At 37.8% G+C, this 134407-nt stretch overlaps 1 protein-coding gene and 1 long non-coding RNA gene across 2 annotated transcripts; both read left to right on the top strand.

The window, feature by feature from the left end:
- The first annotated feature begins 15291 nt into the window (after positions 1–15291).
- DTHD1 (death domain containing 1) lies at positions 15292–79144 on the top strand. Its single transcript, XM_045474295.1, is given in 11 exon segments — positions 15292–15663; positions 18383–18998; positions 22764–23091; positions 24950–25129; positions 27520–27764; positions 38450–38614; positions 40577–40866; positions 47641–47885; positions 74853–74910; positions 78292–78564; positions 78567–79144. Coding segments are annotated over 11 exon segments (2712 nt in total). The 5' UTR covers positions 15292–15392; the 3' UTR covers positions 78608–79144.
- Positions 79145–120582: 41438 nt separating this feature from the next.
- On the top strand, positions 120583–127531 carry LOC123583554. Its single transcript, XR_006704942.1, has 2 exons — positions 120583–120632; positions 127339–127531. It is a non-coding gene; the product is annotated as an uncharacterized LOC123583554 (long non-coding RNA).
- Positions 127532–134407: the final 6876 nt, after the last annotated feature.

Here is a 134407-nt window from a genome sequence, read left to right as displayed (position 1 = left end):
TTTGAAGGTGGGTGCTGTTTTCTTGTAAAAAATTGAAAAGGAACTCCCTGTTTGTAGGAAATCCCTTGAATCTGAGCTTACAAAGTGCTATAAGCTCTATTTTATCTTGGTATTGAGGCTCCCCAAAGGATGTATCATTCAAAACCTCAAAGGAAACTATTTTATGCAACAGATGCAATCAGCCACAGCACAAAAACAGCACTTTTTGGAAGGCTTATGAGAGATCCAAATGCTGTGAATCTCAAGATTCAACTCAAAGGGGCTGGAATGAATTACCTTATATTACCTTATACCAGTTTTGTATCCTAGAAAATCATTTGAGAGTAAACATAGGGGGAAAAGTCATATTGGCAATTACCACAGAGGAGTAGTAGAAATCCCAGGATCCTCTGGAGAAGGTGTGAGTAAAATTGTTTCTTCCAGTGCCTTACCTATTGCAGGTCAACAAACAAACAAACAAACAAAACCAAAAAAACCACAAAAAACAAAAACAAACAAACCCAAAACAAAACAACAAAAAACAAAACAAAACTAAACAAAAGCCACATACCAATGCTTTCGTTTTCATTCAAACTCACATCCACAGAGTTTTCTCTGGACCAACCAAATTCATTCATCCAGCAGCCTGAGAGACTCGAGGACTGAGCAGAAGACTGTCATCACTGAAAAACGTTGGTATGTAAGTTAGAAGAAGTTGTTTTCACGTTCAGGATGCTAGCTGTGTCACACTTCTTGTCCCCACGGAAACAGGATGTGCTTGGTCTATCTAGGTGATGAGTGGGGCAACAGCGTGGTTGCTGGGCTGCATCCCTGGGGACGGTTTCACCATGAAGTTCTCCTGATTGCTGCACTCTTGGTTCATCTGTGGGTCCACTGTTCAGTCTAAAGTCATTTGTATGTAGCATCCTCTACTTCACTGGCCTGCCCGTGCTGTTTGTCATTTCTTCCCCTTCCTCTCCTGGGTCTAGTCTATAGCATTCATTCTTCTAAACCCCTGTTTAACACATGGCTTATTTGTTCTTTTGATGTAAATTTTTGGTTTTCTTTGATTCTTGTTAAATGCAATGTTTGGCCATTTTTGCTAGACTTTTAAAAAAAATGTTGATTTATTTTTGAAAGAGACAGAGTGCAAACGGGGGAAGGGCAGGCAGAGAGGGAGACACATAATCTGAAGCAGGCTCCAGGCTCTGAGCTGTCAGCACAGAGCCCAACACAGGGCTCGAACCCATGGACTGCAATATCAGGACTTGAGCTGAAGTCGGACGCTTAACCAACTGAGCCACCCAGGCGCCCCATTTTTGCTAGATTTTTAAGATCCACTAGGACAAGAACTACTTTTTTTAAACCACATACAGGATGAGGAGAATGCTCGGCACACGATATACCCACAATATATTTTGACTGATAGGCAAATATCTCACTGCCAGGCTCCTAGTCTCTGTAATATGTAGATGTACAGGTTATTCGTCCTCATTTTTACCAGCAGAGGTTTGTTGATAAACACCTAGCTTCTCTCAAGTGGATTATTGCTGATTAGCTTGTCTTGCTCTTTGTGCAAGTCATGGCTCGAGGGTGATGATTAAAGTCGTCCCCAAATAGGTTGCAATGTCTATGACTGGCCTGAATCTCACAACTAAGCTGTAAGGAGGAGATCACCATTCTCACATTGAAACAGTCCACACTGTATAGAAGCTGAAGCTGTATGCACACGGTCGACTTGCTCAAGAATTCACTTGCCTTATTATATTCTGCTTCTTTGTTTATTTTGTATCATACAAAAGGGCATTGCCACAGCTGCTGGATTAAGTAATGGCTCAAAATATCAGTCTACAAGGTCACGCAAACACACTGCTATTTCTTCCTTTGAACAAGGATTTCAACTACTGCAAAAATCCTCAAAATACACTTACATACTCACTTGAATAGTCCTCCCATGGATCATCTTTTCCTCTCAAAAGGCATATTGAAAGTATTTCCTTGTTCTTTGTGTTTTTTTTTTTTTTTCTAGTTCCTAACATGTTCCTTGCTATCTTTCCTTGAAGTGCTCTACTTTCTGGGTTCTTAAGAATGTTGGGATTGTTTTTCAGGTATTAAGCTTTGAGCATGTTGCTGAGGTGAGAACAAATAAAGTACAATAAAATATTTGGGAGTCTGGTGCTTTTTAAAAACATAAAATTTCTTAATGAGCATACTTTGAATATATTGAAAATGTATATTTAAAATCTTATAACTTATCCCACAGGGTAAAGCTGAAGGTTCCTTGCATTTCCAGTAATTGAATTAGTAATTGTCAGTTCTTTACAAATTGCTCCTTTTTACTATTCTAAGCTATCGTTAAACTTTTGAAGATTTAATTAATAAAATTGTGGTTTTCAAAAGTACCCAAACAGAGGAGTCTGCTCTTCCCTTGGATGAATACATTATTTCTCTTGTACTTCTGAAATAAGAAACGTCCTCTAGTGTTGAACATACTGATATATTTCTCCTGGTATCATCAGTCCCTCTTAGGACATAAATGAGGCACAGAGGGGTTAACTCTTTCAGAACATAAGGAAGCTTCCCATACAGAGGCATTGACTTACTATGCCCTCCTGTAAAATCAAATGAATTCATATGGCACCTTTACTAAAATGCAGTTAGATAATTAATGCCTAACCACCTAGTTTATTTATTTTTTTTTTCCAGGAATGATCTTAGACTTTAGAAAATTACAAACCAGCTTAAGATTAAAGAGGATGGGGACGCCTGGGTGGCTCAGTCAGTTAAGCGTCTGACTTCGGCTCAGGTCATGATCTCACGGTCAGGGAGTTGGAGCCTCACGTCCAGCTCAGGGCTGACAGCTCAGAACCTGGAGCCTGCTTTGGATTCTGTGTCTCCCTCCCTCTCTCTCTTGGCCCCCTCACCCCGCCCCCCACCAACTCATACTCTGTCTCAAAAATAAAATAAAACATTAAAAAAATTTGTTTTAAGATTAAGGTGGGATTACAACAATGTATTTGCAGCAAAAGGAGTATGAAGACAAATTGAACTGTACTATTTAAACTACAATTTTCTCACTCCCACCCCCACCCGACAAGGATGGCTTATAGCAATCACTATCTATTGCGTTTAAAACAACACTAATATTGCTTAAGCAATAATAGCATATTTTAAAAAGCGTAGGCCTGAATTTCAGACCTGATTTTCAAATAATGCTCTTAGTTTCTTTGTAAGTAGCAGCCAGAGTTAAAAACGCCCCTCATCTTGGTGTTAGATAATACCACAGAGAGTACTTCTAACTTCAGCCTTAGCTTCTGTCTACTGGCTAGACCTATTTAAATTTCCTTAACCTGTTTAATGAGGTCCAAAAATAAATGTATATAATAGAGAAAACTGAAGCACACTCACTATTTACAGAGAAATGACACAGAGAGGGCGTTTATGCAGTATGTGACCTAAATAACCCAAAGCAGATTTAATTCAATATGGGAACCTGGGATTACAGTGGAGCTGTTATCTGGGTCTATCAATAATTGTAAAAGCATCTTTACAAGGTGGCACGATCTTGGATTGCTGGTGTCCTGTCCTAACAAAAAATGTGTCCTCAGGAGAACAGAAATTAATTTACTCCTTTTTAAAAAACGTTTGTTTGTTTGGTTGTTTATTCACTTATTTATTTATTTTGAGAGAGAGCAAGCACATGAGCGGGGGAGGGGCAGAAAGAGATGGAGAGAGAAAATCCCAAGTAGGTTCTGTGCTGACAGCAGAGGCTCAGAGGGGTGCCACAAACCGTGAGACCACGACCTGAGCTAAAATCAAGAGTCAGACATTTAACTGACTGAGCCACCCAGGTATCCCAGAAATTAATTTACTCTGGTTCTTAGCATTAAAAAAATTTTTTTAAGCTTATTTTGAGAGAGACAAAGACAGTGCGAGTGGGGGAGGAAAAGAGAGGGAGAGGGAGAGGGAGAGGGAGAGGGAGAGGGAGAGGGAGACAGAGAATCCCAAGCAGGCTCCACACTGCTAGCACAGGGCCCGGCATGCGTCTTGAACACACAAAACCGCAAGATCATGACCTGAGCCGAAATCCAGTCGGCGCTTAACCTAGTGAGCCACCCAGGCACCCCCTTAGTATTTGACAGTTAAATAAAGTTCCCTTAAAATTGTATAGTTTAATTCTGAATTAAGAAAACAGTAGAAAAATCATGCATTGCTAACAGTGCTCAAAATGACAGAAAAAAAAAAAAAAGTTCTTGATGTGCAGACCTAACGCAGAGGCTGAGAGGTGCTATTGCAGATCCATTAAAAAAAAAAAAAAAATTAGGTAATGCTGGTGAGGAAACTCACAGACCTGCCAAGACTCTAGTGCAAATGCGTTTATCCAAGTGATTTTTGGCAGCTGATTCAAGGCAGCAAGAGAGAAAGAACAGGGAAGATACACTGAAAGGGAGAGGTAGGTGGGACGCCATTCCAGAAAGGAGATGCCCGTGATAATTTCATAATACAAATGTTTGCGGAGGGCCGGTTATGGCTGTCTTCCTCCCACCTATTGCCATTCACTGAGATCTTAGGGTGACCCAGAACCTGGAGATCAGAACAACAAGGAGGAAAGTGACACAAAAGGAAAAGATTGATGACATTTTCTTTTCTGATATTGGACACAGTTAGTATCTGTAGTGGATGGACATAAACTGAAGACAGCAGCTGGATGCATTGATCGGATGCATCAAGATAACAACGATCAAAGAGGGGAGAAAGTTGTGGTGCTGAGGAGCTTAGTACTTTCTATTTATATAGTGGATTTTATTTCTGAGCAGCAAAGATACTTGAGGATTGAACGTGTGTAATATTGTTCTCCTGGCAATGACAATACTGTGGTGTCCTGAGGTGTCTTAGCCCATCCACATCCAACTGGAAGAGTCGTAGTATTTCTGAAAAGCAGCACATCACACATCCCTCAGTATCCTGTCCTCACTTTAAAAATGAGTTTCCATGATACTGAGGGTGTGGCTCATGCTGAAGAATTTGTTTCTTGCAAATTTATTTTTTCAGTGTGAGGAACAAGGTGTCAATTCCACTTTCAAAGACATGAGTCCTTGTATGACATGACTAGGAATAGGTCTCTCAGAGATATCATAGAGTATAGGTGAAAGGTCACTTTGTGGAGCTGAGATCTAGGACACCACAGTCATTTTCCATTGGCACATTATGTTATGATTGTCCACAGGAAAGGAGGGAAACTGGAAGCAAACTTGGAGAAATATGTAGTTTATATCAGACTCTTCCTTTTTCTCCTTTCTAGACTTTTCCTTCGTTATTTCTTCTTTCTCTTTGCCAGAACTACCTTCCAAACTTTAATCACACCCTGGAAGAAGTCAAGTCATGAGGAAGCTATAGAAACACGTTCTAAATACTAGGATACCATGAAGTACACAGTAGCAATGCATCTGGCACACCCTCATTTGAAACTGTCTCCTAAAACTTTGGCAGAGAGGAAACTATCCAGTTTTTATTTCACAAAATTTTGCTTCATTGGTTTCATGTCATAGGCCCATGACTGTATAAAGAGTCATAATCTTGACAAACACATCAGTGACTCAACAGGGAAGTGTTGCAAAGCTGTAGTCCAAACACTGGTATTAATTTCGGAGGCCATTAATGCTATTAAAAAAGGAACTTTTGCTAACCAAATAATGGAATGCCCTTAATTACTTTTCAGTTCGAATACAGTCCCTGACACCCTGAACAGACCATTTCCTTTCTTTATGTAAAGTGACCATAGAACTTGGCAACAAAGACTTTAAGTATTAAACTCCCAGGTATGACAAGACATCTCAAATTCAGTTATTACTGCAATTGAATGGTAAAGATAGAGAATTTACTTATAAAGGAATGTAACTATCTGTTACATGTCTGCTGTAGCTCTGTAGCTTTACAAATCTGGTGACTTAGTTTAAATCAACTCTTTTAGGGCTCCTGGGTGGCTCAGTTGTTTAAGCGTCTGGCTTTGGATCAGGTCATGGCCTCACGGTTAGTGAGTTCAAGCCCCATGTGGGGCTCTGTGCTGACAGCTCAGATCCTGGAGCCTCTTTTGGATTCTGTGTTTCCCTCTCTCTCTTCCCCTCCCCTGCTCATACTTCGTCTGCCCCTCAAAAATAAACATTAAAAAATTAAATCAACTCTTTTACTTCTACTTCTCAACACATAAAAATGGCACAAATGAAAGATAAGTTTCAAATCTATAATTAAATTGCTCTGTCACCATTTTTATTGGCATACTTTTTAATGAGTTTTTCAGTTGTTTAAATTCATATGAAAATCAATAACAAAGAGTTAGTTGTCTATGTGGCCTTTATTTGGAGCCTAATTTTTAAAACTTGTGTGAAAAATAAGGTGTTTGTGATTTTGATAAGTTAATTGGGAAAGTGAACCCTAAGCAAGTATTTGACATTATTATGGAATTTTTAAAGAAGAATAGTATGATTTTTTAAAAAAAGAAGAATGCGTGGACAGTTTATTACATTTCATCATCGTCTTAATCATCGAACATTTGTTTATCTTCTGCTGTATCTAGAGCTCTGTGCTCCAGATAAAGTAGTTGATATTGGGTCATTACCAGGTGGTAATTATTCCACCTCTGTTTGAAGATCATGCCAAGCTCAACTGACTACTTTTAATTTAAGTTCATTCTTGAACACCTGCCACTGTATTCCAAGCATATTTGAATGTCAAAATATACTCTTTATAAAGTCAATTAGAATATGTGTTTGTTGTTTTGCAGTAACTCACTTGATGTGAATATGTTATGCAACTTTAATATCATCACCAAAGGACCTCATAGTGAATGCAACATTTGGCCTTAGTTCTTTTTTAATATATATATTTCATTTATATCAAAGTAATACATGTATATAGTTCTTTATTTTAAGTTTATTTATTTATTTTGGGGGGGAGCAAGAGAGAGCATGTGTGTGTGTCTGCTAGCACGTGAGCAGGGGAGGGGCAGAGAGCGAGGAAGAGAGAGAATCCCAAGCAGACTACCAATGCTGGGCTCAATTTTAGGAACTATGAGATCATGACCTGAACTGAAATGAAGAGTCAGACACTTAACCAATTGAGCCACCCAAGCGCCCTGATATGTATATAGTTCTTAAGAATCGATAACATGACAACTTTAAAGAAAAGCAACAGCCCTTGCTCCTTTCCCACCTCCCACCTGAAATACCCAAGTATCTGTCAATGATCTACAGTCAAAGGCCACCAGAACGCACCTATCATCGAATAGATAGAGCTAATTACTCATTTCAGCAACGGAAAACTCACATCACAGGGAGCCGTGGGGTATCTAAGTTAAAGAGACTTATAGGATTGGGTTTGGGGGGAATTTCTTGCTCTGCATAAGAATTTGTTTAGACATGGGAACAATGCAGGGCACCTGGGTGGCTCAGTCCGTTAAGCATCTGATCTCAGTTCCGGTCATGATCTCACAGTTTATGGGTTTGAGCCCCTCATGAGACTCTGCACTGAAAGCTTAGAGCCTGGAGCCTGCTTCCGAATCTGTGTCTCCCTCTCTCTCTGCCCCACCCCCGCTTGTGCACACTTTCTCTGTTTCAAATATAAATAAATAAATAAACAAACAAACAAACAAATAATGAAAAAAAAAAGAAATGGGAACAATTCTATGATTGGATATTTCACTAAATCTTCTCTATAGGGATGGAAGACCAGAGAAATACTAAAACTTAGTTGGTAAGAAGCAGCCTTAGCCACATGAGCTGAAATAGGGACATGTTGGGTATTTTGTGGCTAGGTCAGTGCTCATATCTTGTCTGTGTTTAGACATGATTATAAAGTGGTCTTCATTGTGTCTTGATTCATTATAGTCACAGAGTGTCCTTGTATGATATTGATGTTCTGTGAAATGTTTTATGTTCAACAGGAGAACACCAGAGCCTAGCAGTGAATGTCAGGTGGGTCCCTAGCAACACTACGGCCCAGCAGATAGCCCTGAACTAGCCCCTGTGGGTCAGGAGTGGCTTTCCTCTCTCCCACATCACATTCAATTTTTTAGCAGTTTCTTCTGGAACTTACCTCCAGATTCTTAAGTACTAGTTTCCTCTTATTCTTAAAGTTTTGATTTATTTTTAAATATTTGACTTCCTGCTATAGAAATAAGCTTTTTTGGGGCACCTGGGTGGCTCAGTCAGTTGGGCCTCTGACTTCTGCTTAGGTCATGATCTCACAGTCCATGAGTTCGAGCCCCGCATCATGCTCTGTGCTGACAGCTCAGAGCCTGGAGCCTGCTTCGGATTCCCTCTCTCCCTGCCCCTCCCCCACTTGTGCTCTGTCTCTCAAAAATAAAATAAACATTAAAAAAATTAAAAAAAAATAAAAGAAAGAAGCCTTTTGGTCTCTTATCTATCCCATTTATACTCATTCTCTACACACATGCCTCCTCTCACCATCCTGGTATGTGCTGATATCACCAGTATTACTTAAAAGTAATTATAGTTATTTTTGTTTTTATGGCTATGAAAATATTATCCAGAGCAGTACTGTACAGAATACTATGATTATATATCCTTTCCTTTAGAATTTAATTTTATTAATTGTCTTATTTGATTTGATTTGCTCAGTTACCAATAATTCTTCCCCTAAATTCTCCAGTAGAATTGCAAAACTTTTCTTTGAATGGTTAAAACATCAGATAGTTCTTTAGTTCCATTTTCCTCTTGTAGACAGCCCTCCTGAACACTCAGATGACTGAGGGCCCTGGAGCTATTTTTTTTTAATTAATCTCTACACTCAACATGGGGCCCGAACTTATAACCCCAAGATTGAGAGTTGTATGCTACACCAACAGAGCCAGCCAGGCGCCCTTTGACTAGGAGCTCTTGAAGCCTATCACATTGCTGTAACATTGCGACTTCCTTTTAAGCATTTAATTTGTTCCTCTCTTTGCTGGCTTTTCTATTTCCCAAGCTGTTTTCTGTCTGTTCACTTTGCTGTTTTTGATGGACACAACCCCTAGTAACTTCCCAAGAAAGTGTACACAGGAAGCAAATTTTTGATATGTGCATACCTGAAAATGCCCACCCTGCCCCCCTGAACACTTTAAAAAATATTTTCTTACTTTTTCCCAGTTTTATTAAAATATAATTGATAGGAGGCTTCATTATGTAGGCATAATTGATGAAACCATTGGCCAGTAGTGATTGATTTAAACTCCAGCCCTTCTAGCCTCTCTGATGGTAGGATTATGAGGGTGGGACTGACACTTGCAACACTCCAGTCTCCTGGTTCAACCCCTGACAACCAGCCCTCTTCCAAAGGGCTATCCTATAGCCACTTCATTAATATAACAATGGCCACCCTATTGCTCTCACCGCTTAGGAAATTCCCAAAGTTTTAGTAGCTCCTGTCAAGAAATGGGGTCTAAATCCTAACATACATTTCTTATTATAAATCGCAATATCACAATATGGCTACATGATTTTCACCATAGCGTTAGCCAATCCTTCCATTCCATCACATTAATTACCATTTCTTTTTCGTGTCACTGCACACTTGCATGATAGTTTGGGGGAAACAGAATTCTAAATTACAAAGAGGTTTTCCTCTGAATATTAAAATCACAAATCTGTTATTTTCTAGGTCTTCATGTTGCTGTTGAGAAATTCAGTGCCTTTTGATTTAAACGTGAGCATTTTTCCTTCTTCGGAGGCTATTAGGATCTTTGTCCTTGGTGTTTTGAATATTCATTATAACATGACTAGCTATGCCTTTTTTTTTTTGCATGTGTTTTGCATGTATTGTTTTTTTTTTTTTTTTTTTTTTTTTTGCATGTATTGTTTGCATGTATTGCCCTTTCAATCCAGAATATGAAGTTCTTCAGTTCTGGGAAACTGTCTTGTATTATTTCTTTGATAATTTATTTCCTTCAGTCTTTTCTCTCCAGGGAAAAGACTTATTATTTGGACCACCTGGATGAATGACCTTAACCTCCTTTTTTCCCTCTTGTCTCTTTGTCTTTTTGTTTGATCTTCTGGGCAATTTCCTCAACTATTTATTTCTACCCGTATACCAGTTTGAAAAATTTCTGTTTGTTATCCTACTTTAATTTCTGTGAGTTCTTTCCCCTTGTCCAAATGTTCCTTTTTTTAGAAAATCTTTTTGTTTTGTTTTGTAGATGTAGTATGTTCTCTAATCCTAGACTCTAGGGATGCTAATTATAGATTTATTTGATATTTTCTCCTCTTCCCTATGTTAGCTCTATTTTCTCAAATTTTTTATTCATGTTTGCTTCAGTGTCTAATGTCATAACAGAGGCTTTTTCAAACGCCTGACTCACTTGTCTATTACTCCATTCTTTTTTTTTTAATTTACATCCAAATTAGCATATAGTGCAATAATGATTTCAGGAGTAGATTCCTTAGTACCCCTTACCCATTTAGCCCATCCCCCTTCCCACAACCCCTCCAGTAACCCTCAATTTGTTTTTCATATTTATGAGTCTCTTCTGTTTTGTCCCTCTCCCTGTTTTTATATTATTTTTGTTTCCCTTCCCTGTGTTCATCTGTTTTGTCTCTTAAAGTCCTCATATGAGTGAAGTCATATGATTTTTGTCTTTCTCTGACTAATTTCACTTAGCATAATACCCTCCAGTTCCATCCACGTAGTTGCAGATGGAAAGATTTCATTGTTTTTGATTGCTGAGTAATACTCCATTGTGTGTGTGTGTGTGTGTGTGTGTGTGTGTGTATACATATATATATATATATATATATATATATATATATACACCACATCTTCTTTATCCATTCATCCATCGATGGACACTTGGGCTCTTTCCACACTTTGGCTATTGTTGATAGTGCTGCTATAAACATTGGGGTGCCTGTGTCCCTTCGAAACAGCACTCTTACTCCATTCTTAAAAGTGAGGCATTAGGAGAAACTTCCAGTAACTTCTTATGCCTTAGATGGGGTTTATAACAGACTGGGTCCTTCACTGTTGATGGGGCATGGGGTCAGGGATGGGGGGTGGGGAGGAGCACCAAAAGTTTCACTATTAATAGATTTTTCCCTTTGGATGTTCAATTACTGTAGAGAGGAAACCTCTAATCTTCTGCCTGAGAGGTTATGCCTGCAGGCCCCTGTTCTTGGAACTGAGCAGAACGGTCACAGTCGCGTGGGACCTCACTATTTAACATTGTCAGATTTCTCTTAACCCATGCCATCATAGCACTTCCTTCCAGTTCTTGGCGAGGTCCAGGCCTCCTACCTTCCTGCTGCAGTTTCTTCATAGAGAAAGTCTCTAGCTTCTGCTGTGTGGGAGAGAGACTTATCTGGCTATTTGGAACAGAGGAAGGGATTTAGGAATCTACCTGCTCCCCAAACTGAGTTCCAGTAAAAACTGGCTTATGCTCCCCCCTTCACTCTCACTGTCAGAGGTACTAGATGTCTCTAATTCCTGGTACCTTCTGAGATTACATGGCATGAACTGGCCTATTTTCGCCCCTATACATGCTCTCTTTGCCTGTTAAGTCCTTTACTTAGTCCAGCTGCTTTTGTTGTTCCCAAAGTTTGTTGACATCTTTTGTCTGTCACAGTATCACCCATTCTCTCTGTCCTTTAGGGATTATACATTCTCTTACCCTCTTCAGTGGCATTTTGGGAGAAGCAGAGATAGAATATATATCTAACCTACATTGTTTAACCAGGAGCCTAAGCTTCGAATTTTACGACTTATTCTCTAAATACTTTTAAAAATTGATAAGCACACTGGGAATTCTGTAACAAAGAATTGGGGGAAACAAAAACAAAACAACTACTTTTCCTTTTTCCTTCCACACATCATTCAGTTGTATGAGCTTGTCCTAATCAGATAAAAGATGAACAGAAATTCAACAAGAGTTTTCAAATGGGGCAAATTTAGTCTGTGCTCACTGTACCCAAATCTCTGATGGAGCCAGCTAGAGGCACTCAAAGAAAATAACAAAATCAGATAACAGGACTTGTAACAGTGACTCATAGTGCCTTATGCCTACGTAACCCCTTTGCTTACATCTGACTTATCAACCCTGGCTCACTCTAATTTCCATGGAAAGTAGCATACTTTATCACACTTCAAACTATGTTGTCCTCACCTCCTGATTAGTATCAACAGGTTGTTCAGTCCATTGCAGAAGTTTCTTTCTCCTGTAGTACACAAGTGACCATCCACTTCACTTGAATTTCATCTCTACTCACCGTGATGCTTTTCATGTTAAGGAGAACTGTTGTTTTTCAACCATACAATGTTGCATAGGAATTGAAGGCTGCCTGCTAGTTGCTTTAATGTCAGTGGAAGCAAAGAGTTCTCAGTAAAGAAAGTAAAAGATAGTCTTAGTAGTGATAAGAGCTAGTAGCCACAGTGAAGATGCCAATCAAATGTTCAACCCACCAAGATAAATGTTAGGAGCTAGTGTCTGTGGATGTCACAAATCTTGATTGCAAATGTCAGTTCTTTCCATGGTTAGTGACTTCAATTAACTGGAAACAAGATGCAGGAACATGCAGATGCTTGTTTTAACAAGTAAATGTAGCAATGGCCAGTGGTAGGTCTGACTTTGCAAATATTACATGTACTTGGGAAGTCAGACAGAGAACAAGTTTGGACTTGAGGATAGCAAATGTCAATGAGGCTGAAGAGAAATGTTTTTGGGTGATTTTTTTTAATCCCCCCTGCCCTGAGAAAGAAATTTACCACATATCTAGAAGGAAAAAAAAAAAGTGTATTGGTGTATTGGTCCAATGTTCAGCATTTCACTATCAGTTTTATTCAACAATTAAAACATGCATAGTATAAATCTCCATTGATCTCTTCTATTTCCAGGGACTCATCCATCACCTATTTGCTGATGACATTCAAATATTCCAATATTATTCTTTGTTTTTAATTTATAGTACATTTCAAAGAACTGTCCTAAGCTATCTCAAACTCAGCAAATCCAAAATTAATCAAATTATCTACTCATCCAGTCTAACGTTCTTCCTAAATTCCTTAGTTCATTGAATTGTTCTCTCATTTATTTGCTCATCTCAACTAAAACGTTTTAGTCTCATGCTCTCTCCAAGCACAGTGATTCCACCAATGGCCAATAAATATTTCTTAAATCAATGAATGGATTTTCAATGCTTTTGATTCCTCTCCCTCTAATGACTTAGTGAGTTCTAGTCACTTGACTTCAACCCCCTTCTCAAGACATCTCCTTCCCTGCCTGTACTGTTGCTGCTCTAATACGGGCCCTCAAGCCTTCTGCCTCCTGGGTCTCTACCATCTAAACTGTCTGCAGCACAACTTTGGTCATATTTTTAACTTAGTTTAAAAATACTTAATTTCTCTCTTTTGCCTGCCAAACAAAATTCCAACTTCTTCTCCCGACTCTCCTCAGTTATTAGATCCTTCTTTCATCACTTCCTCCTACTTGTTTTTGAATCTTCCTGTAAAGCCAGGCTTTCCCATGTTTGATTGCACCGGGTCATTTCGTGCCTCCATGCCTTTGATCATGTGATTATTTCCTACCCTAGAATGTTCCTTTTCTCTATCTTCTAGCCTGCTCAAATCCAGACCATCCTATAGCTCCTAATCCAAAACCTCCCAGGCCTCTAGATGGACTTACTTTTTTACTCCTCAAAGCTTGCATAACCTTTTTATGTATATAACCTTTTTATGTATATGTCTGCTCTATCTCTCACAAAGTCTGAGTTGCATTTTCATAATCTGATAGGTGTCAACCTCCCTCCCAAGTCCAAAAAGGCCCTCTTGCCTAGCCCTTAAGCCCAGCCCACAGAAAATGCTATAGAAAGTTTTCAGAATTGGCATTGACTGAAAGCCATTATATATACTATTACTGAGGATTACATACATATTTCAGGAGTTAAAGGGAAAAAAAGTAAAGAAAAGAAAAGAAAATTGAAGCAGAAAGCGTTTAGTATTGAGAAGATGGTGAAAAATATTAAAACAAAGTGGCCCATGATGTATGAACTAATATCTCAAAAAGAAATCACCTTTTCAGTGAACCAAGGTTCACAGAGGCCCTCCTCTCGCGGCCACCCTGCCATCATGCTTCATGCCGTTCCCTTTCTTTTCCTGAAGACTCTTCAAACCACAGGCAGCATGGACAGTAATGAGGCCTGTGGTTCATTCTTTATTCTTTATTCACTGGGTTTTCTTTCCCTATCTTGTCATCCAGGCATCATGAGTGTGGCTCTAAGAATCGCAGTGTCAAATGAGAAAATGTGATGGCTTGGGGAGAAGCAGTCTGGTCCTCCCTTTGGAAAGCTTTCACTTCATCCCAGTATCTCTGAAAGAATATGAATCTGGAATGCACTGCCCTCTCCAGGTGCTATGTTCTCTCTAATCAGGGGAGGGGGATTGGAGAGGAGGAAGCGGGGGGAGGAGGGATTCCTTGGCACCCCCCCCCCCAGGTTCTCTTATATCAAGTCCTGTATTGCAGTGGCCTCATATATAACGTGCTACCTGAAACATTAGTAGTGGTGAGAAACTGTTGTATGTGAATTTTAATTACACATGGTGAAGAGTCCTTGCTAGATCAGAGAGAGCCACTCTTCACGTTTGCTTTATTTTAGTGAAGGGGCATTTTATGTAATTAGAGAGAAATTATCACAGAGGAAAGTGGCCAGGCACCTGTCTCAATCCCACTGCAGGCTTGCTGTATAAAAAGGTACTAATTTGACTTACCTAACCAATGGTAATAGATGTACTCTAGCAGAGGATTCTGTTTTTAAAGCTCTTTATTATAAAAGAATTATAAATATATGCTAATTAGATAAAATCGTAAAGACCCTCCCTGTAACCACATCCAGCTTCAACAATTAAGTAGCAGCCCATCTTAACTCATCTCAATACCACTCCAACACTTCCTGATTGTTTTGCAACAATTCAAACATCATATTATTTCATTCATAAATATTTTTAATTATCACATAGGAATCTTATTGACAATACTGTTAAACAGTTTACCTTTGATTAATAAAGTTGTCATCCCACCATAGAATCTATATTTTGTTGCCTCAAAACTTGAAAGGCACATAGGGCTTCTCATATATGTACTGAATGTGTAAAACTTCCATGGAGAGTGGGATTGTGTGAGCTAGCTCTATCCCTGTGATTAATCTATTCTGTACACAATGGCAACCAGGGTGTGGGAACGCCCCTCCTTTGGTCACCTAGTAACTTTTCACTGGTCAACAAGAAGCTGAATCAAGTATTATGTTGCGAGAAAGTGCTTGGCTAGCTGACTTGGATCATCTCCTAGATTTTATGAGAAGTTCCATTGCCAAGTTTGAATTCGCTAAACCTTCAAGGCTTTGCGGGCAGAAAAGAAGCATTCCACTCTTGGAGCATAAATGGATTCAGAAGACATGGGCTCAGGTAAACTAGGCCAAATATTGAAGCAGATTTGGAGACAAAATCTGATGCTAAAACAGGCCCTCCTGGGAGATAGCCATTGTGAAGGGGCTGGTGGGGCCACTTGGATAGCCACAGTGGTCTTTCTGGGGCAAGAGCTCAGTGGGGCCCTTCACCAACTCTTGGAGCACACTGCAGGGACTCTGCGCTCTATCTGCCAGCAGCTGTATGTATTGCTTGACAAGGAGAATCAGTGTATCTGGAAACAAGGCAAGTATTCCTTTTTATTCTTTCTCTAAGAAATGTTGATTGAGTAGTCACTTTAAGAGGTACTAAGGAGCATGCAAAGAAGGCTAAGATAGAGTCTTGTCCATAAGGGACTATTCGGGAAAATAAGGTAAGACAAATGCACAATAGTGCAAGAGATATCAAAACTAGTTCCATTCAAGAAATAGAAAGAAAGTACATTAAGAGTTCAGAAGCAAGAATGATTCCATTTTTAGAATGGGAAATTGGGAATTTTGCTAGATCAAATGTTGTATTTTAAACTGAAGCTTAAGGGGTGCCTGGGTGGCTCAGTCGGTTAAGCGGCCAACTTCAGCTCAGGTCATGATCTCGCGGTCCGTGAGTTCGAGCCCCGCGTCGGGCTCTGTGCTGACAGCTCAGAGCCTGGAGCCTGTTTCAGATTCTGTGTCTCCCTCTCTCTGACCCTCCCCCGTTCATGCTCTGTCTCTCTCTGTCTCAAAAATAAATAAATGTTAAAAAAATAAACTGAAGCTTAAGTGGGGTGCCTGGGTGGCTCAGTCGGTTGAGTCACCCACTTCGGCTCAGGTCATGATATCACAGTTTGTGAGTTCGAGCCCCGCGTCGGGCTCTGTGCTGACAGCTCAGAGCCTGAAGCCTGCTTCAGATTCTGTGTCTCCTTCTCTCTCTGTCCCTCCCCCACTCATGCTCTGTCTCTCTCTGTCTCAGAAATAAATAAACATTAAAAAAATCTTTTTTAAAAAATAAGTAAGCTGAATCTTAAGGAATGAATTGGATTCATGCAGCTGGAAATTAGGAATCTTGAAAAAGCATTCCAGGCAAGGAATCCACAATTAAGAGGATCCACAATTAAGAGTAGGAATCCACAATTATTAGCAGGATCCACAATTAAGAGTAGGAAAATTGGGGTACCTGGGTAGCTCAGTTGGTTAAGCAACCAACTTCGGCTCAGGTCATGATCTCATGGTCTGAAGGTTGGGCCCCACCTCGGGCTCTGTGCTGACAGCTCAGAGTGTGGAGCCTGCTTTGGATTCTGTGTCTCCCTCTCTCTCTGTCCCTCCCCCACTCATGCGCTCGCTCTCTCTCTCTCTCTCAAAAATAAACAGTAAGAAAAAAATTTTTAAGCAGAAAAATATTCCTGTTTTGAGACAGAACAAGCAGTTTTTCTATATTGGAATATGATGAAGTTCTATTTGTAGAATTATTTGAGCTTATCCATTAATTATAAAAACAGTAGAAAGACTGGGGTGGGCTGGGCTATAGAATTGGGCACTCCCTTACACACACACTGAGAGGGGAGCAGGTTCTTGGGAATAGTCCCAATTATGGGCGCTGAGAAGTATGACAGGAAGAATATTGTATCTGATGAATATGATCTCAGACAACAGTTACTCTAGATAAGAAGATGGGTGGTATCATGAAATCGAACTCTAAATAATATAGTGTCAAGGTAAGTGGGCAGGTCTCATCAATCAGGCATCCAGGGTAGATAATGTTAAGAAATTATCTAGAAGGCAGATGGTAGGCATTGGGGAAATCTGCCCAGAGGCAGCATGATCCAGACAATGGCAGCTGGAGCTCATACCTAGGACTCTAGTCTCTGGAACGAGTTGAATATGGTCTTAGGCAACATATCAAGACAAATACTTATTCATGGAAAATGATAAGGTCACAGCTACCAGAATAGGAGATCAAAATAAAGGTGGTCTTGGGTACAAGACAAAAACACAAGTTGTGAGAATTGGAGCCCAAAGATAAACCTAGACTTGTAAAAGGATGATTTAATGATGATTCTTAAAATACTGACCTATGTATGGGGCCCTAAATTACACATTCCTTAGTTCAGAATTGAATTCTAAAGATGGGAGAATTGCTAAGCCTGCAAGAAGTGATCAAATGACCTGAGCTATGAGCTATGACCTCAGAGGAGGGATGAACAAAGAAGAGAATGGTAGGACATGGGGATGGAGTAAAATATTATTTCAAATAAGATGATGAAGATCTTCACTAGCATGAAGAGGTTTGACTTGGTTTAGTAGTCCTTGAGTAGCTAATGCAGGTTCTAATCAGAGAATCAGAAGCTGTACAATTAAAGCTATTCTTTGGAAGCCTGATTAGAAAACTGTAAATGATCACAAGCTCAGCAGGAAGAATAGTATAAACTTAATTTAATTCTCATAGCAGCCAGCAAAGTACCTAAAAAAGTATAGTTTCTACACCAGTAAAAATAATGTGGCTATGGTATACCTGCTACTCAAGTCTCCTCTGAAGTGTTTTGCTGAATTTCAGGGAAATACTTTAAGTGGATCACTGATAAACAATATAGTACCTTAAAAGGAGAAGGAACAAGTCTCAAAGTCATACTAAATCATCAAGGAATGATTGAGGGAAATGTTGAGTTCAGTTGAATAGTTTTGTCGCTGTGTAGGGGAAATCATGGTATCCTCCTGCAAATATTCAAAGTATTTTCATGCGCAGAAGGTATTAGACTTACTCTTTGCCACTACAGTAAAAAACAATTTGTCCCCAATTCCTAGACATGTTAAAAGAATGACAGTTGTACAAATGACTTCTCCTTCAGGAGGGAGATCGTCTTAAATGACTGGTAAGGGTCTTGGTAGGCTTGTAAGGTTATCTTGCCATACCTCAGTGGAGAAATATAATTTGTTTCAGCTTTGTATTTTATTCTTTTTATGTATTTGTGCGTGTGTGTGTGTGTGTGTAGAAATGACTACTTTCATCGACTGCCTCATGAAAATAAATGAATATTTGGGGAGCACTGCTACACTTCTAAAGAAAGAAGAAAAGGAGATGTGTAATTTATGCGGCATGCATGATGAATGTACCCCACTGCAGACAATGTCCACCATTCACGATATCAAAGAAGCAGACATTGCTGCAAGAGGGGAACAGAATGTCATAGAAACAGCTACTGTTTCTTCCACAAATGGAGAGCAAAGTCATTATACGAACCAGGTCCAGTTAAAAAAAAATAAAGCACATATGAATTCAGACTTAGTGGAAAAAGAAAACAATACATCATTGAATGAAGATATAACAGAGCAAGAGGAAACAGAGAACAAAATGTTCCCAGATAATGTAGAAAATGAAGATGATAAACAAACAGAACACATGACTGTTGAGAACGTAAATGGCAACAGGGAAGAGACACATGACATAATCCAGGCAACAGAAAGAGAAATACAAGAGACCTCAGAGAACCAAAGAGAAGAGATTACCACATCCTCAATAACATGTGATATCTCCAGCAGATATCTGAATAGTCTCCTTTCCAATGATTCAGAGAATCTAAAGCAAAAGAATAACATAATGGAAAAGGAGTAAGTAAATGTAATTAATGTGAGTGGTGCTTATACAATGCCTACTGATATGTGTGTTTCTATAGTGATTATAATAATATTTATACATGACTAGAATTTTACATTTCCCTTTCAGATCATCCCCCCAAAATATTACAAATCAATAATTCAGCTTAAATTACTCTTAGCAAAATTTATGTGGCAGCTATTACTAATTTTTTTTTTTTATAGTTTTAGGAAACAAACACTCAATGTTTCTCCAGAGGGAGAGGAATTGACTATATATGGAAGCAGTTTAAATGAACAATTGTCCAGAACCTGAATGGTATTCTAAATCACTACTCTTTCAATTATAATAAAAAGAAACTAGGAGATTACAGAGAGTTCATATACCGGAAACGCATTTTCTAGCCTCAGATTTGTTTTAGTTATATCCTCAAATAAATCCTCACATTTATTTATGAATTATCATAAATTCTTAACCTGTATCTGTACTCTCCAGGGGGCATGGGTAAGCTTTAAGCAGTTTTTAAAACTAAGTGTGTATTTTCATACCTGTTTTATCTTTGAAGATGGTTCAAAACTTTTACCAGATTTCCAAAGAGCCCATGACATGTGAAAGAATAAAAGTGGAAATTGACTGATATACTTCAGCAATTATCTCCCCTATACAAGGGAATAATAATCCCTATTTGTCCAAATAAAATAAAATATTCACAAGCCATAGTTTTCTAGCAAATATCACATCCTTGGAAGGCAATGGAGAAGAATGAAAACAATCATTGCTTTGGGAATCAGAAAGACTTAACGTTTTATATCCTGTTTTATTACATAATAGTTCTGTGACCCTGGGCAGCTTGCTTCATCTCTTAGCCCTATTTTCTGCTTTGTAGAAATTGTATATACTTGCTGGGATTATTTGGTAAGGTCAAATGGGAAAATCACGTAAAGGGCCTAGCACCGCATCGCTTTGTAGCTGCTCACGCTGGCCTTCATGTTAGTATATAATTGATTTCACTCTCAACAACCCTCACTTTCTCTACCTCCCGCACACTTCCAAACTCCACACACTTCCAAACTTCATTTAACCCCTCTCTGCCATGACGTGTGGTGTTGTTTTCAGGTGTACGATACCGTTTCCAGGACAGCACCACAACTGCGTCAACGACCTCAAGCAACTCATTTTGCTACTTTGACCTTACCTATCTCATCAGTAAAATGAACAGGTTGAGTTAGGTTAGCAGTGAGGTCCCTACATGGCTGAGAATCTAATGAATTTTGTAGATGTCATAGGAGTGCATTCAATGTATGAAAGACCCCCCATAGTTTCAAAGAACTACTGCCCCTGAAAAACAACTATTAAGTTAGTTAATATGCAGTTACCCACTTTACTGGAGAAAAATATTAACACTTCATATTCTTATATTCAGAAATGACTCAAAGCATCAACTAATGAGTCACTGCTGAACCACTCCCTCTAACACCTCCCTAGGTGTTCCCTGGTTAGTGATTTCCTCTTCATAGCATCCAAACCAATTGTGCTTGGCTTGCATATTTATAAAGATGATGACTCCTTTAAATCCCTCAGGCTAGAATGCCATCAGATCACTTAAAATATGTATGTCATGAACAAAATCTTGCTGGGAATCTGTTGTGATTCCTTGCTGGATATTTTTCTGTAAGAAATCTATCTCTTCTTCTGTTGTCCTAGTATGTATAGACTCAAAGGGAAACAAGACTAAAATAAACCAATCTGATTATTTTAGCTGCTGGACTAGATCTATTTGATTAAGCCTAGAGGAAATGGAAGCGTTTATAGGTCTCTTCACTCATTTCATCTGTCTTTTAGAAGAGTGTATGCAGATCATTTCCAGGGCACAGAAGAGAATCATTTTTGAAGTTATACAAGGCTGAGTCACTGTATTCTCTATTAAACAATTCCAAAATTGTCTCTCATTTTCTGAAGTACCATTATTACTGTCATCAGAGAATATAAAAACAGACCAATGTACTGGGTAATTTTCTTTCTAAATTTACAGGTTCGGAAGTATCAATATAAATGACCCTCCCTACAATTTCAACATGTTTTGTTTTGTTTTTTGATATCTTTGTTAAAGGACACTATTAAATCCAATCTACTAATAATTGAAAAATGGTTAAGACCTTATTATTCTAGAGCTGGGTATGAATGCTGCATTTTATACTGATCGTCTTATATATTTTCACATTGCCAACATTTCAGTCATTTCACTGATGAGAAATGTGAAGTAACCGGAAGAAGAGAAACTACAGCTGGTAATTTTAATGTAGAGATCTAACATTTACCGAGCACATATTTTATGCTAACCCCTTATTATGAGAAGTTTAAATATTTTATCTCATTCCATGTTCACACCATTGTGAATTAGGCATTAGTTTCAGTTTGTAATGGACAAAGAAGCCAGTGCTTTGGAGTGATTTGAGAATATTATGTTAGAACATGTGGGCATTTGTACTAAAGACAGATGGATTCTTGTATGGATTCCTTACCTGTGAAAGGTGATGACAGTAGTACCTGCCTGACACCCTAGTGTAAGGATTAAATGAAACAACGTGGGGACCCCTGGCTGGCTCAGCAGGTAAAACATGCAACTCTTGATCTCAGGGTTGTGAGTTCAAGCCCCATGTTGAGTGTAAATATTATTGAAAAATAATAAAATCTTGAAAAAAAAAAAAAAGAAACAATGTGTAGCCTAAAATCTGGTCCATAGAGAGAGCTGACATATTAGCTATTTTAATAATTATTATTGGTATTTGGGGCACCTGAGTGGCTCAGTTGGTTAAGCATCAGACTCTTGGTTTTGGCTCAGCCCGCATCTCAGTTTCTGGGTTCAAGCACCATAGACATATCTGTGCTGTCAATGCAGAACCCACTTGGGATTCTTTCTCTGTCTCTCCCTCTGGCCCTCAAAATAAATAAACATTTAAAAAAATAATTATTGATATTTAAGGTCAAGCAAATAGTAAGGGACTGACTGATCTCAAATCTGAATTTAAATGTTTAAGACTCTAAAATCTTTGGCAAAAGTGATAGTTATAATAAGCAAGAGTATAACAAGTGGTCAGAATAAGTGTTTGTATTGATTCTTTGAGGATTGTAAATATTCTGCTTCTAATTACCTTGATTAATCATAAATTCACAGTATTTTTGTACCTTTCTCAGTGTTTCGCAAAAACATAATAAACATCATCATTTGATGTAATGTGTTTGGATAATTCCAATACCAGATATATATTACATATATATATATATATATATATATATATATATATATATATTTGTCTCCTTCCCTTAAATTTAGTAAATGATTCAGGTATAAGTTCTTGGTTTATCAAAAAGCATTAGAAGTCTTCAGGTTCATTTTGTAAAGTGAACAAAACTGAGAAATCAACCACCTAAATAATAGTGGTAATGTCAATAGTAACAATAGCTAATATATATAATATACAATACCAACTATGTCAGGCATAGCTTTCTAGTTACTTAACATACGCTAGTTTATTTAATTCTCACAGCCTTCTTATGAGACAGTCTGTGAGAATAAACTGAGTTGAATTGTCTTACAGTTGAATAAACTGAGGCACAGAGAGGTGGAGTATCTTGCCAAAGGTTACAGAGTTACTAAGTGGAAGAATTGGGATCCACACCAAAACAACGTGGCTCTCGAGCTTGTGCTCTTACGCATTTAGCTATACAGTACACAAACTAAATAATTGCAAAAATTATGTCTTTTTTTTTCCCTGCAGGTATTTTGATATACTGAGTGATACCAGCCCCCAAGTGTCTTGTTATATTACAGCACCATCAAATGTTCTCCAGCATCTAGAATGCCGGATTATTAATAGCATGAGTTCTTTAGTAGTGAGTGATAATGAAGAGTTGGTCAGTAATGTCATCACTGTTGAGTGCTCAGATATGGAAAAGGAAATTCCGTTTCCAATATGCATTGCAATTCCATTTACTGCACGTTACAGGGGAAATTACAGAGACATCATGGTGAAAGTGTCTGACGTAAACCTTGGATCAAGTTACCTAACTCCAAATTCACTGGAAGGAATGAGAAGAAGTTACAAGGTTGGTAAACCATTGGCTATATCTACATTTGCTGTTTGACTCCTCTACTAAATATTAGTCAGGCTACCAGATTGTGTATAGATATAGATAGATTGTGTAATAAGTGGAAAGGCTGGCTGATTAGGTTAACACCAGTGAATTCACAATTTTTATTTATTTTTTGCTATCTATAAAGATCAAAGAGCAGAAGTTATTGACCAAACTTAGGAATGAAGAACTTGTGTCTAGGACCCAGCAAATGTATTTTCACCTGGAAAACAATACCAAAATCATGGCTTACTCAGCTTCATGCCCTAGACTAGCATTAGACTAAAATTTCTAATGTGACGGACCTCTGTCTAAATTTAAGAAGATTCGTATCCCCAGATAATACTAGTTTCATTTATATCATTCATGAGTTGGGAAAATATGTCTAAAAAAATGAACAATTGTGTCTGTGTGTGTGCGCACGTGCCTGGTGATAGTTATTAAGTCTATAAATTGTGTTTTGTTTATACACAGAAGACAGTATATGTGGTAGTTAGGATGTGGGTTGTGGAGGAAGACTGGCTGGGTTTGCAGAAGGGGTCCTATACTTTCTTGCTGTGTTAGCGTGGGTAAATTATGTAACCTTGCCAAGACTCTATTTCTTTATCTGAAAATGAACACAATAATAGTGTCTACCTGATAGGGTCATAGGGATCAAATGAGTAAATGCACTTAAGATAAAAGTAGCCTATAAACATGTGTTAGAAGTTAATAAATTAGACTTTATTGTAATAACTCTGAACTTCTCTACTGTCACAAATTCTTGTTTTGAAGACAGAATATAACAATTGTTAAATCAGCGTAAAGTTGACGGGAACTAAGGTTAAAGACCAAATTACCAACAGACCAATAGAGCCTTCCTCCTCATTTTAAGCTTTGGTGGTTACACGAATAGATCATTTTGCTTTCCTTCATGTGTTCAGTTCCCTTTTGTATGATAAAAAAAAGCTTCAATGTGTGACTGCATATATGCATTACAAATGTAAATGTCAGTATATAAAAAATAAACACAAATGTCTCTTTCCAGTTTTTTTTTTTATTCCCACTGCATGAAGGGGAAGAAAAAAAAAATGACTTTGCTAAGAGATTGTGAGCTGTCAGAAGGAAGAATTTGCTGACGGTACAGGTGCTTTAGTGTTTGCATAAACTACCCAAATAATGAAATTTGGAATTTCCTAAAACAGTGTTGACTTTTCTGGATAAAGGCCAATATCTGTTAATTTTTTTAAGTCTATTTCTTTATTTTGAGAGAGAGAGAGAGAGAGAGAGAGAGAAAGAGAGTGCAGGGGAGGGGCAGAGAGAGAGAGAGAGAGAGAGAGAATCCCAAGCAGGCTCTGGGCTGCTAGCACAGAGCCCAGTGGGGGGCTCAAACTCACGAACCATGAAATAACGTGAGCTGAAACCAAGAGTTGGATGCTTAACCAAATGAGCCAACCAGGTGCCCCTAAAGGCCAATATTTAAAGTTTATTCTGGTAAAGGAACATAGGATTCCAAAAATAGTTAATATTTATGAAAACACTAAATGGGACTGTTCATTCACTATACATCTTCGGGGGGGATTTAATTTAAATTTAAAAATACATTTATTTCTCTCTTTTCTATCACGTAGTCCAAATTTGAGAAACTAATATCGACTTCCACCTCATCTCATGAAATGACCAACCCTTTGGTGTTAATGAAATCTTTCTCAATTGTGAGAGATTACAGGGACAGCAGATAGACTTTTTCTTTTTTCTTTCTTTTTTTTTTTTTTTCGCAGCAGAGTATGTACAGCAGATACTCCCTGAACAGTGCCGCATTAATGTCCTTTCATGTCCTCAATCCATACAGGGGACCTGTGCTGAAGTCAAAGTGTACAAGTTGGGTATCTTTTCTGTTGTGTCTTGTTTAAAGAAAGAGTCCTTCACAGTAACAAAGAAAGGCCATACTCTTAAGCCAAGCATGGATTCCCGAGTGTCCTTAAATTACCCTCCAGGAGTTTTTGGCTCATCAGTACTGGTACAATTAAAGGTAAATGCTAAAAACCGGTAAGTTTCTTCTCATAGATTTTGTGGGTCATCAAAGATAGTCCCAAAAGGATAAAGAAGATACCACTATTTAATATAACAGTAAATGAATTCTTCTCTTATACTTTTCTTTTTTATCCTTTTTGTCTTTTATTTAAGTTTTATATATTAATTTATTTCAATAATAGAATTTAGTGATTCATCACTTAAATATAACACCCAGGGCTCGTCCTAACAAATGCCCTCCTTAATGCCCATTACCCATTTATCCCATTGTCCTACTTAATACCCCTCCAGCAACCTCCAATTTGTTCTCTATATTTAAGAGTCTCTTATGGTTTTCCTCCCTCTCTTTTTATCTTATTTTTTCTTCCCTTCCCCTATGCTCATCTGTTTCGTTTATCAAATTCCACATGGTGAAATCATATGATATTTATCTTTCTCTGACTGACTTATGTTGCTTAGCATAATACACTCTAGTTCCATTCATCCTGTTGCAAATGGCAATATTTCATTCTTTTTGTTTGCCAAGTAATATTCACATATATATACATATATACACATATACATATTATATATATATGAATGTGCCCCTTCAAATCAGCATTTTTGTATCCTTTGGATAAATACCTACTAGTTTAAGTGCTGGGTCATAGGGTAGTTCTATTTTTAATTTTTTGAGGAATCTCTATACTATTTTCCAGAGTGGCTGCACCAGTTTGCATTCCCACCATCAGTGCAAAAGTTTTCCCCTTTCTCCACATCCTAGTCAACATCTGTTGTTGCTTGAGTTGTTAATTTTAGCCATTCTGACAGGTGTGAGGTGGCATCACATTGTGGTTTTGGTTTGTATTTCCCTGATACTGAGTGATGTTGAGCATCTTTTCATGTGTTTATTAGTCATCTGGATGTCTTCTTTCAAAAATTGTCTGTTCATGTTTTTGCCCATTTCTTCACTGGATTATTTATTTTTTGGGGTGTTAAGTTTGATAAGTTCTCTATAGATTTTGGATAGTAACCCTTTATCTGATATGTCATTTGCAAATATCTTCTCCCATTCTGTCAGTTGCCTTTTAGTTTTGTAGATAGTTTCCTTTGCTGTACAGAAGCTTTTTATTTTGATGAGGTCCCAATAGTTTATTTTTGCTTCTAGTTTCCCTTGCCTCTGGAGACATGTCTACTAAGAAGTTGCTGTGGCTGAGGTTGTTGCCTGTTTTCTCCTGTAGGATTTTGATGGCTTCCTGTGTTACATTTAGCTCTTTCATCCATTTTGAGTTTATTTTGTGTATGGTGTAAGAAAGTGGTCCAGGTTTTTTTTTCTTTGTTTGTTTGTTTGTTTTTAATGTTTGTTTGTTTATTGAGAGAGAAAGAGCATGAAAGGGATAGGGCAGAGACAGAGGGAAATACGGAATCTCATGAAGGTTTCATGTTCAGCACAGAACCCAATGTAGGGCTTCAACTCACGAACTGTGAGATCATGACCTGAGAGCCTCCAAAGTACATCCCTGCTTTATTTGAAAGCTTTCTTAGCTGTGTGTGTGTGTATGTTTTGTTAATAAACATATGTTTATTAACAAAAACATATGTTGAGTATCTATGATAGAATTGATGCCAGAATTTGGGACATTCATATGATTCAAAATTTGCATTGGAGAGGATGGCAAAAAAAAGAGGCTAACCAATTTAAATATTTATGATTATGAATATTTGGTTATATTTAATTATAAAACATCCCTTTTCGGGAATGAGGATTTAATATATACAAACACCATTTGCACAGTATACACAAGATATGATAGAGCATCAGTGCACATTTTAGAAGATACACTTTCTCAATATTTTCTGTTCTTCCAGTCTAGACTCTCCCCTCATGTTCTCCTGTTTCTCTCAGTTATTGTAAGTGGTTAACGGAGAAGAAAAAATAGGGGAAAAACCCATATGATGAACTATGTATTCATAAGTATTTTCCATAAACTTTGAAATTTTAGAATTATGCTAGCTATTTTTATTAGCCACTCTTGTGTGAGAGGAAACAAATATAGTCTTGTTTTTCTAGTTTCTAGTTTCTTGTTGATCTGACAACAGTTCTAATTAGAAATTACGTAAAATGTCTATTTTGTTTTCTAGGTCATTTTGTTGCCTACAATGAGTGTTTCTCAGTTATTTATAACATTGGACAAGGAATCTAGATTCAGAAAGACTTTGTAAAAGGGGGGCCAAATGCTGTGTTTCTAAATAAATTAATTCAGTGTTGATTCCAGTCAACAACACATAGATAAATATATAAAACTAGATTCTGTCAGATTTTCAGAAAATTGCCTTAGAAATGTGCTGATACTTTGCATCTTTTGCTATCAAATTATAGGAATATATGCATTTTTTTTCCTTATTTAGGTCCAACCAGTTGACCCATCTTTGGTGGCATATTTAAAAACACAGCAAGATACTTCCTACCCGGTGATATCAACAAGCCCGCTGATCCACATGAAGCACCCTTTGGTACATCCTTTCCAGAAGCCAGTCACTGTATTCCTACCTTGTTCTCCACACCCTGATAAAAAAAATCTTGCATCTGAGATAGATCATAAAAGAATGGCTAGTGCCACTACAAAAAGGATCATACCGCTATACCTCAACCGGTGAGCTAAATCCTTGTATCTCTGAGTTGATGATAAACAAAGAAATGTAAATAATTTAAAAATGTAATTTGATGTCATATATTTAAAAATCATTATTGAAATATCATGCAACATTTTACTATAGATATAAAATATTGTAGACCCATGAAAGGTAATGATTTTAGACCCACAAAAGGCCCAAATGTATGCTATGTGGTAGGGTAGACACAGAAGAGGTAAAATTAATCTTTGCTTTCAAAGAAATTATGACATGGTTAATTATAAAGAAGTGGTACAGTGATTTTAACTTCTATATTTAAGAGTGTGCATTTAATGTAGGAAAAAGATTAACCTGAACTTTTCTAAAACAAAATTAAATTTGAGTTTGTATTCGCCATATCGGTGGAATACAGGTGGATAATCCCTTAATTTTTATGATTATGCAAAATCCCCACCAATGAGACAAATATACATATTGAGTTACTTGTCAGAAATGACATTGGAAATGAAATGCTAACCTATTTCAGAAATGACATTGGAGATGAAATGCTAATAACAAATAGGTTACACAGGATAATCCTGATCTTAATTCCTGTTCTTTCATTTAATGCTTATTTTTTCTTTTCTAATGAAAAATGTAGAAGGGAATGTTTCTGTTCTTCACTTCTGAAGGAAATATTTTTTTTTCTTTGAAAAACGAAGAGGGAGAAACAACTTCAGAGACTTAATTGAAATACTATCTACTATTAATTGAGAATCTACTGTGTACCAGGTTTCCTGTGTATATCGTCTTATCCAGTTTCCCCCACCCCACTTTATCTCCATTTTATTAGTGAGAAGACTGAGACTCGGTGATATTAATAACGTGTATAAGTCACTATACCTACCAAGTGACACAATCTTGGACACCCTTGCATATCTCTAGATTTATTTATGACTCTATGTAGCCATCCTTTATTAAGTTTGAAACTGCAAGGCTGGAAATTGAGATGTGGATTATTTGTCTTTTCCTACAATGTTTGCAATTTAGGGCAATAGTAGAATATTAGGTTGAGGCTGGGAGAGGAAATTAAACTTTCCCTTGTGTTAGATTAAGTGAGAGAACATAAAAATACAGACATGATCCAGTTATATATACTTTTGCTACTTGGGATGGAGATCTATTTATCTATCTGTCTGTCTGTCTGTCTATCTATCCAACCATCCATCCATCCATCCATCCATTCATTTATATCTATATAGATATAGATATATAATCTTCCAAATGGCAGTTTAGTTAATCCATGTTCCTGTGTACCAATGTAAAGTAAGATTTAAAACCAGAAATATCCTGAAGCTTCAAATTTAAAATGTACCAGTCTAATAGATTAAAGACATGCTATTTTAAATATCCCCTGAGATACATATATATTTTTTATTTGTTTTTATTAATTTTTTAAACATTTACTCATTTTTGAGAGACAGAGAGAGACAGAGCATGAGTGGGGGAGGGGGCAGAGAGAGAGGGAGACACAGAATCCAAAGCAGGCTCCAGACTCTAAGCTGTTGGCACAGAGTCCAATGTGGGGCTCGAACTCACTTACCATGAGGTTATGAAGTGAGCTGAAGTTGGATGCTTAACCAACTGAGCCACCCAGGTGCCCCCATATATAGTTTTAAAGATAAGAACTTAATCCTAAGAATGGATTCTTACCAGTAACCTGTTGCTGGAACCTAGTATTTCTACTATATATAGAGGGTGGATGGCAAAGGATTAATAAAAATAATTTGTGACTGATATGTATTTTCCATCATAAAACAAAGCAGCTCCATTTGCAATAAATATGATAGAAAAATAATTAGCTTGTCCCTGATGGTCTAATCCCCTAGTCTGAGAAATAGAAATTTATCCCGGTAACACACAGATACCATTTTTGGATCTGATTAGATCAGTGTTCCTTTGCCCCTCTTTTGCTATATTTGCACATGCCTCAGAAATGACAGAGCAGAATGCAAAGAGAAATTGGAAGCAGCATACTGCATTGTCAAAAATGAAATTCCCACAGGTATAGAGATAAGAGCAGAGGCGAGAGGAGCCCCAGTAGAAATCATGCTGAGGGTGGCACATTTTCATACACTTAATTGATTCGAAACATTTGAAAGCCAGTTTTTTTCAGGTAGAGGATTACACAGTGGTACTCCAGATAAATTATACTCAGGAAAAATGATTAGACACTGAAAATTGATTTATAAATTATACACATGGATCTGCTTTCCAGATCTGAGAAAGAGATTCAAGTGGCTACCAAAGCGAGTGGACAAATATTCATTCAAGATTAAGGGAAAAAATACAAAATCCTACATGATTTCCTAAGGAAAAAATTGTAATATTAATCAAAAAGATTTGAAAAGCGGAATAAAAACACCAAAGAACATACTATGGAAATAAAGAAAGAGAGCATCATTCTGACATTTCACAGTAACTTGAATAATGAGAATCACAATTACCTGCAGAGTATTTTAGAAATCTGTTTTGTAAGTGTAGTATGATCCAGTAAGCAAAATTTCTGAGAAACAGAAAGCTATCAGGATAGACTAGAAAAAGACAAGAGGACAACAGGATAAGATACAAAGATAACAAGCAGAGATGAAAAGGGACCAGTGTTTGATAAGGAGTCATTTGAAGTGATGTCACCTAATAATTACAGGTATCATCAAAGGAGCAACCAAAACAACCATAAAAGAAGCAATAATCAAAGGCATAGTTGAATTTGATTTTCTGACGTTGATTAAAGCCTTGACTTAGAAAGTGTTGATTGATTACTAGACACAATTTATGAAAAAAAAAAAAACCATACTTAGGCATAACATGGAAGATTTGAAATGAACATTTAAATAAAACATAATTCTTTAACAATCTGTTTAGCAGAAGCAGATTAAGTAAAAAGGAATAAAATCAGTCTTGCCTCAATCTCATTCATAAAAGTACAAAGCAAAAAGTAAAAAGGAAAAGTTTATATGGCAAAAGGATAACAGAAGGAAAACAAGAAAACAACATGGTGATATTAAAGAGAAAAGATGATATAAATAAAATCATCAGTTATATTAAACAAATATAAATGGAGTAAACATAATTTATACTGTTGTTCATCTTACACAAACCTTTAATATTTTTTAAAAGCTTCTATGCTGTATTTGAGATGATTGCCTCATATATTTTACCTTTTTTATATTTTGCTATTATTTATTTATTAAAGTAAATTAGGTTTTCTTTTTTATTTTTTTCAGAGAGAGAGAGAGCAAGTGGGAGAGAGGAGTAGAGAGAGAAAGGGCGGGAGAGAGGGGCAATGGGAGAGAGAGAGAGAGAGAGAATCTTAAGAGAGAAAGAGAGATCCTGGGATCATGACCTGAGCCAAACTCAAGAGTCAGACACTCAACTGACTGAGCCAACCAGGCACCCTTACATTTTTACTGTTTTTTTTTTTTTTTTTTTTAAATCAGTAGTTTCAACTGTTCATTTCAATCATTGTAACTCTCATTTCTAAAAAAAGAAAAAAAAAGATATCGATATATTTTAAAAATCTTTTGTTCTAAGATGCTCTGTTTTTTCACTATGCTTTCTATTTCTTTCATTACCCCCTTAATCATTGTAAACATACTCATTTTACAGTTTTATTGAGATTATTCTATCACCTACCTATTAGCATGATGTTTAAGATTATCTATTAGCCTGGTATAATCTAGTACCTTGTCTATATGCTAATTCCGTCCTTAGAAATTCATTTCCAAGTATTGATTATGATTTTTAGATCAACTTTTCTTTTCCCCCTCCCTCCTGCCAGAGCAGCTTTGTGTGTTTGTTGCTTTCTTGAGCCAATATTCAAAGAGATTTGGGTTGTTTTTATTGTTTCTCATTTTATGGCCAGTGCTGTCCTTTTGGGATTCCAGTTTTATGACTGAGTTAGTTCCAGCTAATAGCTAGAGGCTGTATCTGATGTACCCGATAATATATTAAGCTCCAGCCCCCACACACCTGGTGTGTATGCACAGTTAGTGGGGCAGGGTGTGCGTGTGGAGGAGACTGATGAGGGTGGGAGCTTCCATAGAACCAGTTGGTCATGTTCTTCGGGGAGAGAAGAGAATTCCAACTTTTTGAAGTGTGTTTGTTTGTTTGTTTCCAGATCTAAGGGATTTTTTTTTTCCAGCTTTTGAGTTCCTCTACTTTCCTGTGTGTGTGTGTGTGTGTGTGAGAGAGAGCGAGACAGAGACAGAGACAGAGACAGAGAGAGAGACAGAGATTTTGTCCAGCATTCCTGTGTAGTGGGAAGTTGGCCATTTGTCATCAATTCAGTTGGCCAAAGTACTAATTTCTTTTTTTCTTCTCCATCTCTTTGCTCTAGTATATGGTCTTTCTGCTAGAAAATTCTTTTTCCGTCATGTTTAGGTGAAGAACTCTGGTTTATTCTGTAAGTAGTAGCTTAACTGTGTCCGTATCTGTCAAGACATTCTAAGATCTCTAGGAGGGATTGATTTTTCCTCTCTTTGCGTCAGCCACATTCTTTGAGCACATCCTATGTCATACTATAGTATCATTCTCCTTTCCATTTATCATCACTCAGCATAAGTATAACATTGTAGGTGTTAAAAAAAAGTTGTGTGAGTTAAATAAATTAATGAATAAATTTATGGAAAGGTAAATAGTATTAGTAATCCTATGCTTTGTAACAACACTGGATTAGTATTTTATACTATGCTGTTGCTATTAGTGCTAGATATGGCAGATGCATTTCTCTATCCAGTGGAGCATTAAACAATAAAATGAGAACCTGTGTCAACTATTTACTTAACATTCTTTCATGTGCTTGCTTTGGCAGCACATATACTAACGTTCTTACATCAAAGGGTGAAAACAGTTGAACAGTTTCTATGGAAATAGGAACACAGTGAAGCACTCCATGCTTCATAAAATAAAAAAAAAATGGTAAAAACTAGGTGAGGCCAAAACATGGTCTAAATATTACATTAGCGGTCTTTATTACATTACATTGCTCTATGTCTGAATGGTTTCTGGGGAAAAGATGAGAGTCATTTAATTATGAACCAGAAAAGATTTCTTAACAGTAGTGAAAGGTGAAATTAATTTGTTAAATAAAAACTTATTCCATATTATATAAGAAATACTTTAGAGAGTCAGATGGGTAAATAGTTTTGCTCATGAAAAATACTCTTTCTACATATTGTCTTTGGTTTTAAGATTATTATGTTCAAATGTAATATGTGAGTCTTATATGAGAATATCTGTAAAATATATGCATCATATGGCATGATAATAAAATGAACACATCGGTAAAACTACCACATAACTTAAGAAATCAAAAAGAAACCATCACAGAAGAACAGAATTGGAAGACTGACACTATGTGACTTCAAGACTTACTACGAAACCACAGTATCAACAGTGTAGTATTGGTGAAAGAATGGGCAAATAGACCAGTGGAACAGAATAGAGAGCCCAGAAATAGATCTACATAAATATAGTCAACTGATTTTTGACAAAGAAGAAAAGGCAATGCAATGCAATAAAGACAGTCTTTTCAACAAATAGTGCTGGAACAGGTAGAGGTCCACATTAAAAAAAAAAAAAATGTAGACAACCCTTATGCCTTTCACAAATTAACCCAAATTGGATTATAGGCATAAATGTAAAATGAAAAGCTATAAAACTCCTAGAAGGTGTTTTCACCTAATTGCACCTAATAGGTGAAAATCTAGATGACCTCGTGTATGGCAATGACTTTTAGATACAACACTAAAGGCACAATCCACGTTAGAAATAATTGATATGCTGGACTTCATAAAATTAAAAGCTTCTGCTCTGGGAAAGAGAATATTAAGAGAATAAGAAGATGAGCCCCAGAGCAGGAGAAAATATTTACAAAAGGTACATCTGATAAAGAAATGTTATCCAAAATACACAAAGAACTCTTAAAACTTAACAATAAGAAACAAAAAACTTGATTAAAAAATGGGCCAAAGACCTTAACAGACACCTTAGCAAAGAAGATGTATGATTGGCAAATAATAATCTGAAAAGATGCTCCACAGCATATGTCATCACTGAGATGCAAATTAAAACAAAAAATCATACAAATACACATCTATTAGGATGGCCAAAATCCAGAACACTTACAACCTTAAATGCTGGTGAGGATGTGAAGAAGCAGGAATTCTTATTCATTGTTTGTGGGAATGCAAAATGGTACAGCTATTTTGGGAAACTTGTGGTTTCTTACAAAACTAAACATACTCTTATCATACTATCCAGCAATAGCACTGCTTGATATTTATTGAAAGGAGTTGAAAACACGTCCACACAAACACCTGCATATGGATGTTATATAAGATTTATTCTCAACTGTCAAAACTTGGAAGCAATCAAGATGTCAAGAATGGATAAATAACATCCGTACAATAGAAAATTACTCAGTGCCAAAAAGAAATGAGCTATCAAACCAGAAATACATGGAGGAATCTTAAATGCATATTGCTAAGTGAAAGAAAACAATCTGAAAAGGCTACCTACCTGTATGATATATACTATATAACATTCTGGAAAAGGCAAAACTATGAAGACAGTAAAAACATCAGTGGTTGCCAGACATTGGAGTGAAGGAGGGACAAATAGGCAGAATATAGAGGGTTTTTATAGTGGTGAAAATACTTTGTATGATACTATTATGATGGCTACATGTCATTCTACATTTGTTCAAACCTACATAATGTACAACACAGAGTTAACTCTAATATAAACTATGGTCTTTGGGTGATCATGATGTATCAATGTAGGTCCACCAGTTGTAACAAAGGTACCACTTTGATGGGGAATATTGATAATGGAGGAGGCTATGCATATGTGGAAACAGGAGGTAAATGGGAAACCTGTGCATCTTCCTCTCAATTTTGCTGTGAACCTAAAACTGCTGTAGAAAGAAAGAAAGAAAGAAAGAGAAAGAAAGAAAGAGAAAGAAAGAGAGAAAGAAAGAAAGAAAGAAAGAAAGAAAAAGAAAGAAAGAGAAAGAAAGAAAGAAACTATCCTTGAAAAGTTTCCAGTAATGCCTATTTCTACTTGTAGAACCTTGGGATATAACTTCTTTTCTTTAAAGTTTATTTATTTATTTTGAAAGAGAGAGAGAGCACAAGCAGGGGAGGGGCAGAGAGAGAGAAGAAAGAGAGAGAATCCTAAGCTGACAGTGCAGAGCCCCACACAGGGCTTAAACTCACGAACCTTGAGATCATGACCTGAGCCGAAATCAAGAGTCCAACGCTTAACTGACTGAGCCACCTGGGTGCCCCTAGACAGATAGATCTTTTTTATCTTGGAAAAAATCTTCTGAGTGTCTTTCAGTGGTGTGGCATTAAGGCATTTATCTCAGAACAACATACCAGGGCACTTTTAGACCTGAGAAAGGCAGCTTGGAGTGGACATCTGTTGCTTTGTCTACCCAGCCACTTTAATTTTTGGAAATTGTACCACAAATTCTGGAAAGTGTTCTTTCCATCCATGTGGATCTAATGGGAATTTCCATGTTTTTTAATGTCCTTGTTAAATATAACTGAGCACTTGACCCAAAATGGGCCAATTATAATTGCCCCAATGCCTGGAATTTTGGGTACGGAAAAAGTTTCACCTCAAGAAAAAAGCAAAATCAGTAATTCTTGAATAAACAAATTTATTTAATGAAGATTGTATTTTATGGAACTCTTAGTCCATCAGAATTTTCTGTGGACTGTGATCAAATGCTAGCCATTGCTAGACAATAGGAGATGTGAAAGTTTGCTAATAGCATATATAAAAGGAAGAGTTTATTTGCAGAGTTGTCAAGAACAGCTGGGTTAGATAAGGATGCTAGCAAATCATTTAATTTCAAGAGGAGGTATAATCTATTATCATATTAAAGTCTAAATGTGAGATTATGGATGTGTTAACTATACGGTAATAATCATTTTGTAACATATCCATGTATTAAACCATTACATTTTACACCTTAAACTTACACAATGTTATATGTCATGAAATCTAAATTTGATCTTTATATCATTGAGGACTCTTTTGATTTTGAGTGTCAGAAAAGCAAGCCCAAAGTTTTAAGGAAAAAGGAATTCTTTGGTTCATGTAAACAAAAAGTCTGGGGATATATTTATCTTTATATTCTTCTTCAACCAGAAAGAACCTAGTCTCTCTCTTCTCTTTCTGCCCTCCTCTGTGCCAATTCCATTCTTTGACATGCTTGTCCCTCATGCTGGCAAGACAGTTCCATCTTGCTATTCCAAGTTCAGTAGAAGGTGAAGCTCCCCATGGATATGCATAAAGGCCCTGAGAGTTATTCTCACCCTAAATCAGTTACAAACCCATCACTGAACAGATCACTAGGACTGGGAGGAAGATGCACTCTACAGGGTAGGCTAGGCTAACAAAAACTTGAATTCACCCAGGGCTGATGACAACAATCCATATCTCACACATGCTGTGTTGTCCTCAAAGGCAGGCTGTCTCTTGGTTATCCTCACTCCAGTACCCAGGCTGAAAGGCAACCACTTTCTGGCTGCTGTCATGGGTAGCAGAAGAAAAAGCTTTGAGTAGATGCACATGAGCAATTAAATGCTTGGTCTCCAAGTGACATTCACTGTTTATTAACTAGAACTAGTCATATGGCCCCCACTCAATCACTGGGGAAAGGAAGTGCAATCTTATCACATGCTCAGAAATCAGAAAAAATGAGATTTTTTTTTAAAGCAAACTTTGTTAATGAATGCCAAATGCACTATATGCCTCAGGTTTTAGACCTGCCTGGACCTGAGAGTAGGGTTCAATTCCGCTACTGCTGAGAACCTGTAGGTCCCCAGAAATGTTTAGACCATTGGGAGAAAAAAGTTAGGAGTTGTCATCAGAAAAAAAAAAATCAATCATGCATTTAATGAAGTAATTTTCTAGTAAATGACCAGAGTTTTGGATTCAGTTTCAGTGTATTTTCCTGTGTTACTAAATTATTAACTTCCGGCGTGCCTGGGTGGCTCAGTTGGTTGGTTAGGCTTCCTATTGCTGATTTCTCATGGTTCCTGAGATCAGCTCTCCCCTCCCCCCATCGGGCTCTGTGCTGATAGAGCAGAGCCTGCTTGGGATTCTGTCTCTCTCCTTCTCTCTGACCCTAACCCACTTGTGCTGTCTCTGTCTCTCTCAAAATAAAATAAATAAATTTTTAAAAACTCCATAAAAAATAATTAACTTCCAAGTGTTACAAAATTTACTCTATTTGTGGTTTTAAACCAAAAGCCAAAAACTAAATGTTATTTCTTCCCCTATTCTCCATATTTTAAACTGGCTGATTCCCTGAAGGAATCAATAGAATCTAAAAATTTCAGAGTAGACATTTTAAATCAAGTTTAGTTCCTAATTTATGGCTTATTGGACAGCTCAACCTGTAAAAACTAAGGTGGTTTTAGACCTTAGTCTAAAACCTTAATTAATCGTATTCACAAATAAGGATGTGGGATTCACACTTGGGTCTTCATTCTTAGTAACTAGCTAACATGGTTTTTACCCCTTGTGACTTGTACTATCATTAGACCTTTCCCACCCCCCACCCCCACTATGTTCAGTATCAAGGACTTTTCTTCCTTTCTGAGGAACAGGTATCCATTTAAATGAATTCAAGAAAAGAGTTTATTGTAAGGCTATTCCATCTCTAGGACTACATGGGTTCTTTCATTTTGATTTCTCTCCTTTTCTCTCTTAGCATCTCCTCTATTTTTTTCCTTTATTAATACTCTCTGTGCTAATTATTTTTATAGCCCAGGGTGCCGTAGCTAAATGACAGCAGTGACAAGTTATAATCTCTGGTCCTCTTAGTCAAGTTCCGAAGGAAAAAGATAAAATTTGCTGAGTGTTGAAACTTGGTCTACTGTGAGTAAATTCAGCTCTGGGTTGGTGGAAGGTATCACATGGTACATTCAAATGCAGGATGAAAAGGAAGGGGGACTGTGCAAGAAAGCTAATTGGCTATGTCTGCTGTAGGAATTAGGATAAAAATATTAATTCAATTGATGTAGATACTATTTAACTCTATGATGTAGATACTATTGTTACTCTCATACTATAAATAAGGAAACTGAAACAGAGAGATCAAATAACTTGCCCATTGGTCATATAGTTAATAAGATTCAGATCCACCCAGGATTTGAAAGTAGAAAGTCTTGCTCCAGAATCTGTGGTCTTACCTGTTAGGTGCCCCACTATTCTTGGCTCCCCTGAAGCATCTGGGTTTTCACCAGTGACTTTATTAATGTTTTTGGGGTGTTCCCTTAACTCTCTTGCCAGTAATAAAATGCTTCTCATTTTCCAAAGTTCACGTCAAATATTAACATTTTCACTTTGCAAGCTTCCCTGAGCAGCTTCCTTCTGTTTTCTAAACCACCTTGTGCATTCCCTTAATTATCACACCGATCACCTTGCCCCATATTTGGGTAATACTATAATACTGTACTCTTCAGTAGAGCAAGGGCTATATGTTTCTTATCTTTGTGTTCCCGGTGCATAGAGGAATTATTGGCACATAGAATACATTTAATGTACTGTTATTGGATTGTTTGCTTACTGAAAGAATTAATGCATTAAATAAGATTCATGCTACACAAATTTTACCAGTTTCTCCTCTCCTACCATTGTACAGGACAAAAAGCACTTCCATAAGGAAACCTGGGAACAATGCCTGTGAATCTTTGAGATTACTGGGATTCAGAAGTGGAGACAGTGGTTGGTTTGGGCTTGATAATGTTGTAGTGAGAACCATGCAGAGTGGCTTGATATCATTTGAATTGCGCGAACATTTAGAGAGGTAATACAATACCTGTAAACAATACAAGTTGACGGTATTATATCCTGATGAATTATAAGTGATGCTTACTGAAATGAAATTATAGGATTAGGTTTTTATGCCTCATATAGGAATATAAATAGTTCTTCAGGGTGTGCTGAAAACACAAACCAGAATTGATATGAATATGCTATCTATAATTTCATTCATGATAGTTTAATAAGTGCTTTTGGAAATCACTCATAACTTAGATTTATTTTTAGAGATTTCCTTTAACTCCAAAATAGTTTGAAAACAGCACATTTATGAAACTCCATGAAGACAGTAATTAACTGTTCATACTATGCTAATCTCATAAGCATGTATATGTAAACTGAATTTGTTATTTCCGTGCCCTTATTTTGCCTTCCTCATTTCCATGTTTTCTAGACAGCTAATTATGAGAAGAGTTTTAGACAGTTTTAAGGCTCATGAGGAGCAGACACTCATAAAGGGAAGGCAATCATATGTCTAAAGATAGCTTTTATTTCAAAATGGAAGATCTTACATCTACAGTTGTCTCGGGTCAGAAGCAGAGTTTAATATGAGAATTTATTGATTTATTGAGGGAGAACTCTTAGGTGAATCCTGTAAGGGAATGAAAGAAATGAGTAAGGCAAGGGAATAAGCTGAGAAAACCTATGGTTTCAGCAGAAGTTTTACCTCAGCCTGGTACCTCCGGGAAGCTCAGGAGTCTGAGTACCAAGGAGGCTGGTATACACCCCTGCATCAGCCAATCCTTGTCTGTGGGTGCAGGGATTCTCTGGCTGAGGGCGATCATGTAAGGCAATTTTGTGGAGAAGAGTTGGGGGATGTGTGTGAGGGGGTAAGGATCCAGCCCAGAGAGGGATGTCTATATTAGTCTGCCAGGCTGCCATAATAAAGTCCCACAAACTAGGTGGCTTCAACAACAGAAATGTATGGTCTCATAGCTCTGGAGGCTAAAAGTCCAAGATCAAGATGTTAGCAAGATTCATTCCTTCTGAGGACTGTGAGGGAAGGATCTGTTCCAGGCTTCTCTTCTTGGCTTGAAAGTGTCCATTTCTATGTTCACGTGACATTCTCCATGTATGCACATTTCTGTATCCAAAGTTCCCCTTTTTATGACACCAGTCATGTTGGATTAGTGTACATCTAATGCCCTCACATTAACTGGATTACACCTGTCAAGACCCCATGTTGAAATAAGGTCACATTCTGAGGTACTGGGGATTAGGCCTCCAACATTTAAATTTGGGTAGAGTGGACAAGACTCATCTCACAACAGGTCTATTCATAACGATTCTGACACCACAGTGACAGAGAAAATATTTTAATCTCTACTTAATTATGATATCTATTCTTTATCCTGTTGGTAGTAAATGAATTATCTTGATTATCTTTCTCTTCTATAGTTGGAAATTATAACCCTTGGTGATGCTAGTTAAAATACAATTTAAAATATGCTGCCATATTTAGAGCTGATCTGACCCTGGGGGATTTCTTTGTGAACATCTGTTTAGAACTTGGTTTGGTTTGAATCGTTTCCTGACTGCCAGGAGGTTCATTAAAGTCATTCAGGAATCTAACTAGTTGGTTATTAGAACGCTTGATTTTATTTTTTTTTAATTTTTAATTCTTCTAATGTTTACTTATTTTTGAGAGAGAGAGAGAGTGAGACAGAGCGCAAGCAGGGGAGGGGCAGAGAGAGATAGAGACAGATTCTGAAGTGGGCTCCAGGCTCTGAGCTGTCAGCACAGAGCCTGATGCAGGACTCGAACCCACAAACTGCGAGATCATGACCTGAGCCGAAGTCAGACACTTAACCGACTGAGTTACCCAGGGGCCCCATGATGTTTTTTGTTTTTTAACGAAAGCTTGGATGATAATGGGTGTTATTTGTTATCAGTGATATTTTTGAGACTGTATGTTTCCCTCACGTCATGCCTCTTTGCTCCCGTGCAGGTTTATTGTGCTACACCTTTCTTCCATTGTGGAAAATAGCCTTTTGGTTTCTTTTGTGAAAGCTCTGGAAGAAGCTATGCTCAGCACCACTGCCTGTGTTGTGCTCTGTCACCAGAAAGACAATCCACATAAAGTAGTCATTCTAGTGGTTCCTTCTAAAGATTTAAACCAGGTGCTTCGGAACTTGCGCTTGGAATCGTTCAGTGGCCCTCCAGAGTCTTCACGCTGCTTCCAAGTCAAAGAAGGAGAACAAATTCTTTTAAGATTTACTGGAAATATATTTGCTTCAAGTAAGTACAAAGACACCTTTTTGTATGCTCTATGGGCTAGCAGCCTCAAGCTTCTGAAGGCCTTCGTTAAACCTGTATCACCAAGGAAAACTTCAGAGAACTGAGGGGAGGCTTATGAAAAGTAGGGAAAGAAAAAGACTTATTTGCTTTTTCTTCAATCTCTTTCTTCCCTTATCAGGGATGCATCTTCCCTTACAGGCTGACTCTAGAAGGTGACACTCTTCTAGAAACAGTCTTCTCCGTGAATACTCTTGAATCCGAGCGAGGATCATCTCTTTCATACACCCTTGCAATTGCCTCCTAAATGCTCCTCTGTCTCCACTAAGAGCCATGTGAAGTCTATTTCTACACAGGAACAATAGTGATCCTTTAAAAATATAAATCATGCCTTATTGCCCTCCCCCCACATTAAGCACTTGACAATTATCTCTTATTCTACTTAACATAATATCCAAACTCTTTCTTATGTCCTACAAAGAATCTAATCTGGGATCAGCGGACTGATCACGACTCCCAAGAGATGTGTATCTAGAACTATATTCCAGTATGATTGTCTTATTTATACTTCCACACATTTTATTTTATGTATTTAAAAGTCCACTCTGAGAAACAATTAATAGATTTCACCACCAAACTCCAAAAGGGTTCATGGCACAACAGTGGCTAAGAACCTCTGAGGTAGATGACGTACCTTGCTTACCTCCCATCCTCATATTTTTCTAGGGCTTTTTTTTTTTTTTTTTTGCTTCCATCATAAATCATACCACAATGTGAAATTATTTTTATTTGTTTACTTACTCTTTGCTCATACACTTATGTTCTTCCTCGGAATGTAAATTCAGGAAGGTACTGGCTATGTCTTTCCTGCTGTGGATCCCTGAGCTTAGAAGAATGCCTGGCCCAGGAAAAGCTTTCAATAGGAATGTAGTGAATGAGTGAACCTATGGAAATACTAAGACCAACAAACAGGGTGAATGAATACGGGAGGTTGCAGGATAAGGTAGGAGAAATGAGGGAAGAGATCAGAAAAGGAGATAAAAGAAAGAGAAGAGGAAGAAAAAAGGAGAACACAGAGAGAAAACAGCTGTGTGAGAGAAGAAAGAAAAAGATTTTTGGAGAAGTTGCCATCCCCCCCCCCCCCCACCGCCATTTTTTTTTTTTTTTTTTTTTTTTTAATTCAACTGCTTCTCTGTAACTTATTTCCTTGGGATGGAATAGAATCTAACAGGTATGTAGGTAAAGGTGAAGTGTAGGGGAGAATTCAGGCTTGGGGTTTATGGGGATTTCTGGCCCAGGAATCTTGCAGTAGAGTTGACTTGAAGTAATATTCTCTGTTCACTTATAAATCGACACAGATCTCATTGATTTTTAATGGTGCCTATTTTCTCTCTGATTCTGGAAATTAATCCAAGCTCTGTTGGCTCTTTGTTGTCACAAAAATGATGCAGCTTGAAGCTGAGGCTGCCCTTTTTCTGTATCTCAGAAACAAGACGCAAAGTGTCCCAACGTGAACTGTCTCTTCCACTTGCGCATGCGGAGTCCCAGCCGTCTGAGTCAGCTGGCAGGACTTAGTGAGTGAGTAACGAGGGTATCAGAAAAAGGGAAAGAGAAGGATGAAGAGATGAAGGAAGGAAAGTACTGGGCTTCTGAAACAGAAACCACAGTGTCCACCCTGGAACAATCTCTCTAGGAGACAGTAAAAAACTGGAAGTGTCCCACCCAAACTAAAGATGCCAATGATTTTCCTGTAATATTTAGGACAGCAGCTGTGTTTACCTAGTGCCATAAACAGGAGTGAGTTGCTATGCATCTCACAGGCAGTGGTACCGAGGGTAAGAGTTCTTGAGGTTAGCCAGCCTGTGTGCAAATTCCTCCATGTAAGGAATGGGGAAGAACTCATCTTCACTCAAGGGAAATGAATCAGGCACGATGCCAGGTTTGTTTCTGCTTTGCCTTTCTTAGAGACCTATGCTCGGATCTGTGGCCTCACTGGATTTTTCTCCATCTAAGGGGAGCAAGATTCTCAGGAAAAAATTGACACCTCATCCTTTCATTAGAGCCTGGTGTGAATCTCAAAAAGGCATACAATCAGATAATGCCTGCCTGGAGGGTTCTCCACCCCACCCATCTACCCCGCCCACCTCCAGTTACCTCCTACTGTAGTTTCATATCTCACCTTGATGATCATGTTTAGAAAAGTGTTCCCCATCTTTTCTGATTATGTCAGTTCTTATCTTACTCTTTTGTGGACATGGCCATAGATACAGTCTTTATTCATTTAATTGTTTGATGGATGTCAGTTTCTCTGAGTACTGTCCCATGAGAATAGGTCTTGTCCTGTTAGTGGGCACCATTCAATTCCCAGCACCTAGTGTGGTACCTGACAGCTGGAAGTATTTGTTGGAAGAATGAAGACAAAACATTGGGAAAGATTAAAATTATTTAAAATTTTAAAAGTATTAAAAATATTTAAAATTTTAATTAATGGATCCAGACATCTGCCCTTTGAGAAATGTTAAAAATTTTATATTTATTTATATAGAATACATATAATTCTTTTGAGTGAGGTCATGCACCATTTACTTTAATTCTACGAAAAACTAAGATAGGTAATCCCCTTGCTTTTTACATCAGCCTTTGGCATTCTTCTGAACATAAGCTAGAGTATGCCTTCATTCTCCAGGTTAGAGCTGTTGATTCAGAATTAAACTTTCCACTACATGTCACCTAAACCCAGAATCCAGAGAATGCTGGGAAATAAACAGAAAATTTTATATAATGACACTCTAGCATGACCTGTAACATCTACTAATGCCTTAAAGAGGTTTGTGTGTGTCAAAGTGGCCCTGAATGCCCTTTAGCCCAGAGAAGTGACTTTCCCAGAAATGTGTAGGATGTTGGGATAACCACCCTTTTATTCATTCAATGAAAATTCCTTACCTTTGTGTGCATTATATTCTACTAGGGAGAGACAGAGAAGCAAATAAGTAAATAAAATGTGCAGTGTGGTGGGAGGAAAAGTGCCTTATAGAAGAATAAGGGAAGGAAAGGATATCAAGAGTCTCACAGAGAGTGGCAGAATTGCAATTTTCAATAGACTCATGAAGGAAGCCATCTTTGAGAAAGTGACATTTGGACAGAGACTTGAAGAAGGTGAGAAAGGAAGCCATAATCCTATAGCAGGGGAGTCTGTCCCAGGCAGAGGGCGTCCAAGTGCTACTTAGCAGCGGCAGACATGTACCTGACATATGTAAGGAACAGCAAGAAGGCTGAAATGGGTGATAGACAGGGTGTAAGAGCACAGTTGTAGGAGAGGAGATGAGTACTGATCGTTCCTTGAAGGCAACGAGTTTGCCTTTCATTCTAAGTGAAATGGGCAGCCATCTTGTTAACAGAAGAGTCACATGATCTGAGTTAGATCATAGAATAGATTTTCAAACAGTTATAATCTCAGAGGCAAAGGAAGGATTGGGGAGACGAGTTAATGAGCCATTAAGCAAGGAATGATGGTGGCTTAGGGGTAGAGGTGGTAGAGAGGTGTTGGAATACAGAAATGCCCTGAACCAATGGTTCTTTTAGATTCATTTGGTTCCCCATTTTGCTACCTTTCACTTATCACTTACTCATCTGATGTTTCTAAGCAAAAGCATATATCTCTACATTTTTACTTTCTATGTCATCTTTGAAAAATATTCCAATTCCCCTCATTGAGAAGAAAAGATATCTCTATGAGGTATGCCTAGTAGCTCATAAAATATAAATAAGTTTTGTATTTCTTCATATGATGAATATTTATTGAACAGCTACTGTTCCAAGTTCTTCTAGGAACTGTATACATAATATGCTGAGGAGAAAGAGGTTCTCAAAAGGTCAGCTAATGGTTGATTTCATAATTTTGGAATGCAGTAAATGGATTTTGTTTTTACTTCTCCTCTAAATATGCCAATGTGGGAGGGAAAAAAAAGTAGAATAGTGCAATTTCGGGGTGCCTGGGTGGCTTAGTTAAGTGTCCAACCCTTGATCTCTGCTCACATCATGATCTCATGTTTTGTGAATTTGAGCCCTGTGTTGGGCTTCTCCACTGACAGCATGGATCCTGCTTGGGTTTCTGTCTATTTCTCTCTGCCCCTCACCTGCTATGCGCTCTCTGTCTCTGTCTCTCTCTCTCTCAAAATAAATAGTTAAAAAAAAAAAGAATAGTGCAATTTCTTTGTGCTGCTTGTCCCCCCCCTGCCCCCCGCCCGCTGTGACAGGGGTATTCAAAATATAGTGCTATTTCTTGGCAACAATGAAATTCCAACTTAAAAAAATGTAAGGTTTCTATTTATAACACTAAAATCATGCTATTTATTACTGTAAATCCTCAACACTTTCATCTTCATTTCATATTATATTACAGATCTTTAGTTTAAAAAATTAACTGGCAGTGAGAGGCAGATAAATTTAAGATCTAAATTGAATCAATGTAGCTCTGCTTCACCTTCAGTCTTTATATCCTGCATATAAATATTCTTCATGAATAATTGTGTACACGGCAGGGAATATCTTTCAAAGGACAGAAGGAGAGATTTATTAAGTTGTATTCTATTGGGACCAAAGTAGCAACTCCAGTAGCACGGAGAAGTTTGCCAGGTGTTACTCTAGTGATCTAAAAATTCTAATTTATCTAATTTACTAGATGACATTTTGGTGACTTCAAAAATTTATCTTTTTTTTTTTTTTTTTTTTTTTTTTTTTACCAGCAGGAAACATTCAAGAAGCCATGGCTTGTCATTCCTTTCCTAGGACGTCCTAGGGATCATTCTGTTCAAGTAGCCACGTTGTCTCTTAAATACAAACTTTTGTAGAGACATACTCTAGCACCTTTCCTAACCTGGAGTTATTCAAATTCTAGATTTAACTGTGTGCTTTAGAGATTCACCAAAATGACCTCTAGCAGTCCGACATGGAAAAAAATATTGGTGTCATGTACATCCCTTATTGAACTCTGATTTCATTGGGAAGGTTTTCTCAAAGTGGGAAGGCTTTCCGCGAGAAAGAGCTCTGAGTCGTCAATGTTCAGGCTTCTAGGTGTAGGAGGAAGCTGCAACTTAGATATAAAAGCTTCACATTGATATATTTGAAAAAAATGTTTTTTGTTTTTTTGTTTTTACCATACAAATTCAAAAACAGTTGAAGGGTCCTGCTTCTTTCTTATCATTTGCTATTATTACTATCATTTGCTGAGCACTTAGTATGTGCTACGTCTTGTGCCAGTCATTTTATCCATGTTATTTCTTTTCGTTCTCAGAACAATCCCAGAAGGTAAGTTTTATTTCTCTTGGTTTAAAGATAAGAAAGTTAAGCCTCCAATAAGTTCAGAGATGGGAAAGAACCAGATAAATATTACAATGTAGATAAGTAGCTGGGGCTGGCCCCAGCTGGATCTGGATCTCAACATTTGAAACACTCTTATCTTGACTGCTACAATGTAGCTTACATTTAAATTTTGCTAAGGGTAATGCTACATGTCTTAGGGAAAATGGCATCGCTATTGGAATGGCAAGGTAAAACTGTCATGGTAAAACCCCATGAGTGAAAGGTTACCTTCACTAGAGTTCTTGTATTTTCAGTGAGCAGTTGAAAAGATATACCCTTATTTTGGGGAATTAATCAGGTTTCAATAAAAATTTCAGTAACATGAATCTAGTAGCTATTTCATTTTGAAGTTTAGCTAGAACACCTCTATTTTTCTTTCCATTTATTTATTTTTAGAGAGAGGGAGTGAGCGCAAGTGGTGGAGGGGCAGAGAGAGAGAGAGAGAGGAAGAGAGAGAACCCCAAGCGGGATCCTCACTGTCAGTGTGGACCCAACGCAGGGCTCGATCTCAGGAACTTAAACCATGAAATCATGACCTGAGCTGAAATCAAGACTTGGACTCTTAAGCCACTGAACCACTCAGGTGCCCCTAGAACATCTCTATTTCTGTGATTCTGGACATGTTTTGTATCTGCACTGTCCATAAGGTGCATATGTTGCTATGAAATAGACATCTGTTGCTATGAAATATTTGAAATGTGGCTAGAGTGACAGAGGAGTAAATTTCCAATTTATTTAATTTTAATTAATTTCACCATTAATTTTAAAAGCCACGTGCTGCTAGTGGCTACTACATATCTAGAATGCCTATTGTGAGGTCATGATAGGGTACAATATGCTATGAATACTTAGAGGAGAGACAAAAGACAATTATTGAAAGATAAATGTAATTTTCTAACCATAGAAAGAATGGAATATTTTCAATACTTTTTTGTTAGAGTAAAATGGAATGGAAAGAGAAAATTAAAGATTATTAGGTCTAGAAGCAGCCAGACAACACCTGGTCCAATTACAGATAAGAAATCTTTGGGGTACCTGGGTGGCTCAGTCAGTTAAACATCCGAATCTTGATTTTGGCTCAGGTCATATCTCATAGGTTCTTGAGTTTCAGCCCTGTGTCGAGCTCTGCTGACAGCACAGAGCCTGCTTGGGATTCTCTGTCTCCCTTTCTCTCTCTGCCCCTTCCGCACTCAGGCTCTCTCTCAAAAATAAATAAACACATAAAAAAAAAAAAAAAGAAGTCTTTTTAGCAATCTACAGTTTCAGTCTGTCGCTGCTAATATTTTGGCAAGAGTCAGTGATACCAAAAAAAGCTTAAATTGTATTAAAAATGGAATAATAGTTAGGATTTTAAAAATTTAAATAAGGCAAAGTGGTATATCTTAGTAGTAACAAATGCATTTCACTCCTTTTTAGGCAATGGAAAGGATTATGGAAAAGATTACAAGCTTATTTTTCATTTACAAAGAAAACCCAGGCTGGAACTCCAAATCAAAGAGGTGGATGAATTTGGAAACTATAGCTGCCCTCATTATAAGGGCACCATTGTAGTTTATAAAGTACCTAAAGAAAAGATAGTCCACAACTTGGATCAATCTCCTATACTGGATGAAAACCTTTGTCAGTTGCCAATTTGCAAATTGCCATTGAAGTTGCCAAAGGTAAGTTATTTTACTTCTCCAATTACCATATTTTGTTAACTCTTCGTGATTCTCCACCACAATCTATACTTCAGGCACATAGATACGCAAGGTGAAAAGGAAAGGCAGGAATAAAGTTGATAAGGAAGGAGTGGGCATATAATTTTAGAGTGGTGGAATACAGATCAGGATTTTCACTTCCTTTCATATCAACTTTCTTTAAAAAAATTTTTTTTAACGTTTATTTATTTTTTGAGAGACAGAGAGAGACAGAGTACCAGCAGGGGAGGGGCAGAGAGAGAGGGAGACCCAGAATTCGAAGCAGGCTCCAGGCTCTGAGCTGTCAGTACAGAGCCTGATGTGGGACTGGACCCATGAACTGTGAGATCATGACCTGAGCCAAAGTCAGATGCTTAACTGACTGAGACACCCAGGCGCTCCAGGATCTATCCGGGTGCACCTCAACTTTCTAATAGCAACAATTCAGGTTGATCCGGTCTTGACAACATGTTCTTAATGATTATAGAAATAATGTCATTCATTTTCTGTAACTGCATAAGAATAACTGGGAAAGAACTTATGAAAACACAGACTACATTGAACAACACAACACTTTTAGGAAATGTCATGTGGGGAATGGGAAAACAACATCAAAATATTTTCATTCAGGCTTATAAAATCCTGTACACTTGTTTTAAGAGTGAATTACTCTTACCTAAAATTCTTATTCTTTTCAGGAAAGTAGGATTGAATTGTTTCTCCTAATAGGTCAAACAAATAATCTTATTGCTGTATATACTATTTTCTTCTATGATCCAGGACTTAGTCCTTCCAAACTGTATTCTTAATAAGAAATATAATTGAAAAATTCATTTTATCACTTCAAAGAGTAAACGTATTCTTTAAAGATGCTAAAATTATGTTTTCGTGTTTTTACTTTTTACATTATGAATAGTAGAAATGTTTGTCATGCCATTAGATATGGTACTGATGTTAAGTTAATCAGTAATTAATGAATTTGACAGATATTAATTGAACTTCTGAAATAGGGAATGTATTATGCTAGGCATTATGAAAAATACAGAGATATAGAGGATAATACATGCCCTAAAACTGTGTTGTTCTAAACGATAGCCACTAACCATATGTGTCATGTGTGGGGCACTTGAAATATGGCTAGTCCAAATTGAGAAGTACTGTAAGTATAAAGTACAGAACAGATTTCAAAGACTCAGTACAAAAAATATAAAATAACTCATTAATCATTTGTTTATGTTGATTTTATAGAAATTATAATATTTGGTTATGGAGTGAAACAAAATATAGAATAATAAAATATAGATATAAATAATATAATAAAACATATTATTACTTACTCCATAAAGTTAATTTCACCCATTTAAGAAACATTTTTTTATGTGGCTAACTAGAATATTTCAAATTACTTGCCTGTGTCAAACCATATTTTTATGGCACAGTATTGCTCTAAATGATTTACAGTCCAGCAAAGTATGTAAAATCTGTACAGTTGACCCTTGAACAACTTCGAGGTTAAGGGCACCAACCCCTGCATAATCAAATATCTGAGTATAACTTTGACTCTCCCAAAACTTAACTATTATTCGCCAATAGTTGATTAAAAGCCTTACTGATGACATAAACAGTTGATTGACCCATATTGTATATTACATGTTTAATATACTGTATTCTTACAATAAATGAGAAAAGAACATTATTAAGAAAATCATAACGGATATATCCAAATACTGTATTTTAGTAGGTGGGAAATCATAGCTCCCTCTTATATATAAATCAGCAGAAGTAGGTGCAGTTTAATATTTTTACCCTATTATCAACTTTTAAAATAAAACTGAGACAGAAGGGAGCCTGTTTAAGATTATCCAGATTGGAATGAATTTTGTAACTTGAATATACTAGAAAACGGGAGTTAGACCCTCTAATGAGAGTTGTAAAGCGTAGTTGTGGGCCATGTCCCAGACTATTCAAATAATTTACTTTTCTGTTTAGAGTCATATCAGTGATTGAGACCAAAGTCTGGGAGGGGGGTGGGGCACGACGTGGGGGCGTGGGATTAAATAGCCAAGGTGCTATTTCAAGCCTGACAACTTCATTCTGTTGTATATTTCCAGTTGTGTTCATCCTAAAGCTGCTGTAAGAATCTGTTTTCCATTTCATAGTAATTTTCACTCTTTCTAGATGTTATTTTCTCAGCATTTTTCAGAAATCTGCTCCTTGATAGAAAATTATCTTTCTGTAGATATAACTCGATTTTAACTTAATTTCGCTAATATTCATGTTTGGAAGAAAAGTAAAATTGCTGTAAAGGACAAGTCAACTAGTATTTGTGGTTTAGACCTTTGTAGCTTTATTTTATTATATCTTATTTTTTTCCCTTTGGCAAAAAAAGAAAATCATAAGGAAAATGCATTTGCAGTAATGTGATGTATTTATAAATAAAAATCAGTGTATAAGTTGACCCAAGCATTTCAAACCTGTGTTCTTCAAGGGTCAGCTGTATACAAAATCACCTTGTAAGATAGTAAATGATTAGACTAATGGGAAAAACGGCGTACTAATAGTTGTTCAGATGAGGAAAATAGCTTTTCCGGAAGCCGGTACCAATAGAAAATTCATGGTGGTTATGGCATGTTATCTGAGCTTTGTAAGTTGGTAGAAATTTAGCCGATGGAAACGAAGAAAAAATACGTTATGATGATGGAATGGGATGAGTTGGACTTTGGGTGGTAGGCGTAGCTTAGCATGAATTCATAATTCATGTAATAACCATTATAATAATTCATAATGTCCCAAAAGTCTTTCAAGTGATTTACATGCCCTATATTACTAAATTCACAAATGAGGCTTTACCACTGTTCTCATTTTATAGGAAACTGAGGCACAGAAATTTTAGTCAACTTGCCCCTGGTCCCGTAGCTAAGGAAGTGTCTGGGCTAGGATTCAAACCCACAACATCTGCTTCCCACATGTGCAACCACTGTCTGCTCTTGTCTCTTGAGCAGATAAAACTAGGATTTAGATAACCTCCAGGATATAAGATGGATTTTAGGACTTCCATGTTCACCCCTGAAGTTGTACAATAATTTTATGTGTATTATGCCTTAGTGTAAAGGTGATATTAAAATTAAAAACTGATATGGCATGAATTCTGGTCAGTCACATTGAAAGTAGCCAGGTCAACAGAGGTGCTGGGTTATAGAGACATTAACTCTTTACTTGCTGGTTTGGGGGAGATTCTGGGGTTCCTGGGAGGCATTTGCAGGGTAGCAGAGTCTACTAAACCATTTATACTTAAAATTATATTTAAGAACAGTGTATCTATATAGGTGTGTACCCACCATCAGTTTTTCCTCTGTGCATTTTCACTTCCATCTTAGGGCCTTTGTACTTGTTCACTATGCTTAGGGCTCTCTTCCCTCAGTCGAGTAGCTGGTTCTTTATCATTCAGGTTCAGCTCATAAATCACCTCCTATAATTATCCCCCCCATCTCCTTATCTAAAGCCACTCTTTAACCCATTAGCCCTTTAAAATTTACTTCATAACACTTACTATTAATTGAAAGTAATGTATTTGTTCGTGAACTTTCCATTTGCATTTGCTCCTTGAGAAAGCAAGCTCTGCGAGTGAAAGACCTTGTCTCCTTGTTCTGGCTATACCATCGGTGACTAGAACAGTGCCTGGCACATCATAGGAACTTTAAATATTTGTGACTGGATCAAAGAGGAAAGGTCTGTACCATTTGTTAGGTTCTAAAAATTAGAATTAAAATGAGATTTTAAGAACTATGGACTTAATACTCCAATACTCTCGTCCAGTGGTTCACAGCCTCATTTATAAACACTTAGCTGGTGGGACCAGGAGTTGATTTGGATCAACACGAAGATTTGGGAGCAGAGGAAGAGAGGAAGGGGACACTGGGGGCCTTCTCCAGGTAGCTCCACTTAACACATTACCTCCTAAGGTCACTATGTTGTTCAGCTGCTATAGGGAGATCGGTGGGAGACAAATAAGGAGGCTTAGAATTTTCTGGCAGGAGGTGGTGAAGGCCTCACTGTGATAGTGGCAAACAATGGAAAGAAAGCCCATTATGTAAGAGAGGACAGACTTGAAGTCCAAAATGTGATACAAATTCAGCTCTCAGTTTTTGGTATTTTCTCTGATTTCATGAATCAACTGGCCAAATTAGCCAAGCCATACAATTTAGGGTTTTATATGGATTTTGCTCAGTAAAAGTCTGTGTGAGTGATTGTCCAGGTCTTTTGCACAAGTTCTTCCTCTGCCTTGATTCTGCTTGCCTGAACAAATCCTAGTGGTCATCCTTTACAGCTCTGTTGAGGTGTGACTTCTCCCAGGAAGCCTTCCTTGATTTCCCCTTTCATATCGACTTTGATGTGCTTGGTTTCCACAACACCTGTACTTCCCCTATTGCTGCAGTTACCGTATTGTATTATCATCACTTGTTTCTCAGTAGATATATATTTCTCTGTCTTTTTGTTTGTTTTTGCCCTCCTAAAGAGTCTCTCTAGACATCTTTTCCTCTAATCAACCCTCCCCACTAAATTTTAATATCACAGATACAGAGTATGCATATTTGTATTTTATAAACTAAAAGTGTAAAACATTTTCATTTTGCCCAAGAGCTAATTTTCTTTCAATTTGCATTGCCAGTGTCAGGCATACAGTACATGCTTGATAAATATTTGTGAATAATTAGAGGGATGAGACGATTTCTTCAAATCTTAAGACTGCCCAGTTTTGACACTGTGGATCTTGAAACTATATGGACATTTAAAAAAGATGTTTATTTATTTATTTTGAGAGAGGGAAAGAGAGCAGGGGAGGGGCAGAGGGAGAGGTAGAGAGAGAGAATCCCAAGTAGGCTCCACGCTCAGTGCGAGCCTGTTGCTGGGCTTGATTGCACAACCTCAAGATCACGACCTGAGTCGAAATCAAGAGTCTGGCCCTCAACAGACTGAGCCACCCAGGCGTCCCTGGCTTGCTTAAACATAGTACATTTTACTCCGCTGATCTTCATATATGAATCTACTGCTCATAGCCTTTGGTCCTTCCTTTTTCTTCCAGATGGGTTTGTATAGGGCTATCCAGATTCACCCTTTTGGTCCTTTTACATGCTTAAATCTTTACTAGAAGTTTCTTGGGTTCAGAAAAAAATCTGTGGCTATACAAGCTTTTCTCTCTTTTCAAAGTAATATACCCAAATGGGAATTGAAACCAGACCTTTAGTCTGTGAGGACAGATTTCTTCCAAAAAGTTCATAATTAAAAAAAAAAATTGACCTCAGCTTCACAGTAGTAGAATACCCTCTTTTTCAGGAAATGAAAATATCCCTATTATATGGAGCTTGGCATTAATGAACACTACATTATGCACACATTTGTACATGTAGCATAAATTACATGAAGGCATTTGTCAAAATTAAAAGTGCTTTTCACACAGAAGATAAGCAGTAACTATTTAGATGTATGTATATAAACATACACATTCCCATACACATAATTATAATCTGTGATCTTAATGTACTGCCTGATTCCCAAAGATGTGAAAACATAGGACCCTTTACTTCATGCTTGTGAAGGACTCTGTCTCATCCTTTAGCCTCCAAATTCCATTCATGCATATATTAATTCATTCAACAAACACTTTTGTATCCCATGGACCAGACATACAACAGTGTTCCTTTAGGTTCGGTCTCTTCCTCTTACCTCTCCACAGATTATTGTCAACCCAGAGGCCAGAATGAGCCTCTAAACCATCAGCCAGATCATTTTCTGACTTTGCTCCAAACCTTGCAAAGGCTCCTGGTTTCACTCAGAGTAAAAGACTGTGTCTGAACTTGACTCCCATTGATGCTAAGACCTTCTCTCCCCCACTCTTCACTTGTTCAACTCTCGCCACAACACCCTCTTGTTCTTGGAACTTGCCACACATGCTTCTGCCTCAGGTCCTTATGTTAGTGGTTCCCTGGCCTGGAATGTCCTTCCATCCATCAGATACCTACGTGGCCAACACCCTCACCTCCTTCAGTTCTTCGATCAAATTTCACCTTCTCTCTGAGGCTTACTCTGATTCTATTTCTTATTGCAATGTACTCCTACCCACACAAACCAACAATCCTGGTCCTCTTTAACTTGCTCTGTAGTTTTGCTTTCCTCTAAAGCATCGATACCTCCTAACATTTATTTCCTTGTTGATTATGTTTATCATAGGAACACTATTACTTCACCACTAGAATGTGAGCTTCTTGAGGGCAAGGACCTTTATCTGTTGTCCATTGCCACACCACAGGGCCCTAGAATAGTGCCTGGCATAGGTTAGGTGCTCAGATACATTGGTTGAATTAACTTTCAAATAGAGCTTGTATTTTCAATACACAAAGTGCGAAGAGCAAAGTGAGAAGTGCTGAGAAGGAAAATGAATTAGCATCAGAGGGTTGGCAGAATTTGTAATGTATGCTTACAGATGTGATAGCCAGCACAGGCTTCACTGTGGAGCCCCTTCTGGGCCGAAGAGTAACAGTGACAGGAAGCTCATCTGCCTGCGTGGCCAAGACAGCACCATGGTGAGGGAAACAACATGTTCCCAGACTACCATGGGCATGAGATTTTAACCAAGGACTCTGTGGCAAATGCTCATGGGAGGAGCAGAGAGAGGTGATTAGGTTTGAGAGATAAAGAGGATCTTCATGATAATTCCATTTCAATCTAATCTTCCGAAAATGGTCACATAATCAATACATGTGAAAATGTATGAAGGAAAAGAGTAAGGATTGGTCTCTACGTCTTTCCTAAGTTGTGCTTTAAACTTTCTTCTTTTACAAAATATTCAAGGAAATTCAGTTCACACCACGTCTATGTGTGCTTTGGCAGAAACAGGGCAATTTCAAAAAACTGTCAAAGATTCTTTTTTAGGTGGAAGGAAGTGGTGTGTGCGTATGTACTTCTGAAATCACATCACAAAGGTAACTGTGCCATTTGGTTATTTGTGCTAGGTTGAGTTGTGACTGCCTTTCATTCGTGTTTGTCTGCTGGGAGGCTTTGCTTTGAAGGAGAGGGGGGCTCTGGGTCTGGTGGTTGTTTTCTGTGGGAGGCTGTCAGGGCTGTAGTTTTCTAGTCATATCTACCCTACATATTTACGTAAGCCATCTGTTGACCCAAGTTTTGCCTAGTCTGAACTTCCTCTTTTAAAAAAAAAAAAAAACTGAACTCATGACATGTGATTTCTAGTAAATAATGATACTGCTTCAACACTTGCTTTCTCACCACATGAAGTAACTTGCGTTGTCAAAGAGAGGAAGCAGGCAGAGGCAGGTGCACCATTTACCTCATTAGAAGTGATATACTTCACCTTCTCACCACTTCGGATTGCCATCTCCCTGTCCTTTCAGGAATGACATGTTTTTCAGTGATTTTTTTCTAGGCATATGAGACACTAAGAGACGATCTCAACTACAAAACTGTGAAGACCCCAAGCTATTGAACATCTTCACACTCACAGTCTCTTCAATTCTACTTAGGCTTTTAGTTGTAATAATTTACAAAGTTGGATTAAGGCTCAAGAATGGAATGGGACTTAATAGTCCATTGCCAGCTATGAATAAAGCAGATTTTTTTTAAAGTTTGTTTATTTTGAGAGAGAGAGAGCAGTATGAGTGGGGAAAAGAAGAGAGAGAGGGAGAGAGAGAATTCCAAGCAGGCTCTGCACTGTCAGCACAGAGCCCGATGTGGGACTCAAATTCATGAACCATGAAATCATAACATGAGCAGAAATCAAGAGTCAGACACTTAACTGACTGAGCCACCCAGGAGCCCTGAAGAAAGCAGATTTTAAAAGGTGTCTGCTTTTAAAATAAAACTGTGCAAGAGGAATCAGTTTGTTGGCTTTTGCATGTGAGTGTTTGGGGGGGGTGTAGTGGAGCGGAGACATTGTAAACCTAATGGTGATTTTGGAATTTTCTGTAACTTAGTTTCATGCTTTCTATATTATAGTTAATTATAATAACATTTATGTTGCTTTATGCACCACCCCTGTCAATTATGGAAAGAAGTCATTAAAATCTTGGTAAGGAGAGTCAATTTTCTTTTTTAACCTGTGAAACATTTACAAAGCCCTGTCTCTCTTTCCAGTGTTGTAATTCTGGCTCTCCTTGGCTCTTTGCTGACATGCCCTCTGTGACTGCAGTCTTACCTTCCTCTGAGCCATCAGAATGGCCTTCAAAGACAGTCTTGACTATGTCACTGAAAAATCTAGTTTATATTGTACATGAGATGTTTGAGGGTGAAAATGATCAAAACTGGTTTAGTTAGAAACAGGATCCTTTTCTGGAAGCAGCTTTGCCCACCAACTTAATCAGAAGAGCACCTTTCCCTTCTCTTGCCCTTCTCCTTCTTATTCATCTACCCCTTCCCTTTTCTTTGTCCTCTTCCCTCTCCTCCTCTTCTCCCTTACTCTTCTCTATCTTCCCCTTTCTTTTTATCTGTCCATCTTGACCCTTCCTCCTCATTCTTCCTCCTTCATGGTCTGTTCATACAAGGGAAGGTTTTCTGTGCTCAGCAGGCAGTATAATTAAACCAGGAATCGTGCCCTACAATTCTTGTGCCCAAGAATTGTTTTATAAAGCAAACTCATATATTCTTGTCTCTCTGGGAAAATTTAACAAAAAAAGTAATTGATGTGTTTGCACTTATTCTCCTAAAATAATGTTTACTAAGTAAAAGATGATGTTCATTAATTCAAACAATTTCTAGCTCATGAACTCCAATCATAATGTTTTTGTGTAGAAATGTCAGTCAACATGTCAAATACTAATTAAATACCAACTATATATGAGATACTATGTAGGGCCTAAAAGATAATAGTAATATTGGTCAAAGTCCTAGCGTTAGGAAATTACAGTCCAGTTCAGGAAATAAAACACAAACACTTTAAACATTATAAAACAATGCAAGAGATAGATAATAATAGAATACAACAATCTAGTAATATCACAGGACAGAAACTGGTGATTAACTGCAAATGAATGGTGGAGATGTTAAGTGCCAGGACATTTCAGAGAAGGGAGTGATCTCTGTGGCCGAGGTAACCTGGGACACTTCACAGAGCAAGACAGATGTAGAGAATGTTTAGGTCCTGGAAAGGACAGAGAAAAAAGCAGCAAGTTCCACACAAGAAGGATAGCTTGAGCTGAACTTTGAAGTGGCAAAGTAGATGATGTGTTTTATGAAAGGACAATGTGTAGATCTGTGTGGTTTGAGTAGAAGATTTGGAAAAATCACATTGGAAATAAATTGGGGAAAGATTATGGAGGGCTTTGAATGCCTTGATAAGTCAATCAAATGTCTCCGTGAAATTTTTACACAATTTGTCAAAATTCGTCGAAAGAATGTGATTGGTTTCATGACACAAAGGACATGTGTGAAGTAGAGATTCAAACCAGAAATCCTTAGCGTATAAGCAAACAAAAATATCCCTTGGCCACTGAGGATGGAGAAGTAGGTATCTTATTAATTGATAACTAAGCTAATCTTTTATCCTATAAATAATTGGAAAATGTTAACCAGGAGGGTGACATGATCAAATTTCATTAGCGTATCATTGTGACAGGGTATAAGAACAACTATGAAAGAGATGAGTTTAGCAACAGTAAAATAAAGGGCTAACGAAATAGTCCATGGGAGAGATGGCCTGATATTAAGACCATGGTGGTAAGGATGGCAGGCAGAGAACAGAGTCAGAGAGCAATTTAGGATTTGGGACCAACTGGACTTGGTGATAGAGTGAATTTGTGTGGGGATTGGGAGGTAGCAGGACATTAGGAGCCAGAGAAAGTTGTGGTGGGGGGGTGCTTCCTAGGGTGCCTCCTAGGACACCAGTTTCAGTGATGGTCCTGTGATACAACATAGAGTTTCACTGACTTTAGTTTGGAATTGCGTTCAAACTTGCATTTCATTTCCGTTCCCCCTAATATTGCCCTAAACAATAGATGGTTGTTACTTCCTTTTTGAAGGCTTACCACCAGCTCCCTTTACTGCCCTACATCACACCCTGGCAGGGTGGTTTTCTCAAAGACAAATGTGGTTTTATCAGTCTTATACATAGCATATAAAGCCCTTCACAAATCACCACAACTTACCCTTCAACCCCTTCATATTACATTTACTCAAGTGACATTTTTTGCTCCAATGCCACTTAAAGTCTCATTTCTTTTACACATTATGGTCTTAACTACCTCAGAGGCTCTTCCCACAGCTGCCCTTGGGACAGCACTGACTCCACACTTAGCTCTATGATCATCTCTTTAGAAGAGCACAGTTAGGTAGTGGGCCTCCTCGGGGCTGGAGGCATAACTCGCTTAATTTTGTAAACCCATCTGGTATGCATTCAATAATGTTTTTGTCGAACTATTTAACGAATAAGTGAACGCATTTATTAAATAAATGAATGCTGGGGAAATTGATAAGACAAATGAAGGAGCCTTAACAGCTGACAAAAGCTTTACCTGTTTCCTTTCCCAGCTAACAGTTAACAGTTAGCAAAAGCCTGTCATGCCCTCAAAGGAATGACTAATATGGGGATTTTACAGCTGTGGTCAGACCTGGAAGATGTTTGTGGCTATCCAGGCCTTTGCCGGTAACATTCGTATCACTCTTTCTGGTAGAAAGTCTACTCCTATCTATAAGCCAAAAAAAAAAAAAAAAAAAGAACAGAAAAGAAAAGAAAAGAAAAGAAAAAGAGAAAAAACAAAACAAAAAATCATCAGGAAGTTAGAAAACAAATTCGAAATTGGATATTAGAATCTAATTCTAGAATCTTGAAATCAGAACACACTAGAGAAAAATAATGCTCAGAGTTGAACAGGCACTTTGACAGGTCTTGAGAATTGACCAAAACTCTCTGGGATTGTAATTTAAAAGTGGAATAATAGAGAGAGGAGGTAGAACTTCATAAAAGTGTTAACAGTGCTATGTATCTTTGACTTGTTCGGCTGCTTTTAAAATGAATAGTGTTTCCCACGTAGCTGCATTTATAGATCAAAGGCATCTGCTTTTGCCAGAATTGCTTGGAATAGTGGGCAAAGTTTTAAGCATATTAAGAGTAGTTACCATTTACCCAGTGTTTGCTATGTTCCAGACATATTTGAAGTGCTCTGTATATTTTGTGTCACTGAAACCTCACTGTAGTTAGGGTACAGGTACCGCTTTGCCTATTGGTAGATAAAAAAAATGAACACGGAAACATTAATTTCTAAATTATATTTATCCATTCCAGACTGATTTTGACAACTTTTCTTTATTGACTTAATGTATATGCTACATATATCTTCTGAATTATCCAGAACCTTTCTCAGCCTATCTGTAGCCATCTCTGAAAGCCTCTTCCTTCTATCTGTCCAAGCTCCTTAAATCAGTTGGGGTTTCCTGAATTGGTCTTTCTGGTGATCAGGGTCCTGAAGCTGTCTCCTTTTGTGAATGACTCCTTCAAAGGCTGAGAGATATTTAATCTCTTCCTCTTGACAAAGCCACAATCAAATTAAAACCTTAAAAAGAGCCATTTTCCAAGGAGCAATTGAAAAAAAAAATAATGAAAATAAAACATAAGCTTGGCTGCAAGCAAAATATGCACAGTTTTAAGACTAAGAAAGACCTGAGCTTAAACAAAGGTATGGATTCGGGTTTCTTCTGGGTTTGGTAGTGGTCTGATTTCATTTTGAAGAAACTTAATTTCTAGATTTATCTCTAAGTTAGACCACTCTTGGTCAGCTCTTCTTGTCCTGATCTCGGTTCTTTCTCTCTCTTTCTCTCTTTCACTTTAATCTTACTTCTCTGTGGGTTTATGCTGGTCTTCAGATTTCTCTACATAAAGGCATTTCCTTTTATTGTGTGGGCCAAGCACTCTGCCTAAGCTTTCAGGAAGTTCTACACTTGACTGTGCTGTTACAACAATATCAAGATGAAAACAGCAAGAGGATATGTATTGGCTGATATTGGTGTCTTTTAATTTATTTATTTTAAAAGCCTGTGTAGAGAATATTTTGAGGGTATCTGAGTTATAAGTCATCATCAAAAAGCAAGGGGCGGGGATTTTCAAAAGCACACAAAAATAGAGAAAATAATGAATTTACATCGACCCATCATCTTCTGCCATTCTTGTTTCCTCTAACATCCCTGGGTTTTTTTGTTTTTTGTTTTTTTGTGGTTTTTTTTTTTTTTTTTTTTTGGATATTTTAAAGCAAATCACAGATACTATGTCACTTTACTTGTAAATAACTCTCTCTGTTTCCTAAGAGGTAAGGACTTAAAAAAAGACCACAATACCATTGCTACCCCCAACAATATTAGCAATTCTTACTTGATTTTCTCTTTTTATAATTTTCTCTTTTTATAGTTAATTTGTTCAAAAACAAGGTTCAAGAAATGTCCACACATTGCATTTGTCTGTGTCTCTGCCACAATTGGTTGAATTTTCAGCGTAGCTCGTGTGCTTGATTTCAAGCTACCCTCCCAGCATACTTTGCGGGTAGGAACCATCGTCTCTGTCTCAGAGAGTGTAGTAAGCGAATCTCAATGACTTGCCTCAACTTGCACGACCTCACAGGGCCAGAGGCTGTGTCAGGACCCACTTCAAAGTCATTCCTGTTTCATGTAGTCCCATGTCCCTTTTTCCCTGAGCAAGCCAGATCCTTGCTTACATTACATCTGCCACTTTTATTACGATGTCATGCTGCCTCTCATACCCTCTGCCCCTTCAGGGTGTTTGGCAATTCTAGACTTTTCAAAGAGCCAGACTGGCCGTACCTTTTGCTGAAACTAAGTTTTGGAATAGAGCAGCCATAGACTACGATGGTGGTTTCCTTTGCTATTTGGAATTTTTCAGAAGCAGATTTTCTCTGTCAACTTGGTGTGAAACGTGCAGTCACTTCTGAACAGCTCAAAAAGGTCTTCTGTTTAACTCACGTGGTGACATCAGTTCACAGAACCTCCTTTCCAGAGCAGAGATCATCACTGTCCTTTTAATATGATGAAGGCTCCAGCTTTCTCTGGCTTAGGTCATGAGTTCGCATTCCTTGCTTTTTGATGATGATTTATAACTCAGATACCCTCCAAATATCCTCCACAGTTTTAAAAGAACAAAAATATGTTACATATACATTTATAGCAAAAGATGGTTCCTAGCAAATAAAAGGGAGTGTTCAGTTATACTGCTTTTTTTCTAAATTTTGGAATTGCAAGAACTTTTCTTTTTGAAGGACGATAACATACCAGCTTTAAATAAAATGGATTCACATGGTGAGGGAGTTATTCTCTTTCCAATCTTTTCCCTGATCTTCTGAGTAGATCTCAGGTTAGTGTTAGCATATTTTCACATCTCTCTAACACAAAATCTCCCCTGTTAACAAGCAGAGAATAATTCTTAGGCTCAGAAATCTTGGCTGGCAACAGAATTCAACAATATTGTTTAATTGTATTTATTTTTAAGATTTTCATGTGGTTATTTAAGTGAAATGTTTTTTCCACTTATGATTCAAATATGGGTTCCTTTTAAAACTGTATTTTGTAGGTTGGGTGCTTCGGTGGCTCAGTTAGTTAAGTGTCCAACTTCAGCTCAGGTCATGATCTCGCAGTTTGTGGGTTCAAGCCCCACAATGGGCTCTGTGATGACAGCTCAGAGCCTGGAGCCTGCTTTGGATTCTGTGTCTCCCTCTCTCTCTGCCCCTTCTCTGCTTATACTTGCTCTCTCTCTCTCTCTCTCAAAAATAAGTAAATAAACATTTTTAAAAAACTGTATTTTATAGGTTAAAAGCAGTACTTCTAAAGAAAAAAATTAAGTAATGACAGCTATTATTTTGAGCACTTATTATATACAATGTCCTGCTTTAAGTTACCTGATAGAACCCAGTGTTTTCAGGGTGCCTGCCTGGCTCAGTCAGTAGAGTGTATGATTCTTCATCTTGGGGTTGTGAGTTTCAGCCCCATGATGACTATAGAGATTACTTAAAATAAATAAAAAAAAGAATTCAATGTTTCTGTCAATGACACTACGAAGCAGGTCCTATTATCATGTGGTAAGTGAGGAAAGCGAGGCACGAAGGAATACTTTCAGATCACAAGTTTAATAAGTAGTAGGGTTAGGAGCTGAGCAGAGCTCTTTCCCTTCACCTAATACTGGCTCCCAGTCCGGAGCAGTAAAGTGGATATATGTAAATGGTGAGTGTAACACAAGAAGTACTAGAATCGTTCAGAGAACATCTTGCCTTACAACCTTCACGTTCCATACATGTTTTAACTTACAGGTTAAAAATAAATGACCTGTATCCTTACAAATGTTATTTTACGTATGATATCCATCTCTTAGTGTGTACATTTTTGGCCAAACTATTTTACCTCTCTACACCTCAGGTTTCTCATTGTAAAGTACCTCATTGTAGTTGTACCTAACAACTACCTCACAAGGTTGTGGATATAGTAGACTATACCAAGGTCATATGATATACTTTAAATGCCTGCGGTAATTACCGGTACATGATAAATAGCACAAAATAGTAGCTGATATCATTATCTGGAGGCAATATTATTTACTGTTTGGGTTAGGGCTTTAGACCCAGGTTTTAAGACCATGTTACCTCAGAGAAGTGACATCTGTGAAATGGGGATGACAGTTATTCAAACTCTTGTCATGCGTTTGGAATGAAATGATAATAGGGGCGCCTGGGTGGCGCAGTCGGTTAAGCGTCCGACTTCAGCCAGGTCACGATCTCGCGGTCCGTGAGTTCGAGCCCCGCGTCGGGCTCTGGGCTGATGGCTCAGAGCCTGGAGCCTGTTTCTGATTCTGTGTCTTCCTCTCTCTCTGACCCTCCCCCGTTCATGCTCTGTCTCTCTCTGTCCCAAAAATAAATAAATGTTGAAAAAAAAATTAAAAAAAAAAAAAAAAAGAAATGATAATAGTTACCTGTTTAGCCCAATTCCACTTACATTGCTTTGGATCTCTAGCATTCCTTTTCGGTTCTTTATCAGAAATTCCATCTCTCTGCTTATATTCCCCATCTGTTCTTACATGCTGTTCACTTTTTCCATTAGAGCCCTTAGCACATTACTCCAAGTTTTCTAAACTTTTTGGCTTGATAATTCTAACATCCTTGACATATCTGGGTCTGGCTCTGACACTTTTGTTTCCTCAATTTGTGGTTTTGCCTTTTAGTAGATCTTATCATTTTTACTTGATAAGTGATCCTGATGTACTGGGTAAAAGGAACTACTTTAAATAGGCCTCGAGTAATGTGATAGTAAGTGTGGGGTAGGGGAGCTGTTCAATAGTCTTATGATGAGGTCTCAGTGTTCAATGAGCCTGTACCTCTGTCTATGAACTTCACATGTGCGTCTTAGCCCACTTCCTAACTTCCCCAGCCTGTGGAACAGGATGGCTACAGGGCGTTGGAGTTGAGTAGTTCCCTTCCCCCATGGAAAGTGTTAGAGGGACCAGGGAGGCAAACCATAAGAGACTCCAAAATACAGAGAACAAACTGAGGGGTGCTGGAGGGGTGTTGGGTGGAGGGATGGGCTAAATGCGTGATGGGCATTAAGGAGGGTCTTGTTGGGCTGGGCGCTGGATGTTATATGTAATGATGAATCACTAAATTCTACTCCTGAAATGAAACTAAATAAAGAAATTAAAATTAAAAATTAAAATAATAAACAGTTTAAAAAAAAAAAAAAAGAAAGTTAGAGGGACCTAGATTTGGGTATTTCCCTTCTCTAGGGTCAGTTAGGCTCTAATAAAACCCCAGCAGATCAGGCTCTGGTTATATAGTTTCAACTAAGGATAGACATTGTTAAGAAGAACAGAACTCTCTGGTATGTTTCAAAGCGGTTCATTTCCCCCTATCCCTGCTGGAAGTAAGGGGGATTTTTCTTAGCTTTCACTATGAGAACCTGGCTGAGCTCCTGGAGGTAAAATTCACAAAAGTGTGTCAGTCTCCCTTGACTGGGTCCCTGTGAAGTTTTTAACTCTTAAATTTGTTCACATTAAGCCTCCAGCAATTTGTCAAGTATAGTTCAGGCTTCCTTACCTGGCACTGATCTAGCGGCAGTTTCTACTGATGGGTTTTTCTCTGGTAAGTTGTAACATTCTGTACTCAGCTGTCAGTCTCCTCAGGTATGGGGACAGAGGTTCATCCTGTGACCTCACTTGTCTGATGGATCTAAAAAGAGTTGTTGATTTTTTAGTTTGTTCAGCGGTTTTTATGTGTTAGGACAGAGTGGCAACTTCCAGCTTCTTACATGACTGATTGGAAACTGGAAGTTTAGCCCAGTTCTTTACACCAGTACATCCTTGCTCAACCCTGGTATTAGCTCCGATTTGATTTGTAATAATGTTGGACCCATAACTGCGGCACAAAGTTTTTTGCTAACGTTAATCTTTTGTACCAGATTACTTCTTTGATCAATATTCTATCTAAGTTATTTACAAAGCAAAGCCATTAAGAACTTTATAGAAGTTGTACATTATAAAGGTTGAGAATATACAGTTTACTATTATGATGCAATAAAGGAACTCAAGTTAAGCAAATGGCAGTAATTACTTAGTTGCAGAGACCTCTATGCAAGATAAATACAGAGTAAGAGTAGGCAGTGAAAACCAGTACTTAGTTACATTATCTTAAAGGCTTCTGATAAAATCTGTGCTAAAGATACACAAAAACATTCTAATTATATATACTTCCTTGATCTATTAGTATTCACATACTTTCACTTGCATATCTTCTAACTACAAAATAAATGACCAATTTACCAGAAACGTCTGCAATATGTGTATGGGGGTGGGAAGGGTGTGGAGGCTAAGGCTGGATGGAGGAGTTGTTGCCGCAAGATGTCATGATAATTAACCAGTGAAAGTCTCTTTATGCAAAAGTGTCTTAGAGTAAATAATAAAATAATATCAGCATGGCATTTTTGTCTGTCATATTTCACTGACTCACATTGATCTGCGGTGCTCGGTGGCATCCACATGAGATGGAACTTCAAATGTCAGAAAGTTTTCACATTACTTTACATAAGAACTCGTTCTACCATAGGGACCTCCCCCCACCCTCCAAACTAGCGGACAGGTAGAAATTAAAGAGAAAATCTCTACCTCTTATTATTTCTTTTTTTTTCTACCTCTTATTGTTTCTATATCTTCCCAATAGCAATGGCATTATTGTGGGTGCCCTACCATTGGCACCACAATTTAAATAGGATACAATTTAAAATAGGATATTGCTATAGGATTCAAAGATACCGTCATATTATGTCACAGTTTCCACTTAGCACTTCAAAATATGTTTGAAATAGTGGGAAGGATCCATAGTTGTTCTGACTACCCCCCTTTTTTAAAATTTCACATTAGGTTTTGTGGATTATTGTGGTGATCCCTGTAGGAATTTCCCCCCAGTGTCCTTACTGAATGAACTTCCTAATTTGATGCAAGTTTGTCCTAGGCTGGGAAGTGGGTGCACAGTGGTGACTTAAGTTATCAAACAAGTCAGTCCTAAAGCCAATCCAACATGGCAGTTGTTTGCTCTGCATTGTCTGTCACTCTGCTTTTCATGCACACGTTTCTAGAGTGAGGTTAACTTAGTGAACACGACCACCATCCTAAGCATCCTGAAAGCACAATATAATGAGGGTGAATCTTGGCCAAGATTGAAACATTATGCTTCTTTCTAAGTCCTGTCAAAGACTAGATGGTCAGCAGTGGCTGAGCCCAGATTGGCTGTGAGACCACAGGGAAAGGGATGGTCTCCAGTGTTTTTATGTCATGGTAACACTCAGATCAAGGCTTGCTATACAAAAAGCTATAACACTCAGATCAAGTGTTACAAGTATAGATCAAGTATATACAAAAAAAAGCTATACTTACAAGATTAGTTTTAGTTATAAATGGATTTTGGGGCAATCATCTCTGTATTGGAATTTTGGAGGTATATAAAGCCTCTCTGCATCCAAAATGGGTCTCTAGTTCTTCCAAGAGAGGTCTGACAAAAACAAGTAACTTTTGTGTCCCACTATGTTCAAGGAACCCAGCCAAGCTATTCCATTTTATTTCAACTAAAGTTTATTATTTTATTTCACTTAAAATTCATTATAAACCTAAGAAATAGATAAGATAATGACAATAAATTTAAAGTTTAGGAAACTAAGGCATGGATTAACTCTCAGGAGCCAACAATTACAGAGGTTGTCCAGTCTTACCTGAGAGCTCGTGTGCTGGAGCAGCCTCGTAGTAGGGAAAGAAAGCACCAGCTTTGGAGTTAATCACAGCTGGGTTCAGCCCTCCACTCACTCTCTCTGAGGTCTCAGTCGTGAGACCTCAACCACTCTGGAGTCTTTGCTATCCTCACAGATCACAGAGGAAACCAGTAAGAGCTCCTTCATTTTCCTCACAGTGCTTTTGGAAAAGATAGATCAGATAATCAAGAAGAAAAGAATTTGTAAATAACTTTGAAGCAGACTCAATTCTGAGAGTTTCAGCCTTGCCTGATAAATGGGTACTGAGGGCTTACCAGCCCAGAAGATTGTTTATGTGAGTGTTGAGGTAATTTCTGGGTAAGAAATTGACCTTGTTCATTGGGTCTGAAGTAACAAAGTAAATGAGATATGACTTGATAGAATTCTATTTGCAGGGGTCAGGGTAAATTTGCCTAAAAACACACATACATCTTCATATAAGGTTGGCCCTTGAACAATATGGGAATTAGGGGTGCTGCCCCCTGCACAGTTGAGAATCCACGTGAAACTTTTTTTTTAAATGTTTGTGTATTTATTTTGAGTGAGAGATGAGAGAGAGAGAGAGAGAGAGAGAGAGAGAGAGAGAGAGGGCCCATGCAAGCAGGGGAGGGGCAGAGAGAGAGGGAGAGAGAGAGAGAGAGCCAAGCAGGTTCTATCCTATCAGCACAGATCCCAACATGGAGCTTGATCCCACAGAACTTTGAGATCATGACTTGAGCCAAAATCAAGAATCAGATGCTTAACCAACTGTGCCACCTAGGTGCCCCAAACTTAACTACTAATAGCCCACTGTTGATCAGAAGCCTTACTGATAATATAAACAGTAGATTAACACATATTTTGTATGCAATATATATTACATACTGTATTCTTACAGTAAAGAGAGCTAGGGAAAGGCAAATGTTATTAAGAAAATACATTTTCTGAAGAGAAAATACATTTACTATGCTGTGCTATATTTATCGAAAAAGTCCATGTACAAATGGACCCATGCAATTCAAACCTGCATTGTTCAAGGGTCAACTGTATATTAATTATACAAATATATTTTATTAAATACATATAAATATATGTTAGATACTCTGTTAAATACATAGCATATTGATATATATTTAAAGCATCAGATGTTATCAGAATAGAGTGCTGTAGCTATTAGTGAAATCTCTTTCTCAGTTCAGCCCCTTGGATTCAAGATTGTGTCCTAAAGGGAAATATTTTAATTTAAAAACAGAAGACCTATTTCACTGACCTTTGTGACACATCAGGACACAATCAACATCACTCTACTGTCATGTAATACGATGGGTAGGGAACCACTTTCTTCATCCTGTCACATTTTACCACACAACGTACGTACCAGGAGGGGTCAGGGTGGCCACTAGTGGAGAATTGCTTTGCTTAGGAGAAAACTAGGGAAAACCACGAGCTGCATATGGAGCAAGTTGGGATCCGGCAGAACAATGGCAGGATAGCAGTAGAAAAAACCCGTGGTCACCACTGATGTCCAACAATATGCCCTGGAGCACAAGTGCAATATGGGTAGAAGCCATTATGGCACACTACATGGTAGGCCCAGGAAGGGAAACAGTTATGCCTATAAGAGGAACATGGATGGGCTACATTGCCTGACATTGTGGGGTTACTAGGACAACACTGTAGCTACCAAGAGAATAAAGCCTATGGAACTGCCAGAAATACTTAGAGTGGCCTGTGTCAGAAGCTAGAGTTTCTGGATGAGGAGATGGGCACCAGAGCTAAGTCATCTGTGTGACACCTGCAAGGTAATTTATGAGTTAGAAATTATTATTATTGCTGTCTTCTTATAGTGTTCTGTAGGTAAGAAACAATCAGAATTTCACTTTGGTTCTGATATGATATGAGAAATCTTCATCACTTTTTGGATAAAGGTAGTTCTTTCATTCTTCTGGGAATCCATTAGGATATATTTGGGGGACAAGTTGATAAGTGATGTAGGTCCTACTTGATAGTGTTTTTCTAAGTGCAGCCACCATACTTTAGTGTCAGACACACCTAGTTCACTTGTTACAAATATGGCCTTATACGAGACAAACTGAATCAAGCTGTATACTTACTTCTTTTTGCCTTTTTCTTCAGAGTAGTTTTCATGAACACTAAGGTTTGAGAACTATTGCTTTATTTTCTCAGTGAGAATATAAATCTCCTAGCTGAGAGAGTGGAAATTAGGGGAGAAGTAGAGGTCTTGCAAAGACTGGTAAAAGTTTGAAGTATCCTCTGTAGGGAACACGGGATAAATCTTCAGGGATACATAAAAACGTGGCGGAGCAGCCCTGGTCCCAGCTGAAACTGCAGACCTTACATTTATGATGATAATAATCCTCATGGATTGTCTGCAAAGCATCTTCATGGTTATCATGTATTTATTGAGGGCATAGTGTGGCAACCATTTGGTAAATATGAGAATTGATATAAAAGAGGATATAGAAAAGTATATAATAGTTTCTATGAGCAGGGCGTCCATGAAGAGGTGTTAAAAATGATTGAAGACAATTGAGGTGATATAAACCTTATTTAATACTTCATGAAGTAGACAGTCTCAGAGAACTACAAAATGGGGTGGAAGGCAAGAAGCTTTTATAGGATGAATAAAAAAACAAGGAGAAACAAATGGAAAATATCTGATTGGCTGGAGCCATGGGGGTCAATCTTGTTTAAGGTAAGAAGCTCAGAGTTGGCTTGATCTTTGGGGATTGGCTAGCTGGATATAGTGCATTTCCGGTCAAGTAGAACATTTATAGGGACACAAAAATTATCTCAGTTTTGGTTTTCTGACATAGTAGTTTCTGACCCTGGGAAGAAGCACCTCCATCAAGGGTCTAAAAAATGTATTTAAACAGAGGCACAAGTCATGTATTGAAAGAGGCCCCAACATGCAGAGCTTGGATTGACAGCGAAGTCTCCATTTTGTTGACACTTCTCTACTCACATTGATACTATAGTTCTTGAGTAGCAAGAAAAATGCAACCATTGGTCATCATCAAACTCTCAGAACCAGAGAGAGTGGATGTGCTGGAGTCTAAGGAAGATGCCACGCAATTTCTGCTTCCAGTCATCAGCAAGATGCAAGAGCGTATTACATCTTGCACTAGAGTGCAGTGGAGAGCTTATGTGCAGAGTTAGTTGTGGAAAATGGGCAGTCTACTCATCCGAATAAAAACCCAACTGAAGGCCTCAGAGGAAAGCACTCTGAATCATCTTTAGAATCCAAATGATGGAGTTGAGGATTGAGTGACTAAACGATGCAAAGGCCAAAAATAAGGCCGAGGAGATTCTAAAGATGGCAGTGAGGTATTGATCAACCTAGTCTGTGTTGAGGTGCTTTGCTCTTTCTCGTGTGACTGAATAGCTTCCTGGAATTTTGGGTCTGTGTGTAACACATGATACTTAGAATTGGATTTCTCCAGCTCTGGAGGTGCTGAAGGAGCTACATTATTTCTAGAAGACAACTCCATTAAACGACTGCTAAAAAAGCTGAACAAGGGACCAGACTTCAGCTGGGGGTGTGAATGGGGCTGATATGGCTAGGATGGATGGCTCAGACGAAGGAGCAGAAGATAGTATTATCGATATATTGAGACTTAAAATTCTGTGTGAGGCCAAAGAAGGAGAGACGTGTTTTGTCCAAAATTTTAGTTTCATGTGACTCACTAACCGAGGTAACTGTTTGATCAGTTTGTTTGGATAGCCTGACTCAGCTTTCTTTGAAATAGAGACTGGAATAGAACATAAGGTCTTGGTATTCTCTACAAGTTGATGGAATACCCTGGTGCATTTTTGGGGATTCTGGTCATCAAATGAAATAAGTATTTATAAAGGCCCTTGAAGGGTTGGGGGAAAAAATGAGGACTGTCTACATTGGACCCTACAATGGAGAGGGAATAGGTATCTTCAAGGTTCCATAAGTAGTCCAGCCATAAGTTAATTTATGGAGCAGATGACAGCTTTTTGGGGTCGAAACCCTACCATGAGGGGAAAAAACTGTTGGTTGCCCTGTTAATAAAACTATTCATTTGCTTGAAAAAGAAAAAGGATACAATAAAGTATTGAAAGCCTCATTGGGGGAGGGAAAACAGGCATTTATGAATGGCATTAACAACACCACAGGACAATATTAAGTTAAAAGATAAATTGAGTGATAGTGTATAAATTCTCCAATAAGAAACCAGGCACTAGAGTAGCTGATAAAATGGGTGACATTTGGTGCCTTAAAAATATGGTAGGATTTGTAGGAGGAGATCATTCAAGTCAAGAGAAGATATCATCACATAAACAGTTTGTACTACCCCATGCATGCAATACCATTTACAGCACTGTGAAGAATTAATATAGGAACAAGATACCTTATTGGTTCCCAAAGACATTACAATCTAACAAATAGAGCCCAGACTGATCATGGCAAGTTCTTGGAGTGGTGAAAAGCACAATGAAGGGAAACTTTTGAAGGTGCTATGGGAAATAATGTGGGGTAAAATAATAAACAAACAAATAAATAAATGGTATGCTTAGTTTCAAGAGTTAGTAACAGGGTTGTATTTAGGCAACATGGAAAGAATAGTCAGCAACTGAGTCTTAACAACAGTGGCCTATAAAACTAGACCTAACACCCATTTCAGGTGTGAATACTTTTCTTTGGTTCCAAAAAAATTTTAACCACTTTTAATTTCATGAGGCCTGTGCTTCACCTAGCAGTATAAATAAGACACATCTATATATATTTGAGTTACTAATAATTTTACATTGATGGCTTTGAGAGGTTCATAGGGAAGGGAAAACTGCTACCCACACCCGACTACACCCTTTTACAAGGTAGATGTGTACTAGGGAGAGCTTGGGAGACAGGTTTAGATTCTGCCAACCATCTTCCTGAGCAGTGACAAGTTGAAGATGGCATTTAAGAAATTGCATTCAGCAAAATAAAATACACAATATTAACATATATAGCAAACCTTCCTTTAGCAAATAGTAAAACCTGAGAAAATGCAACAGAATGACACCTGTGGATTGGAACAGGGAAGAGAGAAAAGTAGGAAAAAATTAGAGTCACTGCCACCAAGGAAGGCATCCAGGGATCCACACGTAGATACTGGGGATCTGTGGGAGGGAACACTACGTGGGACAAGCAGAGACTCCCCTTTCAGCCGGGAGCTGACCTTGAGCACCAGTGAGATTTGAAAGATGGTGAGCAAGGCAAAAATAGTGCAGAGACAAAAATCATGCAAACAAAAGAAAAAAAAAGGAAGGGAAATGGAGGGAAAGAGAAGGGAACACTAAAAATCCCTCATGAAGGGGCCAAGTGGGAGACCCAGCATAGTGCCTTCAAGTGTCCAAGAGCCCGAGATTTCCATGCTGCTACAATCCACTCTTTCTAAGGTTGAGCCCCAAAAGAAGGACTTGGCTTGAATTTTCACGTATGGGAAAATACATATATTTAAACACTAGAATCACTCTCAGTGCATCAAGATGCTATGAGACATTTCTGAAGAAAGAAGGACAGGGGTAGGAGGTCATTATTTATACAAAGAAAAAACAGTATCTCTTGTCCCAGGCTCAATGCAGGCCATATGCCCTTTGATGGGAAAGATAGAATCTGTTTCACTATTTAAGTTGCTATTTCTCAATTTTTTTGAGAGGTTTAAGCATATAGTTGATGTTTCACAAGTTATGTCTGCTTATTTTGCAATTCTGTAGTATTAATATACTTGAACTTTTGCTGTTCTTATGTTATTTCCTAATTTCCTCCCATTAAAACTTAAAATTTTTTTAATGTTTATTTATTTTTTTGGGGGGGGTCGGTGCAAGCAGGGAGGTCAGAGAGAGACAGAGACACCAAACATGAAACAGGCTCTAGGCCCCGAGCTGTCAGCACAGAGTCCGACATACGAACCGTGAGATCATGACCTGAGCCAAAGTTGGACGCTTAACTGACTGAACCACTCAGGCACCCCTCCCATTAAAACTTCTTAAAGGAAAATGTATATACATGTTTATATGATGTATGTGACAAGAATACTCACAAAATGTGACATTCACATTTAATCCACTTGTATTGAAATCTTCCTGTGAACCAGTGTGCTATGTGTTATCATAACACACTTAGATTACCCTTGTATCATTGCTGTGAAGTAAGCGCTTTAAAACAAGTTTTTATTTTGAACATATGTGAGGATTGCCTTTGACCAGGCACTTGGCAATTCAGTAGTTTAGAGAGGAAAATATTCAAATGTAAGAAAAATTTCAACTCTTACATTAAATGGTAGAGGCATTTGCCTTGAGCGCGTTCTTACAGGAGTGAGGCATTTATAGCTAATGACATTTCACAATAAAAATTGGTGGCATTAAATATTGTATGAATACATCATCATTAAAAATTAACTTTGATTACAGGTCTTAATTTTCTGGAATTCTTTAACCTATTAGTGTGTATGCTTTTATACGTGTGTTATTTTGACCATTTGGATGGTATCAATGAGAAATACTAGCTTATCAACAACTTCATTGTTCATACCAGTACCTTAGGTAGGATCACTGAAATATTCTTTTTTTAATTTTTTTTTTACATTTTTTTATTTTTGAGAAACAGACAGAGAGCATGAGCAGGGGAGGGGCAGAGAGAGAGGGAGACACAGAATCTGAGGCAGGCTCCAGGCTCCAAGCTGTCAGCACAGAGCCTGACATGGGGCTCGAACTCATAGATAGTGAGATCATGACCTGAGCTGAAGTCGGACACTTAACCAACTAAGCCACCCAGGCGCCCCTGAAATATTCTTGACAGTGAACGCATGCAAAACTTGTTTCCATTGTAAATCACTACGGTAGCAGTTTCTGTCACGAATGCTTGTGCATGTATGTAAATCTATGTCAGGTTTTACAGACCGCCTTCTAAAAACCTACATGAAACTTGGAAAATTATTTGTAGAAGGTATTTTTTCCTTCAGTATTATCTGTATGTTCCAAATAATTAAAAGGTAGTTAAACTTGCTCCTTGGAAAAAAGGTTTTTATTGCAAAAATTATGGATCCATAGGAAGTTGGAGAATACAGTACAGAGATGTCTGGTTTTCCTCGGTGGTTACATTTTACATAACTATAGCACAATGTCAAAACCCAGAAGTTCACATTGATCCAGTGTGTGTGTACAGTTCTAGACACTATTCTAGACACATTTTATCACATGTGTAGGTTGTGTAACCACTGCATTCAAGACACGGAACTATTTTCTCACCACAAAGATCTTTGTGCAACCCCCTTTATGGTTGTCTTCCACCATCTGTTAACTCCTGGCAATTGCTAATCTATCCTACATTTCTATAATTCTGTAATTTCAAAAATTTCATATAGATGGAATCATAGAATATGTGACCTTTTAAGACTGGAGTTTTTCACTCAGCATAATTCCCTGTGGTCCATGCAAGCTGTTGCCTGTATCAATGCTCTGTCCCTTTTATTATGGAATAGCATCCCGTAGTGTGGATGTGCCTTAGTCCGTTTGACCGTTCACTACTGCAGAAACTTCTAGGTGTTTCCAGTTTGGGACTGACACAAATAAAGCTGCTCTGAACATTTGTAGACATGTATTTGAGACTTTTTTTTTTTTTTTAATTTTTTTTTCCACGTTTTTATTTATTTTTGGGACAGAGAGAGACAGAGCATGAACGGGGGAGGGGCAGAGAGAGAGGGAGACACAGAATCGGAAACAGGCTCCAGGCTCTGAGCCATCAGCCCAGAGCCCGACGCGGGGCTCGAACTCACGGACCGCGAGATCGTGACCTGGCTGAAGTCGGAAGCTCAACCGACTGCGCCACCCAGGCGCCCCAGAGACTGACTTTTTTTTTTTTTTTTAATAAATCACCTTTCAGAGCTGAGATAGGAGAGGCAAATAAATTGTCCAGAGCACTGAGAAATTTTCCAAACCCAGGCGTTGTTACTTTATCTCCTGTGCTATTTCCATGATCCCCTGTTAACGGAGAACAAACCGTTCTGCAGACAGTGGAGAAAAGTAATGATTATATATTTGAATATTCCTGAAAAAAATATTGGTTTTAGAATAATATCTGCTCAAAAACATGATTATTTTTAGCATCGTGTATGCACATTGATTCACTCATTCATTTACAAAAATTACTGTTTGAGTACTCAGGCCCTGTGCTGAGTGCTGGGGCAAGGTGCCTTCCCCATGAGGGCTTTTACAAAATACTGCATTTGTTGCACAGAGGTAGCTTGCTTTATGTTTGCTGCTTTTAAGAGTTTCAAATTTTATTTCATTATATTATATTATATTATATTATATTATATTATATTATACTATACTATATTATATTATATTATAATTTTATTTTTTAACAGCTTCAAATTTGAAACTGGAAAATATTTATTCAGAGTTAATGTGACTGCTATAATAATATTTAAATATGTAGTTTTAAATTTGCTGAAAGATCTGGGTTAATATATTTTGCTTTATCATTGGAAAGCAATTCTGAGCATGCATGCCTAAATACAGAATCTATTTTTGCAAAGTGTGCAGTTCAGTACTCCTTTCAAATAGAGGTGAGGGTCAGATGGATTTTTACTTGTAGCTTGTTCACAAATTAATGATTTCTTCTGCTTATTCTGTGTTCCTTTCCTCCAATAGCATAAAAAATTAATCAGCCGTCCACAGAGTACCAAAAGAATTTCTACAGATCCTGTAGGTAAGAAATATTTGCTTTGTCCTCATTACAGTGGTGCTATTTTTCCTCTTATATTTTATATGTATATGAATCATTGTATACAAAAGGATAGAAGGAGTGGCTTTGCACAAACAATGATAAACAACAAATAAATGACTTTTCCTTTGGAAGTCATGTGCACATAAACCATGTGCACAAAACATTCTCAAATGTGAATGTAATTAAAATGGTTAAAATCTACAAGAAATATGAACCTGCTAAGCATTATTTTACAAAGATACCCAGTAATTGCTTAGTTTGGTAAATAACTACAGTTTGTTCTGAAATGTTTTCTATTAAATTGTGAGTTAAGATGTGGTCACTTCAATTCTACATTTGAGGCCAGTAGATTTTAATTTTTTTTTATATTTATTTATTTTTGAGAGACATAGAGAGATAGAGCACAAGTTGGGGAGGGGCATAGAGAGGAGACACAATCCGAAGCAGGCTCCAGGCCCTGAGCTGTCAGCACAGAGCCCGACATGGGGCTCGAACTCACCAACCGTGAGATCATGACCTGAGCCGAAGTTGGACACTTAACCAACTGAACCACCCAGGAGCCTCAAGGCCAGTAGATTTTAAAGAGAGGTATATTGGTATGAAACCACAAAAAGGAAAGAAACATCTAGGAGTTGATCATGGTTATGCATCATTCAGTTACATAACAGTGATAAAGGCTTCAGGGTAGAATTTAACATTTTTATTCTGCTTTAGGCTTCGAAACAATTCATTTTATAATGTTAATGGTCACTAAGGCAATACTTTATTGGCCTTCAAAACTTGAGTATCTTTCAACTACTGTGTGTCAGGCCCACGGCTGATGGCATAGCATTCCATTCAGGGGTCACCTTTGTGAATTTGTACAGAAAATGTGCAGGCTTTGCTGAATTACTTTAAAAGTGAGGATAGGCATACACCTTAGTGTTATGCACCATCTCAGAGGCAATAAAAACCGTTTTCAAAGAAAGAGCAGATGATGTGGCAAAAACAAAAGTAAACGTACCAAAGCCAAAACCAAGAAAACCCAACAACAAATCTAAAAAAGCAACAGTGGTAGATGAAAGCCTGGCAAGTTTAGTAGTGTTGTTAATGTTTGAAGAGTTTGATGCCCACAGAAAAGCGTTCCCTCTACTATTGTCAACAACCGCCAGAGACCACAAGGCTATAATCTTTCCTATGTGTACTAGGAAGTCCTAGGTTGTGACAGTACGCCATCTCTCAAAACCAAGCTGCTGCGGGAAGGATGGTGGTAGATGAGGTTATAGCAGGCTAAAACTAGAAGTTTTAAATGCCAAGTTAAGAAGTTCAAGCAATAGGAGGAAGCTACGTGACACGTATTAACAAGAAATGGGTAAAATCAGATTAGACTTTGCAACCGCCTAGGAGTTGATGGAGGACTAAGGTGGGTCAGCACTGGTAGCAGGGATTTAGACTCCTGGTGCCTGCAATACTCCAGAAAAAGAGAGGTGGGACATGGCTGAGATTGTCAGTAAGGCTGGTCAGGAGGGGAAATATCTGAGCTATATTTAGAGTTAGGACATGGGTGTGGGGGTTAAGAAATAGGCATTGAGAAATTTGAATAATGTTACATGTTTCAGCTTACTCAGCTGAGTGGTCATATTCACTAACAAGTGCACAGAATGAAGAAGGATCAGGTGCAGACAGAAAAAGCCCAAAGCTGATTGTGACTTTAGAAATACGGAGCTTGGGTTGGCTGTGATATATACTGGTAAAGATAATTAGGAGATGAATCGTCCCAGGGTTTAGGGAAACAAAGCCAAGGATGAAGATATACCAGGGCTGGGATATTTCACATTAGAGGAAATGGTTATGAAAGTGAATGTTGATGAATTCATTCAGGGGAGAGGACAGAAAAAGAAAAGGCCAGATAGAGGAAGTAGTAATTCAGCAGAATCAGGAGGAAGAGAGTCAACGAAAGGGAAAGAGAGGTGCGGAGAACGAGGGCAGGCCACGGAACCCGGGGGAAGGAGTGAAATGCTTTCTGGAAATCAGAGAAGGTGCAGACTGAGAATCATTTGCTGTGAAATGTAATTAGGAGAGCGCTAGGAAGACCAGAAAGAAAGGATTCCGCAGAGCTTTAGCAGACGGGGAGAGGAAGGCCTACCCATGTAGCCTGAGTATATTGCATGAGAGAAGCAGAATGTTGGTTCGAAAGTGACAATGGAGAGCGAGGATGTGTTGGCTCTGTTTCCTGAGTAGTATTCACACCAAAGTGGCATGATTCACAGTGTGTTAAGTGCAGTGTATGTGAGTAGGTATCTACTCACAAAGGAATCGTTGAGTGAAAGATACACATGCAGAATGCTTACTGACATCAGACCAGACAAGAGTTGGGATAGTGGTATGGGCTTGGGCTGGGGCACAGAGGCAGGAGGATAGGAGGACTTAGGGGTTTCACTGGGAGTGATAAATGGGAGTAACACAATGGGAAAAAAAAAGATAACAACCAAACAATAGAAAAATGGAATCATGAGTTTAGGTGGTAGACCTAACCATCTTCCAGGATGTATTCAGAGGAGATGTTTGTGGTTCCAAATAGTTCAAAGGTCAGGGGAAATGTTGGCATAAAGGACCTTCCACAGAACTGCTCTTTGGGTTGAATCTTGGGGAGTTTGCATGTGTGTATAGTTGGGTGGTGATGAGAGAACTGTGTAGCGGGTATAATTTTTTTTTAAGTTTGTTTGCTTATTTATTGAGAGTGTGAGAAGAGGAGGGGCAGAGAAAGAGAGGGGGAGAGAGAATCCCAAGCAGGCTTTGTCAGAGCAGAGCCCAATACCGGGCTCGATCTCCCAAACTGTGAGATCATGACCTGAGCCCAAATCAAGAGTCAGACACTTAACTGTCTGAACCTCCCAAGCGCCCCTCTGCTGGTATAAGTTATGTATCAGATTGGTACTAATGAAGAAAAATAGTTTTGAACCTAGAAGTATCCTTTACCATGGTGCTACTTACTCAAAGTATGGTTGGGGACCCCAGTGCCAGCATCACCGGGGAACTTGTTAAAAATGCCAAATTTTACCCCTACCCTAGATTTACTTCATAAGAGTCTCTGGGGCAGTGCCTAAAATCCATCTCAACAAGCCCTCCTGGATCTCAGGGGAGTTAAAACCTGAGGAGCATTTCTAGTCCCCCTGCAATAGGTGATTCCCTTGGGGAGAAGACCCCCGAAATGGCAGGGATCCAAAGGCTTGCAACAGTGGGCCGGGGAGTTTCCAAATCTTTCCACTGTTCAGAGGCCAAAGCAGAGAGCCCTTAGACTTCCTGTGTGCAGGTGTGGACGGTTAGATAAGCGCAGGGCCCAAGAAAGTGTCCTAACCCTGCGTGTCCCTGTGTGCCTGACAGAAGCCCTATGGGATAACTTGCTGTACTGGCTGGCAGAGGAACTCTCCGAAGAAAATGCCACCTGCCTCTCCTCCTCCCTCCCTCTTCGCCACAGCACCGTCCAGCTCATCAAACTGAAGTCCCCTGGTGACCTCACAGAACAGATCCATGAACTCCTTTGCTTCTGGAAAAAATCACTCCCAAATTCCACCGATAAACTTCGCCTGCTGGCTCGTCATCTCCGCAAGATCGGCAGGAATGATCTTTCCGAAGAGCTCAGATTCAAGTGGGATAATAGGTGTTCCCTGAGCCACAGCACTGGTTTGATACAACCTAGTAAAGCCGGGTCACTCTTTCTTTTGCCCTAGAGAGGGGTCATGGTAGGTTTTAAGGCTTTTTCTGTCAACATTTTACTGGCACTTTCCAAGTAAAGTTGTTTGAAGGGTGTCTTTTTGATAGATGTGCTATTTGAGACAGGTGGAAAAGCATGAAGCAGATCATAAAAGGCGTTCTTGGGTTTGAGGGCTCCTCTGTGGTTCAGAGATATACATTCTGCAAGAATTATTGTCTTGAGTTCAGCCAAATTTAATAGCATTTGTGATAGAGTTTGCTCTGTTTACATGTTAACAGTTGAGGTCGTTTTCTAAGTGGAAAGGAAAGATAGGCTATACAGAACCCCCCTTTTTATCGTTATCTACATAAAAGTAAACTAGTTGTGCCAGACTCCAAGTAACAAATTCACATTATGCACATGCTGTAGAGCCTGCAGCTAACAATACAAAATAAACTGGGTTGCAGCGACCTGATGCTGATGATAGCAAATCAGTAAGAAAACAGAGAAGCTTGGAATAAATTAAAAATAGAATAACATCCACCATCCGCTGCCACCAACTTTTCTTTTCTTAAAAAGGTATCTTGAAATAGGGAAAATCTTGTGTTTTATTAGTAGTGAAATGAGGCAGTGCAGAGAACATGAAGTACCACTGGAAGAATTCAGGGCCTTTTTACCTTTGGAAAACAACCTACTCTTAAATCAGTTTTCACGGAAATCTTTTTTTTTTTTTTTTTTTAATGTCTATTTTTTTTTTGTGAGAGAGAGACAGAGAGAGCACGAGCGGGGGAAGGAGCAGAGAGAGAGGGAGACACAGAATCCGAAACAAGCTCCAGGCTCTGAACTGTCGGCACTTAGCCCGTCGCGGGGCTCGAACTCACAAACTGTGAGATCATGACCTGAGCCGAAGCTGGACGCTCAACTGACTGAGCCACCCAGGCGCCCCGGTTTTCACAGAAATCTTATTAAGTAAGCCCTTAAGTAAGACTCATCGTTTAAAAAAAGCTGTAAAAAACCACAAAACTAAAAGAAAAAAAAATAACAATTACCAAAGCCCCTCCATCATTGATGAGCCCTGTTGATGTCTAGTGCATAAGCTTTGAGACTTTGGGAAACCTGAGGCTTTAGCTTTAGCTAAAACAACGTGATATGAATGGGGTATGACATGAGTATTACCATTTCATTCATACAAAAGCATCACGGCCTGGGCTTGTCAGCATCAGTAGTGATTAGCTTTGATTATCAAATACCAGAAGAATTAATGAAATCACATGAAAAGTTAAACACTTATAGGGCTCTGAATTTCAAAGACCAGATTTCCTTCTACAAATTAACCAAGGAGTTAGATTCCCATTTGGTTACACATTGAAAGAGAGGATTCCAATTTTCAAATACATTCCTGTTAAGAAACACTTAGTCAACGTTGTACTATTTTTACATGTTTCCGGAAAGGTACAATATTTTCCAGGTGTCCTTGGAATGAAGAAAACAGATTGGAATATCCAGTTTTTCGAACTACAAAGTAACAAAAAAGTGAAGTTTATTCGCCTGTAATGCTTTATGCTTAGTCCTTTACAAGCACTGACTTGTTTAGTCCTCCCAACTGCTCTGTGAGGTAGGTACCTCCCCGCAATTTACAAGAAAGGAAAGGAGATTCAGAAGATTGAGTTCCTTGCCTCACATCATAAGTGAGTGACACAGCCAGGATTCTTGTTCCAACACTAGAGAATACTATTCTGAACATTTTGGAGTATTTTCTCCCAGTTTTTCTTTTGCTCCTGGAAGGAAATGTTTCTATTTCTCCGTGTATAGATATCTATAAACACACTCACCTATGTGCTCACAGGCACCCACACACTATCTATAAATCCCCACACATGCTGCACACTCACCCATCTCCTTACTTACACACATCTTCTCACCCCACCATGTCCTCGTACCCTGCCCCCCAGGCACCCCCACGCATACGCACACCCTCCTACGCGCATCTCGCAAATCCCCACACAGTCTTACCTCCGCGTGTACATCCTCACATGCATGCATACACTATCACGCACACACTTTCTTCTCACGCATGAATTCATTCACATGCTTCATGTACCTACCCTCACAGGCACCCATCCCTTCACCCCCACACACTCTCTGACCTTTCCAGAATTAAAAAAAAATGGCATACATTATTGCAATAGTCAATATAAAAGTATATATAGAAAAAAATGGGTCATGTCTTGGGTGTGGCCTCTCACCTAGGTTATCAAAGGAATCAGTCGTGTGCTCTCTCTCTCTCTCTGTCGCAAAATAAACACATAACCTTTAAAAATTTAAATAAAAAAAGATTACTTACTGAAAGTATTTTTAAGACTCTTGATACACATTGCCAAATTGCCATCTTATAATCACTAGGTCATGAAGATTCTTAGGAAAATGGTACTTTTAAGAATACATAAAAATGAATTAACTTGAGGTACATAACATGAAACTCTACATCCTGGGTAAGCCTGGACTGTCTTCAATTGCTCTATTGAAAAAAAAAAAAAGACATTGGCTTAAATCTTTACAGTAATTCCTCTACTAATTAAGAGAGTATATTCCATTGACATTGCTCTTTTAAAAAGCATCAGAAAGAGAAATAATACAGCAGACATCTGGACAGATTCCAAAATGTCAGTTTCTAGTGTCAAACTATAGCCAAATTCCAATGAAAATAATGTTAAATTCAATAGGTATACATTGAACACGAACTCTGGGTCTAGCAGTCTGTTAAATGGTACAAGCACAAAAGAGAGTAGGAGCCAGTTCTCTAGGGTTATGTTTTCTGCATACAAAAAGAGTAAATGAACGAGATCAACATCTAGTTTATCGCCTAGAATGAACCAGGCTTTTTACGCTTAGCCCTTTATAAGCACTGAATTATTGAATCCTCTCACTGCTCTGTGGGGTAGGCACATTGCTCCCAATTTATGAGAGGAAACTGGAGTTTTGAAAGAGTGAGTACCTTGCTTAATGTCACAAGTGAGTGACATAGCCAGGATTCAAATGTAGAATGTTGGCTTGGCTCCCACCATACTATGTTGCTACCAACCTACGGAGAAGAAAGGAAGGGAATGGACGTATCTATTTCTCCATTACCTTATTTCTTATTTTGCGAAACAAAATTTCTAATTCATATCTAATACAAATAGACATGAGTTTTAAGAACAGGGATGGGGAAAAGAGCAGGAGGTGGGAGGGAAGTGTGATGTTGACTTCATTGATATTTGTCCCAGCTCAATTAGTTAAATGTTCTCTTATTCTTGTTTAAGAGACTGACAGTTTAGGATAATACTGCAAATTGATCAAACACAAATTGGCGATGCATAAATATTGAGTTATAATTAGAGCTACTGTGCCACAATTTAGCTACCCAGGAACATCAAGAACCCTTCAGAGTAGTGGCTGCAAAACAGGACCATTTATTTAGCAATTAATAATAAATAATTATTAATGTTAATAATAATTGTTAATTATTATTAACATTCTTACCCCTCTGTGGTATAAAATTATTTTCATAATTTTATAAAATTATAAAATTTTATAATTCAGACCAATCTTACCTTATCTTGAATAACATCAATTTCATTAAGGAAAGCCCATTATATCCTTCAATTTGCTAACTATTAAGCACTAAATATTTCAAATAAAAAATTCTAACATTTATTATTCTATTTAACAAAATGTACAATGTTAACCATAGTTATCTTAATCAAATGCTTATTCATTCATGATTATAGCAATTGATTATTTCTAAAAAAATGTAGCTTAAATGAACACATAGGCAATATCACATTGTATATTCTAAAGTATTTTATTTAAATTTATTTAGTTTTATTTTTATTTTTTAGAGAGAGGGAGAGTGAGAATGGTGTAGAGGGGCAGAGGGAGAGAAAGAGAGAATCCTAAGAAGGTCCCATGCTCAGTGCAGAGCCTGTCACAGGGCTCAATCCCATGACCCTGGCATCACGACCCAAACTGAAATCAAGAGTTGGATGCTCAACCAACTCAGCCACCCACGTGCCCCTATTTTGAAGGTAAAATAGAATCATCATAACAACTAAGTTAAGTAGACTTTGAGGGTATCATAATCCAATTTTCAAAATATCTAAATTTTGTGGAGAAAGTTCTATTTTCCTAACCCAGTGTTTGTTAAGGAGGTGTTATTGACACTTTGAATGGAATATATATATTTTTAAGTGACTTGAACTGGCTCATGTCCATTTGGCATCCCTGACCTCTGTCCACCAAATGCACAGAGCACTCCCTCACCTTAGTAAATGTGAGAAGTAAAATTCCTTCCACACAGTTTGAGTCATGGGACGGGTATTGGGAGGGTACAGAAATGCCATAACTGAACTCAAGAATAGAGTGCTATAGACCTTAAGGGAGCATGTTGAGAACCACTGTTTCAGTCAAATTTTGGCTTGAAGCAGAGAATCAAAGAAAGGGGGCAGAATAAGCCAAGGGCAATTTAGAGCATTATAAGCAAAAAAAAAAAAAAAAAAAAAAAAAAAAAAAAAAAAAAAAATGGCCCAACTTGAAATTCTCCAGCTGGTACCAGTGTTTATGAGAATTGTCAACTGTTGTCTGGTAGCTTGCCCAGAAATATTCTCAGAGAGGAATCTCCTCTGAGAGTTTTGCTAAGGTACAAATTCAGGCTCCCTAAAGTTAGAATAATGGTAGTTCACAAGAAAAGGGAAATACTGGGGTGAGGGCAAAGTCGTGGCTAAGTGATGTGCAGGTGTAGGGTTTCCCCTTTCGCCGAGGCAAACATAACTTGTGTGATTTAATATCATGAGAATGTCCCTGTGTAATGTCTAGGCATTTGGACGGACGTCATATCATTGAATCCTTAACCTGCCTCTTCTCCTAGGTTTTCTCTACTGGTATGTCCAACTTCCTTCACTCTGCATTTATGACCTAACATACCAAATAATTTACATTTCAATGATGGTTATTATTTATTTTTGGTAACCCTGCACTTTAGCGCATGCTCTGTAAGGGGCAGAGAGCTTGTCTCTTGTTCGTTGATGGAATCCTATTACTTAGAACTCTGTCTGGCACTCAGTGAACGTTCCTCTGTTTTGTTACCCTTACTTCCCAGATGAGAAGCTGCAACTCAGAGCTAGAGTGATACCCAGTCAGTGGATTAGAGGCCAGATAATTCTGTTTTCAAAGTCTTGTTCCATCTACTACCACTTTCTGGTCCTGGTTCCACCCCCCAGCCCCACCCCCATAATCGTCCATCTTCTATAATCTCAGGTAACATGTTTTTTCCAGTTCCCTAAATACCCAAGACTGGGTTAATTGTTCATGGATATTCTAAAGTCTAGTTACAGCTCTTCCATACTCTGTTGCAATTGCTTATATGTGTTTTTCTCCAACCAGCATGTAAGTATCTCAAGGGCAAGTACTGAGTATTGTTCATTAAGTTTCCAGGATGCTGCCAAGGTCCCAACACAAAGTAGGCACTCAATAAGTCTTGCTGAATTAATGCATGGGTGACATCTACATGCTGACATGCTATGACCCTCTTTTCCTGTTCCATTTTCCTTCTGGAAGCAACCCCGTGGGGCAGATGCCATTTCTAAAAAACTAAAAATTAGCTTGGAACGTAGACACTGCCCTGCCATTTATGAGGCTAGAATAATAGAGAGGAAGCCGGCTACAAAATTAACAGGATTCAATATTTCTCCCAAGGACATACTGCATCTGTAAAGTGTCTCCTCCCTCTCTTTGAGTGACAGCTGCTTTTGTACACACTGAAAACACTTTGTTCTTCAAAATCACGGTCTATCACAAACTTTGCCGTTTGGAATCCTATCAGTGAGAAAGAGATATTCCTCTCTTGCCTGGAGGACCTAACACACTTTGACACAGAAAAGCAGTCCTCACTGACAATCAGGGTGCAGAGCTTCAGAGGAAGGGTGCCTGGATACAGCACTGCACATCTATCTTGACATTATTGTCTTCAAGGGAGCAGGACTTGGGGTCCACTTTGCAGTGCAGACCCATGTTGGTTCCTTTACACACGCTCTGCTTTGCTTCGAGCCCATTCAGACACTCAACCCCGCCCTACTTCTGTGTCTTAAAATAACTCAATTTGCGTTTGTTCTGTGGGACACCACTGTTCCTTTGGCATGCCATCCCCCTCACTGCAATGAGTCCGTAAACCTGACTGTGTGGAACTTCAGGTGCGTCTCTGGTAGTTTGAGGCAGATTGAAGTCTGACATCCATCCTTCTGTGCTGTGGCCCAGTAGTTCTCAAATTGGCTGCACATTAGAGTCAGTAGGGGGGGGGGGTGCCTGGACCCATCCTGAGAAATTCTGATTGAAGTGGTCTGGGGTGGGTCCTGGGCATGAGAATTTCAAAGCTCTCCAGTGGATTCTGCAGCCGGGGCAAAGAATCATTTTCTCTAGCTAACTGGCCCCAGAAAAACTTGGAAGGGATGTTAAAATCCAGTTTCACAGAACCACAAGTCAGCCCCGTAAATCAGTGTCTTTGGCTGCAGAACGGAGGAATCTGTATTCTTAGTGAACATGGAAGTTTAAGGACAACGCCTACTATTTATTTCCTGTCCAAAGCACTATCCATTTCTATTTTTATTTTTCAGGATTAGCACAGAATCAAGAGTAACATAGGAGGGAGAGGGAAAGGGAAAGGAACAGAGAAGGCTCTGTTCTGTGTTGAATATACAAGACTTTTTCTCTCCGTTTATGGTTGCATTTTGAGACAATTTATCTGTTCACAAGACTAAGCAGGGTGGGGTTGGGAGCTGAGGCAAGGAATTGGAATTGGGATAGTTAGGAGGGAGGAGCACTTGACCCAGGCTTCATAAGAACAGAGGAACTTAAATATGGGAGCTTTATTTATTTTAAGTTTATTTATTTATTTTTACAGTGAGAGAAAGAAAAGAGAGAGAGAGAGAGAGAGAGGCAAAGAGAGAGGGAGAGAGAGAAACCCAAGCAGGCTCTGTCTGCAGTATGGAATCTGACACAGGGTTCAAACCGGGCTCAAACCCACGAACCATGAGACCATGACCTGAGCTAAAACCACAAGTTGGACACTTAACCAACTGAGCCACCCAGATGCCCCCAAATATAGAAGTTTTAAAAGTCTCAATGAGAAGAGCTGTGCCGCAATCACAAAGATGGACTGACTTCTCTGGAAGCTGATTCTCATACACCTTTAAATTTGATCCTATTAACAGACTGCACACCAATCATACACTGTGAATTAATAGTTCTTTTTAATCTCTTCTCTCATTTTAAAGAGCGAAACTATATTCCACTGTATTTTTGTTTGTGTGTGCTAAAGAATTTAAAATGCACTGTATTATATCATATTATATATTATATATTTTTAGATTTCTTTTTTGGTAATTTTTTACAGACACTGAGGACCTCAGAAATTCAACGTGCCCCAGGCTATGCTCCACCTGAATGGCCCTGTGCTTCCTGCAAAGTCAAACTGTTCTTTAGAAATTGTTAGCGCAAATGCCTAGAGATGGCCACAAGAGGGCCTCTGTGTTTCATATAAAATTAAGGAATCATTTAAAACTTTATGGAGAAAAATCCTTTATGTTGCCAAACAAGTGTTTTGCATGATTTAAAAAACTAAAGTTATTTTAGCGTAGAGGGTGTAATTTGATCTATGGTCAATATATTGTTAACGTAATAAATCATTTTGTGGCTAACTTCTCTAATATTCAGAAACATCTGATTCTTTTTTTTTAAGTTTATTTATTTTGAGAGAGAGAGAGAGAGAGAGAGAGACAGAGAGAGAGAGAAAGTAGGGGAGGGGCAGAGAGTGAGGGAGAGGAAGAATCCCAAGCAGGCTCCGCATCATCAGCATAGAGACCTACGTGTGGCTCAAACTCACTGACCATGAGATCAAGACCTGAGCTGAAGTCTGGCGCTTAACTGACTGAGCCACCCAGGCACCCCCATCTGATTCCCTTTTGATATGAAGAAAGGAAGTATATAGGAATTTCTGCATTTATCCAGGTCTTTATGTTATATCATACCTTCTGTTTCTTCAATCAATGCAATAGAAATAACAATGCAATCTATTATTGATCATTGGAACTGATGTGTGTAATATTGTTGAAATTATCAGGAAATAGAAATTGAGAGTATAAACTATTGATAGTACCATGGAACAAATGTACTTTTGACTCACTTTACAATCCAATATATGTTATTGACGAATGTGATTTCTGAAGAATTTCCTTCTCATTTTTGAAAGGTTTTGAATGGAATGTTACTTTGGTTTGTCAGTAAACAAAAGTGGCTAGCATGCTTTAAAAATAAATCTCTAAATTGATTATTATTTAAAAATAATCAAGTGATATTTTTCAGAATATTTGTGTTAGCTGTGATTTTATTAAAAAATATATTTCCTGAGGTAAATTCTAAAATAAGCTCAATATTACTACTTCCACAAAGCATCACAAACACACATGCACCAATGATATTGTGATGGCAACAGAACTGCCCCTGAATATATAGCAAAAATGAACAGCACAACTGAAAATAGTCAAATACACAAAAATGACACTGAAATGTGATGAGTATATTAAATGTTTGCTTCTCTTCGTTGTGGAAGGACTACATATTCCTATCCCGTTGATGTTACCCTTGATGGTGTGATTTAGAGTCCCCAAGGAAATCTGAGTGCCATGTTTGAGCAGAAGCTTAAGAGCCATTGAGTTTTTGTACCATGTTTCTCCTTTCTCTACCTTGAGATCAGCATTGTCCCAGTGAAATCTCTTCCATCAGCCTGGATCCTGATTCATGGATGAGACCCACAGCCTACTTGCAACACATTGCATGAAAACTAGATATGAAAAATATATATTTTTGCTGTAATTTCCCATCATCTGATTGATATAATTAATTTCCCAAGCATAAAAAAGAAAACAATATGACTGGCTGCTAATGCTATGAGACTTTAATAAAAGTCATTGAACCATAGGGTCTATAAACAAAGCAAAAGAAGAAAAAGTGATTAGAAGGTCAGCAAAAATTCAAAACTTGGCATCCCTATTGATCTTAACAGCAGACTGCCACAGCAAATGGGGGAAATTAGAAGTCATTACATAAATGGTAAGCCCAGATATCATGCCACTATAGAAAGATTAAGAATAGATACTGATTTATTGAGTGCCAACTATGTACCAAGAGCTTTTTATGTATAATTTCATTTCATTTTTGTAAATGTTCTTCAATTAGATGCCATTATTTTCCTTTCCTAGAGGGCGAAACAGGTTTTGAAAAGTTCATTTATTTGCACATTTCCTTGTTTATTTGTGCATTTATTCACATAGTCATAATTCAATCAACAAGCATTTATTAAACACCTATTATGTACCAGATCATGAAGTTAGGTTTTCCAAACCCTTTCCTATCTGACTTCAAAGTCTATGTTCTTACTGTTGCCTACAACTCTGTGGTAGGCAGAATTCTAAGATGACCCTCAAGATTTCCCACCCTCCTGGGGCGTCTGAATGGCTCAGTTGGTTGGGTGTCCAACTTCGGCTCAGGTCATGATCTCACAGTTCATGGGTTCAAGCCCCGCGTTGGGCTCTGTGCTGACAGCTCAGAGCCTGGGGCCTGCTTCGGATTCTGTGTCTCCCTCTCTTTCTGGCCCTCCCCGACTCACACTCTGTCTCTCTCTGTCTCTCAAAAATAAATAAAAATGTAAAAAAAAAATGAAAAAAAAAAAAGATTTCCCACTCTCCTGTCATAAACACTCTATGAATATGATGAATATAGTGGATTTAATACTCAGGAATAGGCTATGCTATAAGACAGTTGGCTTTAAAATAAGAAGATTGTTCAAGTGGGTTTGACCTAATCTCCTGAGCTGGTTTTGGAGGGAAGTTAGAAAGAATTAAAGCATGAAAGAGATTTGAGATGCAAACCATTCTCAATCCCTGAAATAGAGGGACCACATGGCAACGACCCAAGTGTAGTCTCTGGAGAAGAAAGCAGTCTGTGAAGACAGCCAGCAAGACATTGGGGACATCAGTCCTATAATCACAAGAAAGTGAATTCTACCAGCAGCTAGTTAGTTGACAGAATATTCCTAATCGTAGCTCCAGATGAGAATACAGTCAGCCAACACTTTGAATTCAGCCTTCTGAAACCAAGTTTGCACCAAGGACTAACTAAAATGTGATAACTCCTGACCCATGGAAACTATAAGCATATAAACCAGTGCTTTACAGGTCACTAAGAATGTGATAATTTGTTACACAGCAATAGACAACCAATGCACTCATCTTTAGGTTGACAAGTTTGAGTCATTAATAAAAATACAATTTATGTTCAGATTTATCTAGTTTAGAAGGTAGGCAAGTATGATGGTAGAGTTTAGAAATACCCTTAGACAATAGAAAGCAAGGCAAAAAAAGAAAAAAAGAAAAAAAGTGATAAGAAATTATTATAATACAGGATCACTAAGCTCCCTTCTAAATCCAGAGATTATGATTATATTTTCTATGATTTCATGACTACTCAAGTCCTTTCTTTTCAACGTTATGTTATGGGTTTGACTAATTTTGCCAGATATTCTAATTGAGTTATTTGTTGACGCTAGGGGAAGGTTTGTGGCAGTTGTGGTCCATTCAAAATATAATGACTATGAACTTGAGATATTTTTCAGGGTCATGATTCATTTAATTTAGACTTTTCCATTTAAAAAAATTGTTATGACTGCAGTTGGATGAAACTTCTTCATTCTTTCTTTTATATGAGATTCAAAAATCTATTCAAAAGCCTTTCTCATGAGAATAATATGAACAAATATAAGGGCACTTTCATTGTTATAGTCTTTTATTTCAATGCACATATTTCCTACACTAACCTTACCTCTCCCCACTGTGCTTTTCCTCTGTTCTTATTTATGTAGCAAAGGTTAAATATTCTTTGACCATTTGAGATATTTTTGACAAGTCCCCTTAATTCTCGTGCAGGATCCTTTTTAATTTAACCTTAGTATTCTTCTGTGGCAAAGTCTTCATGAATAATTTTAATTTTCCCTACTCATAATATGTATCTGTAAGAAAATATCATTTAAATAAAATCTATGGAAATCAATGACCTTTAAAACAATTCTTTCCCTATTTGAAGACCTATGTTAAATGTTACTTGGTATTACTAGAGGGGTTTGAACAATATGCTATCTTAAAGGGTTTAAATAACATAATCTTACAAGTTTACCAAGTTTGGGGCACCTGGATGGCTCAGTCGGTTGAGCATCCAACTTCGGCTCAGGTCATGATCTCGTGGTTCGTGCGTTTGAGCTCTGCATCGGGCTCTGTGCTGACAGCTCAGACCCTGGAGCCTGTTTCAGATGCTGTGTCTCTGCCCCACCCCAACTTGTGCTCTGTCTCTCTCTGTCTTAAAAATAAACATTTAAAAATTAAAAAGAAAAGTTTACCGAGTTCACAAATAAGATACAAAAGCTGCAAATGGGTCATCTGACCTACAATTTTATGAAATAAAATCTTGCCATGAGAAAATATTCTGTTTCCTAAGTAATGGATCTTCTAGTGTCTTCCCTGAAGAGCACTCCATTATTCATTAGTATTTACTGCCCTCCCTCCAGGTTCACTTTCCTTTCTTCCATTTTAACTTGTCCCATCGAGTTATGTGTCTCAGTTCAAGAAAACAATCTCCTTCTTGCTTCTTCTTATATGTTTGAGAATGTAATTATCTTTGGATTCAGTAACATTGTTTCAATTAATGTCCCATGATGTCTTTCTAGAAGAGAATTGTTCATGTCTTGTCTGTTTGGGGTTTTCTCTCTTTAGACTAGCATATGAAGAATTTCAATTGCCAGTCCTAAGTCAGTGAATAGATTACCGCAAGCAGCTATCAAGTTATTCACCGAGTGTATAAAATCTTGCTGCTGGAGGAGGTCATTGAGAGGATGTGACAGCAAGTAGATCTGTGATCTGGACCCAACATCTGGAGGTTCCTCACCCCTTCCCTGGTTTTTAGAACTTATGTTCTGTTTACCTTCTCCCTGCTTGAAGCTGCCCAAGGATGCAGCCTTGAGATAGAAATGTGTGGTTGAGACCATCTGGATGGTATACATGACTGCACCCAGTTAAGGCCTCTGTGTAAACTTTTCAGACTTGGTGGGCGTGTGCAGAGATCTACTCCCATTGCACCTCCCAAGACAAGCCTCCTATGTAAGTTCCCTTGCTTTTTAAACCTGCCACCACTCCAATATGGAGTGGCCTGCCTCTTTCTGCAGTCTCTCCTTGCCCTGTGTCCACAGGGAGGAATTCTGGTTTCAGATTTTACCTGGCAAGCTCCAGAGATTGCAAACTGACATTTGCTAATTACTCTGGATTAGAGTATATAAAAGTTGCCTAGTACAGGCTGTGAAGCTACTAACCTCTGACATATGAGAGCATCCATATTAGACAACAGATCAGATGTCCTGAGTCCCTATTCAGGCTCTGAGATGAATTCACCGTTGACTTTTGGCAAGTCCCTTAATATCTGAGTCATATTTTTTTTTCACTTTAAAGATGAAAAGATTGGATATATTAGGGATAACATTATATTACTTGAGGGTTGTTATTTTTCTCCCATCCCCGTGTATATCCATAGCAGATAGTTGATGGTAACATGGTTCATTCATTCATTTGTTCAAAATTCAACCAAAATCCTCATGTTCAAACTCAGCAGTTTTCAAAGTACTTATTAACCCAGAGAAATTACCATTTAGCATGAGACAATATACCACTCCTGGAATGGATGCTCTCAGTCCTCTTCTATTTTTCTCCTGTTCCATGAGTCTTGCATGCATCTTTCTGTGCAAGGAATTTTACTTGACCTTAACAAAGGTTCCATTTTTCTCCAGGTCTTGACTATGTACCTTGCTTGCCTCCACTTTCCTTGATATACTTTGCTCCTGAGGAAAACGAACTGCTAGGACATTAGTGTGCATCAGTATCTGTTGAAACACAGATTACTGGACCTCACCCCCAGTTCTGACTCAGTAGGTCTGAGGTAGGACCCAAGAATTTTGCATTTCTAACAAGGTTCCAGGTGACCGTGATGCTTCCGGTCTTAGCATCACGTTTTGAGAAACACTGTTCTCTAGAAGAACATTCCTTAACCTAGCGTTCATAGATGCAATGGCATCTATAGATAGAATTCAGAGAGTTTATTAAAGATGGGTTAAAAAGGAAACCTTAGTGGCTCAGTCGGTTAAGTCTCAGACTCTTGGTTTCAGCTCAAGTCATGATCTTGTGGTTCATGAGATGGAACCCTAGCCCTGGCTCTGTGCTGACAGAGCGGGGCCTGCTTGGGATTCTCTCTCTTTCCCTCTCTCTGTCCCTACCCTACTAGCACACGTTCTCTCTCTCTCAAAATAAATAAACTTAAAAAAAATAAATTAAAGAGTTATAAAATATGGATTAAAGAACAGCAGTCACATTTTTACTAAACCACTCTGAATGAAGCCAGCAAACCACGAAAACGGTAGTAGCACCAGACTTTGTCCCAGTAGAAATCAGAGATATTTTCATACCACCTTACCATTGTTTCAGATCTCTTGAAATATGGTTTGTGCACATGATGACTTTGACGTGATATTGTTATTTTCCTCTCCTTAGATTTTGTTACTTTATGGGCTACTAAAGGACTATTATATCCCAACGTAAAATATATTGATGCCTATATTTCAATATATTTTCTCCTTTGTAATTTTATGTGTTTTATTTTAAATGTGGAAAACATCACCTTGAATGGAATTTATAGACTTTATCTGCCTGAAGCGTCCTTGGCAGAAGACATGAACTCCCTTCCTAAAGGATGGATATAATAAAGACTTTAAGAAGATCAAGTCATAGTCCACCTACCAGAACCTTCTGGTGGTGCAAACACCATTTAAGGATCGGGTAGCAACAGAACTGGAGGTGCTGGGTGAAGTCTGTCTCTAGTTATCTTTGTACCTGAGCAGAAAAATATCAAGCTACATCACTGAGCAAATGACACCACACATTAAATTTTACCTTTTCCATGCCATTCTTGCTATTGTAGATGGCTCTACAGTGAAATGCCACTGGTATTTCTTTCTGTTTAATTATCACTTAGAATAATGGTTCTCAAAATGTGGTTGGGGGGTGGGGTCCCTGAAACTCTCTCAGGGGATCGGAGAAGAAGAAGCAAAAATTAATTACAATGTAACTAATATTTTATTTGTCCTTTCTCTAATTAGTATGCAGTGGAGTTTTCCAGAGGGTACATCATGTGTGATGATTGAATGCAAAAGTACATAGGAGACTCCAGCTATATTTTTTCAAATCATACCAGATATTTAAAAGATTTGCTATAATTTAAACAATGCCAGCTTTCTATATTTGGGGAGGGGGGGATAGTTATTTTTAATGAAAATGTTATTTAGGTTAACATAGAATGGATTTATAATTGCCTTTTTTGAGATGAATTAATCAGTAAATGTATCAAAAATTTGTTTTAATTTATAATATGGTCAATACAGCTAGATAAAACCAACATTGAAAAAAGCACTTTAAGGTCATTCATTCTTAAGAGTGGAAGGGGTCGGAGCACCTGGGTGACCCACTCGGTTAAGCATCTGGCTCTTGATTTCAGCTCAGGTAGTGATCTCACGGTTGTGAGTTTGAGCCCTGCATCAGGTTCTGAAGAGCCTGCTTGGGATTCTGTGTCTCTCCCTCTCTCTCTGTTCCTCTCCTGCTTGTGCTCACTTGCTCTCTCAAAATAAATAAATAAACTTAAAAAAATTTTTTTAAAAAGACTGGAAAGAGGTCTTGAACCAAAACATTTTTCCTTAGACAATTTGTAGCCCAAAGAATATAATTATTAAAATATCAAAGAGCCTTTTAGTGACTGTGTTGCCAGGTCCTTTGGAATGTACTAAGACCATCTACACTGACAAGAACTAATATGAAAAACAAAGAAAAAGATCAAACAGTGAACATTAATGATTGAAAGAAGTTTTAGAAAACCTGTAGGAGATATGAGGGTTAAATGGAAGCAGGGTTGGAACATGCAGGGTGAGTTGGTGGCCACACCTGGGGTGTGAGCCAGCATGCCAGGATGCTTTCCTGCCCTGCGAGTCTCTTTTACCTGCTTGCTATTATTATTGGAGATGAAATAAGACAGAGTACAAACATTCCTGACATGAAATACATTGAAAAAATTTCTCACTAACGTATGAATAATTGTCATTAAGTCATTATCTTTGGGCAGTGGAAAGCCACACACCTGAGGAGCCAGCAGGGAACATGGAAGGGCAAGTCCTCGTGGTGACGGACCATACAAGAGTGTGAGCAGATGGGACCTCGTTCAGATGCTGCCCAAGCATAAAGGGCCCTGGTTACAGTCTTCCCAGGGAGCAACGCATCTTAACGATCCTTCCTCTTGAGGAAGTTCTGATAGAATTGAGTAGAAGATGATGTAATTCCCATTAGGGGAAAGCCAGCCAGTGGGAAAGAGCAGAGTCCAACACAACCTGTATCTGCTTCAAAATGTTTTCTGCAAACACTGGCAAATCTAAAATCATGACGAAGAGTTAAAATAATGTCTGTCCTTTTATAATATAGGAGGAAATCTTCTGTAGGAAGTTGAAATACGTAAAACTCTTTATTCTCATTCAAAGTTCCTCCTGGAAGCAGAGGTATTTGAACTGTGTTACAATAATCTATTATTTGGGAAAAGGAGCACATTACCTAAAAAGTACATTAAAATGGATTAATTAATACGATTGGTTCATTAGACTCCCAAAAATCATTATTGAATGAATTATCCTATTAATCCAATGACTAAACTTATTAGCCAGGTACAAACACTATAGCAGCTTCATCCTCAGAGAAGCAACTAGATAACTATTTCCTGTTATTAATAACTTGTGGCATAGCTGTGGACAACTGGTTACCAAAACCCAGAGAGTTCTCTCTTTTTGTTCATTCATATTTCCCAAGTGCTGAAAGCAGTACATAACTGATAACTGTTCAATATTTAATGAATGAATAATTGATTAAGTCAGTTTAGATTGCAAATAACACAAAATTTAACTCAAGCGAGATTAGACAGTAGAGTGAATTTATTAGTTCTCATACTGATAAGTGCATAGATTGGGAGAGATGTAGAGCATCCTCTCCTATAAAGGAGAGCTTTAGAGTTCTTATACTGATTCTCGGTGATTCTCTCAAACCTACTTTTATTAATGAGTTATCTTTGTCCACAGGCTGTCTTTACCCATGGTTGTAGCATACTAGCTTCTTTCACATGTATCTGAAGGGAAGGAATCTCACTCCAAAGCAATGATTAAAAAAACCTTCATCTCACAGTATTTGAACCATCCTGAACATATTCTCATGACCAGGAGAGTGCCAGGTTCTGCGGCACTTCGTGACAAGGAACAAAGCAATCAACACATCACCCACTCTAATGCTGACCGTCACCCCTTCTCCCTTAGAGTTCTGGTAACATCCAGCCCAGCCTTGGGTAAGAGATTCACCTTTCTCCTCCACTTAAGCATTATGAAAGGAATTTCCCTCCACACTGTTATAGTTATGTTACCAGAAGAAAAGAATAGGTTAAACACAGTCCTTTCCAGTTGGTTAAATTCTGGCTGCCAAACCCAGCCAATCATCAGAATCATTGTTGAGTTTTCTAAAAATCCAGATTCCTAGGCCCAGATCTGGCGATTATGATTTAGGTGGTTCCTCAGTTAATTCTGACAATCAGGTAGGTTTCAGAATCATTGCTTAAAAAGCACAGAAAAACAACAACAACAACAACAACAACAACAACAACAACAAAAAAAAAAATGTATGGTAAAATATTTGAAACCACAGAGCATGTTTGTATCGGGTCAGATAGTCATCCTTACAATACTGGGTACATGCTTCTCTTTGCTTTCCCTAAAATTATTAGCAAGTCAAAAACAAAAGCTGTTTCACTTCTGTTTGTGTGTGCCTCACGTATCATCATGCTTGACATTTTGTGAATAGTGTGCACTCAACAAATTTGATTGAGTTTGACATAACACCACAAAGGGGGTTAAGACCAGCACATCTGGAAGATTCATCTGCTTTCAGCAACAAAGCGATCTTGCTTCACATTTTACCTAGAACCCACTCTGTAGATTAATCAGGATCACTGCTCTTTCAGATAATTAAGGAATGCTCACTATGACAAGACAGCGATATGGTCAGTTAAAAGCCTGTATTTTACCTGCATAAATGAAAATATTTTCTCACATATATTATATGGCATTCACATAAATTCTATGTTAGCGTTTATCAAATAAAGTTAGAGAATAAGAAGAGACTCGATGTAGATTTAAAATGTGATATTACTTCTGGAGATAACCAGTGAAACAGCAAGCTAAGGAAAAAATATGCCAGCACATACTTTCTACTATGATAAATTATATTAAATCTTGTGTTTTCCTATTTTCGGAGAGCTTCAACAAATCATTTTTACCTATGCTTGAAATCAAGACTTAAATTGAAATCTTGAAGATTAATATTAACACTTAACTAAGTGTAGTATTTATTTGAATACTCCCTTTAGTATGAAAAATGGTAATAAAGGGAACACATAAATACGTATATTTCATGAAAGTATTCAGATTCTGGATAATTTGATCTTTCATGTGAAATATAAACTCACCTTCCTCTTGGAAATCTGAGGTACAATTCTATGGATAATGTCCAGTGAAAACTTACTTTTTACTAAATTTTTCATTTGTGGAATTACTGTTGCCTACATTTTGCCAAAAATATAATCAATTGTTGAAATTAATGGACTCCTCAGCCAGTAAAGCACAGGCACTTTTTATGGTCTGCTTAATATCTTTACTTCTTAAAGTAACACTTAGGATTCAGTGCAATTTATCAAGTACCTAACTTGCTTCCAGGAGTAGTTTGCTTATAGGAAAGATTTGTCTTTCTGAGGTCTAACTTTAACTCCCTATTCAGTAAACAGTGTACGTTCAATTATAAGCAAATAAAAATACATGTTTTGCTACCAAAAATATGAAATACAAGAGAAGTTGGAACTGGAAAGAATCTTAGAGATCAATGTAGTATGATATCTTTATTTTGCATATGAGATTACTACAGTTCCAAGTATTTAAATAACTTTTCACAACCTGTACAACCTAATTATTGACCAGGCAGGGGATAGAACCCAGGTTTCTTGATATCCAGTTCATTTATCTGACAGTATAGTAGCCTTTTTCAAAGTCTGATTCTTATAATGCTGGTGGCAAAGTAGATGATTCCAGGTGGATATGGATAAACATTAAAAAATTACTATGCATTCACTTTCAAATGATTAGGGACTTCTGGATTCTGCTTACGATATAGAAATCTGGGAAAGGCATTGCTTATAACCCCAAAATCAGAAAATGCACAATAATCTACAAAATCATAAATATTCTTACATCCATAAGAGAGATGAGTTTACAGGTACATCAACTAGTCTGAAGTTAAAGGAACAACAGGTAGCTTCAAAGAGATATAAGTCATATGCACTGACCCAAGTGAAATATCATGGGTGGAAGATGGGACTTCCATGCAAGTTTTCAGGAAGAATTCAGCCACAAATAAAATAAATTTTAATGAAAAGTTGCTAAAGATGGAGTGTGGGCAAGTGTGAGAGTATAGAACCCCTAGAAACAAAGATGCAAGGGGAATTTGCACCCGCTCAGATGTTCTTCTCCACAGCTCTCCACTGGGCACTCACAAGAAAGATGCAAAGATTAAGGGCAATTGGGAAAGAGAAAAATCATTCCTCATGGTCCAGTATGGAAAAGTGGGGGAGTGACAACCATAAGAAAGGCAGAAACTCCACCTAGATGCTATTCCCTGTGTGTGTGTGTGTGGTGTGGGGGGGGGGGGAATCCCTATGTTATTGAGGGAGGGCAGTAAATCCTATCACACAGGCCAAGGCTCTTCACGGCTTAGAAAGCAGAAAAGAAAAACACTCTCTATATCTTGGCAGGGGCAGGAAATCTCATAGGCGGAGACCATAAGAAATCTCTTCCCCCCGAGGGAGGGAAAGGATCATTGAGAAAGACCTGAGATGCAGTGATACATAGTCTGCCTCAGACTGAGGCTGAATCAAGTGAAGAGTGGACTCTGCTTCCCTTGCCCATTAGACTAGCAAGCACTTAGCAACATGCTATTGCAACATTCTGCTGGAGGAAGGACAAAAGTTTGGAGAGAGAGCCCCTCTGAAATATAGGTGTATAGGGAAGACTGGAGCATTGTGTGAACCCCTCCAGCAAGCTAACCCACACTATAAGCAAGGTGACAGGAGAGGAAACTGAAGCCAGCAATGTACTGAAAGTGTACCACTGCAATAATAAAATCCTTTTCCTGGCTCTACTCACTAAAAGACTAGCAGAAGAAGAGGTGAGCCCTTCTTATTGTAGTATTATTCCAGGAATAAATACTATCTACTTCAGTTTCTACTCGCCTATAACAATGTTAAATTTTCAACCAAAATTACAAGACACACAAAGACGTAAACAACAAATAACACACTGTTAATGGACAAGGCAATAAATAAAATCATATTCACATATAACCCTGAACGTGGAGCTATCAGACAGCAATTTTAAATAATAGATAAAAAAATAATGTTAAATAATATATCAAAGGCTCTAGTGGAAAGGTCAGGCAATATGGATGAATAAATAGAGAATTTCAGCAGAGAGATGAAAAGTAGAGGAAAAAGTCAAATGGAAATGCTAGAAATAAAATCACAGTAGCAGGGACAAGAATGCCTCCCATGGGCTCATCTATAGAGCTGACACAGTTGAGGAAAAAAATCTGTAAACTTGAGAATACGTCAACAGACACTGCCCAAATTGAAACACCAAAAAATAGAGTGAAAAATGGATTAGAAAAACATAAACAGCTAGCCAAATGTGTTATCTTAATTCTACTAGTTAGATAAGGTTGCAATGAAAAGTAAGTAAGTTAATATCAACAGAGACGTCATATTGAGAGTATATAATCTTAATATGAATATATTAAGTGATGAGAATGGGCACTTTGCCTCGGTGGTTTTCCTCACAAAAGGCTATAACCTCACAAAAGCCTATAATAAGCCTATTCCTCACAAAAGCCTATAATCATAAGAAAAACATCAGACAAATTGACAGACACTCTACAAAATACCTGGACCATACTTTCCCAAAATGTCAATGTCCTCAAAAATAAGGAAGTCTGAGAAATTGTAGTAGCCAAGAGGAACAGCCTGGGGGGATATATGATTAAACATAAGGTGGGGTTGTGGACGGGGCACTGCAGCATAAAAACAATGTTAAATAAAAACTAATAATTTTAAAATAAACTATTGTCTTTAGTTAATAATATATGAGTAACAGTTCATGAATTGTATCATACTAATGAAAGATGTCAATAAGAGGGGACATTGAGTATGAGGTATATGGGAACTATCTTCACAATTTTCTTCTAAATCTAAAACTATTCTAAAATGAAATATCTTAAACAATTTTGTTTTAAACCTCAAATAATATGTAATATATGCATAAATGATAAAAACATTGTGAAGGGAGTATGAGAATAACTTAGGTTTGGGAAACACTTCATTAAAACAATTAAGTGTTCATACCATGCCATGCTATTTGCCAATTTGTATGAAAAAAATTTTTGAATTTCTCTGGGTCTATATTTGTACAGAGTTCCTTAGTGGTGCTTTATGGTCCTGTAGCTCAATAGCAGAACTTTCTCTATGATTTGAAGCTTCATTAGGGCAGAGCCTATGCCTGTCTTCAATTCCCTTGGGATTTTGTATGACAATGTTCAAAATGGAAACGAAACATTTATTCACAAAATTGATTCATATGAAGATAAATGCTTCTTTGTGCTTTTCTTTAATTTTACACTACTGATTTCTCTCAAGTGTTAAGAAACTCATATTACAGCTTATTTTTTTAGAGTGACTTTAAGATTTTGAACATTAACAATCACAAAATTGTCATTGTCTTATTTCAAGACTAAGGCAGGTCAATCTCTTGATCTCTGTCAGCTCTTACTAAATCTGCTTAGAGCTGGGAGAACAAATAGGTATCATTTTGCAGACCAATCCCAGTCCTTTTGTGATGGCTGCCCAGGAATCTGTTCTGAGGAGTCTGAGGCCATGTGAGCTTTGATGGGCTTAAGGGTGAAGGAGAAAGAATGATAATGCTATGATGGCTCATGTGTCACATACCTGGCAAATTCATTTTGAAGACTGACACTAACAAATGTTACCACTCTCAAAAGGAGCCTCTGAAAGCTTGAAAAACTTAATAATATTAAAATATATAGATTTCTATGGGCAAATTCAGACACTTTGGCAGGTGGCACATGGTAGGGCTACCCGTTTTGGTGGTTTTTCATATATTTTCACCAAAATCTTTTATGATACATATATAAAACTCAATTAGATAAAAATTATGAGTGAAGACATATTACCATTATCATTACTGATGGAAAAAGACAAAAAATTTAGATGAACAAAGAGAAAAAATTTCTATTATATAGTCTAGGACATTTTTTATTGGAAAAGAGAGACCAAATGTGAATCATCCAAATTAAAACAAACAAACAAAGAAACAAAAACAACATTTTGTGGTTAGCCTGGCAATGATCCCAGGCCTGATTTCTGGGAAAGCTCTGAATCACCTATGACTTAGCATACATGACAATTTAAGTATGGTTCATCTTAACCGAGGCCAACAGCAGTCAATTATTTCCCTAGCTCACTTCACCTACCACCCTGCTTATTCCTGACTGAGAAGGATTTTGCTGTGATCACCAACCAGGTGCAACTCTCCAAAAGACTTTCAGAATTTCCATTTACAGGAAGTGTTTGCAGAAGGTTAATGAGTGAGCAAACTCTCCATTGTGTCACTTATCGGCTAGATTGTGAGTTCTTTGAGAATTGGAGAGATGTTTTATTTATCTCTACATCTCTGGGACCTAAGGCAAATAAATGAGATTTATTCTCACACTGTCTCCATATGGAGGGCTCCTTAGCTCTGGTCTTTGCAGGTTCCCTCTCATCTGTCCATCTGTCCATCTCCCTATCCATCACACTAATCAATCATTTACTGAGCATCTATTATTTTCAGTTACAAAGAGATGAATACATCAGTTTTTGTCTTCAAGAAGATCACATTCTAGTATGGGAGAATTATAATACCTCTACTTCAGCTTTTTGCAGATAGGGGAGTGAAATTCGTGTCTGCCCAGGGATCAGGGAAAGATGTCTAGATGTCAATGCTTTTGTAAGAAACATCACTTCTGGGCAGGATCTGCCTAGAAATTGGGAGTCAAAGTACAGAGAACTTATGGCTAATTATGAAGGGTGTTCCAACTGAATGATGATTCCTATCCAGTAGGAAGCACCTAGATCAATGTTGAGGCCAAGTAGATAGGAATAGGAGCGTGCCTTGCCCTGAGCTCTAGCAGAAGCATGACATGGATGGACGTAGTCCTTGCTTTGGAGAAGGACACCCACTCTATCATTTTTGTCTTTCTTAGAAGACATAGCTGCTCCATTCATTAATCTAACAATTGAACACCAGAGACATGCTTGAAAACATATCCATCTCTCCCTGGAATCTGCAAACGTACTTTCCTTGGCTGCTGAAGTCAGTGAGTGTACCTGTGATGACACTGGCCCCATGAGCAATAGTAACAGATGCAGAGTCAATCTTGCCATGGGTAGTTTGTGAGCATCAATGGGAAGTACTCCATTCATCAGTTTGCAGCCTGGGACTTCTGTAGCACTCTGGCCACCAGGCAAATGGGAATGTATTTATTTGGATATATTAGGATGATAGGGCCCACAAATATATTAAAATTTTTGGATATTTTTTTCTATTAGACAAAATATCGGAAGAAAATAGAGGTAGTATCCGTGACTTTTGAACAGCTGTGTATTTTTTCAATGGAGATAATTTTATTCATTCGTCAATGACTGATTATTTTTTCATTAAATTAATCATCAAATGCCAACCAGCTCAGAGTCAGATGCAGTGCTAGATGTTGTGACTTTAACATTTTGAAAAAGTTCCTTTTCTCAAGAAGCTTTCATCATTAATCGTTTCATTCAGCATATATTATTTGAATGTCTACTACAAGTAATCAATGCTAGGTTCTGAGGATAGGACAGTAAACAAAGCCAGAGGTGACTAGACCTCTCCCCCATTATTTTGGAGTTTTCTTTTAATATTTCACCAAGAATAGTAATAAAATCTATCAAGTTCTCTGCCTGTGGCTTGCGGGTGGGGAAGGAGACTAGATGCTGCCAGCAAGGTAACTCACTCTTTTAGAACTAAAGAATCAGGGAGAGCAAGACAGTCTCTTCAGTAAATGGTGCTGGGAAAAATTGGAGAGCTACATGTTAAAGAATGAAATTCGATCATTTTTTTAAATATATCATACACAAAATAAACTCAAAATAGATTAAGGACCTAAACGTGAGACCTTAAACCATTAAAATCCCAGATGAGAGAACAGGCAGTAATTACTCTGACATTGGCTGTAGCAAAATTTTTCTAGATATGTCTCCTAAGGCAAGGAAAACAAAAGTAGAAATAAACTACTGGGACTAAATCAAAGTAAAAAAGCTTTTGCAAAACAAGGGAAACCATCAATAACAACAACAAAAGACAACCTACTGAATGGGAGAAGATTTTTGCAAATGGGATCAATATCCAAAGCAAGCAAACAAACAAACAAACAAATAAAAAAAAACACCAAAAACCAAAACCAAAAAAACTTCTTACAACTTAACACCAAAAGAATCCCAAACAATTTTATTAAAAAATGTGCAGGGATACCTGGGTGGTTCAGTCGGTTGGTTAAGCATCTGACTCTTGATACCGGTTCAGGTCATGATCTTGTGGTTCCTGAGATCAAGCCCCATGTTGGGTTCCGTGCTGACAGCACTGAGCCTGTTTGGAATTCTCTCTCATTCTTTCTCTCTGCCCATCCCATCCTCACACACTCTCTCTCTTTCTTAAAATAAATAAATATTTTTAAAAATGGGTAGGGGACTGAAACAGACCTTTCTCCAAAGAAGACATAGAGATGGTCAATAGGAAAAGATATTCAATCCCACTCATCATCAGGGAAATGTAAATCAAAACAACAAATATCACCTCACACCTGTCAGAATGTTCAAAATCAAAAAGACAAGAAATAACAAGTGTTGGCAAGAATGTTGAGAAAAAGAAACCCTCATACACTGTTGGTTAGAATGTATATGGGTAGAGCCACTGTTGAAGAGTATGGTGTTTCCTCAAAAAATTAAAAATATCAATACTGTGTGATCTAGTTATTTCATTACTGGGTATTTACCCAAATAAAATCATTAATTTGAAAAGATATATGCGTCTCTATGTTTACTGCAGCATTATTTACAATAGCCGAGAAATGGAAGCAACCCAAGTGTCCATCAGTAGACAAATGGATAAAGATATGGAACACACACACACACACACACACACACACAGGAATATTATGCAGCCATAAAAAAAAGGATGAGATGTTGCCATTTGAGACAACATGAATGGACCTAGAGGGTATTACACTAAGTGAAATAAGTCAGACTGAGAAAAACAAATAGCATATGATTTCACTTATATGTGGAACCTAAAAAAAAATGAATAAAAAAATAAAAAGCAAGATCAGACCTACAAATACAGAGAACAAACTGATGGTTACCAGAGGGGCGGGGAAGGATGGAAAAAATGGCTGGAAAAAAGGGATCCTGGAAGGTACAGGATCCTAGGTTATGGAATGAGATGTCATGAGGTATAAAAGGCACAGCATTGGGGCACCTGGGTGGCTCAGTCAGTTAAGCGGTTAAGCGTTCAACTCTTGATTTTAGCTCAGGTCATGATCTCCCTGAATTCGAGCCCTGCATCAGGTTCTGCAATGACAGTATGGAGCCTGCTTGATATTCTCTGTCTCCCCTTCTTTCTCTGCCCTTCCCCTGTTCTCATGCACTCTCTCTCTCAAACTAAATAAATAAACTTTAAAAGAATGGCACAGCATGAGGAATACAGTCAATGGTACTGTAATAATGTTGTATGGTGACAGATGGTAGCTACGCTTATGGTGAGCAGAGCATAACCTATAAATTTGTCCATTCACCATATTGTACACTTGAAACATAAGGTAACACTGTGTGTCAACTATACTCAAATAACAACAATAAAAACAACAAAGAATCAGGGAGAGAAGGCAGGAAGGACCTCTTTACTACATGGGAGAAGAATCACAATCTTTGCCTTGGAAATTAAGGTTGTTGGGTAAACTGACTAATCTGATATATATTTACCATTATCAGTTATGTTATGCTGAGACATATATTAGGTTCAATGCAGAATGAGTTCTGGAAAGTATAATTATAGGTATAAAACTGATAGAAAAACTCAGAGACACAGTAATAAATACTTTAAACCCTCTTTATTTAAATATTTTTAATATAAAATTTATTGTCAAATTGGTTTCCATACAACACCCAGTGCTCATCCCAACAGGTGCCCGCCTCAGTACTCCTCACCCACCCTCCCCTCCCTCTCACCCCCCATCAACCCTCAGTTTGTTCTCAGTTTTTAAGAGTCTCATATGTTTTGGCTCCCTCCCTCTCTTATCTTTTTTTTTTCCTTCCCCTTCGCCATGGTCTTCTGTTAAGTTTCTCAGGATCTACATAGGAGTGAAAACATATGGTATCTGTCTTTCTCTGTATGACTTATTTCACTTAGCATAACACTCTCCAGTTCCATCCACGTTGCTACAAAAGGCCATATTTCATTCTTTCTCATTGCCACGTAGTATTCCATTGTGTATATATAAACCACAATTTCTTTATCCATTCATCAGTTGATGGACATTTAGGCTCTTTCCATAATTTGGCTGTTGTTGAAAGTGCTACTATAAACATTGAGATACAAGTGTCCCTATGCATCAGCACACCTGTATCCCTTGGGTAAATTCCTAGCAGAGCATTTGACAAAATTCAGCATCCTTTCTTAATAAAAAAACCCTTGAGAAAGTCAGGATAGAAGGAACATACTTAAAAATCATAAAAGCCATTTATGAAAAGCCCACAGCTAATATCATCTTCAATGGGGAAAAACTGAGAGCTTTCCCCCTGAGACCAGGAATATGACAGGGATGTCCACTCTCACTGCTGTTGTTTAACATAGTGTTGGAAGTGCTAGCATCAGCAATCAGACAACAAAAGGAAATCAAAGGCATCAAAATTGGCAAAGATGAAGTCAAGCTTTCACTTTTTGCAGATGACATGATATTATACATGGAAAACCTGATAGACTCCACCAAAATTCTGCTAGAACTGATACATGAATTCAGCAAAGTCACAGGATACAAAATCAATGTACAGAAATCAGTTGCATTCTTATACACTAATAATGAAGCAACAGAAAGACAAATAAAGAAACTGATCCCACTCACAATTGCACCAAGAAGCATAAAATACTTAGGAATAAACCTAACCAAAGATGTAAAAGATCTGTATGCTGAAAACTATAGAAAGCTTATGAAGAAAATTGAAGAAGATATAAAGAAATGGAAAAAAATATTCCATGCTCATGGATTGGAAGAATAAATATTGTTAAAATGTCAATACTACCCAAAGCAATCTACACATTCAATGCAATCTCAATCAAAATTGCACCAGCATTCTTCTTGAAGTTAGAACAAGCAAGCAATCCTAAAATTTGTATGGAACTACAAAAGACCCTGAATAGCTAAAGTAATTTTGAAGAAGACCAAAGCAGGAGGCATCACAATCCCAGACTTTAGCCTCTACTACAAAGCTGTAATCATCAAGACAGCATGGTATTGGCACAAAAACAGACACATAGACCAATGGAATAGAATAGAAACCCCAGAATTAGACCCACAAAAGTATGGCTAACTAATCTTTGACAAAGCAGGAAAAAATATCCAATGGAAAACAGTCTCTTTAATAAATATTGTTTTTAAGATACTTGTTTTTTACACTGAAATGACATTAAACAGGACAAAGGGACTAAAAGGAAATAGAACAGTGATACAGCTAGGTTTTTTACATGGAAACCTCCCGCCAGCAGACTGGATTGTTCTGTGACATTTGGCATTCCTAAAAATCTGAGCAGGAAGTTAGAATTAGGGTTTCTTTATCTTACACTGTTCATAGAAGATAGAAATTTAAAAATAAAAATAACATATTTTAGTAGAGGCCATATCAAGAAAGTGACATGAGAAAAATAAAAACTATGGCTGTTTTTTATGACTATTTCTGATTTTTTTTCCAGAAGAAAAGCTGGAAAGTATGGTTGAGACAATTGAAATGAAAATCTATTAAACTTGGTTGAAGGGGAAAATTCTTAATAAAAGGAGAGGTCATCCAATTGTTCTCCTCACTGTCCTGCAAACATGTCACATACAGCATTGGTCTCTTGCACATGCTAATCATCTCTACCTAAAATAAACTCTTCCCTTCTGACCTATTTTTCAAATCTTCCCTCCTTTATGGCTTTTCCAACCACAGTGATCTCCTCTGAACTCATACTTGTTTCTATCACCCGTTTCTCCATTTAATCCTATGCCACTTTGTGACTTTTTGGACCACTTATTCGTTATTACTCTTAGTGTCCAGACTGGACTCAAGATAGAGTCACTTATGCTAAGCCCTACATCACAGACCAGAGGAAATTAGTTAAATTTCTATGTTCTGCTCTCCCCAAAAAAGGAAGGCCTAGGCTTGCCTGCTCAGCACAGGTTACCTGACCTGCTCCAAGACCTCCATGTGACTGCCATATGAGGAAAGTGACCTTCCTTTAACCAATCAGCAAATGACCACTATAACTTCCTGGTTCCTTCTCACATTGCACTATAACGTTCTCTCACTTTATACAACCCTCGGAAGCTCTTTTTAATTTTCTAGACTGGATGCTTCTCAACTCATGAATCACTGAATGAAGTTTACCAGATCTTTCAAATTTTATGATTGTTGGACTTTTCCTTTAACATGACTTAGATCTCCCAAGAGTACATTTTTCATACGTTTCCCACGTCAATCATAAACTTTAAGGCATCAGGGATGCCTCTCCCACGTATTTGTTTATTTATTTTTTATGTTTATTTATTTTTGGGAGAGAGAGACAGAGCACAAGTAGTGGATGGGGAGAGAGAGAGTGAGACACAGAATCCGAAGCTGGCTCCAGGCTCTGAGCTATCAGCACAGAGCCCGATGCGGGGCTCAAACTCATGGACTGCAAGATCATGACCTGAGCTAAAGTCAGATGCTCAACTGACTGAACCACCCAGGTGCTCCCCCCCCTTTTTTTTAATGTTTATTTATTTTTGACACAGAGAGAGAGAGAGAGAGAGAGAGAGAGAGAGAGAGAGCATGAGTGGGGGAGGGGCAGAGAGAGAGGGAGCTCTTCCACATATTTTTATTTCTGTCACATGGAATGAACAGAGAATAAATGCCCTCCATGACCTTGGGTAACTGAGAAACCACTCTCCACATTTAGGTCAAATAGATTTAGGATCCAGCTGGAATATAAGCACATTTGCATACTCCATCTGAGCCTCATACATCCCTTGTCCTATTCTGGCTTTTTTAATGAATAATTTCTGCATCTTCATAATATGTACTTGTTAAACAATTAAATAAATGAATGAATTTTACCCCATCTGGAAGTCTTGTGATGGTTCCAAAGACACAAAATATTTTGGATATTTGAGGAAAATCCTTAAGGAACCTTTATTTGGTCAGAAGTCTTGCAAGAAACAGAGGGTGATTTCCCTGACCTCTTGTCAAATATGCAAAATGTTGTAATTTAGCTTTTGCTCAAGATACTGTTTTGTCAGAATTTTGTAGAACCTGGAAGAGTATTCTTCCCTGCCTCCTTCAGCCTCTCCCTCCTATTTCACCATGTCTAAACTGAGAGGAATAAACTCTAGTATATTGAACTAGTTCTTTCTTCCAAGGAAGAAACTAGCTAAACTACCATTTTACTCTAATTTTACTGTCTACTTTAGGGTCCTTTTTTCTTCTTGAGTCTTGATAGTGTAGTTACTAGAAAATTTTAATAACGGTGTATCCAAGAACTTGTCTAGCATAAAGTGGAAGGAACTCAACACTGCCAATTGATTGCATCTTTCTTTGAAATTTCAGAAGGTCCATGAACCTCTTGATAAACTTTAGAATAATTATTATGAACATAAATTACATGTTCTTTGGGAAGAAAACAAGTGCTTTGAGTCTCCAATTTTTTGATCACTATATATATATAGGGCTTTACTATTTTAGTATACTGCAATAAGGAATATTTATTCTCTTAATCTCAATGATGAAATGAAAAAAAATTATACAAATATAACAATAGTTAACATATATCAAGTACTGTACTTAAATTTTCTAATTACATACTTTACATGTATTATCTTTGTTGTTATAAATTCTCACAAATATGCAATGAAATACTACCTTTTTATTGTAATTATGCAGATAGGGATTGAGATATGTAGAAGTAACTTGCTCAGTTACATAGTTGGTATACTGCAGGATCAAAATTCAAATCCAGGCATTTGACTCTAGAACTCATGCTCTGAGAATAAAGTTCTGATAGCAAAAACTAGTTCTTTTTGGTTTACAAGCTCATTGTTAGATTACCAGGAATTTTGTGAGCCAATTGGTAACTTGAATCTGGCTATGATGGGTGTTTTAGACAGAATAATGGTCTCCCAAAGTTGTCCATATCCTAATCCCTGAAATTTGTAAATGCATTACTTTACGTGGCAAAGTGGAATTTGTAGATGTCATTAAAGTTAAGGACACTGGGGAGATTATCTTAGTTTATCCAGGCAATTATCTAATTGTGTGAATCTTTAAAAGTGAAGAATCTTTCCCACCTGTAGCCAAAGAAAGAAAAGTAAAAACAAAAGTAGGGCCAATGAGATGCAGTATGGGAAAGAAATTGCTATGGCAGCAATGTAAAAGTAAGAGGTTAGTGGCAGTATTCACACTACAGAAATCAGTAAATGGAATAAATTGGCTTTCATGTTTTGCTCTTGGAGAGACTGTGTTAAACACTTATTAGCACATCACTGTTCATAACCATTATATTCTGCTGTATCCTGTTAAATACATGAATAGAAACATAGAGAAGTAACTTAACTAAAAGACAGGAGATTCAATTATCTTCATAAAACTTTCCATTGTAATTAATAAATAAGCATGTTTTTAATCTTTGCAGTAACCAGGAAGTTTAATTTATTGTTTTACTGCTGTATAATGTATTTACTAGGTTAAATGTATTTACGTAGAACCCTTGCTTATTACAGCTCATTTCTTCAGAGTCCCCTGTTTTTCTTCAGCACGACCTTAGCATATACCACTGTGTCCTCAAGAAGTAGGATAGTATCCAAGGATATGCAGGCCATTTGAAGAAAATAGAGAGTCAGCCAGTGATTATTCATCCATCCACCCATTTATTAATTTATGCATTCAAAAAATAATAGTTACTTCTTCAATTTAATAAATACATACTGATGAGCTACTATGAGCTCAGCTCTAGACAGTTGGTTATTAGTGGACAAAACAATCAAAAAGCAACAACAAAAAAACCCTAAAACTACCAGGCTCTCATAGAGCTTAAGTGCTAATAGAGCAATACAGAAAAATTATTCCAGGCACAAAACATTAATTTGAAGTGTAGAGACTTTCACATAACCAAATGTCACCATTTTGGGAAAGCCCATGGCCAAATAAAATCGGTATTGTGTCCACCTTTGTAGCCTCTTGACCTTTTATTGCCCTTCTTCCTTCTTATATTCCTCTTATCGTTCTTATGCTTCTTCCCCTTTATGTAAAGTGGGTCTCTTTTAAAAAGAGATTATTCAAGGTCCAGGCAAATAAAGATAGGGTTTAAATAAACAGCCATTATTGAAGCCACTACTTAAAGAGGCATGATTAAAGCTACGGGCATAACCAAGGATGGTGGGGGAATTCAGAACTAACAATGACAAGTTCCTGAATCCTAAAGGAAGAGGCTTTGGATAAGGAGCTATGCTCATGGAGAGACGCAGCTCCTGCCAAAGACCCAGAACCCAAGCAGGGAGGCAGTAAGGAAAAAGACCATGATAATCTACCTCCTCCTGTCACCTGTTCTCATGCTGGTGCCTCCCATTGGCCAGACTAAGAAGCCAACCAGCAAGGGAGCCTGACTGATACAGACTGCTGTGATCAATACCTGGGACTGCAGAGTTCAGGGACTGGATCTGAGGCAAATGGAGAGTTACCAGCATAAAAATAATTCAAATTATGTTGCAAATGTATCCATTATATTATTTACATATTAATAGAGGGAAGATATAATCTACTAGTAGTTAAATGAAAGGTAATGTTAAACACATTGGGCTGATGAGGGCTACAGATCACTGTTGATCTCTTACAAGTTGTCAACCCTCCCACATTTCTGTGTTACTAGGACTCACTGCCTGCATTCAGTCATTCACTAACTTTTTTTATTTAAAATTTTTTAATGTTTATTTATTTTTAAGATACAGAGAGACAGAGTGCGAGCGGGGAAGGGGCAGCGGGGGGGGGGGGGGGGGGGCAGATACAGAATCTGGAGCAGCCTCCAGGCTCTAAGCTGTCAGCACAGAGCCTGATGTGGGGCTCGAATCTACCAGCCATGAAATCATGACCTGAGCCGAAATCAGACAGTTGACCGACTGAGCCACCCAGGTACCCAGGTCTTTTACTAACTTTTAAGCCAGCTTAATTTGCCAGTTAGATAGGTTAATATTTCAGAAGAAATGCCATAGTGTTCAGAAAATAATGAGATAAGAAGTGCCATTAGGATGTCCCAATCAAACTCTCTTTCCTTATTTATTAATATTTATTTGTGTAAAATGAAACTGTGGTATAAAGACTGGATCTAGGTGGGGGTGCCTAGGTGGCTTAGTCAGTTAAGCGTTCAACTCTTGATTTCAGCTCGGGTCATGATCTCGCAGTTCTTGAGATTGAGCCTCTTTGGGCTCTGCCAGTACAGACCTTCTTGGATTTCTCTCTCTCTCTCTCTCTCTCTCTCTCTCTCTCTCTGTGCCCTCCCTGCTTGTGCTCTCTCCCTCTAAAAAAAAAAAAAAAGAAACTTAAAAAAATAAAGAATGTGTCTATGGGACACTTTGGGTGAAAGGGAGCCTCCCAGTCCTGTGAGAATTGTCCTTACATGGGTAGCCTTGGGGAAGTTATCCACTGATGTATTTGGAAAAAAAAAAAAAAATGAACATTTGTATCATGTACACTCTTAACCAGCAGATGTCATGCAAAGTCCTGTGCATGTGTTTTTCTGCTTATTGTTGTCAGTAGAATAACAATAGTGTATGAAACTCAAAGAAAAATTCCCAAAGGCTTATAACACTAAGAAGCATCTCCATTTTTTTTAAGAAATAACAAGTTTAATAAAAATAGTTAATATTTTAATATACTCAAGGGAAAGAGAAGGGATCAGATATATAATACCTTTGGGAGAAGAGAAGCAATCAGGAAGAGAAGTAAAGAGATATTCCTAGATGTGTATCTTAACCTTAAAATATAGTTGTTCTAATTATTCTCCATTGGTATGCTAACCTTTATAGTTTAGTAAGTATGCTATGTATGGAGGACAGGATAAATTTAGGATGGCTTTCATTGGCATCGATTTTGTTTCTTTGATTAATGGTCTGGGTATTTAAAAAAATAAATCATATGATTTATGACATGTGGTTTATACAGAAGAAATGCTATTATCCCCAACAAAACTTCAGAAAGAGAAGCTTTTCCACAGACACATTGAAAAGGACAGTCACTTCCTGGTCTAAGGTTGCTCATATCTTACTGGATTTTTTTTCTTCATTTAATACTACATTCATATGGGACTTTTTTTCATATTGAATCCTACATTGTTCGTTCTGAACAAATTCCCAACCCACCTCCCTGCAGATTATGTTTAATCCATTTTTCCCCTTTGCTGTCAGCTACATTATTTATAAGCTTTACATCATTCCCATAGTTTAGCAGTTTACTATTACCTTTCTCTTCAAGATCCTTAGCAACTTGATAGACATCATTGGGTTAAGAACTAGGTTTTGTGTTACCTTATTGGCCATCTCCTAAATATTTGGGGAAAAAATGCATCACTATGATCTATTATATGTGATTATGTTTTCATTCAAGCTAATGTGAAACACAGAGTTTATATTCAGTGGGTCAATAAACCAATAATGGAAGACCAAATGCTCCACGCTAAGCAAGCAGTGACTATTGATGGCAAATTTTTAGGATAGTATTCTTATTAGGTCTTCATACATATATTATATATTAATATATATTATATTAATAATTAATATTTAATATTGTTAGCATTAATATCTAATAAATATTTAATATTAATTAATATTTACTTATTATTAATTAATAATTAATATATTATATATATTGCGTTTAGTCAGAATGTCAGAGTTAAAGACCATTTATTAGTCAGGATTTTCCAGGGAGACAGAACTAATAGGATGTATATACAGAAAGATGTACTACGAGAATCAGATCATACATGTATGGAGACTGACATGTCCCAATATCTGCATTTAGCTAGCTGGAGCTGCATGAGAGCTCATGGTGTAGTTCTAGTCCAAGTATAAAGAACCGACAACTAGGAGAGCCAATGGTATAGATTTAGTCCCAAACCCTTCAGGCTTGAGACTCAGGAAGAGCTGTTGTTTCAGTTATGGTTTAAAGGCAGGAAAAAGCCAATGTCCTCACTCAAAGGCACTCAGGAAGGAAGATTTTCCTCTTATTTGAGGAGAGGTCAGCCTTTCTGTTATATCTGGGCCTGAATAGAACAACTGATTGGACGTGGCACGTCCACGTTGCTGAGGCCCGTCTGCTTCACTCAGGCTACCAATTTCAATATTAAACTCATCCCAAAACATCCTCACAGAAACATCCAGAAATATCTGGGAACCCCATAGCCCGGTGAGACTGACACATAAAATAAACATCACAGACCATAAGACCCGTTTCTCTTGCTCAGTTTCCTCATTACAAAACGAAATGTTTGTTCCCGATCGGTGCTTCCCAAATCTAGCTGAACTTCAATTGGATGCCTTAAAAACATAGATTTTTGGCGTTTATTTGAGGTCCACTGAATCAGACATTCCACAGAGTCCAGAAGTAAGTGATTCTGATTCTATATGCTGCATATGATGTTTGGGACTCTGCAAGCTATATTTTTTCCATTGTCAGCTGGTTTCTTACCATTTCTTCCAGTAGAGTTCACTAGGAAGAGACTGAAATGTGGCAGTAGGAAAGGGGGATTTCGTTTTTTCCTATTTGCTTTCTGTTCCTGTCAGCATCACTCTAGAAATGGCCCTTTCACCCTGGAAGAAAGAGTTGATTCCAGTCCTTAACTTTTATTGGCACTTTTAGAATCAGTCTCATTCTGATTCCTGAGAGCTCCCATCTCAGAGAACCAGGTCTCAGTTCTCTAGGTACTTCATTGGATCGATCCTCTGAGGCATCAATGCAGATAGGCAACAGTTCTTCCTCTGAGATACGAGACCAAGCCTTATCGGACTCCTCTGAACTCCCAAGGTCCCCAAGCCAACTGATCTGTGTCCCCTCTTCAGATGTCTGAGCCTTGACTCCATGTCCACTCCCCTGAGCTATTAGATTCTGAGAACTCTGCACCCTTGCATTTGTTTCTTCTAGTTGTAGAGGTATTAGCTGCCTCCTGCCTTTATATCTAGTGTTAACCTTACTGTTGCCTTTGGCTGTTCCTGTCCTTCAACACCTGCTTCACCAATTCTACATTGAATATTCTCTGTTAAAAGGCTTAATGTCTTTCATCAAGACATTTCATTTAATATTCTTAATGTTTTCTGACTGATAACTGTCTGTATCAAGCTAGTGAACTATCCATGCGAATGTCTGTGTGAAGAACTGTCCACTCAGTGCAAAGAGTGAGTACAAAGCCCTTAAAGTATAAACACTGCCTGGAATATTTGAAAAACTGCAAGGGACTCATAATGGTTGGAGAAAAGTAAATGAGGAACAAGTATTTAGAGATTTCCAAAAAGGTCAGATCACGCATGGCATTCTAATTTACAGGAAAACAAAGAACTTTGGCTTTTTAGTGTTAAGGGAAGCCACTGAAGCCACTAAAGTCACGAGAGGATTGATATGACATGAATTTTGTTTAAACAGTACCACTGTGGCTGCTGTATTTGGAATATATTTAGGAGGACACAAACAAAACTAGAGATATCTGTTAGGAGCTAGTTGTAAGCAGGTAAGAAAGAGATGATGGTGATTTTTTTAGGGTAGTAGCAGTGTAGGTAATAACTAGTGAAACCGTGAATATATTTTGCCAATAAATTGGATGAAGAAAGAGAAAAGGTATCAAAAATGACCTCGAGTTTTTGGCTCACACAACTGAAATAATGAGGCTGTTTCTTTTGAGGGGTATGGACAGTAGGAGCAATGTTTGTAACATATTAAGTTTAAGATGCCTATTAGACATCACAGTTGTGAAGTAGACAGTTATATATGAGGGTCTGAAGTTCAGGGTTAGAGGTCCAAGATGGAGATATAAATGTGAGAGACCTCAGAATACAGATGATATTTAAAAACCATGAGAATGGATCAAATAATGAAACGAGTGTTGAATAGAAAAGGTAGAATATATAGAACAGAATAGAGTATATATTCTCTATATAGAATACAGAAACGGTACAGGAGATGCCAACATTTAGAGAATGAGAAGGAACCATCAAAAGTGGCTGAAGATCCAGAAAAGTGGGAGGGATACCAGGAGAGTGTGGTATCCTGGGAGCCAATGATGAAGAGGTTTCTAGAAGGAGATGGCATAAACAATGGCAAAGGATGCTAATAGGTCAACTGAGACCAAGCCTGAGAACAAAGTAGCTTCAGTGATGTCATTGACGACCATGACAAAGAGCAGAGTGGTGCAGTTGAAAATCTACTCAGATTGAGATTGAGAGAAGGTGAGTGAAGGGGACTAAGAGGTATAAACTATCAGTTATAAAATAAGTCACAGGAATGGAAAGTACAGCGTAAAGAATACAGTCAATAATATTGCAATAATGTTGTATGGTGACTATACTTAACATAGTGAGCACTGAGTAATGTATAGAATTGTTGTGTCATTATTTTTTTAAGCTTATTTATTTTGAGAGAGAAAGAATAGGGGAGGGGCAGAGAGAGAGGAAGAGAGAGAGAATCCAAGCGGGCTCTATACTGACAGAGCACAGAGACCGATGGGGCAAAATCTCCGGAACCATGAGATCATGACCTGAACTGAAATCAAAGGTCAAATGCTTAACTTACTGAGCCACCCAGGCACTCCTAGGATCATTATGTTATACACCTGAAACCGATATAACATTGTGTGTCAGTGATGCATGATTCAGTTAAAAAAGAGAGAGAGAATGGAAGTAGCTAAACTGCAGAGAGTACAGACAACTTTCAAGTCGTTTTCTTTTTAATTTTAATTCTAGTATAGTTATCATGTTAACATACAGAGTTACATTAGTTTCATGCATACAATATACTGATTCAGCAATTCATTTATCAGTGCTTATCATGAAAAGGACAATCTTAATTCCCATCACCTATTTCATCCCTACCCACCCTTCCCTCTGGTAACCATCAGTTTGTTCTCTATAATTAAGAGTGTTTTTTGGTTTGTCTCTTCTGTCTTTGTTTTGTTTCTTAAATTCTACATATAAGTGAAACCATATGGTATTTTTTTTCTCTGACTTATTTCATTTAGCATTATATCCTCTAGATCCATCAATGATATTACAAATGGCAAGACTTCATTCTTTTTTATGGCTGAGTAATATTCCAGTGTGTGTGTGTGTGTGTGTGTGTGTGTGTGTGTGTGTGTACACACACATATATATGTATATATACCACATCTTCTTTATCATTGATCTGTCAATGGACCCTTGGGCTGCTTCCATAATTTGGCTATTGTAAATAATGCTGCTATAAACATAGGGGTGCATGTATCTTCTCAAATTAGTGTTTTCATATTCTTTGGCTAAATATCCAGTAGTGGAATTATTAGATCATATGGTATTTATATTTTTAACTTTACGAGGAACCTCCCTAATATTTTCCACAGTGGCTGCACCAGTTTGCATTCCCACCAACAATGACAGATTGTTCCTTTTTTTCCACATCATCACCAACATGTATTTCTTGTATTTTTTTATTTTAGCCATTTGACTGTTGTGAGGTGATATATCTCATTATAGTTTGCATTTGTATTTCCCTAATGATAAGTGATGTTGAACATCTTTTCATGTGTCTGTTGGCCATCTCTGTCTTTGGAGAAATGCCTGTTCATGTCTTCTGCCCATAATTTAGTGGGATTTTGTTTTTCTTGGTGTTGAGTTACATAAGTTTTTTAAAATACATTTTGGATACTAACCCTTTAGCAGATATATTATTTGCAAATATATTCTCCCATTCAGTCATTTTCCTTCTTTATAATGTAAAGTAAATGAGGGAAATAAGATGATAACTGAAGTAGGAAGAAGGGTTGATAGTTTTTCTTTGTTGTTGTTTTTTAAAGATGGAAGGGGAAAATCAGTGTATCTGTGTGTTGCTTGGAAAAATCCACTCGAGAGGAAAACTTGACATCTTGATCGAAGGCAAAGGTGGAGAGATTTGCTTTAGAAATATGTAAAATTCATCTACAGTATTTTTACATCATAAAGCCTATTATTTCATTTCCCCACTTAAAACCTATGAATGATTTCTCTTTATTTTAGAACACAATCCACAATCCTTACCCTTATATTCCAGGTTGAATCTGACTTGGATTCTGTCTTTCTTGGCTGCATCATCTCCTACCACCCTTCCTGCCACACCAAACTCCAACCAGACTGGCTTCCTTTCTGTATCCTGAAATCGAGCTTTTCTTGTGTTTCAGGAACTTGCACTGCTATTCCTTCTGCCTGGTTAACTATTTTCTTGGCTTTTTATTGACTTTCTCTTTTACATATTTTACATTTCAGCTAAAGTCTTTTTTTTTTCCTTCCAGAAAATCCTTTCCTGATAGGGGCACCTGGTGGCTTAGTCGGTTAAGCATCTGACATTGGCTCAGGTCATGATCTCATGGTTCCTGACTTTGAGCCCTGCATTGGGCTCTCTGCTGTCAACGTGGAGCCTACTTTGGATCCTCTGTCCCCCTCTGTCTGCCCCTCCCCCTCTCAAAAATGAACAAAAGTTTTAAAAAAAAGGAAAATCCTTTCCTGATAACCTTAATATGTACTCAGAAATTACTCTCTATCATTAAGCACTTTCACTGACCTTATCATGATTTGTAAATATCTTGTATATATCTGTTTACTTGCTCATTATGTTTCTCCCCAACAAATCTAAGTTCTAGCTGTATGTGCAACACTTACTAAAGTGTCAGGCTCACACAGGTGATCAATAAATAATGTTTGTGATATAAATAAATCTTAATTAAAATAATAAAACCTTAGTGTCCAAAGTTCTCTAGGCCTCTAGTGTATTTGTTACTTTAAATATACATACAACAATATGTGAACTCCCATTCTGAATATAGGAGTCTAATTCTAGAAAGTCTAATTCTCTTCCCAAGTTTTTTTGAGATCACTCCTTATGTGTCCTCAAAAGCCACCCTGTCTTGCTTGTCACTGCTTTTCTCCCTTACAGAATACCTCCAGCTGTCTCTCACTACTTTCTTATTCCTGAGCATGCTTCACCCCAAAACATGGACGAAGGTGCCTAAACACAGCTAGAGCAATGCTCTCATGTTTAAGAATTTATTAGCTCTTGGGGATAATCACATTGCTGATAATAATAACAACCTCATAGTCAGCACTTGCTAGGACGAGACACGTGTGTGTGTGTGTGTGTAGTCACTTAATTATCCCACCAATCCTATGACACAGCCGTTATTATCCCCATTTTCTAGATAAAACACTGAAGCATTGAGAGGATATATGAACTCCCCAAAGACATGTAACTAATAAGTGATTAATTCAGGCTTTAGTAACAGGCAGTTTGACCAGGGAGTTTGTCTTAAATGGAAGGAAACTGTAATGTAGAAAAGAAAAGGTTAAACATTGGCTCTCTGATAATGTTCTTTCTCTAATGTATTGGCTGTTCTCTTTGATTCAAGTTCTTCTATGAGTCACATCTTTCTCAGGTGCTGGCTTATTTCCATATTACTTGGAACAACTTGGGGCTTGACTCTCTCTTTGGGGTGAATTCATTTTTCCCTCAGCTTTTAATTTCACCCTCACTACTTGTCCTTACCAGACAGAATCCATGTATCTTAAAAGCAGAAAAATCTCTGCAAAGACTAACTCAATTCAAACTAAGCGGAGCCTTTGCGTGATTACATACACAGCAACAGCTCTATCAGAATCATGTGCATTTTCAGTTTGCCACTCCCTATAAGGGCAAAGGGAGGATGTTGACATTCACCCCAGACTGTAGAAATGGCTGTAGCCTTTAGAATGGCACACTCTGTCCCCACTTTATATGCAAGATATTGCAAGGGTAACATGAAACAACGATGGCATTTGCTATTCCTAGGAGCTAACAGGAAAAAAAAAGAAGGCAGCATGACACATGACTGCAAGTGTTATAAAATAGCTTCTGAGAGCTGGGAAATAACAGCATTTTGTTCAGCAAAGAGATGCTACAGTGCCCGAGGTCAGAAGTAAAAATCTAAAGTGACCACCACAAGCCTTTAAGAGAGCATTCATGTGAAGGGTTTTTGGTGGGGAGTGCTCTTGAGGAATAAGAATGTTAAAAGAAAGACTGACTCCACTCAGAATGTAGAGACCCCGTTATATCGAAAATCCAACAGTAAATCTATCTCCTCTAAACTCCTTTAAACACCTAGGTGGGTTGAAGATTTAAAAAAATGTGATATCTGTCCTTAGGAATATTGTCCACCTCATCACCTCACATTCACAACAAATACAAAACAGCAATACAAGCAGATGCCATTAATTAATTAATTATCTTAAAGGCTAAGTGCCTGATGCTGAGGATTTACTAACGAACAAAGCAGATAAAAATTCCTGCCTGCACTGAGCTTATGTTTATGGAGGACTTACTCCGTGCTGGACATTGTGTGCTGGGTTTTTACAAACATTTATTATTCTTCTTAATAACAACTTTTGAGATAGTTTCTCTTTTGGCAAGTTTTATACAATTCTAGAATGAAAAAAGTAAGGCTTAGCAGGACTGATCAGGGTCCAGTAACCAGGAAGCAAAGGAGCTAAGCTGCAGTCACAGCCTATCTGAAGTCTATGATGATCAACATAGTCATAGCATTTACACACTGTTGATGTTGTCTCCAACGATACCAGTTTGTGTTCTGGGACTTCCTCGGCCCTCCACTGCTAACTGCAGGCTACTAATTTGTCTTTGTGTCCTCTGATCTATCTATAGACATTTCCACTACATAATAGTGTTTTGTCCACAGGTATATCTGCTGATTTCACTCAGACATTCACATGGTCATAGCAGTTCCAGTAGTGTTTCTTATTTTCTTTCTTACCTTTTTGATGAGAACATTCATGAAACGGCAGTATTGTGAGATCTCAACGTGTATGGTCCTCACTAAACATAACATTATCTAGGTCCATTCAGTTGTCTAAAAGAGGATGTATTCTGGTACTTAAAAGGCCAAAGATGTCTGTTTATGTGTTCTGTCCATTTTAAAATTGGATTATTTGTTTTTTGAGTGTTGATATTTTTATATATTTATATACTGCATATTTTGTGTATATATTTTGCATATATTTTGGATGTATATTTAATCAGATATGTCATTTTCAAATATCTTCTCCCATTCCATAGTTTGCCTTTTAGTTTTGTTGATTGTTTCCTTCACTTTACAGAAGCTTTTTATTTATTTTTGTTTTTTTTTATTTACTAACTTTATTTATTTAAATTTAAATCCAAGTTAGTTAACATATACTGTAGTAATGGTTTCAGGAATAGAATTTAGTGATTCATCACTTACGTATAAAACCCAGTGCTGATTCCAACAAGAAGCTTTTTATTTTGATGTAGTCCTAATAATTTATTTTTTATTTTGTCTTCCTTGCCCCAGGAGACGTACCTAGAAAGAAGTTGGCTATAGCCAATGTCAGGAAAATTACTACCTGTGTTCTTTTCTAGGATTTTTATTGCCTCACATTTAGGCCTTTAGTCCATTTTGAGCTTATTTTTGTGTATGGTGTAAGAAAATGGTCTAGTTTCACTCTTCTGCATGTTGCTGTCTGGTTTTCCCAACACCATTTGTTGAAGGGACTCTCTTTTTTTCCACAGGATATTCTTTACTGCTTTGTCAAAAACTAATTGACCATATAACTATGGGTTTATTTCTGGATTTTCTATTCTATTTCATTGATCTATGTGTCTATTTTTTTGCCAGGACCATATTGCTTTGATTACTATAGCTTTGTAATATGACTTGAAATCCAGAATATGATGCTTTGCATTTCTTTTTCAAGTTTTCTTTGGCAATTTGGGGTCTTTTGTAGTTCCACACAAATTTTAGGATTGTTTGTTCTAGTTCTGTGAAAAATGCTATTGGTGTTTTGATACAGATTGCATTAAATGTGTAGATTGCTTCAGGTAATATAGACATTTTAACTATATTTGTCCTTCCAATCCATGAGCATGGAACATCTGATTTCTTTGTGCCATCTTTGTCCAAAGAAGATATCTGGATGGCCAACAGACACATGAAAAGATGCTCATCGTCACTTATCATCAGGAAAATGCAAATTGAAACTACAATGATATACTACCTCGCACCTGTCAGAATGGCTAAAATCAACAACACAAGAAACAAGAGGTACTGACAAAAATGTGGAGAAAGGGGAAACCTCTTACACTGTTGGTGGGAATGCAAATCGGTGCAGCCACTCTGGAAAACAGTAGGGAGATTCCTCAAAAAATTGAAAATAGAATACCTTATGATCCAACAATCAATCACACTACTGAGTGTTTACCCAGAGAATACAAGAACACTAATTAAAAGGGATACATGCACCTTTATGTTTATAGCAGCATTATTTTCAATATCCAAGATATGGAAATAGCTCAAGTATCCATTGATAGATGAATGGATAAGAAGTTTTATATATTTATATATATAATGGAATATTATTAAGCCATAAAAAGAATAAAATCTTGCTCTTTGAAACAACATGGATGGAGCTAGAGAGTACAATACTAAGCAAAATAAGTCAGAGTAAGACAAATACCATATGATTCCACTCATATATGGAATTTAAGAAACAAAACAAATAAGCAAAAGGAAAAAAATAAGAGACAAAGAGACAAAAAAAAAAACAGACTCTTAATTATAAAGAACAAACTGATGGTTACCACAGGGAAAGGGGGTGGGGGGAAGGGCTAAATAGATGATGAAGATTAAGGACTGCACTTGTCCTAATGAGCACAGGGTAATGTATGGAATTGAATTACTATATGGTACACCTGAAACTAACATAACACTGTATGTTAACTAACTAGAATCCAAAACCTTTTTAAAAAGCCAAAGATGTGTTCTAATATCCTGAACATACATAAACTAAGATTTTAAGCACAGACACACTTCATAGCTTTATCTAATTTTTTACAAGGACAGAGTATACACATGACATTTACTGTAGTGAACTTCATTAGGCTAGGAGCTATATTTCCTTATATTCTTTCAAATTAGAGTTCGTCAAAATGACATATGTGCACTTGGAATGCAGAAATAAAGCAGCATCTATTATTCTCTGAAGGTCTGTTCCCAATCATATATGGTGACAGGCATTCACTTAGGTGCTTGCTCTTTATCCAATGAGGTCTCCAGACTCCTGGCCACAGCCAACAGTGACCTTGGCTCTCCCCAGGCACTTGGCTGTGGACTCATTGATTCAATAGCTATTTATTTCAACGTTTATTTATTTTTTTTGGGACAGAGAGAGACAGAGCATGAACGGGGGACGGGCAGAGAGAGAGGGAGACACAGAATCGGAAACAGGCTCCAGGCTCTGAGCCATCAGCCCAGAGCCTGACGCGGGGCTCGAACTCACGGACCGCGAGATCGTGACCTGGCTGAAGTCGGACGCTTAACCGACTGCGCCACCCAGGCGCCCCTCAATAGCTATTTAGAAGCAATGGCTTCTCATAGGCTTCTCCACAAGCTCACCTTTTATGGTTCTAATCTATCACTGGTAGTACGTAGTTTCTCTGATTTACTGGTTGGTGACTCAACCTCTGATCCAACCCCTTTTCTGGATCTATATTTTCCAACAATTGTCTAAGGTCTACTTCCTATAATAACTCTCTTCTTCCAAAACATTCAAATTGACACATTTTCCACTGGTTTAACTTGGCTTGATTCATCAACAAGAAATGAATGCTGGGGCGCCTGGGTGGCCATGATCTCAGGGTTTGTGAGATCCAGCCCCACTTTGGGTTCCGTGCTGACAGCATAGAACCCACTTGGGATTCAATCTCTCCTCTCTCTCTCTGCCCCTCCCCTGCTCACACCGCTCTCTCTCTCAAAATAAATAAACTTAAAAAAAAAGAACGCTGATTATGAATAAAGTGGGAAGAAGACGGCAATTATTTATTCCCACAAAATTTTCAGTAAAAGTATTTATAATCTCTTTTTAAGAATTATTGTCCCTATCTTGAAGAGATATCTGTACCGCCCCCATTCACTACAGCCTTGTTCACAATAGCCGAGACATGAAAGCAACCTGAATGGATAAAGAAAATGTAGTGTGTATGTGTATTTTGTACGTGTGTTCATTTGTGTATAATGGAATACGATTCAGCATTAAAAAAGAAGGAAATCCTGCCATTTGTGACAACACAGATGGGTCTTGAGGGCATCATGCTAAGTGAAATGAGGCAGACAGCAAAAGACATATATTACATGATCTTACTTATATAGGTTTCCCCTGCCATCTGAATGTAGAGTATTCTTATGATACATGCATAAACTAAAGCAGCATAAAGTGAAGAAGTGATTATCATTAATTCATATGGAAATATTTTGAGCATTCCCAGACCTAAAAAATAATCTCTCTTAGGCTTTCCTGATACCTTCAGATAAATCCTGCAAATAGATGCACAAAAGAAACTGAGATAAAGCACAGATGCTCACAGACACAGTTCAAAGCTAGGGTGGCTTGATGCTGAGATGTTGAGTGAGGTTCCCAGGAAGGAGCTTGGTGGATCCCTCTCACTGCTCAGCCAAGCCCCCAGTGTGGCTCCCTGCAAAACAAATACTGAACCCAGGTTTTGCTTTTCACTTTTTTTGGTAAAAACAAAAATCCTCTTCATATTTCTTGCAGTTAGTGAAAACAGGTACTAATGTAGGTCTTTTGTAAATCTGAAGTGACATAACATGAACTTACAAAAAGCAGGGGATAAAAGCTGAGCTTAGAAATGGAGAGTTGAATGGTGGTTGCCAAGGATTGGCAGTGGAGGAAATGGAGAGAATGTCGGTGAGAGGATATGAACTTTCACCTATAAGATAAATAAGGTTTGGGGATGTAACGTACAACATAGTGATTATATTATATACTTGAAAGTTGCTAAGAGAGAGTAGATCTTTTTTTTTTTAATGTTTATTTATTTTGAGAGAAAGCACAAGTGGGGGAGGGACAAAGAGAGAAGGAGGGAGAAAATCCCAAGCAGACTCCACACCATCAGCGTGCAGCCTGATGCAGGGCTTGATCTCATGAGCCATGAGATCACGACCTGAGTTGAAATCAACAGTTGGAGATGCTTAACCGACTGAGCCATCCAAGTGCCCCAAGAGTAGATCTTAATGTCTCCACACATAGAGGAGAAGCTAAAAATGAAAGAAAAAAAGAAGTGCTGTCCTATTGGGAAAATTAATATGCCACACACGACTCAGTATTTCATTGCCTCAGATGTTTTTCCAAATGGTCTACTTGACTTCTGTTCATTTTAAGAAGTGATAACTTGAAATTGACAAGGAAAGGAATGACAGAGCAAGTCTGCCCCAAATCCCTAGACACGTTTGATTTTGCTTATAATACAAAAGATAAAAAGATTACTGATAAATCTTGACTCTGCTCCTTTAAGTCATTACTGCAGAACATAAAAAAAATTGTTCAACTGAAATGAACCACAAGTTGTTTATGTGACTGTCTGAGAATAATACATCAAAGAATATTATGATTCCTCATAAACTGACAGGGAAAACAATTTATTAGGTATAGTTTTGAAAGGATTAAAAAACTGTTGGAGATTGTGCTTGAAATATACATTCTGCATCACTGAACTGAACAATTTATGTCAATAATTTATGATCACACTATTTTTTATTTAATGTGCATTTTAGCTTTTATAACCATGTTGGGAATTATTGCGAACTGAATTTCATGTAAAATATACCTGTATTTCACATTACTTTGTTTTATGCATTTTAAGGATGTTACCAGATGTGAGACTGATCCATTTCTTTCATTTATTTTTTAAATAAACATTTTATTTTTGAACAGTTTTGGATTTATATAAAAGTTGAGAATACAGAGATTTCTTATATAACCCATACCCAGTTTTTCCCCATTATCGACATCTTATATGATAGACTTGTTATAATTCATATTGATATATTATTAACTAAAGTGCATAAGTTATTCAAACTTCCTTACTTTCAACCTGATGCCCTTTTTTTGTTCTTGGATTCCATTCAGAACACCACATTATATTTAGTCATCATGTCTGCCTCAGGCTCCTCTTGGCTTTGACAGTCCCTCCAACTTTCCCTGATTTTGATGACTTTGATAATCTGGGAAAATACTGGTTAGGTTTTTTGTTTGTTTGTTTGTTTTTTTAATTTTTTTTCTTTAATGTTTATTTGCTTTTGAGAGAGAGAGAGAGAGACAGAATGTGAGCAGAGGAGGGCAGAGAGAAGGACACAGAATCTGAAGAAGGTTCCAGGCTCTGAGCTGTCAGCACAGAGCCCGATGCAAGGCTTGAATTCAGGAGCTGTGAGATCATAACCTGAGCCGAAGTTGGTCGCCAACAGACTCAGCCATCCAGGGGCCCATAGGTATTTTGTAGAATGTCCCTAATTGGGACTTGTCTGACATTTTTCTTAGGAGTAGAGTGGGGTTATAGGATTTTGTGAGGATGACTAAGTGCACTTTTCATCTCATCATATTAAGGGTAAATATGATCAGTGTGACTTAAAACTGTTGATGGCAACCCTCATCACCTGGCTGAGACAGTGTTTGTCAGGGTTCTCCACTGTAAAGTTACTCTTTTTTTTCTTTTCCATACTCTTACGCTTTGAATGGAAGTCACTGTATTAGGTTGCTAGGGCTGTTATAACAAACTACCACTAACTGGTTGGCTTAAATACCATAAATATAATGTTTCAAAGTTCTGGAGGCAAGAAAGTCCAAGATTAAGGAGTCAGCAAGGTGTCCTCCTTTGAGGGCGATGAAGGAGAATTTGCTCTATGATTATTGTCCACATGTCTTCCTTCATGTTCACTGTTTTCTCACTGTGTTTGTATCTTGTCCAATTTTCCTGATTTTGAAAGGGCACTAGTCATGTTAGATTAGAAGCCCACCCTACTCCAGTAGAATCTCATCTTAATTACATTTACAATGACTCTACTCCCAAATAAAGTCAAATTCTGAGGTATTGGGAGCTAGCACCTTACCATACGAAGTTTTGGGGACACAATTCAACCCATAACACTTAAAGTGTGGAACTATAGTCTTATTTATTTATATTAGTATGGAACTCATGGATACCTACTTTGTACTTAGGGTTATAATCAAATACGACTGTGTTTTGTTGCTCAGCTTTTGCCATTTGAAGCTTTTTCATTTGACTCCTATGTCCCTTTAACATACTCCCATCAAAGGTTTTGCTTTTTATTAAAAAAAAATAACATTTCCTTGGGTGCCTGGGTGGCTAGGTCGGTTAAGCATCTGACTCTTGATTTCAGCTCAGATTATGATCTCACAGTTCCCAGGTTCAAGCCCTGCATTGGGCTCCACACTGGCAGCATGGAGCCTGCTTGGGATTTTCTTTCTCTCTCTCTCTGCCCCTCCCCCACTCATGCTCTCTCCCTCTCTCTCTCTTTCTCTCTCTCAAAGTAAAAAAAAAATAAACATTAAAAAACTTTAAAGAAATTAGCATTTCCTTACACTCTCTGACACCACAAAATGCTCCAGTCTCATCTTGTATAATTCCTGCCCCAGTGTGATTATCAACCCTTTCTCCAAGAACTCCAGGAGCCCTGGATCCTTTCCTTGAGAATGCTTTTAGCAACCAGGATAGGTCACCAGTTGTGCTCAGTGCTAGTGAGTTGCTTCTAGCTGAGGGAGAAAGGACACAACGTGTGTATATACTATCCTATGTATATACACATATCTATACATATTTCCATATGTAACCATTTGAATCTATGTTCAGCTAAATAGGTTCATTCTACTGTGTCCAACTCTAATACAGTACTACATGGATCATTCTAGCCCTTTCTCCTTGCTTATCTGTTACCTTCTACTACAACAGCAAGAAACCTGGCACCTACCACCCACCATCCGTTCACTTAATTGTCAATCCTAGTATCCATTTATAGTAGGTTTTCATTTGCTTTTAATCCACAGAATTATTGTAGTATAAATATTTATAAACCAATCATAAATATTTAAAATGCAAAAAATCCCACACAGCAATAGCTTACATTTCCTAGGAATAACTGCAGAACTAATTGATGAAATGTAATTTCTTCTCTGGATCATTGTTAATGAGGACGGTTCCATTATTTAAGTGCAACTGGTTTTCTATTTAATGTAATACATTAAGATATGCATTAGGCCAATTAGAATAAATGATACACACATCAACTTCATGTTTTATCGGAGTAGTAAGGAATAAAGTTTATGTAATCTCCTTCCCTGTGGATATTATTTGTATCCATAAGTTTTATACTCATATCCTCATATACACATATAATAAAAACTTCAATAATATTTCACAAGTAGTAAAATGATTCAGTTTCTAAAATAGAAATATAAAGGTAAAAGCTGAAAGGTATTTTCAGTATATTAAATATCCTTGACTATAAGAGGGGAAGGAAGCTCCTGATGCCAGAAGTTTGTGTGGGGAGAATTCCAAATATCTCAAATATATCAAAATGTAAAATTTTTTCTTTGTTTACCATATACAACACTGAATTTTGCCTGCCCTTTACATACTATAATACAGTATGGTATTTATCAGTAGTGTTTTTCTTTCCTTTCCTTTCTTGGTGTTATACGTCTAGTTTTAGTTGCAGACCACTGCTTGCCTCAAGGACAAACAAAGAATTGAGCAAGTTTGTGCAAGAGTACAAAAAAACAAATTAAAAACAGATGGAGTTAATATACAAAATGCGTGGCATATTTCTCCGCACTGGTTACCTACGAATTTGGATCTGAATTTTCCATCAGTCACTGTGTATCAGACATCTCTTCTGCATTGCTTCAGAGTCTCTCAGCCTCACTTATTTCTTGTTCCAGCTGCCACTGTAGTGACCAGCTTTGCAAGGACCTGGACTGACTTCACACAGATGCAACATGACAGCCCTGCGCCCTGGACCGAAGCCACACCACCCCCCTGTCTCCTATCCTGTGGGCTGCTCTGTTGACATTGCTTTGGGACATTAACTCTGAAATCTCATCACTGTCATCAATAAAAAAGCATGGCAATCTGTTCCTTTTCAAAATTTAATCCCTGATGCCTTTTTTTCCCCCTTCTACTGCTCTTTTCTTAACAAACTTATGCATCTGTATGTTTACTGTGATAATAGACACAGCATCAGAAATCAAATGAGAGCCTGTAACACAAGAGCCTCTAGGTCTCTTATGGAGAGAATATGGTAGTTCATTAAAACATTAATAGAACTGGGAATAGCATTTTTTTTTTTTTTACCTTCTTTATTTGTCTTAAGGTTGAATATGAAGCTGTGAAGAGCTGCATGTATGTCAGGAGAAAAAGCTAGTTACTTTTGGCTGGTCAAGAAACAAGGGATTTAAATTTTAGTTTAGGCTCCCTGAGATCTCTCAGAAAAAAAAAAAAAAAAAAAACAAAAAACATATGCACACTGCATTTCTATGCAAACCCAAGCCCAGTGTTACCTGGGCCAGTGTCCTTGAGCGAACTGCTTTTACAAAGGTATTCACTTTCTATCCCATCACTTGGAACTCATTTACTTAGCCTCCTTTGTCACTAACTGACTGCTTTTAAAATAAAACTTATGTCCTGCTAGTTCTTCTGACAATACCCTGAGACAGCAGGGGGCATTCTTAATGCAAACTGGAGAACAAAATAAAAAAAAAAAAAAAAAAAAAAAGAGAGAGAGAGAGAAGAACATTAAGACTTCCTCCCAAACCAAAGTAAAATTCAGGCTGTGAAACAATGATGCTTTCCCTCCAGTGGGGACTTTATAACCTTTTATTCATGGGAAATTCAATTAAAATGTGCATCTCTCCTGTTTCCTGAAAAATTTAATTTGCATCTTAACTTGCTACTGCTGTGCCCATGATTTTCAAATCAAATATTAAAAATGAACTTGTCAACTCCAGCAGCTTTATGCTGTGAGCTAAACACTTCATAAATTCTCTTTCATTTTGTAGTCTATTAAGATACACTTATAAGTGAATGTGTAGTGCCTTAAATTGTTAATAAGTAAATTTTACAATCAGTTTTAAATTAGATTCTCTTTCCTTACTCACTAATCCACCTCATTTCCTGTGTGTATTTTTGTCTTCCTGCCCAATTCATGATCTCAGAATCCAACACAAGCCATTATGTTGTTTGAATCATCTCCGAAGTCCTGTAATCTAATATCTCATAAACTTGCTTTTCTCTTCCATGTTTCTGAGCTATTTTACATCTAAGATAATCAAGAAGGCAAAAATAATCAACATTTGTTAGACAAGTCTGCTTTTGCATGAAGAAATTATGACCTTATTATTCCTTTATAAATATTCAAGATTGTAATTCAAGATGATTTTTCTTTTTCTAATGTATAAAATGTGTATCTCTAATGTATATACCAATTGTAACATTTTTTACATCCTCTGTATAATTCAGAATTATCTTTACTTGCAAGTGGGAGGGGTGGCTAGATCCTGGGTCTCCTTCAGATTCTATATCTTTTGTTATCTCTTCTGTTCTGGTGGTTTGTAAACTGGCTACCAGAAAGCCTGCATTCATATCTTTCAAACTTACTAACCACAGTGGAGGGATAATCTTTCCAAATACTCCTTAAAGAAAAGTCCACAAAAGGCATATTTGTTTGACTTGGATCACATGATATTTAGAACAAACTACTCTGGTCCAGGCTCCACAGAGCCAGAACTAGGTCACAGGAATGTCCCCATGGCTCCACAGAATCACATGTAATAGTTTTTCCCAGAAAAAAGGGCAGGAGCTGGGGAGGGGGCGGGGGGTTGTCACCAGAAAAAGGAGGGAGAAGAAATACTGAAAAAATAAAAACAATGGCAGCTATCAAACTGCTTATTATTCTGTTTTAGTCTTTTCTCACACTTGACTTTAGATTGTGTTCTCCTAGATTATAGAATTTACCATGTTGCATTGCAATTATTTTTATATTTCTTGCCCCAATCAAACCCAGGACATCCTAAACATAAGATGCCAATATTATTACTTTACAAAGTATATATTTTCATTATTTCATTTTTGGAGTCTAATCCAATGTTTGGTACTTCGTAGCTCTTCAATAGATGGTTACTAATTACAGTAAACAATTACATGTACTACTATTCTATTTTCCCTGTCTCCGTTTTGGCATTCTTTTATCTTCTTAGTGAGCCCTCATAAGTCCTTTTTTGTTGTATTTTCTTTAATTTTTTCTTTTCATTTCATCTAGTTCTCAAATCACCTAGCCAGGTGAAAATACATACATAAGTTTAATAATATATTTTATTTATAATAAACACTTTCATGTTTGAGAGGGGGTGATTTCTCAGGGCAATAAAAAGAAGTAAAAATATAGCCAATTTAATTGTTTTGTTCATGAAGCACTCTCAAATATACCTAACATCTCTGATCTCTCATTTTCTGAAGTTCATGAGAATACCTTGGTTTCCTGTTGGCTTTCCCCCCTAATCTCCAGTACCTCTGAGATTACAAATTGTCATTCTTACTTAAAATGGAAGCAATTTTGGTTTTGTAGTGTTATGATGCATCTTTTGTTCTGGAATTTTAGCATATTTTCTAATTTATTGGCAGTTTATGAGTCACATGTATTGTTATTTACTTATTACAGGTCCTAAGTTAGTCTCACTCTAATTAAACCCAGTGATGTTGACTATGTTTTAGCAAGCGACATTTCAAGTCTTATCCCAAAGTTTTATGGCTCTAGCCTGGTCCTGGGGCTGTTGTAAGTTTGAGGTTACTCTGGATCAGGCATCAGGTTAGCAGATACATTCCAGAACACCACAAAGAAAAGAAAATTAGTATAGCTTCTTACACAGTCACTTTCCTATACCAGTTCATCTTTGTGATTAAACAGTTTTTCATTCCTATATCATGCCATCTTCAAGTGAGTTTTTGTTTGTTTCTTTGTTTTGATTTTGTTTTTTTCCCAGTTACTTTTCTCTAGAATGTCTTCTAGAGATTTTTTTCCCCAAGTGATGTCTATTCATCCTTACATTCTCCTTCCTCAGAAAACTTTTTCCTAGACTCTAAAAAATAATTTTTACCCTACTGTGTACTGTGACATCACTTTGTATTTTATTTACCATTTTATCACTGATCATAATCAGACATTTAAAAATTATATTTTTTTGGGGCACCTGGGTGGCGCAGTCGGTTAAGCGTCCGACTTCAGCCAGGTCACGATCTCGCGGTCCGTGAGTTCGAGCCCCGCGTCGGGCTCTGGGCTGATGGCTCAGAGCCTGGAGCCTGTTTCCGATTCTGTGTCTCCCTCTCTCTCTCTGCCCCTCCCCCGTTCATGCTCTGTCTCTCTCTGTCCCAAAAATAAATTAAAAAACGTTGGAAAAAAAATTATATTTTTTTGTTCCCTACTATAGTGCAAATTTAATGAAACATAAGACCACCTTCTCACCTTGTCTTGGCTACTACTGACTCCCCAACCCATATATGGCACACAGTAGACTTCTTACTCCCCAGGATTTAATTATTTCTGTTTAATTTTATTTCCTTGTGGTAAGAACATTTAACAAGAGATTTGCCCATTTAATAAATTTTAAGTGGACAATATGTGATTATTGACTATTGGTACAATGTTGTATAGCAGATCGCTGAGCTAATTCATCTTGCTTGTCCGAAATTTATGCCTGTTGTATAGTAATTTCCCATTTCTCCCTCCTTCAAACCTCTGGCAACAAACATTTCACTTTTTGATTCTTTGAATTTGACTACTTTAGATACTTCATATATGTGGAATCATGCAGTATTTGTGTTTCTGTGACTGGCTTAATTCACTTAGCATACTGTCCTCAAGGTATACCCATGCTGTTACATATATATATACATATATATGCTACATATATACCCATGCTGTTCCATTATATGTATATGCCACATTTTCTTTACCCATTAATCAATCTAATGATGGACATTTAGGTTGTTTCTACATCTTGGCTATGAACAGAGCTGCAATGATCATAGGAGTGCTAATATCTACTTGAGATTCTGATTTCAGTTGCTTTGGATATATACCCAGAAGTGAGATTGCTGGATCAATCACATGGTACTTCTGTTTTTAAGGGTTTTTTTTTAATTGTTTTTAATGTTTATTCATTTTTGAGAGACAGAGAGTGAGCAGGGAGGGGCAGAGAGAGAGAGGGAGACACAGAATCCGAAGCAGGCTCCAGGTTCCAGGCTGTCAGCACAGAGCCTGACATGAGGGTTGAACGCACGAACCGTGAGATCATGACCTGAGCCAAAGTTATACACTTAACCTACTGAGCCACCCAGGTGCCCCGCTGCCTGTGTTTTTAGGGTCGCATCAGTGTAATCACTGTCAAGACCAACACCATGAAGATTCCCCTTATGTTTTCTTCTGGGAATTTTAAATTTTCAGGTCTTATGTTTAAGTCTTTAATCCATCTTGAGTTTATTTTTGTGTATGGTGTACAATACAGGTCCAATTTTATTCTTTTGACTTTGGATATTCAGTTTTCCTGGCAGCATTTCTTGAGGATACTGTTTTTTTTTCCATTGTGTATTCTTGACGTCACCTTTGAAGAGCAGTTGTGGATTTGTTCTTCTTTCTCAAGATTGATTTACCTGTCCTGGTCCCTTGTGGTTCTATATGGACTTCAGAATTATTTTTTTCTATTTCTGTAAAACATGTCATCAGAATTTTGATAGGGATCGCATGAAATCAATCCATGGCTTTGGGTAGTATGGACATTTTAACAATATTAAGTTTTCTAATCCATGAACATGGGATTTCTTCCCATTTGTGTCTTAATTCTAACCAGATTTAGGCTGTTTCAACTCATCGTTTTTGAGTGACATCTAAGCAAGATCAGTGGCAGAGAACTTATTTCTCTTATTCATTATGGTATCCCCTAGAGCCTAGAAATTTGCTCCGTCCATAGTAAGTGCTCAGTGAAAGTTTTTTGAATAAGTGAAGGAATCTTAACCTATCAAATAATAAAATGCCTTAGCATCAAAGAACTAGTTGCTGAGCGAGTGGTGCCCTCTGGTGACCAAAAATCATCATTATAGCCTTTTTCTTAAACCAAGTGACTGGCTTTTGGGTTTCTCTTTTGTGTCTAGCCCTTCACAACATAATATACCTGGGGGTTGTCACAAAGTGATTCCCTTAAGAGCCCTAGTGCAATCGTAGATGTATAAGAGTAATATAAATTTGTTTCATTTTACAGTTTTCTAAAGTCTTGGGACACATATGGATGTGTTAGGGTTCTCCTGAAAAACATTACCAATTATATACATTCAAATGCCATTGGTATATTCAAGGAAGAGTAAGTAAGCTAGTGGGGCTAAAAACAGAGTGATGAAGAAAGAGATTTTCAAGATTGGATATAGTCAGGGGACTTGAACTTTATTTATCTCTAATCAACATTAGAGGATATTTAGTTAGCTTAACAGTTGTTTCAAAAATGACCTCACTAATAAAGTGAGTACGGGCCGAGGCTTGTGAATTAGAAACACTACAGAAGGACTGGCTGTCACATGGATAGCAAGTCAGCAGTCTGTGTGGCTCCAATGGCTCCTGATTTTTTATTCGCAAAGAGTCTGGTATTCAGTCAGTAATTTAAAAGATTCTTGTTGTCTGTTGCTTACGAGCAGAGAAACAGACCCCTGTTTCTAGCATATTGGTACATTTTCTTCCAGAGGAGCTCTCATGCTAAGCATTTAAAAGGACAGACAGCTGGGGTTTTATTGAGCTTAAGGGAACAGGTTGTATAACTGTCTTAGTTCCCATTTGCTAATAAACATTTGTACGTGTACAAAATTCATTCTAATGATTGCATTGATACCTGGCGTGTGTCTGGAAGAAGGCGCTTAGCTCCCACCTACAAAAATTAGATGCTATGATACCAAAATGTAGCTGGAAGTTATGAGGGCCCGTACTGGCTTAGATCAATTTACAACTTAGACCAATTTGCTGGTTTCCTTGGAATTCCCTTCCAAAGTGATGGTTGTGAATCTACCGTCTTCTGCCTTGTGGGTACCGTAGAACTGTGTGTGAATGACACTATTATAAGACATGGGGGGCACCTGGGTGGCTCAGTCGGTTGAGCGTCCGACTTCGGCTCAGGTCATGATCTCACGGTCCGTGAGTTCGAGCCCCGCATCGGGCTCTGTGCTGACAGCTCAGAGCCTGGAGCCTGCTTCCGATTCTGTGTCTCCCTCTCTCTTGGACCCTCCCCTGTTCATGCTCTGTCTCTCTCTGTCTCAAAAATAAATAAAACATTAAAAAAAAATTAAAAAAAAAGACATGGGTTATTTAATGGGAAGAGCACTGTTATGAAAATAAGAAGACAGAGCTTTATTCCCAAATCTACCAGTACTTGATTGTTTACATCAATGGGTTAATTATCTCTTTGGACCTCCCTTTAGTTTTCTATAAAATGAATTTCTATAAAATGAAACACATAGATTCTTATCTCTCTGGAAGGATTCTGTTAGGGACTGAATCAGGCTCCTTCCCACAGTTCATATGTTGAAATCCTACCCCCTCCCCGCCCCCTGCCTCCAGTGTGACTATTTTTGGAGACTGGGCCTAGAGGGAGGCAATACAGGTTAAGTGAGATAATATGAATATGGCCTTAATCCTAAAGGACTGGTGCTTTTATAAGAAGAAACTCATTTTCTCTCTGCAAGTGCTCAGAGAATAAGGCTGTGTGAACACACACAGTGAGAAGTTGGCCTATTACAAGTCAGGAGGAGAGGTATCACCAGAAACTAACCATGATGACTTCTTGATCTTGGACTTTTAACCTCCAGAACTGTGTAAGAAGTAAATTTCTGATCTTTAAGCCTTCCAATGTATAGTATTTTGTTATGGCAACCCTAGTCACCTAACACAGAAGCACTGCACATGATACAGCATCAGGGAGT

This window comes from Leopardus geoffroyi, chromosome B1, assembly GCF_018350155.1.
Source record: "Leopardus geoffroyi isolate Oge1 chromosome B1, O.geoffroyi_Oge1_pat1.0, whole genome shotgun sequence".
NCBI lineage: Eukaryota > Metazoa > Chordata > Mammalia > Carnivora > Felidae > Leopardus > Leopardus geoffroyi.
The sequence above is the reverse complement of the archived record's forward strand: the minus strand, read 5'-3'. Positions and strand labels throughout refer to the sequence as shown.